Genomic DNA, 144179 nt, shown 5'->3' on the forward strand with positions numbered 1-144179 from the left:
GACCTGGCATAACCTAAGAACCAAAGTTTTAGTCTGTCACTTAGCCTTTGGTGGGCCATGGGCCTTCTCAGCTAATATAATTTGGCAAACAAGAAGTGTTTCATGAGAGAAGCAGTGTGGAAAGAACTCTATAATTCTGTAAAGGATTTTGTCAATGTTTTACCCACTCTTCTTCCTAAATGCTTTGCCTCAGTCAAATTAATTTGCAAATATCTTGTATTTTCCATTCCCTCTCTGGGGACCAAATAGTCGGCATGGATCCTGGCTGTTATAGCCTCATGGGATCAGGCTGAGTAATCTATTGGTCAAGTTAAAGTTCAAGCTATTTATTGGTCAAGTTCAAGTTACTATCAAGGAAAGGGAAGGCATGGGATAGAACCAGAGGAACAATGTTAAATGTGTCCCAGGGTAGAGTTCCGGGCTATACATGGAAAATGTAGCAACTGGTTAAGAGATCAGCTGTAGGTCTCTGAGCCTTGGGCAAGGATATGAGAGTAAAAGAAAAGTTCCAGAATGAAACCCTGAATAAAGCAAGGGTGGCAAATTTTCTCCCACAGTGGCTGGGCTGTGTTTGAAGGCTCAGGATTATCTCAGACACCTGTGTCCCTTTGCTGCACACCACTCCTATCTTTTAGAATGCTTTCCTCTCCCTCTGTCTATCTAAATCTTGTCTGTTTCCTTTGGACCAGCCCAAGTCCCATGTGGCGTGTGATCACTGATATAGTTTTTAATTAGCCTGAGAATAACCAAGCAAAAATCTATTTCCCAATAAAAATGCCAAGTCATTGCAGTATGTTTGTTTTGGGGGGTAAATTTTGCAACCTTCTATGTGTCTTTAAGAATTTGCTCTGCGCAGTGGCAGTATCGTAGCCAATGAGGTTTATCCGAGGCGCGATTATTGCTAAGAATTTGCTCTCATTTCTTCAACATTTTCAGAAAGTTTTTCTGAAATTTTTTCTGGCTTTATTGCTTATAAACCTTTCTGAGAGTAAGAATCATGTTTTACTTATGTTGCTTTATATACTTTGTAATAATAATGATAATAGGTGAGTGATAATAATAAGTGAGTGAGCCAGTCACTCATAATAATGAGTGTCTGGCTCAGTTTGTACAACATGTGACACTTTCTTTCTTTCTTTCTTTCTTTTTTCGATTTTGCAGTCGTGGGTTTGAGTCCCACATTGGGTGTAGAGATTATTTAGTAATAATAATAATAATAATATTTGTTATTTAGTATATTCAAGATACTTCACCTATATTATTTCTAATTTTCATAAAAACCCTCCCAGGTATGTATGTTATCCCCATTCTGGGTTTGGAAAGGCTAAACTCCTCAAAGAATGAGTAAACACTGGAGCTGAGACCAAAATTCAGATTTGAGTTTTCCATTATTTTCCATTATTTTGAGTTTTTCCATTATTTTGGACTGCCTTTGAATATCTGTTGAATTGGTTAACCTGAATTGTTGGTTACAGAGTTTATGTGACCCATCTCCTAGGGCTTCTGTGGCCATCTGTCAAGCCAGTAGACCCAGAAACCAGAGAGAGAGAAAGATAAGCAGATAGATAGAAAGAGAAGCAGAAGAGGACCACATTTTGTGTCTCCTCATTTCGCATGGGAAAACCTCCAATGTCATTTTTCTTTTTTGGTTTTCACTTTTCTTTTTTCTTTCTTTCTTTCTTTTTTTTGCCTTTGCTTTTTTTTTTTCCTTTTTCTTGTCCACATTTACTTCAAAAAACAAAAAAGTTTTCTTATATCATACTTCAACACTTCCTCCCACCTCCCTGATTTAATTTTCCATCAGTAAAATGTCTAATTTATATGTATAATTTTCCAAAAGCTCTTAGGTAAATAGTTAAATTCCAAAAAGTTAACTTGTCCAGCAGGCGCTAATTTGTATTGTCTTCCTCAGGAGGATAGGGGGTGGAGGAAATATATATGTATAGGGAGAGAGAGAGAGATTTTTCTAAGAGAAGAAAATCAGCACGTTCCAGCAAATTTATTCTTGGAGGCAACTTAGTTTTCTACACTAAAAAGACAAACTCTGTGCAGTCTCTTTCTGACTGGTCACTGTCACATGCTCATGTATTTTTCAGATTAGCATAGATGTGGTGGAAAGAAATGATTGACAACAGGTTTTTGGATGAATCCGAGAGATAGCTAAACTTTGTAATGACTTCTCCATGTGTGGTATATGCTTATTTATTTATTTTTATTTGAGAAAGAAAGCACAAGCAGGAGGGGTAGAGGGAGAAGGAGAAAGAATCTCAAGCAGACTCCATGCTGGATGTGGAGACTGACTCAGGGCTCCATCCCACAACTTGAGACCAGGGGCTGAGCTGAAACCACAAGTCTGGCCCTTAACTAACTTGTGCTACCCAGGTGTACCTATGCTATATGTTTTGAAAAGAAAGTTAGACATATATGTCAATAATAGTGGCAATAAGATATGATCACTGCTGTATTAGTTGATATACCCCTGTATCATGTACACGGGGAGCTCTTAGGCCCAAGGGGACCTCCAGAAAGACCCATCTGAGTGTGGCCCTAGGTGGCTAACGAGGGGTTGCCAGTCAGGGAAGGTGCAGTGGATATTCTATGTAGAATGAATACCTAGTACCTTAGTACAAACTAGGAAGGGGTGGAGAGGAAAAGCAAAGAAAGCTTGTGAAGTGTGTGTCTGAGAGCCTGTGCACTTAACGATCAGGATATATTACCTTCTACAAGGCCCTTCCAAATGTTTGCTGAAGAACTAGAAATAATTATTAGTGGGACTCCTGGGTGGCTCAGTCAGTTAGCTGTCTGCCTTCAGGTCAGGTCATGATCCCAGGGTCCTGGGGTCGAGTCCCACGTTGGGCTCCTTGCTCACTGGAGAGCCTACTGCTCCATCTGCCCACCACTCCCTCGTTCTCTCTCCCTGACAAATAAATAAAATCTTTGTTTGTTTTTTTTTAAAGAAATAATTATTAGTATAATTATTTTGCAAGTCACTTGTGAACCTCACTAATCATAAACCCCTATATTTTAATAACACTGCACAAAATTCATGGGGAGAAAAGGAAGAGACAGACTCATAAGGAAACGAAAACCCCTAAAAGGTGGAAAAGAAGGGGCTGAACCCAGTCCTGGATCTCACGATAGAACCTGGGACAGGAAATGATAAAGACCAGCATCCTTAGTTAAAGCTAACAGTGGGAGTGCCAAAAACATAGAGTGGGAGATGAAGATAAAAATGGGTCTCACTCACTGGGATTAATGTGCCAGCTTTTATAAAAGGAAGATAAAAGATCCTACCAGCGTTCAGTTAATTAATTTTTTGTCCTGTCCAAATTTTATTACTGCTAACTTCCCTTAAGACCTTCTTGTATTCTTGGAGCTCTTATTCATGAAGCAGTCAGGGGTTCTTCAGGGATCTGGGGCAATAATCACGCAGTGGAGCTCGGATTCCAAAAGCTTTGGGAGCAGATTTGTGAGAAAAGAGTGAAAAAGAAACAACAAAGAGGATGTTTATTTTTAATAAAGAGACCCTCCCCTAACTTCCTGAACTCAAACCAGTCTAGACTTGTTTTTTTCCATTTTACACAATGTCCGCAACAACAGAATAAATTTATTAAAACCAAACAAACTGGGGGTTGAGCTTTGGCACCGAAAGTTAGACAGAAATAGAATCAGCTGCTTTTGAGTTGAGTCTAGTGACTGATTTTCAAACCAGTGGGAGATTGAGGCTGCATTGGCCTTAACTGAACCAAAGTTATTTTCATTATGAGGAGACAATGGCGAGGTAGAATGTCTGGCCTGGTGCCCGGGACATGAACTGGTCAGTTCTGCCATTCTTTTCCTCCAATTTGCAAAACCCCAAGTACTGGAGTTGAAAAGAAACTTTATGGCCATTTTCTTCACCACGTTTTTTTCTGTGATGGAGGACAAGGAGACTTGGAGGCGTCAGATGGCCTCCCACCCCCGAATAGCATTAGATTAGAACAGTGCGTAGCTACACTACCGGATGGTTCCTGCAAACGAGGAGATTCCATTTTGGCTCTTCTGGGTTGGGAAGATGAATGTGGAGACAGTTCAGCTGGCACACGTGTGAGCAGAAATTTAGAGTTGACTGTATTAACGGATAGACTGTGTGGGCGGTTGTCCAGCTTCCTCCCCTCTCCTCAGCCCTGTGGGTCTGTCCTTAGTGGTGCTTCAGCATCCCACGCAGGTGTGCATGGAGGGTTGTAGCGCGTTTGCTCAGAAGAGTTTCTGGGTCCAGGCCAGAGTCAGTGTGTATTTTTACAAATCAGAAAGCTTCCCCATTCCTCACTTCATGTTATCTTTGCTCTCTATTTGCAAGGAGATAGAAAGTTAAAATTAACTCCACTTCACATGTTAATGGAATGGGAAAGTGAGGGAAAATGATGGGAAAGGGAAAAATGAGACACAGGGACATCTCCCAAGGGGACATGCTAAATTTAGTAGAGAAGTCGGAACTGTTTCAGTTTTCCTAAGAGTAGGGCCACACTCTCCCCCCATTCCTCCATTAGTTTGATTTAGAGAAGTTGTATGATACATAAACACTGGGAGGTACCTGTGCTCCTACGTTCATTTTTATAGAAGATGCTTCTAGTTAATTTGCTTCAACACATTGGGCTAATTTTGAAGAGATGTGTGGCATTTGGAACCCATATGCTGCTTTTTCTGGGGGGGTCCCATTACTTTAAAACTTAACTCTTCCTGTCTAAAGAGGCAGATCCTTTCATCAGGCATTTTGGGATGAACTGTATACCATGCTCGACTCTTCTCATGGACATTTTCCTATGACACATTCTAAAAGACAAGATGTCTTAAATAAATGAAACCTTGTAACAGTCTCTGAAGTACAGAGCAGAGAACTGATGGAAGAGACAGTTGCTTGGAGAAATGGCTTTTTCCTTAGATTTCCCTTGACATTTCTTCTCTTTCCTACAATGATGGCCACTTTGCTCCAATCTTAGATGCTTGCCCTCCCTTAAGGAGAAAAAATGAAGGCTTTAATCTTGATGGATTTTTTGGAATCCGTTTAAGGGATGTGTCCTTTACAGAAACATGGCCAAGAATTCATAGAGGTGCATGAGAAATTAATATTAGCTCTGCAAACAAAACAGCTTTTGCTGTGGTTTGGGTTGTATTCTGTTTGGTGACTAAGAACTGTAACTAATATATGGCCTCTTCCCAATGCTTCCTTTTTAAGATCATGCTTGATGGTTATCACAGCTTTCCTCCTTCATTCATTAGTTATCTCACGACAAAGTCCTTTTAAGTTTATTCTTGAAATTTCTATCTCTTCTTGGAACTTGAAAACACTGTGCTTAAAACCAAACATTTGAGAACTATGTGGAAATTGTGTTTTGTGACTTGAGCTTTCCAGAAATCATTATGCTAAGACACGAAGATATAATTAAACTCACACAGATTGGAAAATGGTGAATTTTCTCCTTCAGGAAACCCTGGTGGACTTGAATATTCTATAATTTAGCAAATTTGAAAATGAGAAGGTAGAAGGAGAACTAGAAGGTCATAAGCTGATGACAGTTCTAAAACTATAGCCCTTAGTAAACTGCCATTTTAACACTTGGTCTGGCTTCCATAATTATATCCAGCCTTAACCTCACTGGCTACCAGTCTTTCCTAAACACCAACTGGCCCCAAGAAAGCAGTGGCTCTTTGACCCTTTGCCCGCATCCTACAAAACAACATTACCCTTCTTATGTTTGCCATAGTTTCACAATCATGTAAATACCTTCCCACAAACTACCTGCCTGCTGTGAACGCCCAATATTTCCACTTGTTGACCCTGGAAGTCCTCCTCTCTCTTCCCTTCTCCAGCCCTGGCATATCGTTTGTGGCTTCGAAGGAAAAGAGCATGTGGAGTGACCAGAATGAGTCAATCCAAGAGAGGCTGCAGGTCTAAGGAGTTAGACCACAAGTAATTATTTCCTATCTTCATTCTGTGGCATGTTTGCCCAAGTGTGGTGGAGTGAGAGTTACTCATTCTGTGGCATGTTTGCCCAAGTGTGGTTGAATGCCCTTTGGGACCAGTGAGAGTCTCCTGATCCTGATGTAGTGTAGAGACTTCAGGACAGGGCCACAATGTTCAATACACTGTTCAATGTATTCCTTCCATACTTCCTTCCCTGATCATACTCCTTTGTGCAGCCCTGATGCATAACTCAACTGCTTCAACCTCTTCTCCATGTGGTGACCTGGAACAACTTTCTCAGATGAGGTGAAGATGGAGCAAGAAGTAGAGACAGAGACCATGAATTGGTAGGAAAGTTATAAAGGATGGACTGCGGAGTAGTAATTATTAGCAAGAAGGTTGATGTGGCAGAGGGAGGAAGGAGCAGGAAGGAGAGATAACAGAATAAGGGTAAAAAAGCTTGGTCCCCATTCTCCAATCTGAGACAACTCCAAGCAAGGACACCTCAGCACTAAATATCCCTAATGGGGTAATCTGAACCTTCATTGTGACTATGTCATAGCCCAACTTTTCCTCCCAATCCTACTTTCTTCATTTCCCCACAATCCCAAGAATACTCTCCAATAAACTTCCCACAAGGAAATTTAGTCTCAGAGTCTTCTTCCTGGGAAACATAACCTCTGACACAACCTGTTTGTGAATTTTAAAATTCTTACTTCACCACAGCTAGAATTATGTAATATCTTGTCTATTTTTTCTTCCTCAAGCCTAGGCTAACACCGTGTTCCCATTTTAAGTCCAGTGGGCCTAATGTAGAAATTGAATCCTGCTATTAAGACTGAGTGCAACCAAAATAACAAGTGTTGGGGAGGATGTGGGGAGAAGGGAACCTTCGTGCATTGTTGGTGGGAATGTAAGTTGGTGTAGCCACTATGGAAAATAGAATGGTTCCTCAGAAAATTAAAAATAAAGTTACCCTACAATCTAGAAATTCTACTTCTAGGTATTAATCTGAAGAAAATAAGAGCGCTTATTTGAAAAGACATGTGCACCCCTATATTCACTGCAATGTTATTTGCAGAAGCCAAGATATGGAAGTAGCCCAGTTGTCCATGGATAGATGAATGGGTAAAGAAAACACGGTATATATAATGGAATATTACTCAGACATTAAAAAAGAATGAAATCTTGCAACTTACAATAGCATGGATAGACTTAATGTGTATTGGGTAAGTGAAATATGTCAGGCAGAGAGAAACAAATACCATTCAATTTCATTTCTCTAAATCTGAAGGAAGGAGTAGATGGGAAGGACGGACAAGATAGGTGAAGGGGATTACGAGGCATAATCTTCCAGTTAGAAAATGAATAAGACATGGGATGTAAGGTACAACATAGGGAATACAGTTAATAAGATTGTAATAACTCTGTATGGTGACAGATGATAAGTAGAATTATCATGGTGACCATTTTATAATGTATATAAATATCAAATCATGATGTTGTATGCCTGAGACTGAAACAATATTATTGTATGTCAATTATCCTTCAATTAAAAAAAGACTAGTGAAACTACCTGGACAATGAAACATTAATGTCTGGATTTTACACTTTCCATAACCTGTACAAGTAACCTAACCCCTTGTCCTCACTCTCCTCTCCTTACCTTTACTCCCCCTGTAACTCAGACATTTCATTGTCAAACCCATGGGAGCAATGACAGAATGGAAAGAAAAGGACACACTGGCCTCTTGTGGAAATAATTTGAAAGAGGGGCACTCTCTTTCAAACTTATATGAGTAGGACTTTAAAATTCATTTGTTTGTTTGATTCTAGAATACCTGTTCTCCAAAGGTTCAAACTAAAAAGAGGTTTTTACTTCCACTTTTTTCTCTTCTCTCGAAATGTAAAAATGCTGTAATTAGGAACATGGTCTGATACATCCCACTCCGTTTTATTTTTCTTTGCTTAGAAAACCAGGTATTTTCAGAAAGGTAAAATAAATAGGGCTGGTTCCAAAGTCCTTGTGAAATAGTTTGTCCATGATGAGCCTCTTTCCCTTTGCAGTGAACTATTTTCCTTGTGACTACTCTTCCCCTAACTTTGAGACTTCTGTGGTTTGTTTCCAGCCTCCTGTCCATCCCTCTTCACAGTGACTCTCTTCTTCATCCAACTTTCCCTGTTCTGTTGTTCCCTGACCGTGACCCACAGTCAGTCTGATGGCCTCCGGCTGCCCCTTGTTGTCACTGTAACTGAAATGCCCCCTTCTACAGCATCTTCATCCAAGGCTAACTTTGCTCATTTAGGTGGCAATTTTGTTTGGCACACTTATAATTAATTAGTAAGTATTTAAATAAATGGATGAGAATATGAATCAATAAACTGTTCCCTCATAATATACCACTTAGTAACCACCTAGCCCCCACCTACCCAAGGTAAACGTGTATTAACAGGGGCCTGAAGAAAACAGCATGCCTTCCTTTGGAGCAGGACCAAACTAGGTGAGTTGGGAGAGGAGTCCCATGACAGATGGGTGTTAGAGTATTGTGTTAACCATATGTTTCTGATGTCTTGACATCTGGGGCCTTGTAAACCCTGGAGAGATTGCTCTTCCTAAGGCTGGCCAATTGCAACCAAGCCAGAGCTCATATCCCCAAAACCTTCTTTAACTAAGTTCTCACTGGGCTTTCACATTCTGAGCCACTATGCACCTGCTCTAAACACCCCAGGGCCAGGGTCCAGGCAACTAAGGACAGCTCCTCTGCCCAAGAGCCTGCTGATACTATTCAAAGCAGCCAATCTTAAGCATGCTTACCTGGTCTTGCCTGTTCCTTCCCACAGAAAGCACAATAAAGGCTCTCATTTATATTTTCCCTTTGCTCCTTCTGACTCCTGACAAATCCTGGTGGTTCCCCAAAATATGACACGGTCTTTCCTCTTGGGAACTGTAACAAACTATCTTTTCAATGTCAATTGCCTCCTGATCTGTTGGCCTCACCATGTCTGAGTAATAATAGAACCTAATTAAGTTAAATTAGTTATATCATTACTAAATAAGTAAACTTATTTATTAAGTAAGTAAATTAATTGAACACTAAAATAGTTGTATCAAATACTTCTTTAAGCCCAAGTGTGAGGCCTCTACTGAGGGAAGGCTCTCTTTTTCTAGAAGTTCTGATATTCTACAGAAATAGCTACTACCCAGAGAAGGCAGTGTAGTATTAAGTTAAAAAAATAAAAGTAATGACAGACTTTATTTCATATGTATTATCAACTTCGGATCTTAAAAAAAATCCTGTCATTTTATTATCCTCAATGAACTGAAATTCAAAGACAATGTTTTCCAAGGTCACAAAACCACGTACACAGAAGAGATGAGACTCAAATATCAATTTTCCTGGGATTTCTCTGAATCGTGCCCTGTTTCTATGCCTTCTATCAAAGTCTTCCAAATCCTTCAGTATCTCTTACAAAGTTCTGTTGTAGAACATCATGGCTTCCTTCACACTTTAAAGAAAAGTATGTTAATTTCCTCATACTTTAAAAAATGAGTCCAGGGGCGCCTGGGTGGCTCAATGTGTTAAAGCCTCTGCCTTCAGTTCAGGTCATGGTCCCAGGGTCCTGGGATCGAGCCCCACATTAGTCTCTCTGCTTAGCAGGGAGCCTGCTTCCTTTTCTCTCTCTCTGTGCCTGCCACTCTGCCTACTTGTGATCTCTGTCAAATAAATAAATAAAATCTTAAAAAAAAATGAGTTCATAGTGAAAAGTAGTTAAGATATACCTAGGTATTTCAACAATAACATGGCCTTGGAGAAATGAAGGTAGAATCTTAGGAAAGATATTTCTCAAAGATAGAGAAGATCTAGAAATTGAAACACTTTACAATCCTAAATCTGATATTTAGTGAATGAATGAGAAACTTTAGATATCTCTTCTTTCTGTAAGAGTTCCATTCTTTGGTCATGAGTCATCAGAGCTACAAAGAACAGATTGGCTGTGAAGAAGACAGGCAAAACTATCCTGTAGTTTTGGGGACCCACAGACTGAAGGAACAATTCAATTCAATACAATAAAGATAAAAATAAGAAAAAAAAAGGCAGTATGTAATCAAGTTGCTATCACATGTCATCAAGCAGCAAAATGCCCTATAAAGACATAGTCAGTGTTGACATAGTTATTGGGGAAAATACTTTAAAGAAAATATTTGACAACCCAATGTGGAGCAAAATATAGCTCTTGGGAATTTGTCTTTTAACCTCTGCCAAATTCCTATAGTGGTTTAGAATCCTCCATTTTAAACAACAACAACAACTAAAAAGGAAAAAGGAAAGTTGAGAAAGAGGGAAGAGAGAAAAATAAGAAAGCCAATCAAGTGACTTGGAAATAAGCTGGCTGCCGAGCTGGGCTGGCGGTATGGAGAAAAGAAGATGGATCAGGAGGTCAAGGGCAACCCGCAAGCACTGGAGGTGTCGCTGGAGATGGCGGTGATTGGCCGCTGTTACGAATTTCCATGGGCAACAGGTGAGAAGAAACGAGTCTGTGTGGCCAGAGGACCTCCGCTGGGTATCAGGAAGAATTTCCTGGCTGTAAATGTCAAGAGCACTGGTTCTCAGGATCAAAGGGAGGGTTCTGGGATGTGCCTACCCTAGGACTATTTTGTAGCCTCCAGCGAGAGACCAGTGGTTTCCTGCAGCCCCGAGGATGGGCTGGATGGCCTCCCCACAGTGTACCAGTCTCATGTTGCTGAGAGGTGTGCCATGCTTTACACTCCAGCTTTACAGCCTCTGCCAGCTGCCCACTCCCAGCTCAGAGGCTGTGGAGTTTTCCCCGCAGAAAGAAACAACTAAGTCTTTCACTCCCTGTTCGTCCCTTGGACTAGTCCTTAGGTATACACTGTTTTTTTCAGCTCTTCAGCACTTAGGCTCTTTCCTTCAGAGCCAAGGTCCTCCTGGGAACAATGTAGTGTCTGTGTGTTGACAGTAACAGCCTGGGGGCCAGAGAGGCTGGCCAGATTCTCCCTGTCCTTCACATAGGCTGCCCTGCCCACCGCACCTGCAATAATCCACCCTTAGCCCCAGCTGGCCCCAGCACCAAGTGGCCCCTTCCTTACCTAGTCCCCAACCTTTGACCTAAGTTGATTCCCAGCTCTTTCGCCACATTTATACCAATCCTCACGCAGGATGGTCTCTACCCACCTCCCATCCCACCCACGGAGTTAACAATAACACATTAGTGGCTCGTGGCCGGACACTAAACAGTGGGTGCCAAAGGGGGAGATACCTACTGCTTAATTGGGCAGCTGGGTATTTACCAAAGGTTCAGCCTGCAAAGAGATGCCAGTCTTCTCCTATAACATTATTTTATTTACTGGGCGATTGTTGACTTACATGGGAGTTAGGAACGCTAAACAAGCATAGGGTTTTTTTACATAGCCTATTTCTGCTGAGTTTGGAGACTTGGAAACATCATTTGACTCTGGCAAAAAGACAATTCCAGAAAGGTGTTTAAAACGGTCCTTTTGTTCCTGGCCCTGAGTTAGAAAGGGACATGTGCTTAGGAAGAGAGTTTTCTACCCATTACTAACCATAAAAGGACAGAATCTATGGTGCATGTAAGACCAGTGCAGTGTGCAGATTCAATAGGAAGTGACAAATCAGAAAAACCTTCTCCAGAAATGTCTCCCCTTCAAAGAGGTATCACAGGAGGTCTGTTAAAGGTGCCATTCAGTGGTGTGTGCTGCGGCGTATGGGACTACACAATGTGAATGCGTAGAAGAAGACTGGATGGGTAGTGAGAGAGTGTAGACAATTTAAAAGAAAGGATAAGGAGATAAATGAGATTTTAAGGGAAAAAAAAAAAGCCCCAAAGAGCTGTGTGTGTATGTGCATATGTGTGTATATAAGGCTTGGCGATCCTGTCGTTTCTTGTCTCTGAGGTTCGAGTTGCCTTTTTTTAAAATTTCATGTAAATACTTGGTAGTATGCAGAAGTATCAGGGAGAGATCAGAGTTCCACCTTTGGAGTCTTTTCTTCTGATGCATGATTTTCTCTCTGAAAAACATTACGACACTGTTACTTAGATTTGGAACCCACGCTTGGTTTTGAGCTCCGAGGTTAGCAAACTGAGCTATTTAATGACTCCTAGAAGCCCTAAATCCATCCTTAATTTTTGTCTCATGAATTCTAGTATATAGGAATTTGGGTTGTTTCCCATTAATAATGTCAACAGAATGGTAAAACCCCAATTTAGCTCCTTCGAATATGTGAGATGTTTTCAAAGACGCATGTGTAGTTCTGTTCTCATGACTCTACCCTGGAAGCATCCCGATCCTCTCTGCCGTATATCCCCATGTATTGTTGTTCTTAATCAAAACCAGTAAAGCTCAAAGACTTTTTACTTAACAGGAAATAAGAGGACACAGAGAGGAAAACTCAGCTTGCTGTACCTGAATTCTCCACTTACCAGACGTTTCCCTTTGAGGAATCCATCACAAAAGTTTTGCACACGCTCCACAGAAAGTTCTGTAATGGCCAGTGTATCCCACGCCTCATCCAGAGTCCGGTAAATTGCCAAAGCGGGCAGTTGAGACTCATTTAGTTTGAAAAATGAGATCACCTTCCCATTGGCCTTCACACCACTGTCCACCAGAATAAAAAGAATCTGCAGTTGGCGAGGTTTGAAAGGGGAAAAAAAAATCTGAGGTCCAGAGGAGAAAGAGACACCTCATAATTGTTGCTGTTTACACTGATTGAACTTGTGGTCTGTGCCCTATAATTTAATGAGTTTCTTCTTCTTTAATGAGTTTCTCTGCTTTGGTGTTTTATCCCTTTGATCAGGTTTATTTAATTTTAAGAACACAGAATTGGAAACAGCTTTAGTGATTAGCTAAATATGCAAGTATAACCTAATGGTTGGAAGCAGATAATGCATTTTAAATTTCGCTTCTGGTACTCTCTAGCTGTGTGACTTTGGCATGTTACTCAGCCGCTCTGAGACTCAGTATTCTCACTGGCAAAACAGGCTTTTGTTGGGGGAGATTAAAGGAGAGGATCCATTTAATATGTCCAGCACGGTTTTCAGCATTTGGTAAATTCCTGATAAATGTCAACTATTTAACATAATTAATTCAAACCTTCTACTCCAAATAGAAACCTTTAGAATGTTGTTAGAAGATCATTTACATTCAGAAACACTGAAAACTTCCCGTGTTTGAGAAACAGTCACCTGAAAACCAGCTTATGTTACTACCAGACACTTGTTAACATTGAAAAGTTCCAGTTTAATGAAGTGGCTTTGAGGCGTCGAAGGTTTATTATTTCAGTGATACCAAATAGAGCTGCACAAGGTAGAGAAGGAGCAGAACTAAATACTTATTGCATATCTAGTAAACACCGGGTACGTGATAGGTGCTTTACATGAGAAATAAGTCATGAGTCTAAAACTTTAAGAGGTTATGGCAAAGAATAAATACATTGTGGCCAATAGGGGGTTTTTATTTTCAGCCTCCATGGATCTCTATTTTTCACTCCACTTCTCAATGCAGGAAAAAAATGTAGACTTCCCACCAAGGGAAAATATGGTTATATAGGTCTTTAACAGTATAAAATAGACCCTTAATTTTATTTTATTATTTTATTTTTTTTTTCATTTATTTATTTTCAGCATAACAGTATCATTATTTTTTCACCACACCCAGTGCTCCAAGCAATCCGTGCCCTCTATAATACCCACCACCTGGTACCCCCACCTCCCACCCCCCGGCCCTTAATTTCAAATCAGAGTAGTGTGATTCATTATGTCCACATTCTTACTTTGTTATCTCTTAAGCATACTCACTTTCCTCATTTACCTAATTTCCCTGGACCCATCTTCCCCTTTTCAGTGTCCTCTGTCCTGGTACTGAGTACTTAGAAGGGTATCTCCCATCTTTCTTACCTTTCCCTGGAAGAGCTTGGCTGCTTTCTGGTATCTGTGCAGACTTTCTTCATACTCTGGGGAGGCCTTGTTCATCATCAGTAGAAGATGAATCTGGATCATGCTATTAAATAGACCAACTGCTGTCTGGCAAATTGAAGTGTATTATAGTAGAATGAAAGAGACAAAGAGAAAAAAAAAACACACATTAGTAGCAACCCAGTAAATAAGTAGGCAGAAATATGAATGAGAGCTGTCCACCCATAACACAAATGGTAACTGGCCTCCAACTTGGCCATCAGAAGGTCTCAGCCTCTGGCTCTCATGCCACTGTGTAGCTCCCTACTGCTCACGCTGGATAAGGCTGAGCAGAATAATGACAGGGATATTGCAGACATGATGGCGCGTGACTTCCAAGGTTAAGTCACAGGTGATGTAGGAGCTTCCGCCTTATTCTGCTTATTCTCTCTTCTGTAATGCACTCTGGGGAGAGCCAGTCCCAGTGTGAGACATCAAGCAGTCTTGCGAAGAGCCCCAGACAGCACAATGCTAAGACCTCCCACTGACAGCCAGCTCTAACTTACCAGCCTCCGGAAGTGGATCGCCTAGCTCCTGTCAAACCTGCAGATGACTGCCTCTCTGATCCAGGATGGCAGGAGCCTCAAGATCAGAAGCCCCTAACCTAGCCACTCCCAAATTGCTAACCAACGGAAACTGTGGGAGAGAATCAACTTTTACTGTTCTAAGCTGAAACACTGGAAGCAATCTGTTATACATCAATGGACAATGAATACACCATGTCACACTTCGGTTACTTTTATCAGTCCCTCTTCCTGTTCCAAGAGCAGTCACATACACCTTTGAATGCTTTTCAAGTGCTGGGCACTGTTTCTGGGTCTTTATATATAACTAATGGAATCCTCAAATTTTCAGGTTTATCAGTGAGGAAACTGAGGCACAAACTCTCCCAGTCACGTAAATGGCAGACTGGGAGTCACACCAGGCAGTCTGGCTCCAGAGTCCAGGCTCTCGACCATCAGGATATGCCTAATGCATATAGCTCATTGCAATACCCCATCTAAACCCACTCCACCGGAAGCTGTCTACCTCAAACCTTGCAAAAAGATAAGCCCTTCAGGAGACCAGAAGCATCGGCCCTTTATTTGCTGATGAAAGAGGGTGATTTCCTGTGAAGTTGTTGGTGATGAGGAGAGAGCGTGAAACAATGGCATTGGCTTGTTTCATGTGTCTCCGTTTTAAACAAATCCCATCCCTCCCCACTTCTCCCTCCTAAATGCAGAAAGTGCTGCTGTAAAACTGGCATGTGTATGGGAAGAGGGAGAGGGCAGAAGATTAATGAACTGTCAAGGCAGAGTTCCAGGATGATGGGAAAGGCAGCAGCTAGGTAGGCTTCTGGAAGCTACACGTTGCTCTGTAGTGATCCAGCTCTATTGGCTCTATTGGCCAACCTGTAGGCAAGGAGGGTTCAATGAGTTCTTTCCCAAAGTTTCTCCTGGAGTTCAAAGCCAGTTCTTAGATTGTAAATTTGGGAGACCGGATGTTAAACAGCCATCTCTTGTTCTACTAAGTCCTGCTACTAAAATGTAAGGTATGCATCTGTCCTCCCATGGCAGAGATGGAGGATATTTTTGGGAATTCAAGAAATCAAAGCTAAGGAGTCTAAAGGTATAGCTGTCTTAGAAGAAGGCATTTAATTTTAATTTAATATAATAATTTAAATTTTTTTTTAAATTTTAAATTTTTAAATTAAATTAAATTGAATTTTTAATCAGAAGTGAGTAATTTAATCTTAATAGACACAGTCTAGTTTTTCACCCTGAAACCAAGTATTGAGTGTATGCATTCAGAGTATACAGCTGGAGGTGGGGGTGCTTAGGGGACTCAGTCAGTTGAGTTTTTGACTCTTTGTTTTAACTCACATTGTGATCTCAGGATTGTGGGATCAAGTCCTGCATTGGGCTCCATGCTTGTGCAGTGTCTGCTTAAGACTCTTTCTCTCTCTCTCTCTCTCTCTCTCTCTCTCTCTCTGCCCCTGCCCCACCCCCCCAACCAAATTTATAAATAAATCTTTAAAAAAATAGCATAGAGCCAGCTTAATACAAGGTCATGAATTCTGCCTCATCATGGTCACTGTGAAAACCTCTGCATCATCAGCAGGTAAGAAATAGCTATGGTAGTGGGGGCAGGCCTCCAAATGAGAAAAATATCATTTTTGGTAAATGAAAAAGTCACAGTAAAAGTTGGACTTGCTTCTCTAAAGAAATTCTTACCTAATTTCTTCTTGATGTGATTTGCCTTCACTATTAATGTGGATTTTAAAAACAGTGTCAGTGGAGCACCTGGGTGGCTCAGTGGGTTGGGCCTCTGCCTTCGGCCTGGGTGGTAATCCCAGGGTCCTAGGATTGAGCCCCATGTCGGGCTCTCTGCTCAGCGGGGAGCCTGCTTCCCTTCCTCTCTCTCTGCCTGCCTCTCTGCCTACTTGTGATCTCTGTCTGTCAAATAAATAAATAAATAAATAAATAAATAAATAAACAAAAAAACAAAAAACAGTGTCAGTATTTTATAAGAGACGAGACAGCCCAGTCCTAAGAGCTCTGGAAGACCAGTCCTCGCCCCTACCTTCATTTGTGTGCAGAACTCCAGGACCCTGGGGCCAGAAACCCAGGAACTCTGACCTCTACAGACATAATCATGAGAAAGATGACAGTCTAGGAGAAAAATGACTGATTATTGCTGCCAACACCGCTGGGGTGCGTGTGTATGGAATCTTAGCAAAAGTGGAAATGGAGTCATCACTCCATGAAGACAAATGTGGTGTGAGAGGTGGACAAAAATTTAGTCAACAGGAAAAGGGGTGTTTCCTATTGAAGGCAGTGTGGGGCAAAGGAAAAACCACAGGATTCAGTCAGACAGACGAGTCATTAAAAAAAAGCAGGGACAAGTGCAAAGGGCTGTGTCTGAAGTTTGAACAGCTCGTCATATGGCCCTGAGGAAGTTAGGCCACTTTTCGGAACCCTGTTTTCTTCTCCTGGAAAATGGAAATAGACAATAGAAACTAATGCATCAGCGAAACTTCCTGCCTTCCACGGTGCCTTTCCTGCTTACTACGGGATCCCAGACACGTCACTTGGATCTTAAATGTGCTCCTCTATAAAATGGGCATAATCGTTTTCTCTCTCCCACCTCAAAATGGCAACGTGAAGATTAAACGAGAAAGTGGGTGTGAAATGGCTTTGGGAGTCCTCAAACTCAAGACGTGCATTCTCAAGTCGTGTTAGCATTTCTGAACTGAGGAAGTCAGTGGAAATTAATACTCTATCACTTTACGATCTGCCCCAGGGAATGTAAAACACCGGGCACAGAAAGTACCTGTAGAGGCTGTAGAGCGTTAGAAGAGCAGAAGATGATCAGAACAGGTGGATCCTCGCCTTCGCCCGGTTTGCACACAGCGCGCAACACCGGAAGAGGACAAACCTAGAGAGAAAGCCAACCGCGGGGAGGGTCTAGGCATGCGCAGGAGGTACCAGGCTGGGAGCTGTCAGCTACTGGTCCACTAGAAGGTAGGGGAAGGTTTTAAAAGTTTTTATAGAATGGGTGGCTCAGTTGGTTAAGCAGCTGCCTTCGGCTCAGGTCATGATCCCAGCGTCCTGGGATCGAGTCCCGCATCGGGCTCCTTGCTCAGCTTCTCCCTCTGCCTCTGCCTGCCATTCTGTCTGCTTGTGCTTGCTCTCTCCCCCTCTCTCTCTCTGATAAATAAATAAAATCTTAAAAAAAATTTTTATAGAATGTTACACTGCTGTGACATCCAAATGTGTGATCAGTGGGCCTTATTTTTTAATATTTTGTCAATTAATTTACTTTCATTGTATTTTGCCAATGTATTGGTCTTGAATGCTTTTGGAAAAACGTGGACCTTCAGCAGAGATTGCGATTTTGTTGAAAAGTGTGGTCTAGAGGATTGCTTGGATGAGTTGCCTTTAGGGAGCCCTCCCAGGCAGCAAAACTCAGAAGTTTTTGAATCGGTCATCTTGACTTTGCATTCTGGCTCTCTTTCTTACTAGTCGTCTGATGGGTATTTAAGGGTCCGCCCTTCCTTCCTTCCTTCCTTCCTTCTTTCTTTCCTTCCTTCCTTCCTTCCAAAAGACTTATTTGCTTATTTGAGAGAGAGAGAGAGAGAGAAAGCACATGCGGGAGGGAGAGAGAATCCCAAGCAGACTCAGAGAGAGAGAATCCTCAGCAGACATGCTGAGCTCAGAGCCAGATGTGGGGGTCTCAATCCCATAACCCATGAGATCACAATCTCAGCGGAAACCAAGACCCGGATATCCAACCAAGTGAGGCATCCAGGCACCCCCTGATGGGTATTAAAGTTTTTTTTAACCTCGTTTCTTTCTTTTTTGAATAGGGACAACTCTGTCAAGCATAAAGGGTAGTAGTAAGGATAGCAACATAAACGACAATAATGGCAGCTACTGGTCAGAGGACTAAAACTCCTGGAGGAAGGGATCTCTACTATGGAGACAAGTACCCTCTGTGACACAGGAACTTAAGGGTCTGGAGACAAGTGCTATTGCTTACCACAGGGTTGTACTCTGTCACCAAGTGGAGGCTGTTGATCTCAATGAAACGGCTTAATTTGGTGGCATCAATGCTTTCAATGTCTTTGCTCTCTAAATCCAGTTTTTCATTATCCACCTGGGTAACACAGAAAGGATAAAACTGTCACTGTTGTTTTTATTCATTCGTTGGTAAATATTTCTAGACCATCTACCACACATCAGGCACTGACTAAGGCTCAAAAGACATAAAGATACATACGAAATATTCTCTGCTTTCAAAGAACACTGTCCTGTGGGAATCAAAGAAGTGAACAGAAATGTCATTCAGGGGAATTGCAGGCCCTACAGGAAGAGAAGAAAACTTCCAGGAAGAAGCAACTCTTGAAAAGTCAGGTGAGTGAGGATGGGGAGGGAATTGTAAATTAAAAAACAGTATTTGCAAAAGGCAGAAAGGTGTGAGCTGCCATGTTCTGGAAGCTGCAGTTAGTTTGCTATGACTGTAACAGTAGATGTTAAGTGCGTAGGAGAGAGACAAGTTTAGTGGGGTAGGCTGGGGTAAACTTCTGGCCTTGAAGCTGAGGTAAATAGATTAAAGTCTAACCGGAAGGCAAGAGGATCCGCTTGCATAATCAGATTTTATGTATGTGTGCATAGAGGTATGTATGCATATATCCTTTTAATGTGAAATAATACACACATATAGAAAAAAACACGAAATGGAAAATATAAAAAAAATCAGGTTGTAAAAATCATTATAGGGCAGACAGTGTGGGACCACCACTTGGGTAAAGAAATAGAATATTGCCAGAATACCTGAGGCCCTCTGTCTTCCCTTCTAAACCATAATCTGCTCTTGCTCTCTTTTTTTTTTTTGTGCCAAACATGACCATTTCTTGACTTTTATGGGGACCATTTTCAATCCTCCCTTTATAGCTTTGCCACTTAAAGATGCATCTTTTGATCCTATGGTTCAGTTTTCTTTATTAAAGTTTATGTAAGTGGAAACAAACTGTGTTTTTGGTATGTGTACCTCATTTCTTTAACATTCTGTTTTAGGAGTCATCCGTGTGTCTGCATGCATCTGAAATTTGTTCATTTTCCTTACTATATAATGTCCCATTATATAAATATGCAATATTTATTTATTCATTTACTACTGATGGATAGTTAGGCTGTTTCCAGTTTCTGATTATTGAAATAATGCTTCAGTGAACACTCTAGTTCATGGTAAATATCTGTTGACCATACACCTTGGACTGGGATTTTTTTTTTAAAGATTTTATTTATTTATTTGACAGAGAGAGAGAGAGATCACAAGTAGGCAGAGGGGGCGGGGGGAAGCAGGCTCCCCGCCCAGCAGAGAGCCCGATGCGGGTCTTGATCCCAGGACCCTGAGACCATGGCCCGAGCTGAAGGCAGCGGCTTAATCCACTGAGCCACCCAGATGCCCCGGTCTGGGATTTTTGATTAGAGGGCATTCGTATTTTCAACTAACTAAAAATGCCAAACTGTTCTCTCAAGTAGATAATAATTTATGCTTGCACCTATATTGCTTGAAAGCTCCCATGGCTCCACAACCTTGCCAACATTTGCTATAATCAGCTTTTCTAATTGTATTCATTTTGGTCAATATGGGGTGGTGTCTTATTGTGTGTGTGTTTTTTAAAGATTTTATTTATTTATTTGAGAGAGAGAGAGAGCAAGCAAGAGAGAGAGCATGAGTGGGGAGAAGGGGCAGAAACAGAGGGAGAAGCAGACTCCTGGCTGAGCATGAAGCCCAATTTGGGGCTCGATCTTAGGACTCTTGGGATCATGACCTAACCAAAAGCACTTAACTGACTTAGCCACCAGGTGTCTCTTATTGTGGTTTTAATTGTATTTCCCTGGGTAACCACTTGTATGAATATACACGTTTGTATAGACACTTTTGTATAGACACTTTTATGAAGTGTCTATACAAATCACTTGCCTATTTTTCTATTGAGCGTCTCTTTTTCTTGCTGGTTTGAAGATTTTTTAAAAAATATATTTTATATGTGGGCCCTTTGTTGCTTCTATATTGCATTATCTTTCCTCACTGGGAATTTATGTTATTGCTCATAAACAGAAGGTGGTTTCAATGTAGTTGAAGCTATCAATCACTTCCCTTATAGCTGGTGTGTGTTTTTGTTTTGTTTTATTTAAAAAGCTTAGACCGCACCAGGGTCATGAATATATTCTCTTATATTATCTCCCAGAAACATTACTATTTTATCTTTCACAATGGATAGGAAATCCACCTGGAACTCATTTTTCTCACTATAAAATGGATGCTTAGAGCCTTGATTTTTTATCATTTTCCTTTTCTAAACTATACATTAAAATCTACACATTTCCCCCTTACAGGGCTATAAATGCATCCATTAATTTTATGTGTAGATTTCCAAAATGTTTTTCAATTCCTGTTCTTACTTCTCTAAACTATTGGCTATTTAGAAGTATGTTTCTTAATTTAATCTTGTTAGTAATTTCTACATTTTACTTATATCATTTGTCAACTTCTTTATATGTTATAAATGTCCTTAAAATTATGTATATTCTGCAGCTTTCAAATACACTATTCTGTATACACTAGCAGCTCACTTGGTTAATTTTGTAATTCAAATTTGCTGTATTATTACTGATATGTTTAGTTAGTTTATTCTATCAAGAGAGTAGTATTAAAATCTCCCATTTTCATTGTGAATTTAACCATTTAAAAAAATAATTCTGTCAGTTTCTGCTTACATATTCTCAGGCCATGTATTAGATGAATGCAAATTTAGAATTGTTACATCTTCTGGCCAAACTGAAATATGTTTCATTATAAACCATCGTTCTTTATCTCTTGTTGCCTGAAAGACTACTTTGCCTGACATTTATATGTTAAATCAGCTTTCTTTTGGAAGTATTTGCATGTTATAGCTCTATTCTTTCACTTTTTTTTTAAATTTAGGTAGGAATTTCTTTTTAAAAAAAATTTTTATTTAAATTCTAGTTAGTTAATATACAGTGTAATATTGGATATCAAAAGTAGAATTTAGTGATTCTTCACTTACATTTAATACCCCAGGGCTCATCACAAATGCTCTTCTTAATCCCTATCATCCATTTAGTCCATCTCCCACCTATGTCCCTCCATCAACCCTCAGTTTGTTCTCTATCATTAAAAGTCTCATATTGTTTGTTTCTCTCTCTCCCTTTCTCTTTCTCTCTCTCTCCCTCCCCTTCCCATATGTTCATCTGTCTTGTTTCTTACATTCCACATATGAGTGAAATTATATGGTATTGTCTTTCTCTGACTGACTTATTTCACTTAGTATAATACACTTGGGCTCTAACCACATCATTGCAAATGGCAAGATTTCAGTCTTTTTGATGACTGAGTAATAGCACATTGTGATATATATATATATATATACCACCTCTTCCTTATCCATTTATCAGTCCATGGACACTTGGGTTCACTCCATAGTTTGGCTCTTGATAATGTTGCTACAGACACTGAGGTGCATGTACCCCTTTGAGTCTGTAATTTTGCATCTTTTGTGTAAATACCTAGTAGTGCACTTGCTGGATCATAGGATTTATCCCTTTATTTTAAGTTAACCTAGATATTTTAAATGTGTTCCTGTGTTTAAAAATGATCTGTCTTTTGTAAAAAGCAGAGAGTTGTATTTTTTAATCCAGTCTTCTTTGCCTTTTGATTACATTATATTTATATAATTACTCATACATTTAATTCCATCAGCATTTCTTATTGGTTCTGCCTGTTCCAAATCCCACTTTCTTTCATTTCTGGACTACTTTGAATTGATTGAGCACTTTATATTATTCCTTCTTTTCTTCCATTGGCTTAGAAGTTACACATACCAGAGTCACTCTTGAGGTTCACCAGCATACAGTATACAACATGCATTCTTTAGGTATCTGAATCTAACTTTAACTGGTAATTTTGTCTCCTTTTGGACAATGCAGACATTAGAACATTCTAATACAGGTTTCCTCATTCCAACTCCATTCCCTGATTCCACACTGAGGACTTCCCTGATTCCACACTGAAGACTTACACACTGAAGACTGAAGACTTACTTTAGATTTTAATTCTAAATCTCACAAGATGTTATTATTATTGTTATATAGTCAGTATACATTTGCATTCATGCACATTCTTATATTTCAGTTTCTCGTCACTTCTTTCTGCACTTTTGAGCTCCCATTGGGGATGTTTTGCCCTCTGCCCAGAGAATGATTTTAGTAGGAGTAAGATCTGTTGGGTGGCATAGTCTTTCAGTTTGGTTGCTTAAAATATCATCATTCCAGCTTTATTTTTGAAGGCTATTTTTGCTGGAGGTAGAATTCTAAGTTGACAGTTACTTTCTTTCAGTTTTTGCAAGATATAATTCTTTAATTCTTTATATGTAGCATTCCTTTCTTTCCACTGAGAAGTTATCTGTGAAGTTTAGTATTACCCTTTGACTTTTTACCCTACTCTTTTTCTTTGACTTTCAGCTATTATACTATGGCATGGCTAAGGGTAGATTGTATGTATGATACATGTATAATTATGTATGTGTAGAGGTATATGTGTGTCTGCATATATGCATGTATGTATGGGTATTTATAATTTTATAATGTATTTATAATGTATGGGTATTTATAATATATAATATTCGTATATGGTCATCGTAATCTAATTTCAGGGACTGAGATGATTTAAATCCATTGCAGACCTTGTGAGGGCTGATTTACTTATGGTACATCCTTGTCCTTAGGGTACTGCCCTCTATGGTCCAAAGTGAGGCAAAGGGTGTTTTACTAAATCTACCTCCTACTTCTATTTCTGGGCTCTGGATTTCACCTCTTACTTTTCTGGCTCTTTGAAGATCTCAAAAAACGAATAAACTTCTTAGTCTCTTGATTGCTTCAAGAATTGGCAGGAAAAATCCCCCAGACAAAAAACAGTTCTAATGCAGGACTTTCTTTTTGGGTTTTTATCTTTTCTAGATCTTATTATAGACATTTCTCTCTCTTCTGCTATTTCTCCAAACCCACCCACCACCTTTTAAAATAAACTGTTTTTGGTGGAAGGGTTACCTAGTTACCTAGTCCATTATCCCATATTTGCATTTTAGAGCTACCTTTCCACCATATTCAAATATATTAAAACATAAGACTTCATATTGTCCATCATTGTTCTAGAGTTTTCCATTTCCCTCCTCCAATCTACTCAGGCCCATAAAGGCACAAGATAATGCTTCTATCACCCATAGCAACTATGCCTACAAATGTTAGCTCCTGAATTGTTCTGTTGCCTAAAATAGTTTGAGATCACTGGGCCACCAACACTTGGACATCTCAACTGCTTTCCCTTAGATCTGCTATCTAGTATAGGTCCTACCCAGTCTGATCTTCCCTTAGAACCATCCTTTTGGCCCCAAGATACTTTCTCCCAATCTACCCAACAAAGTCAGAGGTAAGTCTTATTATATTTTATGTAGGAGGGAATTCAGGCATAGATAAATTGAAGTCACTAAACTGTAGGAATCTGATATTGTTCATTATCATCATTCCCAAGATGATTCCCATTGCCTATTTTTCTCTTCTTTTGTTCAAGCAATATGCACCTTTAAGAAGCCCAATGCACTCTATGGTTAACACTATTAATTCTTGATATACCCAGTTATTCTCTTAAAATACATTTGTGAATAAATTATTTGAGAGGGGAGAAGGTCAAAGGGAGAAGCAGACTCCCCAAGAAGCTGGGAATCCTATGCAGGACTTGATCCCGGGACTCTTGGATCATGACTGGAGCCGAAGGCAGTCTTTTAACCAACTGAGCCACCCAGGCACCCCCACTCAAATAGCAATTTAATCACTTTATTTTGGGGCACCTGTCAGTTAAGCCTCTGCCTTTGGGTCAGGTTATTGTCCCAGAGTTTGGAGATGGAGTCCCCCATCAGGGTCCCTCCTCAGCGGGGAGTCTGCTTCTCCCTCTTCCTCTGCCCCTTACCCTGATCGTACTCTCTCTCTCTCACACTCTCTCTCAAATAAATAAATAAAATATTTTAAAAAGAGTAATTACTTTATGACTGTTCTTTTCAACTCAAAGTTATAAAACAAATAAATGTTGAGGTGCAAAAAAACGTACTTCAAAAGAATTTTGAAAAAAATCATCAAAACAATGGAATATTTTAAAATGTGAACCCCTGGGGTGCCTGGGTGGCTCAGTGGGTTAAGCCTCTGCCTTGGGCTCAGGTCATCATCTCAGGGTCCTGGGATCGGGCCCTGCATTGGGCTCTCTGCTCAGCAGGGAGCCCGCTTCCCCCTCTCTCTCTGCTTGCCCACTTGTGATCTCTCTCTCTCTCTCTCTGTCAAATAAATAAATAAAATATTTAAAAAAATGTGAACTCCCTTTGTATATGTAATTGTTTTAATATTCACAAAGTTCTGAGCAGAAGGCTTGGGGCAGAAATAGCAAAACAAGAGAAAAGTCTTCCTAGTGGCGTCTTTGCCCAACCCCTCCCCTCCCATCCTCCTCTTCAAGTCAGTAACAGGAGAGAAAGAGAATGAGCAGTCTCTTTGCTGCTGCTTTGCCAGCTGGCATGTATCCTTCACACTTAAGGCTTTGCTAATTGCAAACATCAAAATCATCATTATTATAATCCCAACCGGGGCCTTTTTAATATTTCATGTGTCTAAATACTTCCTGATTATTTGTCTAGGAACTTGCAGGCCTAGTGGCCGCGTCTCAGCTAACCGAGTTGTGCTGTGGCCAGGAGCCCCTCCCTCTCTGCTCTTTTCCAGGCAGTCCCTCACCATTTCCCAGAACAGGGAGAACAGGAAGTGCCTGCTACTCCAGGTGTTTCAGGACTTCAGGAATGCAGTATATTGGAGGCCAAGGATATTAAGGGGTGATAACATTCTCTAAGTAGCAAAGAGTTTTAATTAAAACCAGTCTTCTGAAGTCTCTCCAGTTTGTAGTGCTTCTTTTAACGAAACATGGCAGATCAGTTCACCATGTCTTAAACTAATAAACTCTGGAACATTCATGTGTAGGGTTCCTGGAAACAACATTTGAACAGGAAATCTCCCTTCTGTAAAGGGAATTATTTGCATAATGCACTGGACAGAAAATCCGACCCTGAAACTAAGAGCTGGGGAAAAATTTTTTTACATATTTTTCCAGTTTTTGGAAAGAATTTTACTTGAGATATCATATTCTTTCTCTCCCCAAGAAAAGAGGCACCAGAAGAAAAACAGAAAAAGTAAACCAGAGCGGTTGCCACCTTAAAATATAATTTTGAATCTTCCCAAGAGTATTTGAAGTGGACTATTTTATGTTTTAGACACTGTATCATTACAACAGATTTAGCTTTTCCTGTTCATTGGTACTTCAGCAATATTCCTCTGAATTCCTATGTATTTCTCTAATTAAGAACCCAATTTTTCATAAAATGTATTAAAGTCATCTTAGTTTACACCACAGTTATAGTATTAAATGTCTTGAATAGCACTGAGAAGTCATTTGTGAGACAAATACCCTCATGTTCCTGGGTTTGTTTTTACAAACTGCTTAGCTCACCATATATTTGGTAATATATATACTTGAGAAAAAATACTTAATAATTTGATAGATCTCACTTCTTACATTTATTAGCTTATTTTTATGCACTAGTTCCTTTTGATTCTCTTTGTTTGGCAAGGTGCATTTCTTATAATAGGAATCCAGCACATAACTGTCCAAGGAATGAAAGAATGCCTTCACTGTGTTTCCATTACTATCCCACTGGGTCAGAGTTAGGCTAATTATATTTCTTAAAATAGAGGTGATTGAGGAAACCCAAAGCAGGGTAAACATTCAAATAATATCTGAGATTCCATTTTAGAACAGGCTCATGGTTTATTCAACCCAGGATTACATCTCCATTGAGGCAACAATGAGGGTGCTGTCAGGGTAGAGGGTCTACCTGTAGTCACACTCACAAAAGACAAGCTGTCATACACACCAAACAGGTTGTCATACACAACTTATTATTGTTTCACTGACTTAAATTCTTTCTGATCCCATTTATATAGTTGGCCCGCACTATTTCTGGAGGATGATATATATAGCATTTAGCATTATATATATAGAATATAGCATTTGCTGGCTTCATATTGCTCTAAAATTTCTTTCTTTTTTTTTTTTAAGATTATTTGATTATTTATTTGAAAGAGAGGGATCGCAGAGAGGCAGGCAGAGAGAGAGGAGGAAGCAGGATCCCCACTAAGCAGAGAGCCCGATGTGGGGCTCGATCCCAGGACTCTCAGATCACCACCTGAACCGAAGGCAGAGGCTCAACCCACTGAGCCACCCAGACGCCCCTGCTCTAACAGTTCAAAGCATCCAGTCATGTCAACTCATTACAGTCTTACTGTTTTTCCACTTATTGTGATTTCAGCTTATCTCTAAATATGTTCTTACAATTGAAAATAAAACATGTTAAATATGTTCTCTGTTCTCATAGGTCTTAAAATATAGTTGAGAATGTAAACATAGTTTACAAGTATCTACAATGCAAGTCGTTAAAAGGATAAATGAAATGGATAAAGGATAGATAAAATTTGGACAAAATAGAGGAGAATTCGTGTCCAAGGTGGGTTGATTTTGTCAGCCTAACAAAAGTCCTCTCGACTCCTGTATTTTTGTTTAACAATCCATCATCCTAGCCATCACTGCCAAAATCATCTTGCTAAAACACATTCCTGCTCATGTTACTCCTGGATCCAAAGGCTTTAAGGGCTTTGCAGTGCCAACCAAATTAAATGTAAATCCACTAACCTGGTATTCACATTTCTCCATAATATGGTTTCAATCAAACTTCTTATATTTATTTTCTCTAAACACTTACCCTGAGATCCAGTCAAACTGGCTTGATCACTGTTTACTAAGTTTGATGTTATTCCTACCTTGGACACAAATTCTCCTTTATTTTGTCCAAATTTTATCTTTCCTTTAAATCCCAGTTCAGTTGTCTCCTTCATCATTTTTTTTTTTTTTGCCAAAATCCCTACATTTCATTTATCCTTTTAATGACTTGCATTGTAGATACTTGTAAACTATGTTTACATTCTCAACTATATTTTAAGACCTATGAGAACAGAGAACATATTTAACATGTTTTATTTTCAGTATCTTGCAGAGGGCACAGTGGTTGTTTAATACATGTTTGGTAAATGTATGTGAACACCCAAGGATATAAAAAAATAAAATTTTGGAGCTCAAGATGACCTTAGAGATGACACGGTCAAACTTGTTTATTTTACAGATGAAGGAATTGAAGCTAAAAAATGTCAAGTGACTTGTGCAAGTCACTTGTCTGGTCAGTGACAAAACCATGTTGCAATCCTACCTCTTGACAATCAGCCTAGTCCTCCTTCCACCTCATGACAGCACCTGTTTGGGAAACTTCAGTGGAGCCGCCATCTTTGTCATTGTTGTCCCTGATTCCTTGGTCCCTGGCACCCTCATTAGTATTAAAGGCGAAGAGCCCTTTCTAGGCTCACAAGTTCATAAATCCATAACCTAAGGAAAAACAGAAAGAAAGCTCCAGCAGCCCACACAACTTACCATGCGAAAGAGGGAAATGGTGTTCCCGGTGATGTTGTAGTGGGCCAGAACTTCAGAATCGGTGCTGATTCCAAAGGACACGTCTTGGAAGTTTTGCACCATACTATAGAATAGGGACACTGCTGGTATTTCTAAATCCTAAGAACAAGAAGAAAAAAAAAAAAAACCCACAAGATTATGTTGGAGAGGAGAGAAAGAGAGAATAAATGTGCTTACTCATTAAAAAAAAAAAAAATCATAGACTTGATTTCGAATCAGGTGAAACAGCACTTACCTCCAAGACTGCAGGCTCAATTCACAGTGGGATTGTTGAATTTTCCAGGCTGAGTGGGCTAATAGGTAGCTACAAAACTGTAGCTCAGCCTGAAACTCCTGTCTGGCCTTATCATAAAGCTTGTAATTTATTAACACAGAGGAGCCCACAAATTATATAGGCCTGCAAAGTTTGCCTACATTGTCATTGACCACCCGAGTAGGCAAAAGTTTTGGGAACAATTTGTGGAGGAAAGAAGAAACGCAAAAATAAGAAATAGGTGCTGTCAAAGGGCCAAAAAGGAAGAAAAAAAAAGCATAAAGGAAATTAAAACGGAAGCCTAGAGGTTTTATTAACAAAGATTTGTGTGGGATGTGGAAGAATAGTCATCTTTCCCTGCATTAAGCCTGAGATAGTGCCCGTGAAGATACTATTCCTGTGTTGTTCCGACTCTAGAAAGCCCTGCAGGAAGGAGCAGGGAAGCCACATCTGAGTAAGGATTCCAGCCCTTCCATGACAAGCTGGCATCATTTTCCCTGCTGTCAGAGGACCTTTGCCCAGAGCAACTCCAGGCAATGAACAGGAGGGAGCATATCCTTTTCTGACATCTTTCTGGCCTCAAGGAGGGGAAGTGCAAAAAAGAAAAGACACTGACTAGCCTTGCCTCTGGGGTCAAGCAGAGGGAGTTGGTATCTTGCTCCTTGGAGATGGTGTATGGAGTTCATTCGAGGCTATGAACTAGTGCTAATCTAGGCTCCCCCCCACCTTTTAATTCTCCTTAGTGTGGAATTACTCATGGATCAAATGACCAACGGCATCTGGTGGCTGCTTAAGTTATTGCAAATTCCTCCATTCCCACTTTCATTGCCTTCCTGAGGGTGGCTGTTGCGGTCTCCAGCTCTGATTTCTCATTGCTAAGAAATGGGCTCCCCGCCTTCCTCCCCACCTGCATGTCATTGCAGCCATTTCCGGCTGTGTATCCAAAATCGCTAGGGTGATGGTGCATTGTACCTAATTAATAGAAATGGATAAGAAGGTCTGCAATAAGAGCAAGGGCTTGATCAATGAGAATAACCAGATGTTACCTTCAAAGAAAGATAAAAATGCCGGAGTGGTGCCCTTTCATGTATGGCTGCTTTCATTAGCCAGGCAGCCCATCTGGAAGATGGCGGCTAATGCCTTCAATATTCAAAAGGTCATCCTTTCTCAGCATTTCAGAACAAATGGAGAGATAGAAGGATGAGGGACTCCCTATTTGGTAAGGCTTTAGACAGAGATTAACCATTGGCTACTGTGTGGCCTGATGATAGAAGCTGGATTTACTCTGATTCCTGCCTCAGCAGTCCCAATACAGATTTAAGATTCAGAGCACTCCGATAATGAGGAGCCTCAGAACTCCTGAAGCAAGTATGAGAAAGACATAATTCACAGGCGGGGAATGTCTTGAAATTGAGAGGTCTCGATTGAGGGGTACAGATTCTGTACCCCTTGACTTCTAGTGCAGGATCATCTGGCCAGCAGGTGACTGTTATGGCTGTTCTGGGCCAGGAAGCTCCTGGTTCTTTATGGGAACAGAAACAGGGACAAACCTGGAAAAAACCAATGATGGCCACCTCAGCAGCAGCAATGAATTCCATGGTTGCTGGGACATCTGTGAGCGACACGGGTTTCTGAGAAGCAGCCGAACCATCTAGAGAGGGAAGAGAGAGAGAAGCAGAAGGTGTGGGAGAGGAGGAGTTTTAAATGCTGAGGACATCTCTACTTTTCCTCTCTATACCAAGGCCAAAGAGATGACGGTCTCTAGGGGCACTGCCATTATCCCAAAGCCTTATTGTTTTACTAACATATGGAGGGTGCCCCCACCTTATGATTTCTCTCTGAAGGACAACCCTAGATTTCTTTTTTCTCCACTGGGCAACACAGGTCTTTATCCATTTTCCATTTCCTGGAAATGTTCTTTGTTTGGAGCAAAAGGACCCAGAGCACTCCCATGTTCCCTTCCCTTCCCCTAATAACATTTTCACCGTATGGTCACCCAAGTGCTTTTTCTTTTACCTGATGATTCCTGAACTTCTGCAGCAACTTCTGGGGACAGTCGCCATGTGAAAAGAAATAATAGAAATAGGAGTCTGGGTTGGTCAGCTTCCATTGTTCTTTTCCTGCTCCTTCTCTAAACCCTGGACTTTGTCTTTTGGGAGACCAACTCAGGGCAGCCCACTCCTGGTAATTGGCTGTGGTGTTTTTAGTGTTCTGGGAACTGTGCAGCTGGCTCTATGGGAACCTTCAACTTTTGAGATAAAAGACCAAATTCTGTGACAGGATCTCAGAACATAACCAACCAGAAGAAAGTGGAGTCTGTTCATATGGATTAAAAGAAAAAAAAAAAAAAGGAAATATTTGCTGGTATTGATCTAAGCACTAGGGATACAGAGGTAAGTAAGATCCAATCCAGTCTGTCCCAGCTTAGACTGTTAGTGTGAGAGATGGACAGGTGGATCATTTAAATATAAAACAAGACATGACTAAAAAATTGAGAAACCCATAGGATACTATGAGAATACAGACTTAAGGACGTTTAGGACAGTGGTGGGATTTAGTGAAGGTTTTCTTCCTATAGCGGATGTGTAAGCAAAGTCCTCTATAAATAGGCTGTTGTTAGGAAACAAAGGTGGACCGAGAGTTTTGTGTAAAGAGCCAAACATGGAGATGAAAATGTAATGTGTGAGAGAGCTATTAGTAATTGAATTTAGGCCAGATTGTAAGGGGTATTATATAATAAGTATAGGATCTTATTCTCCAGGTGATGGGATTACGCTGAAAAATCATAAGCAGGAAAGAGGTGGTGTCTGATTTAACCCACAGGTGCCCTTGGATATCCAAGATGGGATTTCCATAGGCCTTGGGCTACAGAGGTCTCAAGCTCGGGAGAAAGTTCCATGTGGAACTATTACAAGGTGAAATAACTCAAGATTTCTACTACTCATATTCTGAATATCTGCTGCTCATCACACTGGAACAGCGAGACCAAACTGTTTCCAGTGAAGTAAATACCTTTTCTCCTGTGTCCAGCCCACATGCCCTCTTAGGAAACTCACAAAGTTAAACAGTTCAGTTATCATATTTGTTTGAAGGAAGAAAGCAGGGAAAAGAGGGTCTCAGTCAGATCATATAATTGTTTTATTTACTCTCTTGTGCTGTTTACAGTCTCCCAGAAAAGAAGAACCTCCACTGGTGGGGAACATGATTAGGGACCTTCACTGAGTCAGCAGCAACCACAGAAGAATCCAGGGGTGGGAATGAGCCACTGTAACCCAAGGCAAAAGGACTGTTAATGATGGTTTGCCTATTTCCTGGCCTCTAGCTGCTCCAGTGGGAAAGGTAGAAGGAAATATTAAATGACTAGGTACTGAAATGAAGAATTTTGAAGAACTGGCCTTAATGGGGGCCCAGAAGGAATGGGCAGGATTAAAGCCTGGGTTTTAAGCTTCTTGTGCTACGGACCATTTGAAACATTGCAGGATAAGATGTGTTGGTAATAGAATGTGGGGCGCATTGGGGAAGGGATCCAGCTGTGAACAGGGAGGAGGGCCAGGGTGGTGAATGTGACTGAGAGGGTACTTCTGGATGGCGAGGTAGGGAAAGGGATGGGTGGATGTGCTCATTCTGTCCACTCCTTCTTAATGGACAGGTTCCACTCCCAGGTAAGGTGGTCGTGCTTGTCATCGTCGGTGAAGAAGGACTTGTTGTGGTAAGTGCCTCTGGCCAGCATGCCCTTGGGAGCCTCCTCAGTTGGAGTCAGGAACTCATACTCCTCTGGCCGAGGCCCGTAGCTGCCAACCATAAATGTTGCTTTGTCCACTAGGAAGAAAGACAAGTTCATTAGGGTAAGCGTCTGACAGAGGAAAAGCAAACACAGAAAACTGGAAAATTTGGAGCACAGCCTACAGTGACCAAAACTAAAAGCCATAGTTTCCAAACTGGGATAAACAACAGATTTACCTGGGCATCATTTTTTTTACCTTTAAAAAAAAATATATATATATATATATATATGTATATATGTGTATATATACACACACACATATGTGTGTGTGTGTGTGTTTTATTGGCGTGCCATTTAATAATACAGTTTCACTCTCAGAAACTATGGATCAGTAATCCGCTACAGGCAGTGTCAAGAGTCAGTGTTTTTATTTTATTTTGTTATTTATTTATTTATGATTTTATTTGTTTATTTGAGAGAGAAAGAGTGTGAGCAAGAAAAAGCACAAGCAACGGGAGTGTCAGGGGGAGAGGGAGATACAGACTCCTCGCTGAGCGGGGAGCCCAATACAGGGGCTCCATCCCAGGACCCCAGGGATCATGACATGAACTAAAAGCAGGAGCTTCACCGACTGGGTCACCAGGTGCCCCAAGAATCAGTGCTCTTAGGAAGTCTCACAGCTGTTGCTATCAGGAAAGTTGGGAAATTAGCACCTTAAGTCTATGGGGATCAAGACTCTTCAATTATGGAGCTATAGCAGGTTATACCATTAAAAAATTCCTCATTATGGGCACCTGGGTGGCTCAGTCGTTAGGCTTCTGTCTTTCGCTCAGGTCATGATCCCAGGGTTCTGGGATCCAGCTCCATGTTAGGCTCCCAGCTCAGTAGGAAGCCTACTTCTCTCTCTCCCACTCCCCCTGCTTTTGTTTCCTCTCTCTCTCTCTCTGTTAAATAAATAAAAATCTTGTTAAAAAATCCCTCATTAATTGAGACCTGAGTTCTGGTCTCATCTCTGCAACCACTTACATCAATATGACATTTCTGGGCCTCTGTTTCTTTCTCTATATAATGAATGTTAAGGACTTCCTACCTATAAACTATCATTCTATGAACATATCCGTTGGGGAGGTGAGGTAACAGCCAGTGATCAGAATGAACAGAAATCATGGATGGAAGAATTGCATAGAAAGGGGAAATCAATAATTTGGGTAAAAAAAAAAGTGAAGGACTGGGACAAATATTGAAAATAGCCAACCAAAGTTATTAATAGGTGAATAACTGGGACATATATTAAGAAAAAGAGGGCATTAGAAAGTATAACTAAAGGTAGGCAGGAGGAGGGACAGGCAGGCAATGTGTAGTTGGCTGTTAAATATTGTGAGTAAGTTTAGAGGAACAGCTACAGACAGATCATTATCCTCTTGACTAAGTGAGGCAACATAATCTCTATACCCAAAGGAAAACAGGAAGCTGAACTGTTTTATCAATGAGACTTGGTCCTGGAAAGACCGGTTAGGATCTTACAGGTCAACAACCTTCTGTGGGATTTGAGTAATTGAGTGGTTGCCCAAGTCATGCAAATTTGTCCAACAATTTCCCCTCAAACCCTTTGCTTATTAATTTGGGGGAACTGACCTATGCCTCACTGTTTCCCACCTCTGGAAGAAGAGAGCCCCCAAGGTCAAAGGGAAATGTACCAGTACTTCCATCACCTTTCCAAGTTTCATTTGACCCTGCCCGTAGCATTGGAAGGAAACTGAAGGCAGTTCCCCAAGGCACATACAGTTCAGGTACAACTTGTCAAGGGCAACTGAAGACCAGATAATGCTGTGTTATGTCTCCCTCAGAGCTTTTCTTAATTCTAGAAAGAATTCTGTTTCTTTGTTTTAAAAATTAAGTGCTGCTCCTTGCTCCCCCATCATCACTCCACACCTGTCCACATGCTACTTCCAACTCTTAGTCCCAAAAAACACACACACCACTGGATAGAACCATAGAAACTTCCAGTCTTGGATTTTGCTGACCCTTAGGTTTATACCTCTGAACTATTTTTTTTTTAACTGTTGAGAGTTTTTTTTAATAGACTCCATTTTTATCCAAATTTATCTTGGTTACTCTTCCCCTTTGTGAATAATAAATCACAGAGGCCTAAGGCTAAAGGTTAGTGGTTGACCCAGTCTAAACTAGATCTCTGAATGTAGGACTTGCCATTAGTGTCTAGACAGAAGTATATGTGTGCTCTTTCCTAGGGGGAGAGTCCAAAGCTTTTTGTCAGGTTCTTAAATGAGTCTGTGACTAAAATTGTTAAAAAGAAGAAGTTTAAGTATCAGTGGGGGACAGAGTTTGGGACAGTGTGAAGTGTGGGTCCCTTACCTTTCACTCCAGTCCGGTAGGTATGCTGAACATATTTCAGACCCGACACAATATCCCTGTTCACCTGTAGGTGGGAAGGATCCAAGCAATTCAGATTAAAAACGGTCTCTCATTTCTCCCTTTTCTTTCATGCTTACCCTATCTAGCTGAGTCTTCTTTGAGAATGAAAGAAGGTTAAGATTTAGTTCAGAGTAAGTGTTACTATTATCATTTAGTGTGGGCAGCGAAACACAGATTAGAGACAGGAGGTCCCAAGAGTCAACATTGTCAACCTGGTTTTAATCATTGAATACTGTGCTGTTTGCTTGGGGGGAAGGGGGTGCTTAAATAAAACACTGTCTCTATATTCTTCATTACAATTCTCCTTCTGCTAAAGGTCCAAAGAACGGTCTTGAGCCTCCCCTTCCCAATACTACTGGCCAGAACATTGTCCCTGTCTTAGGAAAAGCTACAAAAGTACCAATGGAAAATGTTCTGTGAGTGCCCAATAGCCCTAACCTCAGAAATGATCCACCTAGCATGAAAAACAAACAACAAGGAGCAAAGTTGTAATGGAAAATCATGTCTAGAAGAGGGTTGTGCCCCTAATGTTGCTGATATTGGAGTCTAAAGATGAGGAGTTTCTGCCCCACAGAAACATCCTCCCTGCAAATAAATAATGGGTGAAATCCACTTGTGTCTGGCAAGCATTTTGGATGGCTGTTCTTTACAGATGTTTTCTGAGATGTCACCACTTCCCCAAGCCTTTCAAATATACACAGCCAAGCACTTTGTTTTTCCATGATTCATTGTACCTAGGACTGAACTTGTTGTCCATTAATTTTATACAGTGCTTGCGTTTATACAAACAAAGTGGACATTGTGTCAGTAAATGGAAAGCCTGGTGAATTATTCTCCAAGATGAAGAATGAAAGCATCTTTAAATAATTTCTCCCCACAGTAATTATGGCTGCCTTTTTTGTCTCAGATAGAGTAATTAAACCAATTTCTCAGTGCTATATTTCATTGCGTTGGCGATAAGGCGTCACAGCAGTGAGCACGGCCAGCTTAGGTTTGAGACTGTCACTCCATAGAATCTATGGTATGCATCTGTCAAAAGCAGAATGAAAATAGCTTCATTGAAGAAATGGTGCTAAAAATGACAACCAAACTTTTTGACCACTCTGACAGATGTGGCTCATGCCTATAGAAAAAAGTGAATGCATTTTTCTAGAAGTCTCTAAGCTCTTCCTTTGGGCCTCATGGGAGATGTGGTCTGGTAGCAAAAAGTCTGAAAAATAGGAATGGTGATTTCTACTCAGCAATAAGGACTTCAAATCAGAGTCCGCTGTTTTTCTGCTGTTCCATAGAGGGATTTATTTATTTATAGAATTGGGAGGGGCAGAGGGAGAGGGAAAGAATCTTTTTTTTTTTTTAATTATGTTAGTCACCATACAGTCCATCATTAGTTTTTGATGTATTGTTCTATGATTCATTGTTTGTGTGTAACACCCAGTGCTCTGTGCAATCCATACCTTCCTTAATACCCATCCCTTCACCCACCTCCCTTCTAAAACCCTCAGTTTGTTTCCCAGACTCCATAGTCTCTCGTGATTCATCTCCCCCTCGGACTCCCCCTCTTCATTTTTTCCTTCCTTCTCCTGATGACCTCCATGCTATTCCTTATGTTCCACAAATAAGCGGAACCATATGATAATTGACTTTCTCTGCTTGACTTATTTCACTCAGCATAACCTCCTCCAGTCCCATCCATGTTGATACAAAAGTTGGGTATTCATCCTTTGTGATGGCTGTGTAATATTCCAAATGCATATGGACCACATCTTTATCCATTTGTCTGTTGAAGGGCATCTTGTCTCTTTCCACAGTTTGGCTATTGTGAACATTGCTGTTATGGACATTGGGGTCTATGTAGCCCTTCTTTTCACTACATCTGTATCTTTGGGGTAAATACTCAGTAGGACAATCACTGGGTCATAGGGGAGTTCTATTTTTAACTTTTCAAGGAACCTCCACACTATTTTCCAAACAGTGTAAGAGGTTTCCAGTGTAAGAGGTTTCTCTTTTCTCTACCTCTTCAACACTTGTTGTTTATTGCCTTGTCATTTTTTTGCCATTCTAACTGGTGTAAGGTGGTATCAGAGGGAGAGAATCTTAAGCAGGCTCCATGCCCAGCCTGGGATTTGACATGGGGCTTGATCTCAGGACCCTGAGGTCCTGATCTGAGCTGAAATAAAGTTGGATGCTTAATCTATTGAGTCACCTGGGTGCCCTGAGGGTTCATTTAATATAGATGTATTTGAGATGGGTAAGAGAAAAATACGAATATTCTCTTCCTCCATCTGAAAGTCCCTCCCCATTTCTTCCCCTCATCCCAGGAGGAAGAAGCCTGTGGAAGTCAAAGATAATACATTTCCTTGGGAGGCAGAAGGAAAAGGTGAACAAACCAGAAAGGTGAACATCCCAGGTTTTGGAGAGAACCATAAAGCTTTTGGAGGAGGGGGGCGGAGAAAGAGAAGAACACGGAGCACAGTTCAGAAAGAGACGATGCAAGAGGATTTTAGGATGTGTTCCTGTGGTTATTAAAACAAACCTTCTTGGGTGTTTTTCAACAGATGTCACTAAAGATTTAAATGGCCTCAGGCGCCTGGGTGGCTCAGTGGGTTAAGCCGCTGCCTTCGGCTCAGGTCATGATCTCAGGGTCCTGGGATCGAGTCCTGCATCGGGCTCTCTGCTCAGCAGGGAGCCTGATTCCTCCTCTCTCTCTCTCTCTCTCTCTCTGCCTGCCTCTCTGCCTACTTGTGATCTATCTCTGTCAAATAAATAATAAAATCTTTAAAAAAATGTTTAAAAAAAAAAGATTTAAATGGCCTCACAGTTATTTCCAATTTTGGGTTGGCGTTTCTGCTAATGGTAGCTCCATGCTGGGACAGGTTGGTTAAACTTTGTGTGGGTTACACAGAGAGAGTGGTTTTTCTCTTGTGTGAGAAAATGTTAAGCCTCTGCAGCAGATAGGACTTGAAAACCCCTTTCTGTGCCCCCTCCTCCATCACCCTGATATATAATACCGACCACTGCATTCTCTTCGGCCTTTCCACCCATAACTGAAGCCCATACCCCAGACATTTCCTTCTGTTCTTATTCCCATTAAAATTTACCTCTTCTGTTTCATTTGGTACAAACCGGCTTACCAGAATGATAAATTAAGGTAGTAGCATTAATAATTAAAAATTCAGCTAATGCGTAATGCATTCTAAGCTTATTTAGATACAATGCCTTCCATATAATTCTAGACATATTTGGATGCAATATCAAACTCTCAGGTGCTTCAATAATAAATGTATAGAAAACAAGCAAGTGAAGCGTAGCTCAGTATGTATTACAGAGTAGGCATCAATAAAAATTTTCAGAATGAAATTATGAGGCATATTTATGTGTGATATATAGTGATTGTTCCTAGATCCTGAATCAACCCTGCACTAGGGGCAAAGAAGAGCCCAGTGTTCAGACACAGAGGGCAGATGGGGTCTTCCTTGGTGGCCCTGAAGCGCCCTGAAGGATATGGCCGAGAAGGGCAACCAAGGCAAATACAGGCAATTAAGAGCAAACAGTACATTTCTGACTTACTTGGTTTCAGCCAAGATTATTTTTCTTTTTGCTTTTGGCTGTTCACTGGGGTATGTGTGTATTCATTATATGTCAATTTATCTCCTGTTTAGTCTTGCTCTTTCCAAAACTATAATTGTAATTCCCTGTTGTTTACCACGGCCCACACTCTCTGGATATATATCCTCACTGAGCATTTAGAACTGAGGCTCTGATTGTTCTATTTCTTACTATTAATCGATTCATTCCTGTGTTAATTTCTCAATACATATTCACAAAATATCACTTACAAAGTTTTGTGTAAAATGTTGGAAAGTAGAGAATATAATCTTCCCCTTTCTCAGGGTACTTGGGTGGTACAAGGAAGAAATGGCAAAAATGGTACAATATAAAGCAGGGTGTGCTTATGGTTGGGAGCTTTCGGAGTTCATAGAAAGAGGGGTTCTGTTGGCTAAGTGATCAACGGAGAGTTCAGAAGAGGGTCCTGGTAGGGAAAAGGCATGAAGCAGGGTGGGCCTCAAAAGACAGAGCTCAGAGTTGGGGAGAGGGCAGTCCAGATCCAGAGGAAAAAAAAGAAACAAAAACTGTGACAACATGATAATGCAAGACATTTGATTTTTTCTTTCTCCGATTATAGGAAGAATGCAGACTTTATAAAAACATATGTGGCAAGATACTTACTTTGAAGTGAATTTTGACTCTGTACTCAACACCCTCCTTTAGCACAAAAGTTTCTTTTTTGAGAGCTTCAAGATCCCCTGTAGAAGTAGATTTAGAAAGAGTTTATTCTCCTCAGAAGGAGAAACACAAGGAGATGATGGGAGTTTAAACTCCAGAGCTGTTTGCTGCGCCTGTCAGAATAACGTGGTCCACATGGCCCTTAATTCAAAGAATATTAGAGTTTACACACACACACACACACGCGCGCGCGCGCGCGCACACACATGTACACATACACACAGACTCACACACACACGTACTAGCAATGCCTGAAATCTTACAGGTATATATGAAAAAAACTGGCATAGCACTTTCTCCCCCAAATTTGATGACAACCCTAAAATATACAAGGTATTATCAGCAACGAGTTATGCATGGCAATGTCTTTTTTTTTTTAAAGTAGTTTCCATGCCCAGCATGGGCTTGAAATCATGACTGAAATCATGTCTGAGGGGTGTATGCTCAACCAGCCGCCCTGACAATGTCTTTTCAAATTGTCAATAATAAAAACAAGTTTTAATCAGCCACCCTAGAGGAAAATCTAAATTACCTTTCTATTTTCTCTGTTGAAAATGATATGACATATATGACCAAACAAAAAGATGATTAAAGAATGTGTCCCTACCCCTCAATAAATAAGAAAAATATTATGTAAGAGCACTAGCTATTTGTTCTTGTAGATTTGGTGATGTTTGTGGCATTTCCTGGCTTTAAAAAATTTACCTGTTTTGGATCCCTTTTAACATTCTAAATATATATTCACTTTTGTACTTTATATTTGCATATGTAATCTCATATTATTTTTCTTAAGGAAAGTCTCTTAAGTAATAAAAGCTTTAGGATTTTCTGCTAATGGTAGCTCCATCCACCAGGATCTGACTCTAATTCTTGTATTCTTCTTAGAGAGGTAATCACTCTCTGTTCTTCTCCAAGTGTGATCCTGTATCATCTGACATTCTGGGGTCAATGTATATGTGTGTGTGTCTGTGCATGTGTGTGTGTTTTGTATAGCTCTGTGCATGTGCTTCATGCCATATATATGTGTGTGAAGTATATCTGTATCTATATATCTACACATACACTATGTGTATATAGTATGTATATAATATACCATATATTTTTATATACACTATATATTATGTGTATTATATACACATATATTCTGTGTGTATATATATATACATGCACACACTATGTATATAGTATGTATGTATATTATATGTATATAATATATATTTTGTATATAATTATATGTTTATTATATGTATATATAATGCATATTTATGTACATATACACACTATATACATATAGTATGTATGATATTATACACTTATAATATATACTATATATTTTCTACACAAACTATATGTGTATTGTGTGTGTGTGTGTGTGTGTTTATGCTGGGATTCACCTCAGGAACTTCTTGGTGACAGAAAACCAAATTTGGGCATCCTGATGGTAGGAAAGTGAAGGAGACTGAGTTTTCCCTGCAATGTGTTCAGGCCCTTAGATTTCCTGAGCGCTAACTCAGATCTCATCTCACAAATTAACAGTTGTACCTGCTAGCGTTACACAATTTCACACAGGAAGAGGTCTGAGTCCTGGTGAGAGAAAGAGAGAGAGAGAGAGAGAGAGGTATTCTCCTCGTGAGATGCTAGAATGTGGGGGTAGGTGAATTTGTGTCTGCTGTAATGATTTCAGTTGAAGGGGAAGTGTGTCTTCTCAGCCTCTGATTTCCTCCTTCAGACAAATAAAGCCATATAAGGTAAAGAGTGGATGTGCCCTGTGAGAGGGGAATCACCTAGTTGCTGAGCCTATCCTTCTGGAGTCACATTTGCTCTGTCTCATGAGTTCACCTTTTGAATCCAGGAATCATTTTTTTTCCCTGAAGAGCTGCCTTGGATGCCTCCAGCCTCTTGACTCTGCGGCCCTTTTCCTCATTCCTCTCAGATGCAGATTTCCCCTATAATACCCATCTTCTCAGCTCTATCTCCTCAAGATTCAAGTGTCAGGAAAGGACTTGACCATTGTCACAATAAGGGGAAAGGAAATAAATTTTTGGGGGGGGAGGCGCAGAGAGAGAGAGTACAAGCAGGGGGAGTGGAAGGGAGGGAGGAGCAGGCTCCCGGTGAGCAGGGAGCCCCACACAGGGCTCAATCCCAGGACTCCGGGATCATGACCTGAGACGAAGGCAGACGCTTAACCGACTGAGCCACCCAGGCGCCCCAGGAAATAACATCTTAATTTGTACATTTTTAGTGAGGGAAGTCCTTTTTACAAGAATCAGAGCCTTAAGCTAAACTAGTATGTATTTAATAGTGGAATTCCCAGCACTAATTAAAAGATTTTTAGATGGCTTCTTGCCTTCATGGAATTTCTCTAGTTGATAAAAGATCAATATTCTCTGATGTTTAAAATGTATAAATATTACATTTCAGAAGTATACAACTTGCTTTGTAATATTTCCATCACCGTCATTTTACATGAATAATAACTCCCCTGTTGCTGCATGGAGATAAAAATCAGAGGTAAATATGATGATACAAGTAAATAGACCCACTACTTATGACTGCACCATCTTCAGTTAAATAAAGACAGAGAGTGGGCTTTTCATCAAGTGTGGTAAATACTGTGTACCAGGAGAGCAATGACTTGTGAACTGGCATTTTTGTACCTGGGATTCCCCTTACTAGTGCTTCCTTTTGCCAGGAGAGGGGCAGAGACTAAGCTTTCCCCGTGATATCACTAGGCCCCTTGGAACAGAACAGTTGTGCCCACTTACCAGTGAGGTCCATGGTGATGGGTCCTGGGGCGCTCTCACAAACTAGGGTAAGCCGGGTGACCGTGACATTGGGAGCTGTTGGGTCTGCAGGATTCAAAAAAGAATGTAAGCCGAGGGAAGAGACACGTGTGTACAGTGTTTGTGGACATGTTAAGTGGGAGAGCGGGAACCTAAGAAGAAAAGTGGTATCTCCGTCTGGAGTGGAAATAGAAAGGGAAGTGGCCAGTTCCCCATGCTGGTCTCGATGGCCTTATAAATGAGAGTGGGGCTAGTTCTGCTTCTGGGACCCAGAGGTCCACCTTGTTATCAACAGCAAACATTTCCTGGGTGGCTATGGTCAAGTTCCTCTGCTCAGTGAGCAATGCCCCCCTCTATCTTAGTCTGTTGTTGTGTCTGTGGAAGAGATGAATGGGTAGGCAACGGAGGAGTGAGGAAGAGAAAGAGGAAGGAGAGAAAATGTGAGAGCGTGGAGAGAATACAATTCTAAGTGGGAGTCTGGCGTTCTTTCTAAATCATCCCCATATGTAATTTTTGCCTATTTCCATGCTGACTTGTGCTGTATCTCCCCAAAATACTTCATTCTATGGTCTGTAACTTTATGCAGCATATAGAGATTGTGCCTCACTTGCTTAGCCCTGGCAACCACTGGGTAGTCTTTCTTCTGCACCTGCTCCTGAGTTGCTGAAATGTATGCCTTCCACCTGCCCCCCATGCCTCTCCACACACCTGCCACCACAGGGCCGTCCCCCAGGAGTGTTTTCTTATACTTGATTAGACTTTCGTCATCTTTGTCCATCTCCTGTAGTTCTTTCAGGGACTTCTGAGGTGGAGGCTTGTAATTGAGCTTGCTGTCCAGCTCATCAACATCCTCCTCCAGGTGTGTTTCTGCATCCTTTTCAGTCATTTTGATCTATTTCAGAGAGAGAGAGAGAGAGGATGATAGTCCATTAGCCAAAAGTCAGTGGATATGAAAAAAGTTTGTGGGGCTGCTGGTAGCACCATCCCGGCCATAATGGGCTTCTGTAATTGTCAGTGATTTTCCAGGATATTTTTTCCTAGTTTAATCTCTTTATTTTTCATGCAATGAGCATATAATGCCGTTAGTCTTTTCTCTGACCTTCCTGAATTTCTCTGTACTGTGGCCAATTATCTCTTATTCACCAAATAAACGGACCAGAAAGAAATAGCTCATTTGTGAATAATGTACAAATGAAACAACATAACACAAACAGTCCCAAATAATGAACAGATAGCCCCAGTTCAAACAATTATAGGAATAACTACACTCTAAATCCAGCCATTCCTCTAGTGTCCAAGTTCTTAGCATTGTACCATCCCTGTTGTGATGGTTTCAAAACACATGGAACCAAAGAAATGGTTGGCTTCTTCCCATTAACTGAATCTTCCCCTGAACTCCTGAGATACTTCAAAGGTAAGTCATGCAATGCTGTAGATGCCATGATACCTGCCTGAGGTGTCTGAACGGTTCCCATCCAACACTGCTAATAATTCCCTGAGGGCAGCAGGCACTAGGTTCTGTGCTTCTCTTGAATCTCCCATAACTGAATAGTTTAGGCATTTTATAAACCCTCATGGTTTATTTGTCTTTATATCTAAAGATCTTCTGTTCCTTTGAAATGACATAAAAATAACAAAAGACTCTTTAAATTCCTTCAGACAAAATGGGAAGGCTTAGCCTGTCTTTACTTTACTTTTATCTATCACTGATCTCCCTTTTCTGGTCCCCTTCCCTTTTGGTATCTCCCTACCCTTGTCAGAAGACTAGTTATTTTATGCTCTAAGTCCTCACCTTGGCATACCCTGGAGTCTGTCTTCTTCTTTCATTATCTACATTTACTTGCTGTGTGTTAAAATATTGAGGGGAGATTCTAATAAAATGATTCACACTTGTTAGTGATTGAATAATGGGTTTAAAAATTACTCATTTTAGGCCATGTATAGTCAGAGATTTTCAGAGCAGAATGAAACCATAGAGGTGAGATATTCTAACCCATTATGGAATTATCAAGAAAACTAAAACTCAGAGGTTAAGAGAAATGCCCAAATTTTCATAGCTGGATGAATTGCAGTGTCTTAATAAAGAGGAAGACGTCTCTACTGAAAGAATTTCAGGACTGTGGCTTGCAGCAATGGAGCTATTTGGGGAAACATGGGAGGTATTTGGGCAAGGAGATAATTTCCTGATTTCCTGTAGTCCTCCCTCAAGAGTGTCCTCCCTTCTTTTGGTTAAAGACTACATTGTTCCTAAGTGGCACAACTCAAGACAATATCTAGCACATCTCATCTTCAGTGACTCTGCAAACCTCTGTCAAGTCCCCCAGGGGGTGAAGCTATCTCTGGCCAAAATCAGCTGTGGTTTTGAGTTTCACAGTTTCCATCACTGGCATCAGAAAGAAAAATAATTTGGAAGTAAAGTCAAACAAAAACAATTTTAACAGAAAAATAAGGAAAAAACAGAGAGTAAAAAGAAATGCTATCTCTTGGCTCATCAATCCTCTTCTAACAAAATAACAAGCCAGACACCATGAGCTTGATGAAGTCTGTAAATAGCATTGCAGTGCCCAGGTCCACTTCCTGTGCAGGAAGGAAGCATGCAGGTTTGTTCCTATGGCAACTCTTGTCTCAGCAGAAAACTCAACACCATTCATAACGGAGCCTCTCAAGAACAACATAATAAACATCATGACCAGCTCAACTCATATTCCAAACAACACTCAGGGAAAGTGAATGAACTGGTTGGAAAAATAATGAAGAAATAATAAAGAATGCAATGAGTTGTGGGTAGCTTGAGGACAATCATTAAGGGGCAGATGAAGAGCAGCCAGATGAGATTAGTCAGAAGAGAGAGGTTCTCCTTTGGTGACACCCAGGAATCTGACCAGATACCCAGAGTGGACATCACACAACATATATGTAGACAGGGATGCCTGAGTGACTCTGTTAAGTGTCTGACTCTTGGTTTTGGCTCAGATTATGATGTCAGGATCCTGGGATCGAGCCTTATGTGTGGCTCCACATTCAGTGCAGAATCTTCTTGTCTCTCTCCCTCCTGCTCTCTTCTTCCTCCTACTTCTCTTTCAAATAAATAAATAAATAAAATCTTCAAAAAATATGTGTGAACAGATCAGGAAACCTATCTATACATGAGGATGTCTTGACCCTCTTAGGTCTCTCTGGAATATATTGCTTGGTTCTAACAAGTCATCTGCTTGAAGTCTGACCATCAGAAGATAACATCACACCCACCCATTACCTAGTTGAAGGTGATTTCCATAACCTGCAGGAAATTGTTATTTTGCACCCTGAAATTTCAATTTTGAAAGGATAGTGAGAGAGAGAGAGAGGGAGAAAAAGGGAGAGAAAAAGACAAAGACATGATCTAAGACAGGATTCAACAACATCTGTGGGATCATTGGCAAGTCAATTTCTCAGTCATCTAGATCCTGATATGCTTATTAGTAATTCTGAGACTTCTGTCAATTCTAAATTTCCTTGATTCATTAGAAACAGATATACAGGGGCGCCTGGGTGGCTCAGTGGGTTGAGCCGCTACCTTCGGCTTGGGTCATGATCTCGGGGTCCTGGGATCGAATCCCGCATCGGGCTCTCTGCTCAGCAGGGAGCCTGCTTCCTCCTCTCTCTCTCTGCCTGCCTCTCTGCCTACTTGTGATCTCTCTCTGTCAAATAAATAAATAAAATCTTAAAAAAAAAAAAAGAAACAGATATACAATAATTGGTTCATACAAGTGAAATGTAAATTTATTTAAAAGACAGGCAAAAGCAGAAGATAAATGAGATTCTATATAAAATTGTTGCAGTAAAGAGAAGGAAATTCAGGACCACATTAAAATAATTTGATTTAAATATATAGCATATGAAAAAATGATATGAAGCCGAATTACCCCAAACCAGCTCAATCTGGAAAGCAGATCAGAAAAAGATGAAAACATAGTAATACAACAAATAAGGAACTGGAAAAGCAATTCTCAAGGAAAGTTTCTTTAAAGCATAATACTTGGTGAGAACCTACTCTTTATAAGGCTCAGTGCTTTACCACTTACTGATAATTAAGTTACTCTCCAAAGTGGAGAAGGAGCTGTGGGATGGACAACCACCATGGTTTGACTGATGATTCTTAATCTTTTTGGAAATTACACATCTTTTTAAAGATCTGGTGAAAGTCACAATCATCATAAAAGGAAAAAAAAGAATATGTCCATGAGATGCTTTATGCAATCCAGAGGCTCATAGACTTTACTAGAGTCCAAAATTAGAAACATGACCTTGAAACTGTGAATTCTTGGAAACATGAAGCAGAGAGTTGACTGTTACAGTGGAAGCTTTCTTCTTTTGGAGGCCTGGCAGCATCAGTGACCCAAACTAGCTTCCAGCCAAGGATCATGTCTATCAAACCCAAATGCTAGATATGAAAAAGCAGGAGATATCAGGTAACATTTGTATCTGAGAGAATATGAACACCCAGCCTGGCAGAGTAGCAAAAGTGCGTAGGGCACAGCTCTTGAGGGAAAGGGTTCTGAGGTCAATCTACCTGATTTTGGATAATTTTCTCTTCATTGAACTATTTCTCACCATGCACAGGTGTTGGTTCTGGCTTGGCTACTAATCAGCTGTCACGCCCTGAGCAACTGGTTTACCCACTGTAGTGCTTATTCTCCTTCTCTTGAGGTTTGGGGGTTGGAGCAGACCACCTCTAGGTGCTTTCCCTTTCTAAGTTCTCCATCTGTAGATTCGTTCTGCCCTACGGACATGCATCAGCTGAGTTGCACACATTCAATTACCTTATTTCACTTGTGTACAGAAGAGACTTACCCAATTTTTGTTTCATTATCTCAAATTTGTCTGAAGTCCCAAAAGAACAGCATTTTTAATTTCACAGTTCATCTCTGAGGAACCGTGGATTCTGCCAATGCCTCAGCCATCATGGCTTACGGAGTTTGATAATGATTTCCCAAACTATGTGTGTGTTATACATGTGAATATATAAATATACATGTAAACTATGTGTATACTGACCACACATATCCCTCATTTTACAGTGGGATATGCCTAGGAAATGGAGAATGGAAATTTTATGGAAATTCTACAACTACCTTCGAGTATCATCCAAAGAACAATGATGATGATAATTATAACAGTTATCATACATAACGCTAAATGCTGTCCTGAGGACTAGCTCATCACTCCTCACTACAGCCTCGGGGGCGGGCATGGTCATCATGCTCTTCTACAGGTTAGGAAGCTGAAGCTCAGATGAGCTTGTGGAAGAAGACTTATTGCGTAAGGAGCAGAATTGCCATCTCCGCCATCTTGTCTGGCTTGCAGGTGCTATGCTCTGTTGCTCCAGCTGTCTTAAGTAAGAAGTAAAAATGAAATTATATAACTCATTAGTCATATTGGGAATCTATCCTGAGGGTGCACAGGCAATAGGAAATGTGCTTCTTTGCAAGCCTCTGCAGGCTTGGAGGCAGGGAGGCATCACATAGAGAGGGTTTCAGGGCCACTCTGTTCCGTGTACCCTTGCACAAGTCCCTGAACCTCTCTGCACTCCAGTTTTGTCCTCTGCAAAATGAAATCATTGCCTTAGAAGGACCTCTGATGCCTCTTCCTAATTCAATGACTCGAATGCTCCTTTATTTAAAGAAGCCTCTGAAATGAGAAAAGAAAAGAGGAAGTGGAGGTGGGGTTGGGGAGAACCCAGTTCATCTGTGCAGAACATTCTAGCTGGCCTTTTCTCACCTTCCTCTGCAGCTCACCCACTGTTCCACAAAGAGAAGAGGTGTTTTGTTTGCTTGGAGGTCATTTTGACATTGGTTATTTGACACAGTAAAAGTGAAATGGAGACTCAAGAATTGTGTGTTGAATAAGGTTAGTGTGCACTCCATCAAGACCCAAAGTACATATTGGTTGCGTGTGTGTGTGTGTGTGTGTGTGTGTGCTTACTACTCATTATCTTTATCTCCTGCTTCACAGATGCCTCCACAGATGAATTTTCACAGTGAACCCCTCACACCCTCCTGTTTGCTAGGCAGGCAGGCAGTGTAAGCACGAGGTGTGCTGAGATAGGAACTTAATCCTCTCAGGCTCAATTAAAATGCCACATTAAATTTGGACAAGTTACTTGTGACATGACTATGCCATAGTACACAATGGTGGTTTTGCTTGCAAATCCACTGAAATGTTCAAGATACCGAACTTAAGAATTTGCACCGATCTCAGGATAGAGCACCCTTGTCTGGCTCAGTGATTCAGTTCCAAAGAAGCGGAGGGTTTAAGAAAAGGTGAAATTCTTGAGTTTAGATAAAGCAGATCACCTGGCTACTTCAAAGAAAGGTGATCTTCAAGGCCTACTAGGATCTGGACTTGGAGTCTGGTGGGCCAGAGATTCACAATGTGGTTCTGCTTTGCCTTATTACAGGACCTAACTAAGCAAATGATCAGCCTCGCCAAGCCCCAGATTTTCCACCAGTAATGTGGAAATAATGATCTCTCTTCATGGGGTTGAAAAGTTGGAGGAAGCACATGAAAAGTTCTCAGACGATCCTGGCCAATAGTAGATGTTCACTAAACTACCCGTTCTCTTCCTCTGCTCCCTGCCCTGTGGGACGGAGTGTCCTGACGCACAACTTCTGTGAAGTGAGGTAACTGGCTCCCTAGGCACCGAATGCTTTCCCTTGGTGCTGCAGTGTTGACAATGTCCACTCCTTCCATCTTAAAAATAGATTTTGTTTCTTTGAGGAGTACAGAAGACACAAGAAGTTCTGGGAATTGCGAGAACTGTTTATTAACTGAATCAAGCTTAAAATGGGAATATCACTATTATGTTTCTTTAAAAAGCTTCCTCATGAACAACTTAATTTTAGATTCTATTTATTGCTCCCTTTCCTAATTGAAGCCAGAGTTGAGTCCGCGAATGACGAGAAATGACAAAAGACAACAGGCGCAGCCAATGGAGAGAATATCCTTTGGCTCTGGAACAAAATTATGTGGAGACCGATCTTATGTTCCAAAGTTGCTAGATGATGCTTCTAGATGCACAGGTCATGAATATGAGAGAGAAGAGGTGGAGATAACAAAGGGACAGCAAAATATGGAAGTACCAGAAGTAGGGGGTTTCCATCAGAGAAGTGCTGATGCAAGCATTAGTATTCTCTGTCACCCTGTCAGTGTCCTCTCCCTGCTGACAAGGATACGTCCCACTTTCACTAAACCTGGGGCTGCAGCTCTAGATAGCGGGCTGTGGAGAGCTGGGCCATCCCTGAAGGATGGCCGACATGTCAGAGCCAGTCAAGGATTTGGGTCTGCTTTGCCACCTGCCTGGTGACTGGGCTTATCTGGGGACTCCAAGTTGATCCCTTGGGACACCAGAAGCTGTCTTGGTTCTGGAGTCCTCTGTGGTTTCTCAGTGTTCCTTAGCAACATGGAGGGTTGGTGCCTCTTGGGCTCCTTGGGGCTGCTCTCTACCCTGTTAGCTCTGTGAAGACTATCTGAAAGAGCAAAGCTGAATGAGGAGAACCAACTCGGTGCCTGAGAGGATGGTGTCTTGTTAGATAAAATAGACATTAAAATCAATCCAGAGAACGATACACATGACTAGGAGCAGAATTCTTCAACATTTCCCTGGGTGGGAGCAACGAGACATTCTTTCTTCCTGGCACACTCACAATATACTCTTCTAACCCAGATTTCTTTGCAAAAGGAAAGAGAAACTCGATGGCCCCATTCAACCTTGCTGGGTGTCTGCCCTGTGAAGTTAACCACGCTGGGTATTTTCACAAATACTTATTTTAAATAATCCTCGACGAAAACTGCAGCAAGGAAGCCATTATTAAGCAAAAGACTAGACTGCCATAACTTGAGACAGTCACAGAAGTTTTAAATTCAGCATGAAAAGGGGTAAAGACACGATTTGTAACCACAGGTGCTGAGAAGAAAGCTCAGGTGAATTTGTACCAGCTCTGGCTGTGGACACTAGCATGTGACATGGCCCAGAGCGACTGGGGAAGTGCTTACTAAAGGGATAAACGTTGAAGTAGCAGGCTCAACATGAGAGCCACCCCTGGGCATGGCCTCTCATCCAGGGTCCCGGACAGCATAACACTGCCTATGAATAAGGCATAACACTGCCCAGAATGTGGCATTAGAGAAAATCTGCCCTCCACCCCCACCACCCCGGGACATTTCTTAAAATGTCCTTCTAAGGCATTGTAGCTGTTGGTTCTTTTTTTTTTTTCTTTTTTTTTTTTTTTCTTTTTTTGGTGACTTTAGTCAACTAATTGAACACTTCTGAGCCTTACTGTCCTCTCAGGATTCAAACTGGAAAGTTTCTACCAGCAGGCTCGACATAGAGAAGGTACTCAATGGATGTCGGTTCTTTTTCTTTATCTGCTTTGTGTCTAGTCCCTGCTAGCTGAAATTTGTACTGTATTGCGCTCCCATAAATTGGCCTGGGCTGATCTTCCCATCAGAATGACTTCACTGTGGTGACCTTCCACTGACAACAGAACCTCCATGCTGCTCCCAGTCTACTTCCCTAGGGACAAATTCATGCTCTCCCAAACAAGCAAGGACTAAACCCCCATCCCTGGAATGTGCCCGAATGTGTCCATCAGCTTTGGTTCAGCTGGAGCATGGCGATTCCACACATGCCAGGTCCGAGCATCCTGAATGGAGAAGGAACTCTTCTCTCAGAACTCTCTGCCCATCTCACAAAAGAGTAAGATGATCTTATTACTACGCTTGTGTCACATTTGGATTTGGGAGGGACGTTTTCTTGTACACTTAACAAAACAAAGTGATGGCAAAGATCTGCGATGTCTGCCTGGGCACCGAACTCTGGATTTCCCTTGCTTGAAGATTCCTCCAGGGAGGCTCCAATATGCTAATGCTGATTTCGGTGACTCTTGGTCTCCATGTGAAAGGGTGACTATGGGGCGGATCTCTCTGGGAGAGCAGTCTGCCTTCCTGGACCGTGCATGGAAGAACAGCAAGGGCGTGATGGGACCCAGGCCACAAGTAACCCTAAGTCTAGAGTGTAATAACAGACTAGCTTCATAAAACATGCTGACTGGGTCCACCTCTGAAGGGAAGAATTTCAGATCATGCCTAAGGCACGTCTAATGGTCGCCAAATTCAGTCCTTGACAATTTGAAGGCTTGCGGTTCAGATATCCTAGCGGGGATAATTGGGTTTTTGTAGAACCTATCTTTTTTTTTTTTTTTTTAAGACTTTATTCATTTATTTGACAGACAGAGATCACAAGTAGGCAGAGAGGCAGGCAGAAAGAGAGAGAGAGGAGGAAACAGGCTCCCCGCCAAGCAGGGAGCCCAATGCGGGACTCGATCCCAGGACCCCAAGATCATGACCTGAGCCGAAGGCAGCGGCTTAACCCACTGAGCCACCCAGGCGCCCTAGAACCTATCTCTTAATAAATTATTTGATGCCTTCTCTGCTTTTAGTCCTCTTGGATGTAAAGATTTTTTTTTTTTTTTAGCAACAACAGGAATGAACTTTCTGCCCATCTGACTGCAGGAATTTATATATATAATATATAATATATATATATATATATTTATATTTAAGATATTTATTTATTTGCCAGAGAGGGAGAGACAGAGACAGAGTGAGAGAAAAAGCACAAGCAAGGGGAGCAGGCTCGGGACTCGATCCCAGGACCTGGGGATCATGACCCGAGCCAAAGGAGATGCTTAACTGACTGAGCCACTCAGATGCCCCTGACTGTAGGAATTTCATAAGTGGTTTTTGTTGGTGATAGAAATTGATTCCACTGTGACAAATGAGTAAATAGCAACATGTTCTACCATTACCTCCCCTTTGATTGTTAAATCCCGTAGTACTTGAAGGAAGGCTTTCATTATGCATTTCTCTTATATCACCAGAAAAATTCTTTAGGGGAAAACAGTTTAATGTTTGACAGCTTTGAGTCTTTATCTTTTTTCCTTTCAATCAGTCTCTTTACATCTACTTAAAAACAGGAAACCGCATATCTCCACCCCAGCAGCAAACCTTCATGTACTAGCATGTTCCACACCAGTTTGGGTCTACAGTCTTTTCACTTCTGAACTTGGCTGGATGCCCACCCCTACCTTGTAGGAAACCCCTCCGGGCACTCCTCAGGAGTTACACTCCACACACTCAGGATCTCATCCCCAGGCTGCTGCAGGGCGCACCCTCCCCTCCTTCGCTGAGCTCTCTCCCCTGAGTCATTGCTAAGATTCCCTGCTCTGACTTCCCCATTCTCTGCAAACTGCTCTTACCGCCTCCTTAGTACTTTTTTATCGGTTTCAAAGATAATCTAAAGAAATAAGCTGGAGAGGGTCGTCGCCTGGTTGAGAGATCGCCTGCATTTGCCTGTGCCCACCTACAGCCTCCCCCACCCCGAGGTATTTCAACTTACATTCAGTGGCTCACGGCTCTCTGGGGTGCCTCTGTCTCTCACTCTGACTTCTGAGTTCTGGCAGTTAGAACAGGAAGGAAGTTAGTGAGGAAAAAAAAAATGTTTTAAACCTACTAGAAGAGGAAACCCTGGGCTGTCTCAAATCCTGTGCCTTTGCACTGCGTATCTCTCGATCAGTCAACTGAACAGTGTTCTTGTCAAGTAATGGCACAGGTGTGAGCACGACCGCCCGTGTGAGTGTGAACGTGGGTATGCGTGAGTGCTCGTGCATGGGCATCGAGGCCATAGCCTCTGAGCATTGAGGATCATTGCGCAGATATGTTGAAACAAATTAAGTCAGTGCAGTGCATAGACTTAACTGAGGCAAGTAGCCGAAAACCAGCAGCAGTAAATTCGCAGGAGCTTTACTTGGTATCACTGACTTCTGTTCCTGTGTGGTCTCTGCCAGCTTTCTTATCGGCCAGATATCTTGAAAGTTTGCTGGCAGCCAATGCAGAGCGCTAAGGAATTATAAATGTTAACTGCATATACTTGGCCCTCAAACAGGTTTTTTGGAGTTTTGTTGGTTATGATTTCAAAATGTAGCTTTGCACTGCAGCACAATCAAATGTTACTTGTAGTTTTCACTACTTTTTTAATTAAAAAAGAAGTAAAGCACTGTTTTCGATTAAACCTAGGGATGAGGATTACAAAATAGCTTAAGACTTCATTAATTCACAGTCTTGTAACACAGAATTTGTGGTAATTAAACAAGTACGAAAACTGACTTCGTACCCTATTTAGAGAAATGGTTTGTGAAGTCATTTAAATGGGAACAAGTTACAGGGGCCATATTTAAACACTTTAAAGGAACAAGCAGTTCCTAAGTAGTCCAGCCACATTGATTTCAAAAACTCCATAGCTGATGTCAATTAAAAAAAAAAAAAAAAGCTTATTTATATGAACACTTCCATATTTCGTATTTACATTGTTTTGATATGTGAAGAGCTGACTAATTAAGCAAATATAGTTGGAGAAACTGACATTTATTTTGCTGTCATTTTAACGTGCTGCGTCTTTTTCCCTTTATTTCGTAAATTGATACCACCAAATACATCTTTAGTCATGGGAACTGAAACAGTCGAGAGTATGGTTATTTGGTAGGAGAAAAGAGGTGAATCTAGGCAAATAAAAAAAACAGTATATAATTAAATTTAGCAAAAGTCCTGAAAACCCAATACAGACTTCGTTTGTAAATTTCCTAAAATGCTAAGATAGAAGATAGCCCTTGAATGTATCTGGCCATATTTTAAATCAAAGCAAACACTAATTCACATGGGAGAGAGTAAATTTTGTAACCTGGTGCTCCCAAGAGGGGATGCATTTCTTCTCTCAGTAACATTCGCGGAGCACCTTTATTTTTTCAGCTACTGTTCTAGGCACCAGCGAAACAGCAGTAGACTACAAAACTCTCTGCTCTCTTGTGGCAATGAAAAAATAATATAGGTAAAAATAAATTATTTAGAACAAAGGGGATTTAAAAATTGGGAATGGTAGATTCATAGTCCACATTCCACTCCCCTTTTCCCATGCTATTAGGGAAGATGTCACTAGTCAAACAAGGCTTTTTTTTTTTTTTTTTTTTTTTCTTCTCTTCTCCTGTAAAGCCCAACGTGTCTCCACAGTTTTTCTCAATGCACTGCACTGGGCACGGACACTGGAAGGAAAGTGTCTGTAACATCGCTAGGTATGTGTGCAGTATGTGTGTATTTATTGGGGGAGGCGAGAGCATTCATAACTTCTGGAAAAGGAGTCCATGACCTTGAAAGGATTAAGAATTGCTCATTGATGAGACTATGGACTCTGAAAAACAATCTGAGGGGTTTGAAGTGGTGGGGGGTGGGAGGTTGGGGTACCAGGTGGTGGGTATTATAGAGGGCACGGCTTGCATGGAGCACTGGGTGTGGTGAAAAAAATAATGAATACTGTTTTTCTGAAAATAAATAAATTGGAAAAAAAATAAAAAAAAAATAAAAAGAATTGCTCATTGAAAGTCTCTTCTTGATGATACAGGCATGTGCTTTCCATAAGTGGACAACTACCATGTTTTCCTAAAGTACTTCCTGACATCACAGTCAGGGGAGGGACGCCCCAAAATTCCCATTTCTCATTTTTCCTCCATCACTATTCACTGTGCACTTGTATTTATCAGCAGAGGGAACAGACGAAGAGACTCTTTGAAGAGACCCATGAGGGGAGACACTCTGCTTCCAGCCCATGCTGACAAAGATGTGTTATGTACCCAGACTCCCTCATATTTAAGCTTCTTCAGATGCAGGACAATGCCTGTCATGGCTGCAAGGAAGCTCTTACTCCAAGTCCCTTAGTCCTGTGCTGCCAAATGAAAGCCACAGAACTTGGAAACCTACATGAGAGTTTCCAAAACAATCATCAAAACTTTGAAATATTTTCTACTTTATCTTTGTTGTTACAAGCATATGACTGAAAGGTAAATTCTGGACAACTCTTCCATGGGGCGGTGCCTTTGCTGTGAACCTCAAAAAGTGACAAAAGACTGAGGCCGACTGTTAACACTTCCCCTTTTTGCACAGACGTATTTCTTTGAGGCTCCAAGTTGAGACAACAAACTCTCAGAGAAGACTTTCCACCCTGAAAGCTGTCCATTCTGAAATGTACCCACCGGGCACCAAAAGCGGGCTGGGGGTGGGGAGGGGGGAGCTACAGTTAGAGAGATGTCCTGGCTCTGTGTCTTCCCATCAGTGTACCCCTGGGCCATGTTTTTTTTTTTTTTTTGGAGCCTCAGTTTGCCCATCTGTAAAAGAGGCACATCAACCTTCAGCATCGCTGGAAGGGTTGGAAATGATGTATGAGGAAGTGTCCAGCAGGGTGCTCAATACTCAATAAATGATCGAGGTTAAGAAAAGCATCACCATCATCAGTTCCACAGGATATTCTGATGCTTATTACTGCAGACCACATATGAAATTGACTAAGAGCAAGTTATTTTCGTCTATGTCTCCCAATCAGCCTACACACATCTCAAATACATATATACCTTATATATTACCTTCTTCTTCTTTTTTAAGATTTTATTTATTTTACAGGGAGAGAACAAGCACAGGCAGGGAGAGCGGCAGGCAGAGTGAGAGGGAGAAGCAGGCTCCTTGCAGAGCAGGGAGCCTGAGGCGGGGCTCCATCCCAGGACCCTGGGATCATGCCCTAAGCCAAAAAGAGACACTTAGCCAAATGAGCCACACAGGCACCTACCTTCTTCTTCTTTCCAGCATTGATCCAGGACAAGGGTGTTATATTTTTTCTGAGCTAGAGCGTGCACTATTTGTATAATAGAATTTAGGACTTTAGTAGGCACTATTTTGTGTTACGTGAGTATTTTCTGAATAGTAGAGTTACTTCTCCATCCAAATAGAAAATGTGTGAGGAAAGGGCTGTGTCTTATTTGTCTTGTATTCCTGGGAGCAGCTAGCATGATACTTTGCTGAATAATGCAAGAAATTGGGGAAAGTTCTCGAGTAGATATGTATCTGTCTAAATAAGATAGAAATGACCACATTCTGCACCCCCATTCCATCTCTTTCCTCTGGTTAGTATGTTGCCTTGGGGAAGAACGAATGGAATATGAGTATAGTCATGTATCCATAGGGGTCACTAAGACCAATTTTTCTGTGTCATAGATAAGAAAGGAATCTATATCATATATATATGATAAATGTAGTTCAATATGTCATATATATGTGTATATATGTAAATGTATATATGTAAATATATACACTATATATGACATATTGAACTACACTCTGATGGGGTTCGTGGCCTTGGCATAAAGGTTCATTTCCAAATTCAACAAGCCCTTAAGAATTCCCACTCAGCTATATTCCAGGACCTGCGCACAAGGTCAGAGATAAATCCACTTCTAAGGCACAGTCCTAGAATGTTGCTACCAATGTAATGAGGAGGACAGAAATAAACAAATTAAATTTTTTGTGTGTGCTTAGGAAAAGAAAAGTACAGGAGGTATCAAGAGAAGTTAGTAAGGACATCAAGAAAGGCTTCTTGGAGGAAGCGATTCCAACGCTAAGTCTACAAAGGAGAGCTACTTGACATGGGAAGGGTTGGAGGTGGAGGAGAAGGCATTTGAGGAGAGGGAAACCATGAGTGAGGGCATGGTGTCCTACAATGGTGTGGTGTGTGCAGGGAATTACAAAAGAGCAGCTTGAGGTTGCTGGACTTCAAAGTGAACTTTAGATAAGGATAATAAATGTGCCTGAGCAGGACAGGCACAGGGTCCTCATCACAGCAGACCTCTCGTGCTATGCAAATAAGGAACTTGATCTTAATCCTGTCAGAGATGGAGAGCCATTGAAAGTAAAGGAGACACATGCAGAGTTTTGTGTTTTACTCTATAGTTTACTCTGGTAGCTGTGTTGATGGGTTTGATGGGAACAAAACCAGTTTGGAGACTGTTCAGGCCTGAACTAGAGCAGCATTCATAGTAGGGATAGACAGAGGGGGTTAGCTCTAAGAAATACTCAGGTGGAGTTGGCATGACTTGGTGATTAGAGGGATGTGAAGGATGAGGAGGGGGAGGAGGGAGGACTTAACAGATTTCTGCAAGAATGACAGGATCCATGGTGGTATCACCAACTGATTTGGAAAATGCGAAAGAAAAGACAGATGTCTCCGGGGAGGTTATAACTTGAGTTTGGACATGTTGAGTTTGAAAACAATCATGCCATTTCTAGGAGGTGATTTTTTTTTAATTTTTTATTTTTTATAAACATATAATATATTTTTATCCTCAGGGGTACAGGTCTGTGAATCGCCAGGTTTACACACTTCACAGCACTCACCATAGCACATACCCTCCCCAGTGTCCATAACCCCAACTCACCCCAGGAACCCTCAGTTTGTTTTGTGAGATTAAGAGTCACTTATGGTTTGTCTCCCTTCTAGGAGGTGATTTTTGACAGAAAGATATATAATCCTGAATTTCAACTCTAAACTACTGATTCATCAGGTTATGGTTAGTAGTTTCAACCAGGTTTCCCAAAGTGTGGTGTGTAGCTCCGCAGATGGAATTCACACAGGAATTTGTTAGAAATGCAAATTATCAGGACAGCCAGACCCACGCTATCAGAATCTCTAGGGCCGGAGTCAGGAATCTGCTTTAAAACACTCTGCAAGTAAGTTGTGACGTTTGAGAAACACCGTCTTAAACCACATAAATGGATGAGACCACTCCAAGAGAGTATAAAAAGAGAAGTTGCTGACATCTAGGAAAATCCCATCTTATGCAAGCTCTACTTTCAAATATAACCTGTTGATTAGTTCTCATCTCTTCTGCTAGCAGGCTAGCCCTACCATCACCATGCCTTCAGATACTTTTAGAACAGTCTCTGAATGTTTTCCACTTTTGTAATAGCTTCATGCTTTCCTCTCCTCAGAGTAGTCAGAGTAAGAAGCACACTCGTGACCAGATCATTCCTTCCATCTGAAACTTCTAGGGACCTTTAACCCATCTACAATAAAATGGAAACATTTGCTGTGGTCTGCAGGTGGGCTCATTATGGTAATCAATCTCCAAGATGGCTCCAATGATCCTGCTATCAACCCTGATCAGACTGTATCAGGCTTGGTCTTTGGGACCAATAGAGCACGGCAGAAGTGATGCTATGTCAGTTCTGAGATTATGTTATAAAAGACATCGTGCCTTCTCTCTTGATCTCTTGGATCAGCAGTTCTGAGGAAAGCTAGGTGTCATGGCATAGGGACACTAAAGTGACGTATGAGTGACAATGCGGCGTGGTCTACATGGTGAGAAATGAGGATTCGGCTAACAGCTGTGCGAGTGAGCTATGGAGGAAGTGAATCCTCCCACCAGTCCCAGCAGCCTGGCTGTCACTCATGAAAGACGGACCAGGAACCACCCAGCTTCAGGACTCCTGAATGGACCCTCAGAAACCATGGGATGTAACAGATGTTTACTTTTAGAAGCTGCCAAATTTTGAGGTAATTTTTATGTTATTCGATAACTGGTGTCCCTTGCACCACTCCAGACTCCTCTCCCTTCTCTTTTGTTCTCTGTCCCCTGCTAATCCTTACCGGAGAAGTAGGTTCCCATTTCAGCAGGTGTTGTCTCTACAGGAATGCTCTCCTCCCGGAGAGCCATACTTGATTCATTTCCTCATTGTGGCTTTAATTTGTGTTTCCCCAATGGAGGATTATGGAAAACATCGATTTATGTCCTTATTGCCATCTGTATATTCTCTTACAGTGAAATGTTTATTTATATTTTTGGCCCATTTTCTAACTGGCATATTTGCCTTTTGAATATTGAGTTTTGAGAGTTCTTTGTATATTCTAGAGGCAAATCCTTCGTTGGGTGTGTAACTTGCAAATATTTGCTCCCAGCATATTGTTGTTCTCTTTATTCTCTTAACAGGGTTTTTCAGAGTGAAAGTTTTAATTTTAATGAGGTCAAGTATATCAGATTTCCCTGTTAAGTAATTTTGCTGGCACGTCTAAGACATCTTTGCTTAGTCCTGAAGGACTTAGGCCCTGAAGATTTTCTCCTAGTTTTTTTCCCTTAAATCTTTATAGATTTACTTTGCACCTTTAAGTCTGTGATACACATTAAGCTAGTTTTCATGCAGTGTGTGGCAGTGAGGTGTGGAATTTTAGGTACATAAAGTGTGAGGTGTAAGATTCACTTTTTTGGTTCCGTTTTGTTTTGTTTTATTTCTGATGTCCCTGGACAAAATGTCAATGCTCAGCCTCATTTGTCCAGGATTTAGATGTTCATTCTCCAGCACCATTTGTCGAACAGGCTGACCCCCTTCCAGTTAATTGCGTTTGTACCTTTGTCACAAGTTAATTGGGCATATTTTGTGGATCTCCATTTGGGTTCTTTGCTTTGTTTCACTGATCTGTGTGTCTATCACTCAGTCCATACCATACTGTTTTTTTTTTTTCCAATTTATTTATTTTCAGAAAAACATTATTCATTATTTTTTCACCACACCCAGTGCTCCATGCAAGCCGTGCCCTCTATAATACCCACCACCTGGTACCCCAACCTCCCACCCCCCCCCCTCTTCAAACCCCTCAGACTGTTTTTCAGAGTCCATAGTCTCTCATGGTTCACCTCCCCTTCCAATTTACCCAAATTCCCTACTCCTCTCTAACGCCCCTTGTCCTCTATGCTATTTGTTATGCTCCACAAATAAGTGAAACCATATGATAATTGACTCTCTCTGCTTGACTTATTTCACTCAGCATAATCTCATACCATACTGTTTTGAATACCATAGCTATGTAGTAAGCTTTAACATTAGGAAGAGTGATTCCCTCCCACCCTACTTTTTTTCTTTTTTAATATTTGTTTTGGCCATGCATTTTAGAATAAACTTTTCTATGTCTACAGAAAACCTTGCTGGAATTTTGATAGAAATTGTAATAAATATGGATCAGTTTAGTGAGAATTGATATCTTTATTATGTTGAGTGTTCTAATCCATAAGCACGGTGTGTTTTTTCAACTGTTTAGGTCTGCTTTGATTTCTTTTAAATTAGATTTTGTGGGGTGCCTCAGTGGTGATCAGTTAAGTGTCTGCCTTCAGCGCAGGTCATGATCCCAGGGTTCAGGGATTGAGTCCTGCATCAGGGTCCTTGCTCAATGGGGAGCCTGCTTCTTACTTTGCCTGCTGCTCCCCCCTGCTCGTGCTTACTCATTCTCTCTTTTAAAAATGTTTTTAGGGGCACCTGGGTGGCTCAGTGGGTTAAGCCTCTGCCTTTGGCTCAGGTCATGATCCCAGGGCCCTGGGATTGAGACCCGCATGGGGCTCTCTGCTCAGCAGGGAGCCTGCTTCCCCCTCTTTCCCTGCCTGCCTCTCTGCCTATTTGTAATGTCTCTCTCTCTGTGTCAAATAAATAAATAAAATCATAAAATGTTTTTAGAAAATCAGAATTTGTAGTTTTTAATCATACAAGTCTTGTGCATACTTTGTTAGATTTACACCTAAGTATTTTGTTTTTTTAGAGCAATTGTGAATGATGTTACTTTTTAAGTTTTAGTTTTCATTTATTCATTGTTATGTATAAATGCAATTGATTTTTCTGTATTAGTCTAATATACTTCAACCTTGCTGAACTCACTTATTAGTTATAGCGTAGTTTTAAAATGAAGATTCCTTAAGGTTTTTCTATGTAGATAATCATGTCATCTGTAAATAGGAGTGGCTTCATTTCTCATTTACAAATTATATGCTTTCTATTTTCTTCATGCCTGATTGCATTGGCCAGAACTTTCAGTACCATGTTGAATAAGACCGATGAGAGCACACATCCTTGACTTGTCCCTGACCTAGAGAAAAAGCATTCAGTCTTTTACAATTAAGTATGAAGTAAACTGTAGGGTTTTTTTTTTTTTTTTTTTTTTGGTTGGCTGGTTTATTTTGAAGATTTTTTTCTGAGTTGAGTTTTATTTCTAGTTTGCTGAGAGTTATCATAAATGGGCACTGGTTTTTGCAAAATGCATTTTCTGTGCATTTCTATATCAATTGATATGGTTATATGATTTTTCTTCTTTAGGCTGCTGATATAATGCATTATGTTAGTTGATTAGGCTTTAAATAGTCTTGCATACATGGAATTAATCTCACTTGATCATGGTGTATTATTATTTTTGTACATTCCTGTATTTGATTTGCTATTATTTCATTGAGGATAAAGATTTTTACATCTAGGGACACCTGAGTGGCTCAGTTGTTAAGCCTGTGCCTTTGGCTCACGTCATGATCTCAGGGTCCCCGCATCAGGCTACCTGTTCAGTAGGAAGCCTGTTTCTCCCTCTCCTGTTTCCCCCTGACTGCGTTCCCTCTCTTGTTGTCTATCTCTGTCAAATAAATAAAGAAAATATTTTAAAAAAAAGGATTTTTACATCTAAATCTATGAGAGATTGGTCAGTATTTTTCTTTTTTATTGTCTTTGATTTTAGTGTTAAAATATTTTATGAGGGTAAAACTGGCTTAATGAAATGAGTTTAGTACTGTTCCCACTTCCCTATTTTCTGAAAGGAAGTATTGTATTTTTAATTAATAAGTCATTTTTTTCAAGATTAACAATGTTGTTCTGGAAAAGGCATAAATATTATTGGACATTAGGAGAAGATGGGGGAGAGCCTTGTACCTTCCTTCTTCACATTTAGGGGGTTCCTCTCTGGAGTCCACTGTGTATTCATCAGAGTGGGAGTCCTGGTCTAGGAGAATCCAAATGTAGAGGAAATGTGTCTCTGATGTGTGTCTTCCTACTCAAAGGTATTTTAAGAAACACTAAAGAAGGATTAGAGATTAGTGCTTGTGTAAGGAGCTTATAGGTCAGCTAAAATTTTGATTACTTTCTAATTACTTAGTGCCTGCCCTTTAACTCTCTGTATGTGATTAATAATACTTTCCCATCTGTCAGAAAGTATCAAGAACCAAGGATTATAGAACTATGAAACATAATTTTTAGAAGCATTTTTATGATATTTCGTTCTTAAATTTGCATACAGTAAAAATCCTTGGAGTTACAGATCTCCCGCTACAATCATGATACCAAATAATCTCACCACCCTTTAAAATCCCTCACCTTGTCCCTTTACAAGCAGTCGACTTCTCTCAATCCCTGGCCACCACCGATTAGTTCTCCAACCTCATAGTTTTTCCTTTTTGGAATGTCATTAATTAAATCAGATACCATTAGAGCCTTTCAACTCTGGATTCTCTCACTTAGTAAAATGTGCTTCCTATTCATTGATGTCATCACATATACCAATAATTCTTTTTCTTTTCCCAGCAATGTTTCTGCTGGCTTTATTTCTTATGCCTCTGAAATCTTGAAGTGTCCAGGGCAACCAAGGGTCATCCACAGGAATTTCTTGATCATCAATCATCTTGTTCAGAGAGCCATGTGACTTCACTACCTGGTTGTCCGATCAGAGATAGATAACTGATCAAGAGTCAGCCCTGAAGAGGCTAGCAAGTCACCAATTAAGTAAGCTGGTAGAACTCTTCTGTCTCCCAGAGGCAGTACTTCCTGGTGGTTAGCCTGGCTACTCAAATCCTCTAAGACTCAGTGGCAGCAGGAGTAGTAGAGAAACAGAAAGAACAACCACTTGGAACAGAGAACAATAGGTACAGTCCCTGAAGATGCAAACTGACCAGATCTCTAGAACTCCACAGTGTCTTGAACGATTTTTAGGTCTCCACAAGCCCAGCCGAATGTGGTTGAGTTTCCTGTCTTCCACACATCCTCTTGTATCCCACACTTCCTCTTTTTACGTTTTTTTTTTCTTTCTAGAAGTTCAAAAATTTCTTTTTTTTAAATTATCATTTCCTTTCTGTTTTAAGAACTTCCTTTGTCATTCTTTTAGTGTAGGTTTTCTGGTGATAGATTGTCTTAGTCTTTCTTTATTAGGATGTCTTTATTTCCCTTCGCTCCTGAAGGATAAATTCAGAGGTGACAGTTCTATTTTTATCAGGACTTAAAAAATGTTGTGCTACTTTCTTCTGGCCCCATGGTTTCTGATGAAAAATCCTCCATCATTCCATTTTTTCACCTCTAGGTAAGGTAGTATATATATATATTTAAATTGCTTTCAAAATTTGTTTTGTCGTTAGTTTCGTCACTTGATTATGATGTGCTTTGACATAGATTTCTTTGGGTTTGTCCCATTGGGGTTTGATAGCTTCTTGATAACATAGGCTTTTGTCTTTCATCAAATTTAGGAAATTTTCAGTCTATTTTTTCAAGTACATTTTAGCCTCATCCTTTTTTCCTCTCCTGGAATTCTGATGAGATGATTGTTAGATCTTTTAGTTTCCAAGTTCTCTGGTGGCTGTTGTTGTTTTGTTGTCGTCGTCATCGTTGTCTTCTTCTTCTCTTTCTTCTCCTTTTCTGCCTCCTCCTCCTTCTTTTCTATTTATTTTCTCTCTTTTAATCAGATGAGGTATTTTCTACTGTTCTAGTTTCAGGTTCATGGATTCTTTCTTTTGTCTTCTTTCTGTTGTCAAGCCCATTCGTTGAATTTTTGTGTTTGTTTTTGTATTAGTCTAAAATGTTCATTTTGTTCTTCTTTAGGTACCTTGTTATTGCTGAATAGTGGTGAAAATTCCTCACTTGGCTTCCTCTGACACCATTCTGGTAAGAAGGAAGAGGGTGCCTCGTTAGCACTGGTTGGAGATGAAAGTCTAAGATCCCTATGTGGCCTTCCCTGATACTACTTAGGTGGGGGTCGGGTAGTGTTACCTAATTATAGCTGGGCCTGGATGGAAGTCTCGATGCTCAACCTGTGCTGATGGGGTTGAAACTGGCCTTTTTCCCCAAAAAAGATGTTGGATTTTTCCCCATGTCATAGGGTGATTTTTGTCTATTTTTTTTTCTGTCTTACTAGATTACATCTTTTCTGGTCATTTGTCTAGAAAGAGTAGGCTTTTTGAGAGGTTTTTTTGTTTTGTTTTGTTTTAAAGATTGTATTTATTTATTTGACAGACAGAGATCACAAGTAGGCAAAGATGCTGGCAGAGAGAGAGGGGGAAGCAGGCTCCCTGCTGAGCAGAGAGCCCAATGTGGGGCTCAATCCCAGGACCCTGAGATCATGACCAAGCTGAAGGCAGCGGCTTAACCCACTGAGCCACCCAGGGGCCCGAGAGGATTTTTTTTTTAATCTGCTCCTGTTTGTGTTTCTGGGTGGCTGCCTCTCTTTCCTCTAGTCAGGATATACAAAACTAAAAGAGAGCTCAAGGAATTTACTGCCACATTGTTCCTAGGGCACTAAATTCCCTATTTGGTCTCTCTTCTTTTCTTGACCTTTTAAAATACTCTTATGTTTGTTCTATATATAATATTTAGGAATTTTAGCTGTACTTAGCACAGGAATGGGGAGAAGCATATCTACTCCATCTTGGTCCAAAACTGGATGGAAAATAAATTTTTAAGTCATTAAAGCAATTAGAGGATTTTCTAATCATAAATCCTTGAGAGCTAAATTAGAATCACTTTATTTTTTTTTAAAGTTTTTATTTATTTATTTGACAGAGAGAGAGAGATCACAAGTAGGCAGAGAGGCAGGCACAGAGAGAGGGGGAAACAGGCTCCCCGCTGAGCGGAGAGCCCAATGTAGGGCTTGACTCAGGACCCTGAGATCATGACCTGAGCCAAAGGCAGAGGCTTAACCCTCTGAGCCACCCAGGTGCCCCTAAAATCACTTTAGAAGAGTTTTTCCAACTATATACTTGGTCGTACATCTCATTCCTCACATTCCATTCTTCTGGCTTTCCCTGGAAAAGAAGTGTAATGGTACAACACCCTCCTCCTTCCTCTAACAGTGAAAATCACTGGTTACAAATCCTGTTACCAATGAATGTGGTTTATCTTTCTCAAGTGTGTTGGGATGGAAAAAATTGAGACCCTTGGCACATTTTGGTATATGACATGAAGAAACTGAGACTGGAGGAGATGGCCTTCTTGTCACATAGCAGAGATGTGGTGAGATCAAGCCTGCACATGGGTCTACATCAGTAATGTGCAAACAAATCACCTTGAAACCTTGTTAAAATGCAGCTTCTGGGTCAGTAAGTCTGGAGCAGGCCCTGCGGTCCTGTATTTCTAACAAACGCTCGGGTGGTATGGACGCTTGTACATTTTGAGTAGGAACACTCTAGAGCATTTGGCTTATTGCTCTTTTCACTGCCCATATGAGTTGTAGTCCTTCAGCAAAGAAATAGAGAATGGGTGAAGTTTCACAGATAAGAATCTCAATATCTATGTGCCTTCTAAGAGTAGAGGATGTCTGAATTGTAATGGGGATCAGAGGTGGGAATGGAAAGACTCATCCAGAAACTAAATATTCTACTGGCTCTGCACTGCATTTGCTGCTTCAAAATTCCTCTAATTTTGGTGAAGACCAAGGTTATTATTATTTTTTCATTAAAAAAAAAATAAGCTTTTTAGCTGCCCACATAATCTGCTTGGGGCCGTCAGTTAAGAATCTATCCTTGCCTGGGAAGGATAAATTGACCTTCTTCCTCTATAACCTTATGGAGTGCAATTCTCTAAGAAGTAATAATTTAGGGAGGGCACATTACAATTCACTGGCAAGGCACAAGAGAGACCAGCAACATGTGCATTTCGGTCTATTCTGCTTTGCTATAATATAATAGAAAGATAGCAGAATATGCAATGTGTTTCCAGATTTAGGCCTTGATCCTGGCTCCACTACTAACTTTATACACAGTCTGGAGTAAATCACTTTATTTCTCTATGACAAATTTCTTAAAAGAACTTAATGATGCTAGCCTATGGACTAAGGTCTATATAAAGTGATGCACAAATTAATACTAGTGGCTCAACGTAATGGAAAGACTGCAGCCAAGAGTACCGATGAGTTGAATTGTAGCCTGAGCCCTGTGCTCTGAAGCCTTTGATATGGAAGATTCAGCAATCAATTTTCAAATAAATGCCATCAGTTAATAGTTATCAGCTATAAGTTGGGCTCTTTCTCTGTCAAGTACCACTGAATTTTGTGTCATTTTTGATTTGCGGTTCTATCTTACTGAGGAAATATATCCAGAACTTATTAGGGAGAGAGATTGTATACTTTTCAATGTCATTGCTCACACAATCAGCATCCCAGTGTCCCCACTGCAGCACGGGACACTATGATTTTGTTTATCTTTCCAGTTATCTAGATTCCCATAAGAATTATGACATGATGCTTGTGTGGTGGGGATTGACTTATGGCTGGGGTGTGTGTGTGTGTGTGTGTGTGTGTGTCAGGGAACGGGATGGAATGGGAGACAACAAGGACAGTGGTGGGAAGGGAGGAAGACAAGAGATTGCGAATCACAAACTACGAATATGCCCCTGGAGATCAGCACGTTGTGTGCATTTGTAGTTTCAACACCTACTGATTGACAGGAGAATGCCCAAGTCAGTTTTGTGAGAGTGTTTCACTTGTCAGAAACCTCCTAAGCCTGTCCCAGTCTCACCCTTTATTCTCCGAACTTCTTTGTACATGGGTTGGTGCTCTAAGCTCCTAACAGTGGGATTACGAGGCATGTGGGTATTACAGAGAGATAAATCAGGAGGCATAGATCTTTTATTCATCTGCTTTGAAGAGGGCGACTGGGCGGTTTATGGGAGCAACATTCAACTCTGTGAGTATTTCTCAACTTCTGGTGTTTAAGTAGGTTTTAATTGAAAGGCTTTGTGGGTGGTGGAGGGTTGATCTGGCTCTAAAATAAAGAAATGGACGAAAACACACTGAACCAGCGGGACTGAGCTGGGGCCGGGAATGAAACTGGGAAAAAGCATGAAGGAAATACATCCAAATTGCCTTATAATGTCATGCAGCCAGCTAATAAGTGAAACTCGGTTATTGAGAGGTTGCTGCAAAACTTGATTACTCAACTCATTTTGAAAGAACCCCACACTGACTCCTCTTTTTTGTGGCTCCCAGTTTTCTGGGAAAGGAGGGATCTGGGGCACTAAGTGACCACGGAGCAAACAGTTCTTTACTCCCAGGGTGTCCATGAAAGAGACCAAAATACAAAAGGGGGGACATGAGAGTGTGAGGATAAGGAGAAAGAGAGTCAAAAGGCAGTCAGAATGACCCCAGTGCTGTGTGGGTGGCTTAGCCTTCTCCCTCTGAGGCCAAAGTGTGTGTTTGTTCCAATCCGAATGAAGGTACTTGCAGATTTTTTTTTTTTTTTTTTTTTTGTCTTTTCATGGCTTTGGTCAGGGTCTTCCTTGGCTCTCCAGATTATTTGATTCTCTCTGCCTCAGCAGGACCCTGGTGATATTTATTGGCCCAACCCCATCAGTGCAGGGAGACCACTCCTGCACCTATCTCCTCCTCACCCCTTCTCTTAGCCCCCCAACGAGAGAATTGTCTATTTGCCTATATCTCTGCCAAGAAGGGGAGACCGGGAAGTCTGGGGGTGATGAGGGCAACATCAGAGATCCTGACTCAGGACCTTCTGATACTGCTCTGCCTTAGCTGGGGTTTATGGATGATCATCCTCCTTAGCTTCTTACTCTGAACTCTGCTGCCTTGCATCCAAGGTGACACTAATCCTGATCCCCTACAAAACTGTGCTTTGATGTACTGCTCTGCTGAATCCACTTCCTTCTGCAGAACAACAGTTTTTACTCTTCAAAAGGGGAAGGGCTGACACTGCTTTAAAAATAGAAAGCCATTCCATCTCACAAAGGAATGAACGAATGAATTTCTTGACACTTTTGGGAGACAAAATTGTGAAACATCTTCCTACAGCTGAAAGCAGGTCTGACACTGCCTGGGGATGCCCTTTTAATTCCTAGGAAAGCATGGCCGGGATAAGTTTAGCCTCTGGTGATATGCGGCATGGACAAGACTAACTTCCAAGGCAGGGAAGGGTCATATTTGCTCTGTTCCTCCCAGATGGTTTTACAGGGAGAACTGGAGGGCACATCCATGACAGAAAAACTCTACGAGTTAGATTGTCCTATCTACTCAAAAATGAAATATTATACATGAAATGCATAATAAATACAAAGTTTTTACCCATGGTGCAAACCCTGGGGATCAGGAGGATCCAGGGACGAATGAGGCAACTGTTCTATAGCGCTTTCGGAAGAGAATACCTTTATATAACGCATCATACATACCTAGAAAGGAACGGGAACGCCATCTGAGCCTGCGACTTCAAAATTACATATATAAATATGCAAAAGAAATTTACAAGAGAAAAGGGGAAGTATAATCAAGGGAAGATGGAAGTCAAGTGTGATTTTTAAGTTCTTTGGGGCTGCTTTTGGGGATGTCAAGGGAATCCAAGCTTATGGCAGAATTTCAAGACCAGTCATAAATTAATAGGGTGTTGGAGGGATACAGAAGATGACCCAGCAAGTGCTGGTGACAGTCATCTCTCTGGTAATGTGACAAGGGCTCTTCAACCGTTCGCCCAGGAGAAAGTGTATAGGGAGGGCAGGTGAACCTGTGTCCCAATCACAGAGTTGTTTGTTGGCTTCCTAGAAAGTCTATTACATCGTTATTATTTTTTTGAGCACTTTGCACCAAACACTTATTTATATTATGCCTTTTACTTTTCTCCATAGCTCTAAAAAGAAGGTATATTTGATTAATTTCATAGATGGAATGAGGTCCAGACAAGTTATGCAATTTATCCAAGGGCACATAGACAGTTTTTGTGGAGCAGGGATTTGAAACTATCTATTTGAATCTAAAACACATAGTCTTACATTGCATTGCCCCCAAATGGTAATATGACTGATTAGTTTACCTTAAACCCTCATATTATAGACTCTAGATCTGACACAGTGGAATCCTAGATAGAACTGCTAGATCAAAGTAGAAGACACACAGTAAAATTAGAATTTCAGATAAATAACAAATAATTTTTCTTGTATAAGTATATACCATGAACTATTTAGAATATACTTATAATAAAAACCCCATTTGTTATTTATCTGAAATTCTAATTTAACTGGGTGTCCTGCATTCTTATTTGTTAAATATGGTAATCCTAATCCTAGTAAACTCCCCAGATGAGAGAAGGAAAATTTGGGCTTTCTTACTATTTTGAAAGAATTGAGAAGTCCAAAAATCTTGATTGGAGAGAAATTCTCTAGTTTTCCTCTGTGGCTTTGTCAGAGCCAGGATGTGCCAGCTACTGGTATAAACTCAGAGAACAATGCTACTCTTGGCTGCCCGGTAGCAGTTTCCATGGTCCCAACCACACTTGGAAGAGACACAAACTTTGCATGTTTACCAGGGCGAGAGAGGGGCCACAGCACAAGAACTGGATTCAGTGAACGGATGAACAGGCAGCCCATTTCCTAAAGCCACTGAGAGCTTTGTGAAGTGAAGACCAACTGATGCCTTCTTTATGGTTTGGTGGAGAAATCACAGGGTCTGACTCTCATCACCCAAAGTTCAAGGTAGTAGTTCAATGTTTCCATTTATTTATTCAAAGATTAGACAAATGTATACAGGACATCTGCTATGTGCCAGACACTATTCTAGGTTTTGACAGAAATGAACAAAAATGGAAAAAGAAGCCCACTAGAGCACATTCCAGTGGGTAAATAAGACAAGATCTGTGGCATAAGCAAGTAAACCTGGCCAGGTTCGCCATCCCTGGTACCGACTCACAGATTAGTCAATGCGTTTCCATGGAAAAAGTTGAGAACTAGCATGAGAAAATGAAAATAGTAATTGGGGAAAAAAAGAAAAGGAAAAAAATGTCTCTTATGCCAGGATAATAATTTAAACTGATTTTGAAAGTAATAAGAAAAAGTTGAGGAACTTGAAGTCATACAATATAAAATTTGAGGTATGTTCAGTGCGGTGGAGAAAGAGGAAGATGATTAGCATGGGCCAAAGATGGTCAGGGAGAGTTGAAGCTAAGAATATTAGCATAAGTCTATAATGTATAGATTATATAAATAAATAAATCTTCCAGGTAACAGAGCATGGAACTCTTACCCAGAGTTTGGCTCAGGGTAAGAGATTAGGGGTACTTAGAAGTTCTTTGGAGTTTTTTAGACTCTTCCTTCCTAGGAGAAGTATTATCAACTTTTGTGATAGAAAGGAGAAAGAAGACAAGTCATCCTTTAGCTTAGCATCTTTACTTTTAAAATTTATCTTGTTAATACTATTTGTATTTGAAGAATGACAATGTACGTTTCTATGGCTAAAATCAAAGTCTGTGAAAATCATATTGGATAAGTCCATGATTTGGATATGAGAAAATGTTGAATATTTCAGAGAAATGGGTGATTAAAGAACCTCATGTCTGAATATGGAGTTAAAGCATAAACCTACTACTGAATCATCCTCCATTGATTTTCTTGTGAGTGTGTATGTGTGTACTGGGATGTATCTCATACTACACAGGTGTTAGTGTCCCTGGTTCAGAGCTCTCCCTGTTATCTCCTAGAACTAGGAGAGGAGTATCTTGATTACACAAGGCTTGAACAGTGTAAGGTACTGTAAAATAAAAAGCCTATAAAATGTGAGGCAATAAACATTAAGAGTCAGGTTATTGTGTAGTAGGGTGGAAAATATATTAAATTTAAAGAACATATCAGTGCTGTAAAGACTATAGATAGCATTCAGTCCATTTTCCTGTCTTCACAGATGATGATCACAGAATGGGAAGAACTTATCATAATAGATTCACATGGAAAGCTCGTGATAATTTATTGAAACAACACATCTATCTAGATTTTTCGTTTGTAATCTATCTGTTGTCAGTCTGCATTCCACTACATTGAGTGATTGATTTATACCATATTTTCTTGGAAATCTCTTTAAAAAATGATTGATTCTTCCCTTTTGAGACAAGATGAAGTCCTGAGCTTTTCTGACTTTTCCAGTGAGGGTCTAAGAAGCAATGGTCCCTGTACCCTGAAGAATCTTTTTTTTTTTTCCCCTCTCACCATCTAAGGAACCTGAAAGAGAACCATCAGACACTCAACGACATCAGAATGAGCGACAACACTACTTTGGCTCCTCCAACTTCAAACCAGGGTCCCACTACCCCACGCAAGGGGCCCCCCAAGTTTAAGCAGAGACAGACTCGCCAATTCAAGAGCAAGCCTCCTAAGAAAGGTGTTAAAGGGTAAGACCAAAATGAAAAAGACTTTCTATTTTTTCCCCCACAAGCCTGCTTTGATTTTGAGCTCCCAATATTAAATAGACTTAGAAAGATTTCTACCCCATCCTCTATTTTCCTCTCTACCACAGTCTTTACTGAATCAGTTAGTTTTTAGCCCTGGGATGCTTTCTCTCTCACCCCCAGGCTGTGGTGACATTTAAAACAACAAATGGAGCCGGTCATAGCAACCTTTGACTTGACCTTCCAGACTTTTCTTGACCACTCCTCTTCACCAGTACACCCTGTGGTTTAATTGGAATACTAAAACACAGGCCATTTCCAGAACGCAGAGTTTATTTTTATGACTTCAAATGTTAAGTCTTCAATTCTTTATTTTTCTCTTTCTCTCCTTGGCAAAATCCAATTTATTCTTTAACATATATTCATATGTTAATTTCTCTTTTGAAGCCATTACTGACTCTCTTAGACAAATGTGATCATGACTTCCATGTCTGCATTTCATACATTCAGCTGTGATAACCTGTATTGTTTTACATTACATTTATTTATTTACATCTGTTCTCTGAGATTGAAGTTCCTCAGAGAAAATTCATTTTTTTCTTAATTCTCTATGTTTAATACAATGCCTGGCACATAGTAAATGCTTGATAAATGCTTTTGTACTGCTAACCAAATAGATGAATTAATCATTTTAATGTCTTTCATACTGTGTTTTCATTCCAATTTCTTCCTTCCTTCCTTCTTTCCTTCCTTTCTTCCTTTTAAGATTTTATTTATTTATTTATTTATTTGACAGCGAGCTCAAGAGAGCACAAGCAGGGAAAGCAGCAGAAGAAGGAGAAGCAGGCTCTCTGCTGAACAGGCAGCCTGATGTGAGACTCCGTCCCAGAACTTTGGGATCATGACCTGAGCTGAAGGCAGACACCCAACCTACTGAGTCACCCAGGAGCTTCCATTCTATTTTCTATTTTTAAAAGTGGAGCTTGACTAAATTTCCCCAGGGATAGTTCTAGTTAGCTCTCAGTTGTCTTAGGCTAGATTTTTATGAGGGGCAAATCTCACCACAGAGACACACTGTCTGAAACCAGCCTGAGTCACTTTGTCTTTTCCCCAGGTCAATGCAAACAAAATATTTCTCAAAGACAAAAACTTAAACCTCTTCCTGCCCCCTTAGTCAGGAAGCTGTCAGTAGGAGACATTTCAGGATCCTTTCACTCTGATGTCAGCTAATTTTTCTGTTTCTCTCTATAGGTTTGGAGATGACATTCCAGGCATGGAGGGGCTAGGAACAGGTGAGCCTCCCAAGACTGTGGACTTTCACTTGGAATTTCACCACTATCCATTCTTTAGGCCTCAAAGGGCAGTGAAAAATTGCAAGAAATAGCTAAGGCAGCAAGCAGATCCTTGAAGACATAGAAGTGTGGGGGTTAGTTTAATCACCTCAGTAAATACACATGTGCCCTGAGGCAAAAACTCTAATAGAAATCAAGCTAAGGCCTAAAGATATAAATCCGCTTGTTCTGTTAAACAATGCTTGAGGACATCAAGTTGTAGACTTTCATGGTAGAAAGATTCTCAGCGTTTGTCTATCCCAGCTTCATCATTTCTTCAGAAAAGAAATCTGAGACAAAGAGGAATGAAGTGACAGTAGGAGGCCGCAGAGTGAGGTATTGGAAGCAAGGGAGGAGCCTGGAGAACTTTTTTACTCTACCAGACAAAGCACTCCCTAAACACCGTCCTCTTCACATATGCTCCGGCACCCAGAACAGGGCCTACACACCGAACGTACCCAATCCAAGATTTTTCAGTTGGCTAGAATAATTGGATTTGTTGGATAATGAATGAAAATTACTGGCTCTTCCCTTTAAAAATACTAAACTTTATTTTTTAGAGCTATTTTGAGTTTGCAGAGACCTTAAGCAGGAAGTGTAGAGCTCCAGCATACGCCTGTACGTAGCTTCCCCTATTATCAGCGTCTTGCTTTGGTGTGGTGCATTTGTTGTAAATGATGAGCCGGTGTTGGAAACATTATTATTAGTGAGCATTCATAGCTTATATTAGGATCCATTCTTTGTGTCGTCTAGTTTTGACAAATGCACAGTGTTGTGTTTCCATAACTACAGGTACATACAGAATAGAGGTCCTAAAAATCCCCCGTGTTCTACCTGCTCATCCTTTCTCCCACCCTCCACAAACTCTTGACAACCACAAATCATTTTACTTTCAAAAAGTTTTGCCTTTTCCAGATTGTCATATGGTTAGAAGTATACAGTCTATAGATTTGTAGCCTGGCTTCTTTCACTTAGCAATATTTATTCACTTAAGGTTCCTCCATGTCCTGTATGGCTGGATAGTTCTTTTTTTTTTTTTTTTTAACCACAGAAAAATATTTCATTCTATGGCTGTATCACAATTTGCTTATCCTATTAAAAGACAAATTGTTGGGGCGCCTGGGTGGCTCAGTGGGTTAAAGCCTCTGCCCTCAGCTCAGGTCCTGATCTCAGGGTCCTGGGATCGAGCCCCGCATCGGGCTCTCTGCTCAGCAGGGAGCCTGCTTCCCCCTCTCTCTCTGCCTGCCTCTCTGCCTACTTGTGATCTCTGTAGGTAGAATAAATAAATAAAATCTAAAAAAAAAAAAGACATTTTGTTGCTTCCAAATTTTCACAATTATAAATAATTCTGCTATAAACACCACTGTGAGGGTTTTTTTAAATTTTTTTTTATTTATTTTTTAGAGAGATAGCAAGTGACAGAGCTTGAGAGGAGGGTGGTGAGGAGAGGGAGAAGTAGACTTCCCAATGAGCACAGAGCCCGATGTGAGACTCAACCCTAAGACCTGAGCTGAGGCAGATGCTTAACCAATGGAGCCATCCAGGTGCCTCATTGTGCAGGTTTTTGAGTGAAGGTATTTTCAACTCATCCAATACACTTTTGATAAATGGTGTGATTAGTAATCAGTGTCCTTACCAGGCAATTCTCAGTGTATTTGCTTTTTACAGTCAAATGTCACTCCTGGGAGCTCAAATACATTTTCCAGCTATTTTCTAAAGCTCATTTGCTATTCTCCTAAATCAACTGCTTCTGTATTTTGGCCAGACTACATAAGACCAGCAGATTTCTTTTGGACTCTGGAGGATATGCTTAACTCTGCCAACGAATTTGGAACACTAGAAAGAGCTTTATACTGAGGGGAGATCTGAGATCTTTGGCTTGGTTTTAATCCCATCTCTATAACTCTGATTTTTTTTTTTTTTTGGTAGGTATTTAATCTCTTTGGGTTCCAGTCAGCGTCTCTGTAATTCAGGGATAATAATATTTTATTGCCTGAAGCAAAAAATTGGATTAGTAGATGCCTTGAGATTACTTCTCAGCATGCAACTGGATATATTAGGCATTTCAAAATCTAAAGGAACTAAATAGTGAGTCAGAGAAGCCCAAGAAATGCATCTGAATGGGCAGGGAGTAAGAAGGCAGTAGATTTCCAGATCATGGGAATTTAAAATGCTTCTATTTCTCATTTTAACTCTTGGCCTGACTAAAATTCTACTTGTGTTCTTTCCATAGTCATTGTGCTTTGAGGAGACCTGTTTGATCAGTGACCTGCACCCCCTCATGCTAGCTCCAGTCAAAAGCCTTGGGTCACCTCTCCAAAGAGCTACAGAATGAAACCAATGGAGATACCTACCTGGGGTGGGGGGCATCAGAACCGTGCAAGGGATTAATTAGGCAGTCAGTCTAATCCTTCCTGGGCTAAGGGCTATTATAAGTAACTTCCTGGTTACTGAGTCAATGAATGGGAGAGAGGAATGAGGCGTCTCCAGCCAAAGGATGTCTTCTGGAGTGCAAGAAGCCTTCTCAAGGCTCTGTGGGGCGGGGTCAGTGAGGCTGGCTTACAAGCTCTTCTTCCCTCTCTTGCAGACATCACGGTGATTTGTCCCTGGGAGGCGTTCAGCCACTTGGAACTGCATGAGCTCGCTCAGTTTGGGATCATCTGAGGCACCAGAGGTTCTGCCGTTCTCAACAGCAGCTGCTGTAGTTTTGATTCCTTTTGCCCTATTGATCTGCCAGAGTCTTGAAATTCAGCTGTTAGGAAGTGGTTTCTTCCGCTGACAGTCATTTCCCCTAAATTGCTGCGAAGAGCTCTCTTAGCGTCAGACCCTCTCCTGCCATATAGTTCAGCTCAGAATAGTGGATGCAGATAGACTTGTTCGATCATTTCAAACTTCACCACCTTTTCTTATCAGCTGCTTAGAATTCATCAATAGTTCTCTAAATGTTATTTGTGAAGTCCTTCAAATCTATTTAAAGGCATTCCCTGTAGTTAGTAGCAGCTTTTAAAGATAATGTTTATGTCACTCCCTTCCCCTTCTCATTTAATAAAGGACATACTGACCTTGAATCTGATGACGCAGTTGTAGTAAATGCTGTATGCAAATATCTGATACCCTGTTCTGAGAGCCAATTAAACAAAGAAACAAGCACAGGGCATATGAAAGAGCGTGGGAGGAAGAGTCAAGCCCTGATTCTGCTTTGTAACTTTGTGAATCGTGCACGTTCTGGGTCTTAATTTTATGGAACTGGGTCATCCCTGAGGTCCTAAGCAGCTTGTACAAATTGGACAGACTTATGTTTGATGGAAGACTGGAGATTCAAACTCAGGAATCTGATAATGTGAGCCTTCCTCTCCCTGTCTTGTCTCAGCTGATTGAAAAGATTTAGATGCTAGAAAGTTTAGACTTAGATGCAAAGGACAGGTGGTTGAACCCTCTAGATAAAATGTTGGGTTGCTTCACCGTGGAGGTTGTGTCAAATGTAATGTGTACATAGCTATCTTTCCTCAATACTTTCAAGGCAATTGTGCAATTCAAAGCCTGCCTCTGTCTGACTTGGATGCTTTGGGTACCCGCTGTATTAATTTCTTCATTTCAGTTTTGTAATCTGTGGTGAAAGAATGGAGTAAATTAACTGAAAGGAGAGGCGGGATTATAGAGAGGAAAGAGATCTGGGTTCCAATCCTGACTTGACCAGTAAGTTACTCTGTAATTTGGGACAAAGTTTTCTCCCTTTGGATCCTCTAGGTTGCCTGAATCAGATAATATAAGGTTTGAGGTGGTGATAATTCCATGGTATTGAGGCCTGCAGAGTCTAAGTAAGAGAATTCAAGGAGCTCACACTCAAGAAAATGTCTTGTGCTACAGGATCCACACCGTTTTGCACAAATGACCTACTAACCTCTAGCCAGAAGACTAGAAGCCCAAGGAAGGCATCTAGATTAGTGTGGGGAAAGGAGACTGTGGACTTCCAGACCATGGGAATTTAAAGCACTCCTATTTTTTTTTTTTTTTTTTAATTCTTGGCCTGACTAGAGTTCCATTTCTGTCCCCCTACCCCCACCCCTTAGCAGAAAAGAAAAAGTACAGAAGAAAAAATAAAGTATAAATTCAAGAGTAGAACAGTGATGCGCAGGAAGAGAAGCCTGGATGTGTGCCTCCCCCTCCAGGAGGGACTCCAACCTCTGCCCATGTCCCTGTTTTCTGTCCGGCGGTGGTTCCATTTGATAGCCGGGGCCCCGGGTTGAGCCTCTTTCATTCCCATATGCCTCTTGGTGATGGAGGTCCTGGTTCTTGTCCAGCTAGGTGAGACTCTGGTCCACATTTGGCTTACTTTGCAAATGTTTCTCTAAACATTTTAAGATGCACCCAGAGAAACATACTCAATGTTTCTCCAGGCTGGAGAAAGACCTAGAAACCCTGCTACATGAAGAACTGTTGAAGGAATGGATGATATTTATCCTAGAGGGGGGAAATGATTATTTCCAGCAAATATTTGAGAAGTTGTAATGATCAGGATGAAGTAGATATATTTTATGAAGTATTCTGGCATTTGGCGGTACACTGGAACAGATAAATTGAAAGCTATTCAAATCCCAGAATCCTATTCTTTCCATTTCTAATTCTACATCTACCATTTTTTTAAAATTTCTAATAAGAAACAAGAAAGCCCTTCTTATATAAATGGCACCTAGGAAAGAGATAAAGGTAAATCATGGTCCCCATCAAAGTCCTGGCAGCAGAGATGCCACACTCAGAGTAACTGAAGAAGTTTAAACAAAGGGACCATTTTTTTTAAAAAAAGATTTATTAATTTATTTATTTGACAGACAGAGATCACAAGTAGGCAGAGAGGCAGACAGAGAGGGAAGCAGGCTCCCTGCTGAGCAGAGAGCCCGATGTAGGGCTCAATTCCAGGACCCTGGGATCATGACCTGAGCCGAAGGCAGAGGCTTAACCCACTGAGCCACCCAGGCACCCCAACAAAGGGACTATTTAAAAAGGCTTGGGGTAGGGGTGCCTCACTGGCTCAGTCAGTAGAACATGTCACCCTTGACTTTTAAGTTCAAGCCCCACATTGGGTGTAGAGCTTACTTAAGAAAGAAAGAAATAAAGAATAAGCTAAAAGAATCTTGGGAAAGGTTAAAGTGTATCTATAAAAGGTAGGACAGTAACTTGGGGCTAGCCACACTGTTGGGGCTACAATGTTTCCAACCTTACACCTGACTGGAATCCCAGTAGGTCTTCTCTATAAGAAAGGCCCCCGGAAGGGCCACAGTGATCACAGTGATCCTGTGAGTCATTGGGAGGGGGTGGGGAAGAGGCTCATCAAAAACTCAGTGTTATTCTTCTTCCATTCTCTACTCTCCTGTTGATGCCTCCCATTGGATAAACTCAGTTGGAAGTCAGAAGACAAAGGAGCCCATTTGGTCTACGGTTCACTTCCAACAGCAGGGATCAGGTGGAGAAGGGTGGAGAGTGGATGCGAAGGGACAAATGGGGACTATCCAGCGGGGCACAGGAAGCAAGAGCAGATGTCATTTGTCCACCGGCGATTGTTAGTTGGAGTTGGGAAATAAGCCTGGGTATGTGTGAAACCTGCGAAGGTAGAGGAAGGGCAATGTCAGATAGGAGAATACAATAGACAAAAGAGAACAATCACAAGAGGAAGTTATAGTATTTAAGGGTTTGGAGAATTTGTGGAAATGTTCTGACACTTTCTTGATGATAATAACCACTGAGGATTTCTTGAGAAAAACACAGAATTTGGTTCCATTCCAGATTTTCTGAATAAAGTTCTGCAGGGATGAGATCTCAAATCTTTTATTTTCAAGAGGGGCTCCAGGGTATTCTTTTAAAGTTGTGTCAGTTTGAAAACACAGATGTGGTCCCAGGCTATGTTGGGAACATTAGGAATTAGAGAATTCCCATCGCCACCCAGACCGATGGGTGGGTCTGGGTGCTGACATAGGGTCCATGTGCCCCTCATAACGTATGCAATAGATGTGAGAACAGGAACTAAGATTTGGGTGTCCCGACTCTTAGATTGATAGAATAGACATGCCTCACGACTTCAGACCTAACCCAGTTTAAATGCTTCTTAAATTGCACAGAATGTCAGAGTTTAGAATGTAAGTGTTAGACTGAAGCAGTTCCAAGAAATGTAGACCCAAACAGGCACCATGACTCTCAGGTGAACCTCTTGCCATTGTCTCGAGTGGTGGTCACCCTTCCTCTGTAGCCTATGTCTCTCCCTGTCCTCATCTTCCTCCTTTGACTGAAGTGGGGGGGGATGAGGGGAGGGAGAGAGCTTTGTCCCAGCAGGGGAGACAGTGTCCTTCCTTCCTTCTCCACCCCTTTTCTATTTGTTCACATTATTGGATAGAAGTTGGGGTTGGTGGTGTTGGTGACATAAGCACCAACCCTCATTCTAGAGCTTAGGAGATTACCATCGGAGCAGAGAATCATGTGTAAGGAGAAAATTCTCCTCCAGAGTGCCCCACCGCAGATAAACAAATGCAGCTGTTATTTAACAATTGGAACTGTGCAGTTTGCCTCTATTTTTTTCCTTTGCACAATGAGAAAAACAAGAATCACCATAAACTGAGGAAAGGAAGGAAAGTATTTTCTCAACAACTAAAGAAGTGAGGGGGAAAACACACATAGAGAAAGATAATCAGTTAGACTAAGATTCTGCACAAGAGGAAAACCAGTCACTCGAGACTGATGAACACAGCAACTAATATTATGACAACTGAGCAAATATAACCCTGCATTGTTTTAAAGAGAGAAACAGAAAAGGACTTATATTTTAGAAGAGGCCAGAGGGAAAGGCATAGGCCACCAAAACTGCGTACTTGTATAAAATAGCATAATGCTTTCTGCAACTCCAAATGAGTTATTTGACTCTCCTCTTACTTTTTAAGGGCAGAGTCAGACTGATGGAAACTGGAGTTTAAAACAAGAATCGTAAACTTAAAACATAAATCCACATCAGTCTCACCATGCCTTTACAGCCAAACAGTCAGGAGGGGTGAGTTCTGCCCGGCTGTGTTGCCTACGATCCGCTGGACATCTTGGGCTCAGTGTTTGAAAATAGAGCAAAGATATTGGACTAAATACCAAAGGAAGCAAGGATCCTTGCAGTATAAAATTCTAGAAACCAAATAGACCTGAGCACATTTCAACCATGAAAAACCATGCTCTTTCTGGCCAGAAGATCTAAGGCACTGAGTCCCCAGCTCTTTTCACGTATAATACTACCACCTGCTGTAATGAATGAGCACCTCATGGACACTTGGAAGACCGTTTCTATCAGAAAACTTGTAAATCCATGGAGCTGGTTCTGAGTTTGTCCCCATTCACTGACCTGTTTCAGTTGTTGTACTCCATGGGTATTTATGTGTATTAAGTGCATGCTTATTCGTGCCCAAGATAAACATTAGGAGAATATACACAGGAACAAGGTAAATCTCATTTTCACCCACTGCCCTCTGTCTCCCGCCCATTCTCAGGAAATCCCTGTCACTAGTCTGGTGTGAACACGGCCAGAAATGATCTTATGTGCATTCATCTTTCCCTTTGCATGACCATCACGTACCGTAGTCACTGTTCCATACCTGCTTGGTCACCTTCTTCTTTTCTTTTTTTTAAAAGAGTTTTTTATTTATTTGACAGACAGAGATCACAAGTAGGCAGAGAGGCTGGCAGGAAGAGAAGGGGAAGCAGGCTCCATGCTGAGCAGAGAGCCTGATGCAGGGCTCAATCCCAGGACCCTGAGATCATGACCTGAGCCAAAGGCAGAGCCTTTAACACACTGAGCCACCAAGGCGCCCCGCTTAGTCACCTTCTTATGCTGGGGATTGCCCCATGTCTGTACATTTTTATGTTCTACACACACACACACACACACACACACACACACACACATATATATATGATCTATCTATCCATCTACCTATCTATATACACACACTTTTCCTAATACTCTTGTCTACATATAATATTACTAAATTTTTATTTTGCCTGAGATTGAGCAGGTTTTCATGTTTTAAAATCACATTTATGAAAAAATCAATTTTACATCTTTATGAATTGTCTTCTTATATGCTTTGCCTATTTTCTGATAAGATGTTTGATCTTTGTACTGAACTATAAAATACTCGTCTCTATCTAACTGTCAATCTCTCTATCTGGCTGAAAGGAAATACTTGTTTTTTGTGTGTAGTAATTTTCTTTTCCTATTTGGTTTCTTAGTTTTTATGTTCATTTATATTATTTTTTATCATGTAGGTGTTTTAGATTTTATATAGTCATATTTATAAATTTTAATGACTTCTGTGTATTTTTGTTTTACTTAGGCTTTTCCCCTTCCAAATTTGGGAAAAAAAAAAAAAGCTTTTACATTTTCTTCCAATTTTTCTTTCATTTCTTTCCTTTAAATCTCGGATTCATTTGAAAGTTATTGTTGCAGAGAATATTTTTCCCAGGTAAAGAGCCATATATCCCAAGAGAATTTATTTATTTCACAATCTGTGTTCCCACTACTTTATTGAATCTCTACGTTCATCACAGTGGCTCTATTTCTGTCATTTTACACTGATCTGTCCATTTTTAAACAGATACCAGCTTCAGACTATGTCGTAAGATCTGACAAAACTTTCATTGTCTCAGTATGATTATCTGTTATACATTTTCTGGATATTATTGTATATTTATTTTTTCATTTATAATTTAAAAATCAGCTTGTCTAGCTCCTTCCACTCTCATCCTGCACATGAACCCTCTGAAAAATTATCTTGGAATTGTTTTTATTGTGGTTAAAAAAAAAACGTGAAATATACTCTCTTAAATTTTTGTGTACAATATTGTTAATGATAAGCACAATGTTGTACAGCAGATCCCTAGAAACATCTCACCTTGTATGACTGAAACTATACCTATTAACTAACAACTTCCCATTCTCCCCAGTGCCTGGTAACCTCCATTCTATTTAATATAAATGGAATCATGCAGTGATTTGTCTTTCTGTGACTGAAATATTTGACTTAGCATAATATCCTCAAATTTTATCCATGTTGTAGCATATGACAATATTGTCTTCTTTTTCATGACTGAATAATATTTCATTGGATGTATCTACTCTGTTTTCTTCATTCATCTATCAGTGGACATTTAGCTTGTTTCTACCTTCTAACTATTTTGAATAATGCTGCAAATAAACATGGGGGTGCAAATATCTCTTTGAGATCCTGATTCAAATATTTGGGATATATACCCAGATGTGGAATTGCTGGATCCAGTGATAGGTCCATTTTCTTTTTTTATTTTTTGAGGAACTGCTATAGGGTTTTCCATAGGAGATGGACCATTTTACATTCCAACAAAAGTAAACGAGGCTTCCAATTTCTCTACAACCTTGTCAACACTGATTTTCTGTTTTGTTTTGTTTTATTTTACTTGGTTGTTTATTTTTTTCCAATTTATTTATTTTCAGAAAAACATTATTCATTATTTTTTCACCACACCCAGTGCTCCATGAAAGCCGTGCCCTCTGGTACCCACTGGGTAATACCCACCACCTGGTACCCCAACCTCCCACCCCCCTGCCACTTCAAACCCCTCAGATTGTTTTTCAACCATGAGAGACTATGGACTCTGTTTATTTTTTTTTAATGGTTATCCTAACATGTATGAAGTAATCTCATTTGTGTTTTTTGAAGAGACTGTCTTTTCCATATTGTGAAGCATGACACCTTATTGATCATTTGACTGTGTATGTATGAGTTTACTTTTTTACATTCTAGTCTGTTGCATTGATCTATATGTCTGTGGTTATGCCAATAGTACACTGTTTTGATAATTAGGGCTTTGAAATATGTTTTCAAATCGGGAAGTCTGGGGTCTCCAGCTTTGCCCTTTTTTAAGATCATTTTGGCTATTTGGGGACTTTTGTGATTCTTTATGAATTTGGGGTTATTTTTTATATTTCTGTCAAAAAGACTATTGAGATTTTCATAAAGATTGTATTGAATTTGTAGGTTGCTTTGCATACTACATACCTTTTAACAATATTAAGTTTTCTAATCCATGAACATAGGATATTTTAATTTTTTTTCCCATTCAGTCACTCTATGTCTTTAGGCTGGAGAATTCAATCCACTTTCATTATTGATAAGGAAGGACTTACTATTGCTTTTTTATTAAATGTTTTTTGTCTGTCTTGTATCTTTTTTGCTCCTATCTTCCTCTCTTGCTGTCTTCTTTTGTATTTCATCAATTTTACATAGTCATATGCTTTGCTTCCTTTCTCATTTTCTTCTGCCCATCATCTATAGGTAATTTTTTTTCTAGTTAGTATGTTATTTTCATAAAGTGTCTTATCATGATAACAATGTATTTTAAGCTGATAAAAATTTCAATGGTATACAAATACTCTACACTTTTGCTCTTCTTTTCTACGTTATTGATGTCACAAATTACATCTTTTTATATTATGGATCCTTGAATATATTTTTATAGTTATAGTTTCTTTCTGCTTTTGTTTTTTAACTTCTAAACTAGAATGAAGGTGGTTAACATAGGGCACCTGGGTGGCTCAGTTGCATAAGCAGTAAGCATCTGCCTTTGGCTCAGGTCATGATCTTCATGATGCCAGGGTCCTGGGATTGAGTCCACATGGAGCTCCCTGCTCAGTGAGGAGTCTGCTTTTCCCTCTACCCTTCTCCCCCTGCTTGTGATCTCTCTCTCTTCAAATAAAGTCTTTTTTTAAAAAGTGATTAACATGCCACCATTACAATATTGCAATATTCTTTGTCTATATATTTACTATTACCAATAAGCTTTATATTTTCTTATGCTTCTGTGTGGCTGTTTAGTGTCATTTTGTTCTCACGTGAAGGACTTCCTTTATTATTTCTTGAAAGGTATTATGTCTGTTTACAAAATGTTGGAACAAAAATAGTGCTGAACTTGAGTAGACTAAGTTATTTTTTGAAAATGAGATGACGTTTGCCAAAAGAATATATCTGTATCTATATATCTATATCTATATATGTATATATCTTTTTATTTTCCAATCCTCTCAACTTGAGATAATGTTTTTCACCTCAATGATATAATGGTGGAAGGTTGTAAGCAAGGACGGTAGGAATCAGAACCGGAAACAGAAGCAAATAGTATGCTTTGGTTCTATCAATTCAATAAACCCGTTTCTTGACAATTTTGGAGACTTATTATGGGTAAGACCCAAAGCTCTGGAACCACAGAGATAAATGGGTTGCCTCTCCAAATGCATTTTCTCATCTATAAAGAAGAGAAAATTGCATTTGATGGAAGTGTTTTTTGGATGGGATATTTGATATTTGATGGGAGTGTTTTTTTGAAGGTCATAAGGGATAAGAGTGTAGTATTGAGCTCATAGTAAATGTTCAGTGATCACAGTATGATTGTTATTGTCTTTGTTATTATTATTATGAATCTCTTTCTCTTAAGGTGCTTATCGCTTAGCACAGGGACAAAGTTCGATAGGAGATCACACTGAAGGGAGTCATCAGCAATATGAGTACTGGGAGATGTTATGTGTATGGAGGGGGTGAGAAGTGAATTAGGAAGAGTAGTAATTTGGGTGAATATGCCATTGCTCTTCATTTCCGTCATCTTCTGGATGAATTATTACAACAACCTTCAAATAATCCTTCGGTTCTCACCCCTGCCCCCAGCTCACCCTTTAGACCGCAGCTGTAGTGTCTTTTCCCCCAGAATTTAGCCCGGAAACTCTGTAAGGACAGTGACCTTGAAGTATTATTCTCAGCTGTGTTCTCAGTGACTGGCATGAAGTCAGACAGACAGTAAGCATTCAATAGTAATTGTTGAATTGATGAATAAATAATGAACTAAAATACTCTGGCCCTAACATTCCTATCTTAGTCCAAAGGCAGTCTCTTTCACGTTCACCTTGTATCCATGAGAGGTCACTGGGCAAAAGTGGCAAAACACTATGCTGACCTAGATGTCTATAGGATCAATGTTGTAAATTCAGCTGAAACTTCTACATACACTGTCTCTCTTCCTAAAAATCAAGAAACTTCTTGAGAAATTTCAATTAAAGGCATATCTACTAGCACCTTGCTTGCATATCCTTCACTGGCTTAGCAGAATTCTATTGATCTATGCTTTTAAACACCTCCATAGAGTAAATGAACATATTGTTTTCTATTAAAGACCACAATGTTTTGGAGCACATTAGCTTTTGGGTTTGGCTCTATTATTAGCTCTATTTTTAACTCTATTTAATATTCCATCTGTGGTAGAGAGAAGGGCATTGGGTATAATTAATTGTGGAGTTAACTCACCAAATTTCTGGTTTGGGCCTTTATGTATCTATTGCTCAACATTTTTACTAATACTCTCAAACATTCTTAAGAAAACATTGTGGTGGCCAATTTTGTCTCCCATTTAAGTGTCTGATATGGCCAATTGCTTGATGATCTATTATTCTCATTATCTGCCCTTTGAAGTGGGATGTCTCATCTTACATATGATGTCCAGAGACAGTGAATAACGTCCACTAGAATCACAGAAAATCTAAGGGTGGGTTTTGAGTGAAGACCTGGGAGCTGATAACTCCTGGTTTGATGTTAGTTCCTGTTATGGATTTTCCCATGTTCTTCATAGCAAACATGGACAGAGAAAATGTATCTATTTATATACACACTATATAAGCACATGTACATATACTGTACCTATAATACCCTTGTGTGTGTGTGTGTTCAGATGAAGCAGTAGAAAATTGTCATACACGTGAAAGAAGAAATGGATATTTATATAATATTTCCTATGTATCTGATGATTTAGATTACCTCCTTTTAGTCCCGAGAATAACAACACAATACATGCGTTGTTAGTAGCATATGACAGTATAGAAGAGTAAATCTAGCATGGTTAAAATAGCAGAACTGTGATTGAAATGCTGGAGTTAAAATACAAATTGAAAATCTCTTTTCTTTACACCTACTATTTGCACAGGATGAAAAGGGACTTAAACTACATTGAACATTCAAGTATAAATGACCAGTTCCCTGGTAGTTTGGAGGTATTCTGGGAATAAGATATATATGGCCTCAGTTAGAACATACTCAGTTATGTGGGGAACCTGGGTGGCTCAGGTGGCTGAGCAACCGACTGCTGATTCAGTTCAGGTATTGATCTCGGAGTTATGGGATCGAGGCCCACATTGGCTCTGGGCTCAGTGACTGGCATGAAGTCAGGGGAGTTGGCTTGAGGTTCTCTCCCTCTGCCTCTCCTCCCCTTGTGCTCTTGCTCTCTCTAAAATAAATAAATAAATCTTAAAAAAAAAGAGAACATATTCAATGATGTGATGACATTTCTGCTTGAAATCTGGAGACATTTACATAAGTTTAATGAACATTTTCATTATCAACTATTTTTTAAAAACTGTGTGTTATGGGTTGAATTTTATTCCCCCCAAAAGATAGGTGAGAGTCCTAATTCTCAGTACCTCTGAATGTGACCTTACTTGAAAATAGGGTCTTTGTAGATATAATCAATATAAGATGAGATAAATTTTGAAGTAAGGTGGGCCCATAGCCCAACATGACCACTGTCCTTATAAGAAAAGGGAATTTTGGTCACAGACACCGACACACAGGGAGGATGGCCATGTGTAGACGAATATGGAGATTGAAGGTAGGCTGCCATAAACCAAGAGACACCTGGTACTATCAGAAGCTGGATTAGACAAGGAAAGATCCTTCCCTGGAGGCTTTGCAGGGAGAACGGCCTAGCCAGTACCTTCATTTCAGATATGAGACTTCAGAATTGTGAAAGAAAAGATTCCCAATAAGTTATCCTGTTTGTGATACTTTGCTATGGCCGCCCTAATTGCCTTGTTATAGTTTTATAGTAGGAAATTAATACACTCTGTTAGGTCTTGAAAGGGATACAAAAGCTAATGATTTATTCATTAACCATCACTTTAAAGATTTATTTATTTATTTTAGACAGAGACTGCGTACCTGAGCGAGGAGAGGGGCAGAGAGAGAGAGGAAGGGAATCTCAAGCAGACTCCACATTGATCACAGAGCCCGATGCATGGCTTGGTCCCAAGACCCCGTGGTCCTGACCTAAGCCAAAATCAAGAGTCAGACGCCTAACCAACTGTGCCATGTAGGCACGCCATCATTTCTCAAATATTTTGAGCACCGATTTGTGCCGAGTACTCTTGCACAGGCATAATCTGTGCTGCAGACATAATAAAGAGCAAAACCAGACATGATCCTTGCCTTTGTGACACTTACACTCTAGTTGGGGAGAAATATAATAAACCAGATGACATACAGAAAAACACAATTTCAAATGTGGCTAGGTTTATGATCATCTGTGCTGCATAAAACTGTAAGTGTATTTAATGGAGAAAGAGCCATGTAAGGCAGCCAGGGTAGACATTCTCGAAGAAATGACAACTGAAGTGAGTGAGATGTGAAGGAAAAATCTCATCATCTAGATGATGGGGTATAAAGATGTGGGGAAAGATACCAGGCAGAGGGTAGGGCACATTTTAAGGCCCAGGGAGGAGTGAGCCTGGAAGTTCAAGGAATTGAGCAAAGACTGTGAAAAGAGGAGTATAGGGAGGATGCAGGAGAAACACATTCTAGGACAAGACTGGAGAGACAGCGGGAGTCAGACCACGTGCCTTGTACGCCATGCCAAGAATTAGACCTTTATTCACCCATCCTAAGAGAACGTTAGAGAAAGCCAAGGGGTTCAAGTTTACTCCAAAGAAAAGAGCTCGTGGCTGATGGTGTGCTTGTACCAGATTATGTCCTGTGTTCTTCCCACCCAGATTACCCAGTGTCCTGGAACCCAAACAAGAGAGGCTGTAGTCAGAGACGGTGTCCCTGAAATCTGGGAGAAGCACTGAGAACACAATGGAGGAGGAGGATATTCAAAGCCTTAGTAGCTGTCTCTTAAGCCGTTCAGAGTGTTCTAGAAACACTATGCAAGAGCAACACCAGCAGCATCAGCATTGCCCCCAAAAAGCCTGAGCAAGAAAAAGAGAAAATTGCGAAGAAATCATGACGGCCGATTTTACGTATCAGCTGAGCAAGGCTATCGTGCCTAGTTATTCAATCAAACGTGAGCTAATAGGCTAGGCAGATAACTCTGTAATTGTGATTAAAGTCTACATTTGATCGATTAAAATAAAGGAGATTATCCACCAGGACCTGGGTGAGCCTGATGTAGTCAGTTGTAGGCCTTGAGAGCAGGACCGGTGTTTCTCTGTAGGAGAGTTCGGCCTGTGGACGACAGCACCCATTCCTGCTTCAGAGTTCCCAGCCCACCTTAAGATTTCAGGCTTGCCTAGCCAGCCCCCACAGCCACATACAACAATATCTTTTTTTTTAAATTTTTTATGTTATTCATTTGACAGAAATCACAAGTAGGCAGAGAGGCAGGCAGAGAGAGAGGAGGAAGCAGGCTCCCCGCTGAGCAGAGAGCCTGATGCGGGGCTCGATCCCAGGACCCTGGGATCATGACCTGAGCCGAAGGCAGAGGCTTTAACCCACTGAGCCACCCAGGCGCCCCTACAACAATTTCTTAATTAGAATGTCTTATGTTTCTAACCTACTCATTCTGTTTCTCTGGCAGAAAAGGCTGACCGGTGCAGAAGGGAAGGTGCTAAGAGGTTTGGCTGATGAAACTCCTGCCAGAGATCTCAGAAGTAACTGGAGAGGTCAGGGTAGTGAGCAGCAGATTGAATTTCCCACAGTGGGAGTGGAAGTCCAAACCAGAGGTACACAGTTTGGGGATTGTTATTTCGAAAACTATGTTAACGTTCAGGCCATCAAAGATCTGACCTAATGTAGCTCCTCACTATGGGAGAGGTTTAGTGAAGCTGGAAGTGATGCGGGGAGGGTGCCCGTCTCTGAATGGTATTTATGGCGTGATTGAGCCTTTCCTCAAAATCTTGCTCTTAGTTCTTTGTGCTTTGTAATTTCTACCATCAAGAGAATTAAAAAAGAAAGCACACTCTTTCTAGAACTGGACTTAGACTGCCATCTAGTGGATATTTAGCTTCATAGTCTAGTGTCAGCAAATGCATAAATCGGCACAAATGTTCTTAGGAAATGTTAAACATGCAACAGACTTTACATTATTCACTGCATGCCTTCATCTTACAAAAGGACAACATGAGGCACAGAGCATGAAATGACGTGTCACCCTTATTTTTTGGTGAGCCATTTTGATACATTAGCGGCGTGCTCAGCCCCAGCTCAGGAGGAGGTAAGAGCGGGTTAAAGGCACAGGTTGGACAGAGATGAGATCTGGGGTGTAAATAAAGATAGGGTGAGGTTCAGAAATGGACGAGGCTGAGAGATGGTTCTTTACATATTATTTTATTACAAAATTACTGTTACAAAATCAGTGTAAGAATACATACTCAATAAAATTAAAAACTTGTTATCAATAGCAAGATGCCCATCATACCCTTTCTGTTCTCCCTGTCTTTTTAAAGAGAATTTATCCATTTATTTGACATTTGAGAGAGAGATCACAGAGGCAGAGAGGCAGGCAGAGGGGGAGGGGCAAGCAGGCTCCCTGCTGAGAGAGAGCCCATGTCAATGTGGGGCTCAGTCCCAGGACTCTGAGATCATGACCTGAGCTGAAGGTACTGAGGCACCCACACGCCCTGTTCTCCACTTTCTAAGGGTAATTCTTCACCTGCTTCTATTATTTTTATCTTCTCATGGTTAACAGTAAAACTTTAATTTTTTTTTTCTATTTTATTTATTTGAGAGAGAGAGACAGTGAGAGAGAGCATAAGCTTATACTTTTATTTAAACAATATTTGCAGAGTCCTTGCTATAAAAGATGAGACACTAACTTATATCATTGGTTACTTCCCTATGCAGTCTCATTCCCTCAGTTCAATACTTACATTTTTAGGTCTTCAATTCATTATCACTATACTTTCATCGATACAGTTTGAGTGACATTTCTTCTATCAGCTTTCATCATTATCTTGAATCTTTACTTATTTAAGGTGAGACAATGAGTGCCTTCACCCCTTTCTCCAACTTTCTTTCCTCCTTTCCACATTCTGTCGGCCACAACTTTTCTTTCACATTCTCAGGACTTTTAGTATGAACATTCTGTTCACTAGCCTTACGAAACCTTCTATATTTTCCTGTTAATTGACCCTAAAAACAAGACTAATCAACAGCAGTCACATGTAGTTGATTAAGGCCAAGTAGTATGCTTAATAAACATTTCTTCTCTATTCGTTCAGTATCTACGTTTCTGGACTGCTCAGTGGAACATCTTTCCAACAACAAAAAAGAAGTCTTGGGGCACCTGGGTGGCTTGGCTGGTTAGGTGTCCCTTGTTTTTTTGTTTTTTTTTAAGATTTTATTTATTTATTTGACAGACAAGAGATTACAAGTAGGTGGAGAGGCAGGCAGAGAGAAGAGGAAGCAGGCTCCCCGCTGAGCAGAGAGCCCGATTCGATTCGGGGCTCCATGAGGGGCTCCATGCGGGGCTCAATCCCAGGACCCTGGGATCATGACCCCAGCTGAAGGCAGAGGCTTAGCCCACTGAGCCACACAGGTGCCCCTGGTTAGGTGTCTCTTGATCTCAGAGTCCTGAGTTCAAGCCCCACGCTGGGCTCAGCCTTCTGTGCGGAGCCCACAGGAAAAAAAAAAAAAAAAGAAAGAAAGGAAGAAAGAAAGAAAAAGGAAAAGAAAGAGGACTCTCTCCCCTAAATGTCATGCATTACTCAAAGTCTGGTAAAGTCTTTGTTTATTTCTCTCTTGTTTTTCCAATTATCTCTTTTATTTGCTTGTTCTGTTTTTGACAAAAAAACTGTATGTCTTTGTCATACTCTCACAGCTTAACTAGCTTAATGATTATTTTGTATAATGGACCAAGTCCTCTGACTACTTCCTTACCGGACGTCTGACCTACTCGGCTCATCTGGACTGGCCGTTTTCCAAGCTTGTAGCATAGCTGTGTTGTCCCAAACAACAGATCAAATTCCAGATCAGACTTGTGTTTTCCTTCCTGGAAACATTTGTGATTTTTTTTTTTTTTAAATCATTGGTGCTCTTAAACTTATAAGGATTTTTCATTTAGTCTACTCAACAATCAGCAACGGACTCTTTCTCTGTTGATTCTCAATTTGGGGGATTTTATGCCCCCTGCTGTTTCTTTGATAATCTTCTTCCCCCCATTTTCTCTGCTCTCTTTCTCTCTGAGATTCAAAGTCCTCTTCTATTTTCTCTCACATTGTATTTCTGCTTACATTTTTGCTTACATTTTTTGATATTTTTGTCCTTTATTTTTCCTATCATTTTATTGTGTTTTGTTGTTGTTGTTTTGCTTTTTGTTTGTTTTTCTCTCCTATTTTTAATCTCTTTACCGGTCTCTGCTTCTTCTTCCCATCCTGTTCACGGATGTCAAATCTTTTTGTACATCAGAGTTCTGTTTTATCCCCTTCGTGATTTTGTTGTTGCTGTTGTTGATCATTTTTTTCTTTATGCTGCTGGGCTTTTTTCCCCCTCACATATCGGGTCACTTAAGGTTTGTTTCTTCATATATAAGAACAAAGGACAGGAATTGGTAAAAGCATCTACTGTTATTTTGGTTTCCAATACTGGCTCTCAGACAGCGGCTCCACTGAGTGGAAATTCTGAGAGGGAGTTCTGTTTCCAAAGGCGGACGCTGGGTTTTCCAGAAGCTGTGCAGTGGGCTCTCAGGTGCACTTTCTCCAAAAGTCAGAGCAAGGAGACTTTACTGTGGGTGCTGACTTCACACTAGAAGTCTTAGCTTCCCAGACAGCTTGCAGACGTCAGTCGTGAGGGAGATGGAGAGAAAAGAATTTAACCGGCAAACCTTCTCTGTTCATATTTTCAGTAAACCTGTCTGTTTCCAGGTTCCTGACCAATCCCTCAACCTGAGCCCCACTGAGATTCTGGTTCGCAGAGGGTGGCAGAGGGTATCCCCCACCCCAGGCTCATTCCAGGGTATGACTTCTTTTTGCTCTAGTCCCTCAGCAAACTCCCACCCATGTTCTGTTTTCTAGGGGTTTCTTGAAAGCTCTCATCTATTGGTCATTCTTGCTTCTATCCCTGCTGCTTTCTTGACTTCGTGTGTGTGTGTGTGTGTGTTTCTGAAATAGTTCAGTCTGTTCTGGAGATATGGGAGATAAAGGCATGTGTTCTTAAACAGTTGGATTCCCTTTGATTTTTATTATCTATCTATCTATCTATCTATCTATCAGAGAGAAAGAGAATACACAGGGGGAGCACAGGCAGAGGGAGAAGCAGGCTCCCCATTGAGCAAGGAGCCTGATGCAGGACTCGATCCCAGGACCCTGGAATCAGGACCTGAGCTAGAGGCAGATGTTTAACTGCCTGAGCCACCCAGGTGTCCCTGATTCCCTCTGATGTTAAAATGTTCTATTTCACTGGTGCTAGTGTGTGCTTTTCTGATTTTTAATAAAATCAAAAAAATAAAATGCTTTTCCCTGCATTTGTTTATGATATTGGTTTCATGACAGAGGAATTATTTCACCTCTATTTTGTTGAGTAAGGATTTCTGAAGAAACTTGGGAAATTGTCTCTGTTCTTTCCAATTAATAAACCAAGGACAGGCTGAGGGCCTCTGTGTGTTCTGAAACACGATATGCACTTTGGTACATAAAAATATAGCAGATTGTTGCTGCCTTCTAGGAATATACATGGTAATGGCAGGGACAAAGCTTTCCAGGAAAACAAGAATCAAAAAAAAAAAAAAGAAGAGATTATATAATTAAATCCCAAATTGTATGAAATAAGCCGATTGTCTTTTAAGCTCTTTCAGCCAGAGTGAGAGCTGTGAAGACTGGAGACAGCATGGACGCCTCCCTAGAGGAGCTAGGAGGTGAGCCGGCATGAGTGGGACCACAGTCGGAGGAAAGGTGGGCGGACGGGAATGGTCAAGGCACAGTCGGGAGGACCCAGTGAAGGTCACCCTGTTCTGGTCTAATGAATGAGGCAAAACCCAATCGAATGTGTGGAATCACTTCTTTAGTCAATAAACAATTAAGCATCTCCTGTGCAAGTGAGGTATTGCGTTGGGCACTGAATGGGTATAGCAGGGAAAGCAATCCTTTCCCCTTCCTGTTTATATAAATAGATGCAGTTGATAGAAGCATGAACACAGACATAAAGACAGCTCCCATTAGGTCTTTCAGTCTCCTCATTTGTAAAACAAAGACGTTAGACTCTCTATGCCTCCTTTCAATGATTATAACTTGTTATTCAAGAATCATAGTGAGAAGTGCTTAGAGTGGTTGACTTATTCTATTTCAGATCTAGGAGCTCTCAGATTGCTGCGGCTGCACGGCAAGAATAGATTATTAATATTCATTAGTTTTTGAAAGACAGATATTAGTGGATAGAAATACAATGATTGAAGTTTTCACCACTGTAATTGGTTTTGTAACATTGTAACAAGGTATTAAAGCACTTCCTACTAAGACAGGCTTACTGTGAAAATACTGTGGATTTTGGACAGGGTGAAACTTACTGTTTGCTGATCAAACAGATGCAAAGGTCCCTGGGAAACAGGAAAGGGAGGGAAATCCCTCCCAGTTTAATGACCATTCTCTGCAGTGGGAAGGAGCTTAATAAGGGACTTCAGCATCTATTCCAGAAAAACAAAGAAATACATGTCTAAATCTTTTTTTTTTTTTTTAATTTTCCAGCAAGATAGGTTAATTCTTAGTGTGTGCCCAGGAGGGAAATCGTCTGAAGACTGTAGAGAACCCTGGAAAAATATACGTTGGTTTCTAACACTTCACTCTTTAACCCACTGAGCCACCCAGGTGCCCCCACTTCACTCTTTAAGATCCAAGTTACTCTGAATACATTTACAGTCCCCATCCCCACAACATGCTTATCAGAGAAACTATATTCTGGAATCGGGTAACTTTAACACCTGAGATTTATTGATCAGCTGCAAGTAAACAGGAAATCTGTTGGCTTAAACCTTTTTTTAAAAACCTTCACTTTTTTTTTTAGTCATGAGAAAGGAGATCAAAAGTGTGTAGGTGCTAGAGACAATTCAATTGCTCAAAGATGTCAGGGTTGCTAAAACATGTCATAGGAGGTACCTCTGGGTTTCCAGGTCCTTTTTTTTTTTTTTTCATTAACTACAAGATGTTTTAGCACCAGTCATCACATCCTTGTTCAAGAGAAGATGAAGGAGATAGGAGAAGAGGCTAAAATAGCCAGAGAGTACAACACCTCTTCTGGTCCGCACTCCAGCACACCCCTGCTTTGAGATCAGAACTGTATGACATGGTTACCTCTAAGCAAAGGAGGCCAGAAAGAGTCCCAGGTTTGTACAAAGAAACCATAAGGATGAAGGGGGTGGGGAATGGCTTTTGGGGAGTCAGTCATCAAGGTCTGCCCAATTATGTCATAAAATCAGCGTCATACTCTGAACAAATAAATGCTTCCTATTACAGATTTTCCCCACAGCTGTTTGCCAAGATCACCTATTGATTGATATTCGTCTGTTTCTCTATTCAGCAAATGTATTACTCTGAGTCAGGCGCTAGGCACAGTGTTCAGTAAATAACACACAGTGTCTTCCCTTGGGGATCTTCCAGATGAGACAGATAAACTAGAACTGAAGGGAGAACACTTAAATCAGCTTGAAGTTGGAAGGCACTGGGAGGAGGCGTTGTGTGCCAGCCACTGTCTTAAGTCTGAGAAACACAAGACCAAAAAAAAAAAAAAAAAACAAAAAAAAAACCCTCTCAGTCCACTGGAAAGAAACAGATAAGTGGGAAAAGGGATCAGATAGAGGCTCCTGTCACCTTAGTTCTTCCATTATTTAGGCCTATGGGACAAAGGAATCATTGGCTTTCTTATCCATTTTATTTTGTTTTGTTTATTTTATTTTATTCCATTAATTTTACTTGTTTGAGAGAGTGAGAGAGAAAACGAGTTGGGTGGGGGAGGGGCAGGGGGCAGGGGCAGAGAGAATCTCAAGCAGGCTGCATGCCCAGCATGGAGGGTGACACACGGCTCCATCCCACGACCCTGAGATCATGACCTGGGCAGAATCAAGAGTTGACACTTAAATGACCGAGCTACCCAGACGTTCCTTCTTCTCCATTTTAAAATAGGATCTCAGACGTTCTGTAGATCTAACATCTTGTACACCTGATGCTTACGCCCTTAGAAACAATATTCTGTCTAAGCTCTACAGGCTCGCCATAGGTTTTCTGGTAAACATACATGTACACGCACACACATACTTTTCTCTACCTTTCTTCCCGTTCTACGACCTGAAGACCTCTTAACCTCTTTCTTCACTCCATGTCTTCTTTCCTTTTGTATCTTACTTCTCTCAATAGTTATCTTAAACTCATGAAGGAGTTTCATGAACCTTCAGCTAAAGAATGCACACCTCAATCTGATATTCAGTAAATATGACCGGATGGCTTCTCCAGATATTGATATTTCCATAACACAGGAAGGTAACTCCTGTCTTGATCTCCTCACATGATCCCTCCACCCCTGCTGCTTAGCCTCTTCTCTACACAGTCAGAAAGCAATGGGTTAATACCTAACACTGCGTGAGGCCTGTAGGACCTCATTCTACTACCCATACCTTTTTGGTTCTTAAAGATGTTTAATATCTCTTCTGAGGTATTCAGTAGAGTATAGAGTCTGTAAAACTCAATGTCTTCAGAGGCCAGTAGGTGATGGAAATGGGTGCAGCAGGTTGAGTGGGACTAGAGGTCATGAGGTTGTGCCCCAGGACAGCGTGCTCACATTGGAGGTCATCTTCAAGGACGGCCACAGGAAATCGAGTGCTAGTGTTACCAGATTCTCAGAAGAGGAGTCAGAATATGGGTGTTAGTGTCAGCCGTGAGAAGGAATAGGGTGAGAAGAGTTTTTTAATCCCTCTGGAAATAAAATTTATGTTTATAGCATTTTAAATAGTTAGTATATGGGGCATCTGGGTGGCTCAATCAGTTAGATGTCTGCCTTCAGCTCAGGTCATGATCCCAGGTCCCTGGGATCGAGCCATGCATTGGGCTCCCTGCTCCATGGGGAGCCTGCTTCTCCCTCTCTCTCCCTCTTGTTTGTGCTCTCTCTCTCTCTTTCTCTCTCGCAAAAATAAACTTAAAAATTCTTAAAAATAAACAGGTAGAATTTATAACCAGCAGATATTTTATAGAGTTTAAATTAATTAAGGACCAGTAACTGTATACTGGAATCTTAGTTACTTTTCCTCACATAAGCTACCATAACACACACACACACACACACACGTACACACAGATTTGATTAATATTCTCCATATTTTCATAGTCATGGTGCCTAGGGGAAGCAAAACAAAACATCTGTAATATTTATTTTGCCCAGAGTAAAAATATAACTGAGCTAGAATAACCATCTTACATTACTTCTAGGTAGGCAACTCACTGTACACTAAGCTTTAAAGAAAGTTCCTGAAACCTCTCTGGGTGTTAATTCTCCTGCATAAGCTGTGCCCAGAGCTCTTCACTAAATCTCTTGGAGAGGATCATGTCAGGCACTGGGGGGTATTTGTGGGGCACTAAAACATCCTCCGAGAGAGTATCCCTGCGTCCACCCATCCCACTGTGCGGGCTTGAGCTGGCGTGTGCGTCTTTGGCTTTTTCCAGGAGGCAGCAAAGCTTAGGTCTTGTTGTTTTATCAGAGATGTGTTGTCCGCCAGAATGCTTCATATGAGCTACTGAGAGCAGGAATGATCGCTTAGGAGAAAGAGGGAAAGTTAATGTAACATGCCAATCCAGGGGCACCGGAGCGATGAGTTATTTTTATAAAATATTTCATGTGTTCATCACATAACACAAAGGAAGTGGCTTGAAGACCCCTTTCCCCCATGGTCCTAGCACTATGGCCATTGGTTATGTGTTTGTTTGCTGTCCGTCTACCCCATTAGAACTTGAGCTCCCCCGGGACAGGGAATCTGTCTGTCTTACTCACTGTTACAACCATCCCAGAACCTGGAAAAGTGCCTAGAAATGGACAGCAAATAAATACTTCTTGTTGAATAAATACATGAAGAAGTGAATGGGATGATTATTTGTGTGCATGGATGGCCCGGAAGATCAACGCGGCGTGAGCAAGGGCTTCCCTACTCTAGACACAGCAATGTATTTTGTTTTTTGTTTTTTGGGGTTTTTTTTTGTTTGTTTGTTTGTTTGGTTTTTTACAGATTTATTTATTTGTTAGAAAGGGAGAGAGAGCACAAGCATGGGGAGCAGCAGCCAAAGGGAGAAGCAGGGTCCCCACTGAGCAAGGAGCCTGATGCGGTACCTGATCCCAGGATCATGACCTGAGCTGAAGGCAGACACTTAACCGCCTGAGCCACCAGGCATCCCTCAATGCTATTGTTTGTTTGCAAACTTCAGGCGCCCATGGAAGCCGTTGGTGTGATTTGTGACTGCCTCAATTTACGTGAAAAGGTTACTAAGAAGATATTGTGTTGATTCATGAAGCTAGGCTCTATCCCAAACCCAGCTTTCTATCCTCAGCTTTGTGATGCCGGGCTGAGAGGCTGGGAAAGAGTTTGGGCTGCCTGGAGGAGGAGGCTCTGGGACAGATAGAAGGAGATAGAAAGAGAAAAGTTCCTGCTCCTGTGAACAGCACACCCAGCAGCCGCTGCTCTCTCGGCAGCAGTCACTGCTGCATTCCGTTCTCCAGCTCGCTCTACACTCCCCCTACCTCTGCAAAGCTGTGAGGACCAGCCAAGCAGTGCCTTCTCTGCAGAGGCCTGGGGAGCTCCAAGGGCCCCTTCTCTATCCCTGTGTTCTTCCCTCTACTGCACTTTCCCTACGGTGGTTCTAACTTCTGGAAGTTTTCTCTGTATCCCCTACCTCAATATCTCCTTTCTGCACTTTCCACCCTCTAACATTTATTTAGGAAATTCCTTAATTGATTATAATTAATTTATACTATTTCTGTCTGTCAAATAATTAGTATGTTCTCCAGTTTCCTACCTTTAATGGACAAAGAGATTCATTATGTTCTTTATCCTAAAGCTACGTGTGTTTCTACAAACTCTATATTTTACTTATTTTTTAAAAGACTTTCTTTATTTGAGAGAGAGAGAGAGCACTCACATGGGGACAGGGGGCAGGGAGGGTGGTTGAGGCACAGAGAGGGGAGGAGAGTGACAAGCAGACTCCTCACGGAGTGCAGAGCCTGACACAACTGGTCCCAGGACCCTGAGATTGTAACCCAAGCCCAAATCAAGAGTCGACCACCAACCAAGCCACCCAGGTCCCCTGACGAACTCTGTATTTTAAAGCTCTAACAATTAACCACAAACTTGCAGAACTTTTAAAAATTCAATTTAATTATAATTGCAGGATTTGTTTTAATTCAAATATATTTTTCTGACGATGGTTAACTACATAAAATACATGGAAGCATGTACACGATATAAATGCCATCATTCGATTTATCCATTTTAACATATTTCAGTTGGATCAACATATATTTTACTCTTAAGAGCAACTTTTTAAAAAAGTACACCATTAAAAAAATTATGAATGGTCCATAAATTCTGACATCATCATCATATCTTTCCACAATATAGGAGGGGAGAAGAACTTCCTATGGGTTCATAATCCTAACCCCAGACCGGAAATTTTTCTTTTTTTCTTTTTTTTTTTTTCTTCAGATTGAATAATTGGAGTGATTTTCAGAAGGGTCTAATCACCACAGACCTCTTGCTTGTTCCTGCTAGAGCCAGTTCATGGCTAGAAGGATGCAGGTACATAGAATTTGAGAAGCCAGTTCTAGGCAACCATCCTTTCCTGGTGGGTCAGAGTCATAGCAGCTCCTGAACAGCTCAATAGGACCCCTGGAAGGGGGCCAGCATAGGGACAGAAAATGCCTTCTACAGTGGCTGAAATTCTGTGTCATCTCAGTTACACCCACAGTAGGCTTTGTGCCTCAGAATTGTCAGGTCCAGCAATGCCTTGACTTGGCTAATAACAGCATTTCCTTGTATTCTGCAAAGTGTTTACCTTTTTTTGCAGTGGGAAGGTTCCAGCCATCAGTAGAGAGAATGGCTTGACCTGTGGAGAGGGCATAAAGCATTCCTCTCTCTCTCTCTAATTTCTATGGCTTCCCTCTGCCAAGTGCCTCTTAGATACAAAGTGTAATGTAGGCACTTTTCATACATTTTCTCTTTTGGTTCTCCACAAACCAAATGTTGTAAATGTTATGATGGCAGAATTTATCACAATTCTTGAGCCCAGAATTTAATTCCCAACAACTAGAAAGTGGTGGAGCTAGTCCTCGGTCAAGTCTAAGTCTAAAATCTGCCATTGTGCCTTTTTATTTTCCCTCCTTTCACTATCACAGATAGTGTGCCTTTGCATGTCATCTAATGGGGGCTTTTTCCTAGGTTTTATTAATGAAGACCACAGAGGACTTACGTCTCTCATGACTTCTTTTTTCAGTTGCATTATTTTTCCATTTCAAAAGCAGATATTATGTCATTTCTTACATTTTTCAATAAATTATATGGCATCTGTATTGGTTTAAGGATGTCCCTCAGAATTTCAGATATGAAGCTATTAATCACTCAAAAATTCCTTCTTTAATTTTAACATCACGTTGGTCCTTAGAACTTGAGGTTTCACATTTGCTCTGTGAATAATTTTCCAGCGGAAGATGGCGGCCTCCTTCACTGTTCTTCTAAAATGACGTAATTTGGGGGTATTTTCTTTAGCAAACATTGAACGAATATTTAGTATATGTTTGATGCTACAGTGCGATTCTTTACCACAAAATGACCTACAATAGGTAATACTGAATAGCCCAATTTATAAATAAGAGACACGGAAGCTTAGAAGATAATTGTTCAATGTCACCAACTAGACTACTAGATGGTGGGGCAGTTCCTCAAATGCAAATCTACCCAAAGCCCAGAGCCTGTTCCCTGAAGCACTAAAATCTATGAGCCTCCGTGTCCGCGGCATCCTACCACTGCCCAAAACTTGAGTCAGAACAGTGGCTGACAGAGCGCATGCGTGATGCCGGGTGGCCCTGTTGGTTCACTTCGAGCCGAGGGTACCGTGGGATGCCCATAGAACAATGATCCAGCTCTGTTGTGGCTGACTGTTTCTGTCACCCCAACTTGAGGAGTGACGGGGCTGAAGACATCTTTTTCACTGTTTTCATTCCAGCACTTGGCATAGCGAGGAGCACGGAACTGGGGTTTAACAAATATTTATTAAATAAATGGATGGATGATGCTAGGCTTGCCAAACATATGCTCGACTTCGCCTTCCGCGCCTGTATCCACCTGGGAGAATTTCCATCTGCTTCAGCCACCATCGGATCTTCATAAATAAACACGGAGTCTTTGTCAAGTTGCTAATGGATATTTGTTGGTGACAAAGCTGATTAAGGGATGGGGAGAAATTACTTCTCTGATTATCTACAGGAACAATGAGAAATGTTTTCCAGTGGACACTTCTATGACAATGCATTTTACTGAGATTATATTGGCTGTGTCTTTTTTTGTGGCTAGTGGCATAAACCCAAGTGACACTAGCTTAGCAAAGAGCATATTCATAAATTTTAATGTATTGCTGGGAAATGGAGTGTGGAAGTTGGCTTCAGACCCCGATGGACCACAGAGCTATGCAGTCTTGTTTAGATTTCTCCCCGATCACCCATCCTATTTATTTATTTATTTATTTACAACAATGATTTATTTATTTGATAAATTTTATATATAATATTATTTAATAAGTTTATATATATAATAATTTTTATATTTTATCATTTATAATTTTATATTTATAATTTAATAATCAGGGCATGTCTCTGATTCTGACTTCATTCTATGAAAAAACACTCCACATTCTGCCGAAGAGGAAAACCAGGAGAGAAGGACCGTAAAAGTTCTTAGAGTTCTTCCAGAAGAATCGGTATCACCTGGAAGCTGGTTGGAAATGCAACTTCTTGGGCCCTATCCCAAGTCCCGTTGACTATGAAACTCTGAGAACAGGGATCAGTACTCTGGGCTTTAACAAGCCCTCCAAGCCATTGTGATACACACTAAAATTGGAGAACCACTGGAGTAAAGGATGGAAACTGACTCATGAAATAAATAAGCTCTACCCAGTAACCTTTCCATGTACAGAAGTGGAGGAACATGGAGATAGCCCCAGAGGAGAAATGTATGCCTGGGGTCATCTGCAGTATAAGTCACTCACTTGAGAAGAGCTTAATTAATCCAACTTATTTACCTCTTTGTTCCTATTTGGAAGAGTTTTCAAGAAGAGAAGGATTTGGTGAAAGCTTATTAATGGATAATATTTCGGTAAATTCCAAAGACTTAGGAAAGAACTGGAGGACAGTGGGGTCTGTGCTCCACCCAAGAAAGGCATTCAGAGTCAAAATCCCTGACATTCCCCAAATCCCAACATCCCACAACTTTGGGAACTCTGTAGCTTCTGATTTTATTTTTTGTTAAAAAAATTTTTTTAGCACCGTTCTTTAACTGTACGGTAATTAGTAATAAAATCATTGGATAAAAAAGCATTGTTTGTTAATTTGGGGAGATCGCACAAAGAGGAAAAGGTCAGGGTGAATTATGATTTCGTCTGAAACCAGTCTTGAGGAAAAAGCATCCATCTAGATGAAAACAGAAGCCCCAGCTCCGAGGAGGAGAGGAAAACTACCTAAATTTATTCTGCTTCCAACAATAGAGGGCTCCCAAGGACTACAGAGGGTTCCCACGGACCTCTGTTCCCTTCGAAGTAGTAAGAGGCCACTTTGAAATGCTGTGTTCTGTGCTCTTGGCCCCCCTTATCTGCAGGGAATTCATGCCAAGACCCCCACTGGGTGCCTAAAACCATGGAGAGTACAGAACCTTAGATACACGAGGTTTTTTCCTAGACATACACAACTGTGACAGAGCTTCATGTATAACTGAGACACAGTAAGAGATTAACAACAATAACAAATAAATAGAACAAGTATAACAATATACTGATAAAAATTATGTGAATGTGGATGCTGCCTCTTTCGAAATGTCTTCCTGTACTCACCATTCTTGTGATGCCGTGAGCTGACGCCAGGGCTGCTGTGATGAGATGAAGTGAGGGGAGTGACAGAGGCAGTGGGAGCAGCTTTGGGCTACTCTTGACCTTCAGAAGGAGGCTCATCTGCTTCCCGCACCATGACTGACCGCAGTTAACTGAAATTCTGGAAAGCAAAATCATGGATAAGAAGCAACGACTGTATGCTCTTTTTGTTTGGACTATAATTGTTTTTACTCTCCTTTGCTCCTTTTATTTATTTATTTATTTATTTATTTATTTATAAGAGATTTTCCCTCTGACAAGGCTACTTAGAATCATCCTATCTGGGGCTGTCGTAGAAAGAAGGTTGTCAGAATGCCTCTTCGGGTCAGTAAAATCGGTGGCGGCCGCTTGGCAGTTCCTGAGCTAAAATTAAGATAGCAAGAGCGAAGAGAGAGCTAAATAATAATTCTAAATAATGTAATAATTCAAAATTGAATCATCCTAATCATTAGTGTAAATAAAATAGTTCTAAATAGTAACAATAGTAATATGTGATGGCAAACACTTTTTGGTCTTTTGCAGCCGCCAGGTCCTTTAGTTGTATTAACTCAGTTAATATTCCCAGCGACGATCCATTTTACAAATGGAAAACAAAAAACAAAAACCTGATACAGCTTGCCCAACTCGGTTTTTTTTTTTTTTTTAAAGAATTTATTTATTTATTTGAGAGAGACAGAGAGAGAGCACGGGTGCGTGGGTGCCTGAGTGGGGGCGGGGACAGAGGGACAAGCTGACTCCTTGGAGTGCGCGGAGGCCTACGGGGGTGGAGGGTGGTGCTCTTGGGGTCCCGGGCTCACAAGGACTCTATCTCAGGACACTGAGATTATGACCTGAGCCCAAGGCAGATATTCAACTGACTGAGACACCCAGGGTCCCCAGCTCAGTTTTTTATATAAACCCATCAAGTTCTGTTCTCAGATCTTATGCAAATTTATCATTACATAATGCTACCTCTCCAGAGAAAGTGAATTTTATCAAAGTATGCAGATGTCTGCTAACATTTAATAGTTCTTAGTGTCAAGAAGACCACTGCACAGTTTTCCTTAGGAGCCCCACTGTGTGAGGACGGGATCCTGTCACCATCCTGTCCTCACCATGACACTGTCCTGACAGCCAAGATACCAGAGTGGACATTAACCTCTTCTCCAGAAGGATTTCCATCTACTGACACTATATAGAGGTCAGTAGTACTCCCTGTAATTGATATTTTTCTTGAACTCTTCGCTGTGAAGGTTAAAGGCTGTTTCCCACGCTGCATAACTTACTTGTAACCTGACTTCTTTACAAAGCAACTGACACTCACTTGTTTGGTTTTATTGTAATTTGTTAACAGTTTTCAGACTGCTGAGAACGTTCAATTGCACTTTAATTTCACTGCTGGCTTAGCTGACGAATTCAGTTATTCTATCTGAGCCGTAGTGGAGTCTAGCAAGATCTTACATCATTCTGAAGGAATCAATTTATAAACTTTGTTTACTTCAAGATTCTGGTTGACACATAAATTTAACAGCTACAAAATTACAGATAGCATTACAAAAAAGCTATTAGCTCTTCTCTTAGAGATAATATTTACACATGAAATATAATTACTGCCTGAATGCACACAATTTCCAGAGCTAAAAGCAACAAGCCAAAGCAATAAAGAATTTACTATTAGTTCTCCTGGGAGTAGGAGGCCACCAGCAGAATGGGACAGAGGCTAGGTTGAAGCATGGGCTGGGAAGGGGAAAGTAGAAAGAAGAGAAGGGGATCTAGAGAAAAACTAGGCTCTTCCAGACAGTGAGTATGTTCCAGGCTGTTCTAAGAGAGCAGAGACTGGTGTCTAGAAGAGCTAAAGTCTTCTGCCATCACCAGGAGATTTGTTCAAGTATTTTTCCAACCTGATAGAAATTTTCTCACGGGAATGCTTTGCTCGCAGATGTTTTCCCAAAAGATGCTCTCTTTTCTTTTCCCAGACAACTGGGTTAAAAAAAGAATTAATGAATTCAACCCCAACGAGCTAGATAATATATAGTCTTTGTCCTTGAAGTTTAAGTAGCAAATATTTATTGAGCAGCTACTGTGTGCGAAATATATTCCTAGGTATTTTGAGAAGTACCAAGATGAATAAGATAGGATTCCCAGTCTCAAGAAGCTTAGGGCTTAGAAGGGCGAGAAGCCGTGTAATACTGTGGTTGCTAATATTAGGTACTCAGTGCCAGGCATTGTTCTTAGTGCTTTACACATATGAACTCATTTTATCTTCACCGTAACTCCACCAGAACATGTCAGCCTTATTTAATAGATGAGAAAACCGAGGTGGAGCATTGTTATAACTTGTCCAGTGTTACACAGCAAAAAAGTTAAGTTGGAACTTGGGATATCAGGAGATGACATATTTGCCTTCAAGTCATACAGTAAATGAATGTCAGAGCCTGGGCTGTAGTGAAGAATGAAGTCTCCTGACTCTCGGCACAAGGCTCCCTTTATTAAACTATGAAGTCTTTTTGTTTTTTCCTTAGTAATGAATGGGACTAGAAGGGATTTCCACACTCCATCCAAGACTCCGGCTTGCTTATTCTGAGAAAGCAATCAACTTTAACTCCAACTTTGTTTTTCTAAAGAGCCTCGAAAAGTATTCACTAAGGGTTTTATGAAACCTTAAGCAAAGAACTGTTTGTACAAATACTGTTTTGAAAGAGTTTTCTGGCTAGAACTAATATAAACGTACACTGACTGTTGACTTAAGGAAGGCCTTCATGTGAATATCAGTTTTTTGAAGTTTATTTATTTTGAAAAATCACTCATTTATCTAAAAATGTATGTTTTGGCTGAGCATATCACAATCAAAGTTCATTCAATGTTTTTGTTGGGAAACTTGGCTTTATTTACATAAAATAAGCAAGCTAATTTTCCTATATGATCTTTAGGACATGGGCAGGGCTGACTGTCATCAACCTGAACTCTGGCGAAAGTGAACAGCAGGGGGTCCCACCGCCATATCAGACTTTTGACCTGTCATCTCCATCTTGTCTGCTGTCTTTTCAGCTCCTAGGTCATCACATTGGTCCTTGAGCTACTTGGGATGTCTCACTCCTGTGCTTTTGACAGCCACTGAAACGTCCTTATCTTCTATTTCATTCTTTCAGATTTTATGCTTTTTTTCAAGTGTTCAAGGAGATAACTGCCTGATTAAACCAATTTGTGACCATGGGTGGATTCGTTTCCTAAGGCTGTCATAGCAAAGTGCCACAAAATGGGAAATGTATTCTCTGTCATCCTGGAAGCCAGAAGTCCAAAGTCAAGGTGTTGGCAGGGTTGCACTCCCTCTGTAGGATGCGAGGGAGCTGCCTCTCTCCAGTCTCCGTTCCTCATGTCTCCTCTACGTCTCCGTGTCTGACTCTCCCTCTCTTTCTCCCTTCTTGCTCTCTCTCTCTCTCTCTCTTTTTTTTTTTTAGGGAGAGAGACAGAGAGACGGAGAGCATGCATGCACAAGCATGTGTGAGCTGGTGGAGGGAGAGAGAGAATCTTAAGCAGGCTTCACACTCAGAGTGGAGCCAGTGCAGGGCTCCAAGGGGCTCAAGCTCACGACCCTGAGACCTTGACCTGCTGGAATCAAGAGTGGGATGGATACTTAACCAACTGAGCCACCCGGGTGCCTGTCCTTCTCCTTCTCTTACAGAGATGCCAGTCACTGGATCTAAGGGTCACTCTAATCCAGGATGACCTCCTCTTAACTAATTATGCCTCTTTATTGCCCTATTTCCAAATAAGGGCACATTCTGAGGCCCCCGATGGACGTGAATTGTGGGGAACACTATTCAATCCAGTACAATGGGTTCAATAAAAGAAGGAAGGAGGAATGGTCTACTTGTCCATATAAATATTGGCTTATTTTCAGAGGAGTCGTAAGGTTTTTATCTGCCCAGAATTACTGCTTCTACTATTTTGTCATAGTTTCAGTTTCCCTTTATGGCCAATTGGAAATGTCCAACGACCTCGTTGGGTCCATATGTCATCTCCAAAGCCATTGTAACAAGTGCCCATGTTACTCAGGAGAAGAGGAGGGTTAGTTTTGGTCAGATTAATTCTTCCACTTTACTAATTATCTTCCAAAGAGCAACAGAATTAAGTATGTCTCAGAAGGAAATGATGGTTAGAAAGTAAGCGAGCAAGCAACTAGAGCATAGTGTCTTTAGTGTCAGACAAATCATTTAATTCTCAGTACTGCCATGTACCAGTTTTCTAATCCTGGGCAACTCTCTTAGCAGCAGTCTCTTGGACAATTAAGTGTGCATCCAGGGTTAGTTATTATTAAGATCAAAGAAAGACCCAGTAGGGGCGCCTGGCTGGCTCAGTTCGAAGAGCAGGAGACTCTTGATGATGGAGTCGTGAGTTTAAGCAACATGTTGGGTGTTAGAGATTACTAAAAAAATAAATAAACTTTAAAAATAGGCATAGTAGGTACTCAAAAATAATAGCTCATATGTTTTGAATAATAATAACAACAATCATGTCAAAGGGAATGGTGCTGGTATATTAGAAGATGACTTCTAAAATGTACTTGACCTTTGTATATTTTTAAAGAAGTTAATCCTATATTCTACACTCAAGAAAGGGACTGTAGTCTACCATAGAATGCTGAAACAAAAGATTTCGTATTTATTGGGGTGGTCAAACCTCCATAGTCCTCGTCCTTTGTAAGCTATGGTTCAGTTTACCCACACTCATGTTTGGCAGAATGCCAGTGTTGGGTCTGCTAACTGCCGGGACCCAAATCCAACCCTTCCCTCAACATGGCACAAATTCCATCTTTACTGCAATAATTCTTTTGTGTAGGTGGGGCAAGTCTAAAGATTAGAAGTAGGTGAGAAGATTCCACTCACAAGGAGATGGGAAGGTGGGGCGGTTGGAGTATTTGAGTACCCAGGTATCTCTTTCAGACAGGATTCTGACTGCATATGTGAATCTCAGGGGAGTTGTAACTTCTTGCTCTTTGCCTCTCAGTTTCTCCCATCAGTCCCTGGTTTGCACAAGAGAGTACCTACGTCATCACTGGACTCTCTCTGGCTGAGGTCTGGGCCTGGCTTAGTCTGCAAAATGTCAGTGCAGAGATGCCTCTGATGAGTAGTTATTGAACACCCAGTTTTGCTCCTTCGATTTCATGTTTCTGATCTTCTGTCTCAGGCTCCTTGGTGGATTTCTGTTGTCTCATGATCTCCGCTGCACATGGTCACCACCTTGGCCACTGCCACCCCCTATCTGGCCCCTGACAGGGGGTCTCCCTGCTTGTGCCCATGATAGGGTTCAGGGGGAGCTGTTTTTTTAACAAATGCTCACTAGGGGGCAGCATATCGAAAGGTTTAAAGCCACATGTACCCTTTCATGGAGTGGGTTCATTTAACTTTCTGAACAGTTATTTATTATGAAGGGAAAAATATGTATTCTGACATGAAATTCTTATCAGAGTATTTAAAAAAGATTTTACTTATTTATTTGACAGAGATCACAAGTAGGCAGAGAGGCAGGCAGAGAGTGGACGGGAAGCAGGCTCCCTGCTGAGCAGAGAGCCTGATGTGGGGCTCCATCCCAGGACCCTGGGATCATGACCTGAGCCGAAGGCAGAGGCTTTAACCCACTGAGCCACCCAGGCGCCCCCAGAGTATTTTTATTAGACTTCTAGGACAAAAACAGCTAGATAATAATACTTTCCTGACACTCACTGGTTATAGAAATTTAACAAGGCTCTGTGGGAAGACAAAATAATATGGTGTTTACTTCAAAGAGGTAAAAACACATATTTTTCTCATCCTAAATGATCCCCTCATTCTTCTACTTGGAGGGGGAAAAACTCAAGGAAAATGTTCTATCACATAGTTCTTTCCATTTCCTTCATTTCTTCCTTCTTTGAAATACCTACCACTACTGACAGCAAAGGATTTTCTAAGCAAAACAAAAATTTGTCCTTGCCAGAGGAAAAACAAGGGTCAACCATTGCAGAGACTCCTATAGAGAATGAAACTGAGGCAGTCCTAAATCCTGCTTTTCTTAGCATGCTCCTAGTACTTTGAATCTTGAATGGAAGAATCAGGGGGAAATCGTGTTATGTTCTATGCACTACACTAGCCAATGTCACAGACATAATCTTATTTATTTTTATTTTTATTTTATTAATTTTTAAGATGGGGGGACAGAGGGAGAAAGAATCTCAAGCAGACTTTGCACTGAGTGTAGAACTGGATGTGGGGACTGATCTCAGGACCCTGAGGTCATGACATGAGCCGAAATTAAGAGTTGGACACTTACCCAGCTGACCCACCCAGGTACCCCACAGACAGAATCTTATTTAAGAAAAAGAACTTCTATCACCTTTAAACGTCTAAAAATAATTTCTTACTTTCTCTTATAGTGACACACATACAAGTACAAAACTGATTGTGGAAAGTAGGAACGTTAATAGAGCTCAAGCCCATTTATCTCAGCAGACGAATTAGCCTGTAACTAGCGGGTTACCATTAATTAGGAGGAAAGGTTCAAAATAAATGCAGTAATCCACATGTAGTGGCAACTAGAACTTCCTTTATCATCTAGTTCCAATCCTAGAGCACACATGGTAGGAAAAGAAATGAGGTATCTGTAATGTTACATACAGAAAGAAACAATAAGAAACAGAAGCAATTAGATACAAATCAAGGACATCAGCAGCTGAGGCTGCAAAGTGGTCAAGCAGAGAGCATAGAAAAGTGTCAAATTTCAGACTGGGGTCCTGAAAGTAGATAACAAAGAGGGGCTCCATGGGAAGGGAGAAATTCTTGAGATTGAGAGAGTCGGACTTGGAAAGTAAAACGTTTCAATAAAATGTTCTTTCAAAACATGTGGTAGAGGGGCGCCTGGGTGACTCAGTGGGTTAAAGCCTCTGCCTTCGGCTCAGGTCATGATCCCAGGGTCCTGGGATAGAGCCCCGCATCAGGCTCTCTGCTCAGCAGGGAGCCTGCTTCCTCCTCTCTCTCTCTGCCTGCCTCTCTGCCTACTTGTGATCTGTCAAATAAATAAATAAAAATCTTTAAAAAAATGGGTGATAAATGATGATCACCCACTCAAATATTGTAAATGTATGTCATGAACATGAAAGTGGAGGGACAGTGGGGTCAAAGGACATCTCTGTCCTTTAAGCTAGTTCCACGTGAGGCCAGAGAGGAGGAACCAAGAATAAAGCTGACGTCGGAGAAGGACAAAAGGAAGCTGTAGCTGAGAGCGAATTGTTCTTTGTCCTTGAGATGAAATGGAATTTTGCACTGTTGGTTAGAAACGTGCATGGCGGGCGCCTGGGTGGCTCAGTGGGTTAAGCCGCTGCCTTCGGCTGAGGTCATGATCTCGGGGTCCTGGGATCGAGTCCCGCATCGGGCTCTCTGCTCAGCAGGGAGCCTGCTTCCTCCTCTCTCTGCTTGCCTCTCTGCCTACTTGTGATCTCTCTCTGTCAAATAAATTAAAAATAAATAAATAAAAGAAAGAAACGTGCATGGCACCCGTCCCAGAATGAATGTATTTTTTTAATGTCTTATTCTACAGATGGAATGGAATTAGATGACCAATGGCTCTGATAGATCCAGTAAGGGCAGAGTGTGGATCTCACACTCAAACTCTGTAATTGGTCTGTCATGTGTTCCTCACCATGGGATCCTACTTTAAAGATATTTTGTGTCTTTTAATCCTCAAGGCTCAAGGCATTGCCCATCACATACTTACCTCACATGGTTCCTGGGGACTCATTTGCCAAGAGCCCACCTTCAGAAGCAGGAGGCCCAGGGTGCGGCAGTACCCATAACAAACCTTCATTGTCTCTGAGACCGAGACCTCTGGGGTCATGGTTTTTCTTCTTTCCCTTCACAGCAAGTTTCTGTTATGTTATCACAGAGCAAATCTGCAAACTTAATGTGGCCTTACGGTGTCAAGAGTTATCAGTAAACACAGTCCAAGTAGGTTATTGGTTCTGTGACCTTACTGAAAACACCACCGTCCCCTTCCACCACCCCCACCTCCTCTGCTGAAGCCTGTTATCTTCTCCCACTACCAACGTGATAAAAAGACTTGACATTGGCTAGTTCTTCTGGGTAAATGCTTGTAATAGACATGGTGGGATGGGATGTGTTATCGCTCTAAGCGAAGGCTTTGCAACCTTGGTGTTTGGGGCACTATTAACATTTGGCTAGGTAATTCCTTGTCTTGGGGGCTGGCCTGTGTATTGCAGGGTGTTTAGCAGCACTTGGTCTCTACCAGTTAGAAACCAGTGACACAAGAATATCTCCAGATACTGCTAAAGCTTCCCTGTGGGGCAAAATCACCCTGATTGAGAACCACTGCACTGGACTCTCATCTCTTACTCATTCCATGGGACTTGACTCCAAGAGCCTAGCAGAGAACTGAGAGAATGAGATGTTCTGGAGCTCAGGAAACTAGCAGCTCAGGCAGCTGTAGGAAGTGGCTATACAGAGTAAAAGTGAACTGGCTATTATGAGGCAGAGGAAACTTCCAGAGAACCACAGCAGACTGGAGGAGGAGAAGACAAGGATGAGGGGCAGAAAGAAGACAACTGAAAGGAAGACAGAATATTGAGAGCAATGTGCCTTTTCCTGTGGGGCTTACACAGATAACCAGAAGGCAAAAACCACAATGGACAGTCAGAAAACCTAGAATCTGGTCTCCACTCTGCTCACCTGTTAGTCTTTAGATCACAGCTTTATGCTTAGTTTTCTCATCTTTGAAACGTGTCTCTGTTTCTGGATCTGATGATCTCACAGTGTTGTGTTAAGGTGATACATGAGAACATATCTTGTAACTGTGCTTCCTACGAAAGTGTCAAGAATTGTTATTTTTACATAGCTGTGCTTCACCTATAAGTTGGGAGGCTGAGAGCATGTAACTCAAAACTGTCGAGGACCTGGGGGTAGAGGGAGTCAAATCCATCTGATGGGAGAATCATGTAGGTTTGTAAAAACCAAGGTCATGCTTCATAACCTAGCCCTAGACTCCTGGCTCGGGAGCAGTTTACCGAGGGCATCCAAGAGTCAACAGTTAAATCTGAGTAGATTGGAGAGTAAAATTCAACTGTTAGCATCTACCATATAAAGGAATTTCTGTTAATCTCGATGTACATGTATAGGGCTTCCCAAAAAGGAAATCTTAAATCTTGTAATAAGATCATGCTACATCCATACTCTTTGTATTCCATGGTGGAAGGAATACTTGCTGGCAAAAATTTAGATAGATATTTTCAGTAACTCTGTACACAGAACAAGCATGGATTTTTTTTTCCTCACTTATATTTCATTTATACAGGGAGCAGATAAAATCTTTTTAAAAAAATATATATATATGTACATATATATATATACATACATATATATATATATATGTATATATATATGTACATATATATATTTTTTATATATATTTTTTATATATTATATATTTATATATATATATTTTTTATATATATATACATATATATATGTATTTTTATATATAATGTATGTATGTATATATATTATATATATATATGTGTGTGTATGCGTGTGTGTGTGTGTGTGTATATATATATATATATATATATATATATATATATTTTTTTTTTTAAGACTAGGATTGGCTAGTAGACAGGAGAACAAGTGAAAACACCAGGTCGAAAAACAACACCTCTTGGAACTTCCTAAAAGGTTTTATTAAGGATCAGCTCAAGTTTTAAGCAAGACTTAGTGTTTATTTGCTCAACTCTAGTAAAAATAACTAAACATGTTTGCCTTTGGCAGTCTAGACTTTTGTACCAGGCCAAAAGGAAGAACAACATCAGCTGAGATTAACTCAGTTCTTACTGGAATATACCATGTGTGCCTAATTGAGAAATATAGATACAAGCACAGTCATGGGATTATCCCCACCTTCTCTGTATGTAGAAAGTTAGACACCATTTCAAATTTTCAAACTTTCTGTCAACCAAGCTATAAATAAAAATATGTGGAAATGTGTTTTAGGCTTTCTATATCTGAAATGCCGCTGGAAACTACAGTCATACTGAGTTGGAAGCTGAGAGCTTAATTATAGTAAAATCTAGTAGTGTAGGAGGTAGCAGCTGAGATGCCAGACTGCTTTTCCTTTGTTTTTGGTCTGTGGGGATGGATTCTAACCCTCTGTTTTATACTTCTCCCTCTTCTCATTTTCCCAAACCAGGAAGTTTAACCTATGTGAGCATTACTACTGTAGCCATCTCCTGGAGGGTGGTTAATAAGAAACCATGGTTTAATGATACAAGGAATAGAATGGCTAGTTACCAGAAAGGCAAAGGTGACTTGAAGAATGTTACAAGGTTTTAAGGGGGGAAAAAAAAAGAAAAGTGCTCTAAACTGGCATTAGATATTGCCTAGATGTCTGTCAAATTCTAAGATTTTAATAAATGTATCCCCAGATTAGTACAGAAAGGAGAGTATTGTAGCTTTTGATGGAGAGGTGTATAAAAAAGTGCCGTGGGCACCCTCAGAATTAGTGGGTTTCCTATCACTGAATGATTCCTGATGAAAATAATGCTTTCTTCTGTGTTAAGGATATCCACAAAATGGAATGACAAACTTCCGTGATTCCTACTTCACTGGAAATTTTATGACTTATGTGTGTTGTTAGATTCTTAGGACTTTCTCGGGGTCTTTTGGGTTCTCTCCTGGTCCTCTTCTCAAGCACCTTCTCTTATTTATAGTATCTTTGTTTCTATCCTTTAGCAAACTTGCTCTTTAATTTGAGACTCTATCATCCTTGCTTTCACTTCTGTGCCATTGCTTACTATTTCCTTTGGCTGGAATAAGCCCTTAAAAGCTTTTTAATAAGAGAATGTACTTTTTAATAAGAGAATGTACTTTTCTTTTTTCCTTTTTTCTTTTAAAGACTTTACCTATTTATTTGAGAGAGAGAGAGAGAGAACATAAGAGGGGAGAAGGTCAGAGAGAGAAGCAGACTCCCCATGGAGCTGGGAGCTTGATGTGGGACTCCATCCAGAAACTCTGGGATCATGACCCGAGCCAAAGGCAGCTGCTTAACCGACTGAGCCACCCAGGTGCTCAAGAATGTACTTTTCTTAGCCATATGGAGTCTTATTTGTAGGTAGCTCATAACTATTGTTTTATTATTTCATTGATTTTAATGGTACACAAGTATGTGGGAGCTCTCTACTTCCTGCTCAATTTTCCCATTAACCTGAAACTACCTCTAATGAAAGAAAGTCAGTTATAGATTTAAGAAGTAGTTGCTTGAAAACAGACAAGTAATGATCTTATTTACCATCTATATCTGCTTTTTCACACACCTGATGGTACTGAGCACAAAAACCTTAAGAACCTAAAGTAAACATGGTATTAGTGCAACCCAGGCAGACAGGCAGACACCTTCCCTGGTCATTGACTGTTCGTGCCAAGCATTACAGGAGAAGAACTGGTGATTCTCAGGATACCAGTGAAAATTTTTTCTTTCTATGGAGTGGGATAGAGTCTCAAGCAAGCCAGTACTTCTATGTCATTGGAAGCAAATGGGTAATCTGCCATTTAAAGAAAGAAAAAATATTAGTCACCAGCTACATATCTTCTAAGAAAAAAACCCTAAATGATCATAGAACTATTATTGAAAAAATAGTATTAATATTACCGATGATGCTGACAATGATAACAGCAGTGACCATTTGCTGGAAGCCCACTATGATCTAGGAACTAAATATTTGGCCAAAGAGGTAGGCACCATCATTACTGGCCCCATTTTTCAGAGTAAGGCTCGCAAGGTTAAATCTCTTGTTGAAGGCTTGCAGCTAAAAAGAAGAGTATAATGTAAAAGCTTCTTTGGTATTATAGGTACTACTGATTCTAAGAGAATGTAGAAACAGAGGATTTGGAATTGGGAAAAAGCTCTGAAGGCCTCACTTCTTAGGACCGGACCCACCAAACATATCTCATTTCTTGACCCTTAAGCTTTCCTTCATTTCAGGAGCTCTGCAGCACATTAGCCAAGGAGTGTGAGAGAGACTTCTGTCGCAGTTATTTAAAACCCAGATTATATGAGAGCTCTAGCTTCCTTATGTCTACATTAAAGCCACAGCAGGAGGAAAGCTACATGGGTATCTGGTAAGTATCCTCTGCCTTGGGCAACCCCATCTCTCTGCATTTAAAAAAAGAGGGAAAATAACATATCCCTGTTATGACTGTGGGGAGGGGAAAAAAGCATAAAACTCAGATGGCTTTGTTAGAGATTCACACAAAAGAACGAACTGAATAGACAAGAGCTTTTTACAGAACCGAAGCTCCTTTGCCGGCACAGGCAGAACCTGAAAGGATGTTGGACCAGGATTTGTGCAAAGGGAATTGGATATCTTGATGTTCCTAACAAGATAGAACTCAACAAGACCGACGATGCTAACAAAAGCCATTTGGTGCTGGTGGCAGGCAGAGAAAGCCTTGAAGGAGAAGGTTAAATGGATGACTCAGCGCCTCTCTCTGTTCCATAGCAGTCACACCAGGGCAGTGGGATTTCAAAGAGTCGTCTCCCTGTGAAAACAAAGGTGCAAATGTTCTGCCTTCGCATTTCATTGTGCTCTGTTCTTTCCCAGCTACTTTCACATTTTATCCTCATGACGAATTTGTGACAGCATTAAGGCAAATGTTATCCTTATTTATCCAAGAAAAAAAGAAAAACAAGACCCAGCGAAGTTCTTTGTCTTGGCTAAATTCAGGGAGATAATAATCCAGGAGAGAGAATGGTACTGGAACCGGGAATGCTTGGACAGCTACTGTACCATTGGCTCATAATCCAAAGCAACCAGAAGAAAAGAATGGGACCTCAGATATCACACACGCTCAGGGTCCAGGTAAGTGCAGAAGTGAGAAGTGCAGAAACCAGAGGAGAAAGAAGACCATCTCAAGCCCACCAACATTCACTCCTAGAATTGTGAACTGAAGTGCCTGGTTTTGGGGTTTTTCCGAAACAGACCCAAACAGAAGGATTTAAGTGCAAGAAGTTTGATTGGGAGGTGGTGTTTTCAAGAAGAAAACAGAGGGTGGGAAACCGAGAAAGGGAAGGGAAGCCAGCCAGTAAAGGATACATGATCAAAGCCAGTTACCACTGTTTGCTACCGGATCTTAATTCTAGTGGGGAACTCCCTGGGAGTTGATGAAGAAAATGTCCTTCATAGTTACCTCCTCCAAGGGGTGAGGGTTGGGGAGGCTGCAGAGATTGTGCAAAGGGGAAACTGATTCCTCAGCACTTCAGGCCAGATTCATGCAGGTTCTAGCGCGTAGAGAAAACCCACAGCCAGTTGGAAATTAGTTGGTTTTCACTCCAGTGATAGAATCATACGGGGCGTGGGTGAGTGCTGACAGTCTGCCTCACAGTATCTCCAGCAAAGGTCAAGAGTGGGAGAGAAGTACTCAAAGAGTAGGCTTAGAAAATTCTTATTCTTGGATGGAGAAGCCTAGTGTGGTAATTGGTTGCGTTTTCTCAGCATCAGAGGTCATATCAGAAGACCTCTTTTTAAAAATTTAATTAACCTCTGTTGAAAGGTTTGTTGAAATTAACCTCCCTCCTCCCTCTTTCTTAACCCCTGGCAACCACCGATCTGTTTTCTATCTCTACAGTTTGGCCATTTTAAGAATGTTATACAAATGTAATCATATAGTATGAACCTTTTGGAATTGGATCTTTTTTAATCAGCATAATTCTCTGGAAATTTATTCAAATTGCATGTATCTATAGTTCATTCCTTTTCATTTCTAAGTAGTTTGGTATGAATGTAATGCAGTTTGTTTAACCATTCAGCTGTTGGAAGACACTAGAATTTTGCTAGTTCCTCCTATTATGCATAAAGCTGCTATGACCAATTTGTGCATAGGTTTATATGTGAACATAAGTTTCAACTTCTCTGAAATAAATGCCCCGGAGACAACTGTTGAGCTTTTTGGCAGTTTCATGTTTAACGCCCCCCGCCCCCCTCAATTGCCAGATGGCTTTCCAGAGTGGCTTTATCACTGCCTAGCCACATCAGTAAAATTTAAGGGATCCAGTTTCTTCGCATCTTCACCAGCATTTGGTGTTGTCACCATTTTTCATTGTAGCCATTCCAATAGGTGTCTGGTGATAGCTCATTGTGGTTTTAATGTTTATTTCACTGCTCGCTAGTGATGTAGAGCTTATTTTCATATGCTTCTGAGTATAGGGCCTCTGTCAAGTGTGGGATTTAACAAATATATTTCCAGCCTCTAATTTTTTTTTTTTTTTTTTTTTTTTGTCTTCTAACTTCTAACAGGATACTTTGCTGGTCAAATTTCTTTCTTTTGATTAGATCCAATTTAACAATTTTTTTTCTCTAATGAATTGTGTTTTGGTGTCTAGTCTAAGAACACTTTGAGTGGTCCTAAGTCCCAAATGTATTATCTTAGGTTCTTTTCTAAAAATTTGAAGCAGCGGGGGGTGGGAGGTTGGGGTACCAGGTGGTGGGTATTAGAGAGGGCACGGATTGCATGGAGCACTGGGTGTGGTGCAAAAATAATGGGTACTGTTAAGCTGAAAAAAAATTATAATTTTACATTAAGTCCATAACCCATCCATGTATAAGTTAAATTTTATGTAAGTTAATTTTTGTATAATGTGTGAGATAGAGATAAAGGGTTTTGTTTGTTTGTTTGTTTGCCAATGAATATTCAATTGTTCCAGCACTGTTTATTGAAAAAGCAATCTTTCCTGCATTGAATTGTTTTTGTTCATTTGTCAAAATTTAATTGGACATATTTGTGTAGGTCAGTTTCTGGGCTCTCTATTCCATTCTAGTGATCTTTGTATCCTTCCATTAGTACTATACTCTCTTAATTATTTCAGCTATGTAGAAAGCCTAAAAATTAGGGAAAATGATTCCTCTACTTTATTTTTAATTTTCAAAATTATTTTGAAAAAATAAAGGCCTAGAACTTTTTCCCTTCCCATATAAATTTTAGAATAAAGTTGTCTATGTCTACATGAAATTAAAAATTTTAGTAGCATTTTGATAAACAGATAAATTTGTGGAGAACTGATATATTTGCTATGCGGCATATTCCAACCCATAATCATGGTAGAGTCTCTCCAAGTGTTTGTTTGTTTGTTTGTTTTTTAAGATTTTATTTATTTATTTGTCAGAAAGAGAGAGAGAATGCATACAAGCAGGCAGAGAGGCAGGTAGAAGCGGAGAGAGAGGCAGGCTTCCTGCTGAGCAAGAAGCCCGATACGGGACTTGATCCCAGGACCCTGGGATCATGACCTGATCCGAAGGCAGCGTCTCAACCCACTGAACCACCCAGGCATCCCTCTCCAAGTGTTTAAGCCTGATTTTTTTAAATAGCGTTTTATAATTTTCACAGATTGAGTATATTTTGTTACATTTATATCTATTTCACTTTCTTTTGAGCAATTACAAATGGTACTACATGCTTTATTCCAATTTCTGCTTGTTCATTGTCAATATACAGAAAAAACAGTTGGGACGCCTGGGTGGCTCAGTTGGTTAAGCAGCTGCCTTCAGCTCAGGGACCAAGGGCCACATCCAGCTCCTTGCTCAGCAGGGAGCCTGCTTCTCCCTCTCCCTCTCCATCTGCTACTACCCCTGCTTGTGCTCTCTAGACTATCTTAGGAGGTTTGTTTTGTAGATTCTTTGGAATTTTCATTTGCAAATAGACATCATTTTCTTTCCTTCCTATTTGTATGTTTTCTGTTTCTTTTTCATGCCTAATTATGAGAGTGGCTAAAATTTCCAGGTCTGTGTTAAGTAAAAGTTGTGAGAAAGGATATCCCTGGCTTTTTTCTGATCATATGGGGATGCATTCTTTCACTATTAAATATGATGTTAGCTGTAAGTTATTTGTAGATGATCTTTATGAGATTAGAAAGGTCCTCCTCTATTCCTGGTATACTGGGAGTTTTTTTTATTACGAATGAAAGTTGAATTGTGTTGAATATTTTTTCTGTGTTAATTGATATCTTACTATATTCTCTTCTTTAGCGGTTGTTGTGTGAACTAGGTTGGTTAAATTTTGAATATTGAACCAGCATATGTATGTGGAATAAATGTTATTTGGTGGTGATGTACTATTTCTTTTATATAATGTCTGAATTGATTGCTAAGATTTTGTTGAGTTCCCAGAATTCTGCTTCTCACTAGGATCAGAGAGTTTCAGATATTTGGAATCTATGACAATCAGATTTTATGATTTTCTCTCAGGCCCAGCCAGTCTTACTTCTTCTGTGAGGAAATGTGATTTTTGGAATACTGGAAAGAGTCTTACCATACATTTTCTCTTGCTTGGTGATAATTAAAATATTTTATGAGGAAACAAATTATTTAATTCTACAATTAGAATAAACCGCTGAAGGGGCACCTGGGTGGCTCAGTGGTTAAGCCTCTGCCTTTGGCTCAGGTCATGATCTCAGGGTCCTGGGATCGGGCCTCGCATTAGGCTCTCTGTTCAGCGGGGATCCTGCTTCCCTCTCTCTCTGCCTGCCACTCTGCCTACTTGTGATCTCTCTCTCTAATAAATAAAGATCTTAAAAAAAAAAAGAAATAAAAGAAATAAACAGTTTAAAATGCAAAACACCCGTGGGAAAAAATACATCTGCAGGTTTTAAATTGGGAAAAGTGATACAGACAACCTTTAATTTTGGTTACTGTGAATGGCAACACGTAGAAATATCTGGTATTTGACACTTCTCTTAGCCACCCATTATCCTGTATTTCTTCTTCTTCTTCTTTTTTTTTAAGATTTTATTTATTTATTTGACACAGAGAGAGATCACAAGTAGGCAGGCAGAGATGGGGGAGAAGCAGGCTCCCTGCTGAGCAGAGAGCCCAATGCAGGGCTCAATCCCAGGACCTTGAGATCATGACTTGAGCCAAAGGCAGAGGCTTAATCCATTGAGCCACACAGACACCTGTATCCCTATATTTCTTATCTCTTACTCTTTACTAACACACACTACATCAAACCCTCATTGTCAAACCAATTCTCCAAATGTTTAAAAATCACAGAAACCTGTTTATTAAATTTTAACATGGATGTGTAACATAAGTAAAACATATAGATCTGAATTGTTCTGGAAAGGGTGGGATGGCTGAGTGGGGGAGACTCAAGACCAATACATTTTTCTCTGCCAGCAGTTTAAAAACCACTTTCTGAACACATTTTCTCCTGAAAAATATTAGGTTGGTTGTTGAAGGTGTGAGGAAATATTCAAGTAAGACAAATTCTTGTTAAAATTACATAGTTTTCAAAATCTGGACATGGAAGACTAATCAAAACCAATGCTAATATCACCTCTTTCGAATGACCTTTAAAACCAAAATAAAACAGAATATTGGGCAGGACTGAAAAAGGAGAATGTCTATGCAGACATTATGTTGACGTCACTGTGATGAAAGACATGCCCCACATCTGAGTTTTGCCTGAAGACCGGAAGTTCTCTCTGTGATCTCCAGACTCCCTTTCCTCACCTTTGCTGCTATCCTCCTGCACCAGTGTGAATCCAGTGATTTTGGGGTCACCACAGTCTGCTTTGGAGTGGGGAGATTTTGAGGCATTCTTGGAGATCAAACTTTAGTACTTATCACTAAGTAAATACATATAATGTAATATGTATATTACATTACATATATATGTATATAATATAATGTATTATGTGTGTATATGTGTGTGTGTATATATATATACACACACAACACACATTATATGTCATATATAATGTATATAATACAAAACCTAGAAGGGACAATCTAACAATAGAAATTGTGGTAGGGTGGGGACATTGACATTATGGGATTTTATTTCCCCATGAATTTTGAAAATAGTATTCAAATTTAGAGTGTGGAGCTTAGTAAATTATATACTTTATAGCTTTAGTAGGAAACAGAGAAGACTCATTGTGGGGTCTTCTGCCCACCTCCTCACACTCCTGCCCCGCTGGAGGGCAGTCACAATTAGGGCTCCGCTAAATGTAAAAGAAAAAATTTAATCTAGGCTCCATGATTGTAAAAGATGTAGGGAAGAAGAGTTCTTGTATAGTGGAAAGATTCCTCTATTTTGAGGCAGGATGTTTATGTTTAATCCCTGGTCTGAGAATAACTAACAATGTGATTTTGAATAAATCACTTCATATCTCTAGCTACAATTTTGTTTTCTGTCGAACAAAATATTTACCTCCAAAGGATACATTGTTAGGTGCCTCAGAGTTTCACTGGCATCTCTCATGTTAGAGGACAGCAATTTCCTGTGTGCAACCAAACAGCTATATACACTTGGCGGAATTAATCTTTGGGCACTACTGATGAAAACATTTTCAACAGTGGTTCCTGAATTTGACCAAGCTTTGGAAGTTTTAAAAACAGATTTAGACCCACCCCAAACTAAGTGAATCAGAATTTCCATGGGCGAGATCCAAGACTAAATGTTTTCAAAGTGTTCTACTGTGATTTTGATGATTGCCCAGATTTGGGGAAACCAGGGCTTTTCAAACTTCAAAGTGCATGTGATTCACTCAGGCTTTAGCTAAAATGGATATTCTAATTCAACAGACCTGGGATGGGAACTGAGGTGCTGTTATTTCCCAGGAGATAATCTTTAGATAACAAGGGTTGAACGTTCTTTGGTTCTACCTCTCTTTGAGAGGGCAAATCACACATGGTCAAGGGGATTCTCTCTAGGAAAAGGGAAAGATGATTTCAAACTCAGCAACTCCTTAGTTTGTGAGTATTTCAAATGACAAAGAACCACATAAATTATTCTTGGCAGGACTAAAAAATAAATGGTCAAATGTGTAATTAAAATGTCAACTCTGAGAAGGTATTAAAAGGAAGAAGGCACTTGATTTTTAAATACCATGCCTTGTTTTTATGAGATATTTTGGAAGGTAAGGGTGGGAGCCATGTTTTGTTTTATATATCCATTCCTAGGGCAACTTCGTTATTATCTTATAACAATTTAGAATTACTTCAGACAATGATCCAGGTAATACAATTCTGTTTTCGGTTGTTGTTAATTTGAAGATTCCCTCAACAATGAAAACTTATTGAAAAATTCCATTTTTAATTATTCAAATTCAGATTCCTCATAAATATTGAAATGAGACTAGGAAACATTCTTAAAAATCCAAACAAACATCTTAATTTTTGAAATAAGGGAACATAAAAGGAATCTCATTTTGATGAATTTATCATGATCTAGGTTCTCATCCTGAACTTTGTGTCTTTAGACATTGTATTATAAAAAATTAACTAAAATCAACATTCTTCTTTTTTTAAAGATTTTATTTATTTATTTGACAGAGAGAGACACAGGGAGAGAGGGAACACAAGCAGGGGGAGAGGGGGAGGGAGAAGCAGGTTCCCCACCCCCACCCCATGCCTGCCCAGCAGGGATCCCAACATAAGGCTTGATCCCAGAACCCTGGGATCATGACCTGAGCCAAAGGCAGATGCTTAACAACTGAGCCACCCAGGCACCCTTAATACCAACATTCTTAAATTACACTCAAGACCAAGGCAGTCTTGCCAAAATGGTGCATTCCTGCTGAGTACGTCTAGTCTGCATTTGAGTGGGACATTTGAGTCAGTCTTTCAGGATGTTCTCATCCCTGGAAAGTGAATAATAAAGTCAGTGTTTCTTACTTTTTGCTGTTATTGCTGACCACCACAGCCTCTCTTCCTAAAAACCCACTGAATAGTATTTTTCTCTTCCTTTAGGAGAATAGAATTGATCACACTCCTCAGTTTCAGGATAATTATGGTCAGCATTCCAAGACTTCATGTTTATTTTGTGATTTTTATTATTTTTTCATTTGCCAGTCCCCAGGCTCAATTCCATTTCCTTATCCCCTCAGTAGGCACCCACTTTAGTATTAGTTCTTCCAATCCACTTTCCGTACATGTTTTATTTTTTATTTTTTATTTTTAAAGATTTTATTTATTTGTCAGAGAGAGAGGGAGAGAGAGCGAGCACAGGCAGACAGAATGGCAGGCAGAGGCAGTGGGAGAAGCAGGCTCCCCGCCGAGCAAGGAGCCCAATGTGGGACTCGATCCCAGGACGCTGGGATCATGACCTGAGCCAAAGGCAGCTGCTTAACCAACTGAGCCACCCAGGCGTCCCCGTACATGTTTTAATCTTTGAAAAATAAGAGGTGTGGTTTTTGTCAGTTTAATATACATATAAATTTAATCCTGTAAAATAAAAGTTACGGTTGCATTCTTTTTCCTATTTTTTTCATACAACATTATGTTCTTGATGACCAACAAGTTAGGAAGTCCAGTTATGGCTTCTGACTTCTACAATAACAGTTCCATCCTATGTATATATCAGATGTGACTTGGCCATTCCACTTGTGATGATCATGTTAGATTATTTCCAACTCTGCTACCACAAGCAGTCCTATGTGAACATTCTGGTGTCCTCAATCTTTTGATTGAGCTTTCTAGCTCATTAAAAATATATGTACTTACGTTTTATTTTGGGATTTTGGTATTTTTTCTTGGTCATTTTAGGGGTTTCTTATATATTCTCAGTATTAGTGCTTGTCAGTTTTAAAAATTACAAATACTTTCCCCCGTTTGTCTTCTAACCATTTGCTTTGTCTAAGATGTACTTAATTGAAGAGATATTTCAGTTTTGCTGAGTCAAATGTATATATTTATTTCTTAACATCCTAAAAGTACAAACCATAGAGGAAAAATAAGTACGTACATTTGACCACACCATTATCAGTTATCTCTCAGATACATATAAAAGTTACATGTATACAAAAATCTATTTATGAATTCTTCACTTGTTTTACTGGTCTATTTCTCTGTTCTTGTTCTAGCACCCCACAATTTTGAATATTTGTCTTTGTAATGTTGCTTAAGCACAAACATCTTTGCTCTTCTTTTTTTCAAAATGTATTAGCTATGCAGGGATCTCTTATTAACTAATATTAACTTTTGAATTAATTTATGAAGGTCTCTCCTTTCAGAAGTTTCTGAGATTTTGATTAGAATTTCATGGAGTGTATAATTTATCAATAATTTTAGAGGTGAACTGCTATTAACCATACACATACAGACATCCATACTCTTTTATATCCTCTAACAGAATATTAAAAATTTTCTCCATAAACATCTTTTGCTTTCTTTGTTAATTACTAGGAATGTTGCAAATTTTGTAAAATATTTTATATATTTGCTTATTACTGGACTAGAGGATTAGTATTAATTCTTCTATATGGTTCTTCTATTAAGTAAGTTCTATGAATAAGTTCTACTTAGGAAGTTCACACTCTGAACTTCTTATAGGTCTTATAGTTTATACAGTAATTTTCTTGGGGTTCACTGTAAGTGAAATCATTAATAAATAATATGTTCTTGTTATTAAGTTTTTCTTTTTTACCTTTTTTCACTAGGGAGACCTACATTACTTTTTTGAGGAATCACTTGTAAAGGCAAAGACTCTTGTCCAGCTCCTAAATTTATATAAAGTTTGTCAAAAATTTTCATATATATTTAAATACATACTTAAATAAAAAATATATAAATATATTTAAAATATATATTTAAAAATGGTTGGGAGAAAGTAATAAGATTAAGGAAGTTCTCTTCTACCATAATTTTCTAATAATTTTTATAATTAATAGATCTTGAACATTATAGCAGGCTTTATTTTAGAAAATCTTTTGATATTTTTCTCTTTTAAGTCTGTAATGTGGTAAATTACTTTGAGAGATTTTTTTTTGATGTTTACCTCCTCATATTTCTGAGTTATAACTCTACATTACCATCATGTATTAAAAAGATAAAAAAACATTGAAGTAGATGGAGACTGATCCTAGTATTACTTCTATTTTTCTAGAAGTTTGAAAATGTTCACAATAAAAATTTAAGATTTAAACTTTAAAAATTTAAATAATAAACCTGTTCAATTATAGGAACTTACTATTTTATTTAAGACTTTGACATCTATGTGATTTTTCTTAAATATGTTACTATCATTAGTTATTTCTTTTTCATGGCAGGGTGCTTCATTCTCAGAAAGTTAACTTTGTTTATTTACTTTCTAATATATTGTAAATTTACTTTATTTTTTAAGGCTCAGAGGGCAATCTTATTTCCCTGAGAGCAAGCCTTTTCATTTCACATGTGCTCTCAAAATCCTATGAAAATCACACTCTATCAAGAATACCTACTTCTTTTTGCTTCTGCTTGACTTAGAGTCCGTGAGATTTAGGGAGGTATGATAAAGAAAACAGAATAGTTTTGTTTTGATTTTTTAGTCTTCCCAATCTCTTTTCCATAAACTAGGCAGATATTCTAGCTTTGACACAATAGTTTGGTCAAATGAACTCTTCTAAGATGACATTTATAAAATCTGTATATTAAATAAAATACAACTATTTGAAGGACCTGGAAAGTGACCAAATGTAGGTTGAAGGGAATCAACTCTTCAAAGATAGAAAATACAACAGGTAAGATTTGCAAATTTACAGCAATTTCCTGAGCACATTTCTTGCAAGACTTGGGGTGGAAGACAGCCATAGCTCATTAAAAATATGTGAACCAGACCGCCAACTCATAAGCTTAGAGGAAGAACATCAACATTAACTTTGCACAAGCAGAAGGGTATGGGTGATAAAAACAAAAAAAATGAGTTAAAAAACAAAAATGACAGAATAAAGATAATTTCATATTTATGAAATTATCAACAAAATGGAAAGTATTTTTTTAGTCCAGTTAAAAAAGTAGGCGCAGATACACAAATACAATAATAAGTTGACAAAAGGGAACAAATAGCAAAGTTAAATAATTTTAAGTTATCATATAACTGACTCTATGTACTTTTACAAATGAATGTGTTAATGAAATGAATAAATCTCTAGGAAAATAGACTTCATTAAAAATGCAGTTGATATAGCAGATCCAAGCAGACAAATTTCTATTGAAATAATACAGAAAGTTGTGTAATAGCTTCCCCTACATAGAATCACTGGCCTAGATGATTTCATAGGGAAAATCTACTCAACCTATGAAAATCTAGATAGCCCCAGTGTTTTTTAAGCTATTCCAGTACATGGGAAAAAAATTCCAAGTTCTTCTGTAATGTAAGTATAACACTAAGACCAATATCAGATGAAAACTTCACCAAAGAATAATTAATTTTGCTTATAAATGTTGATGCAAAATAATCAGTTATAAAATCACAAAGCACACAGAATTAAATATACACTACCTTTGGATTCAGAGAGATTTATTTCAGCAATGCAAGGATGGTTTAATATTATGGGTTCCACTAATCTACACTGTAGATTGATATTTCTAGGAGGAGAATTATATGGTAATCTCCATAGATTCTGAAGATGCATTTGACAAACATCAATGCTTATTCCTGATTAAAATAAAATCAATGATGAAAGAATAAAACAATGTAACATTCACACTCTGATGTCAGCATTTTATTTGACAGGAAAGCTTTAAATACCCAACATGTTCCTCCTAAAGTCAGAAACAAAACAGAATTTCCTATATTCTTGCTACTATTTAAAATTGCACCAGAAGTATAACTAACAGAATTAGACTGTTAAAAATTATTGAAGACATAAGATTTGTAAAAGGAAAGGTAAAACTGACTGTATCTATAGATGATATATATCTGAAAATCCCACATCAATAGAAAAACTACTACAAAACTACTACTACTTACTAAAGTAGAATATAAAAATAACACATATCTACCTGTCCTTTGTATATACAGACAATAGCCAGTTAGACAATATAATCCAGGAGAAGAATCCATCTATACTCATAATAAAGTAAACCACCTCTTCATGAAGAAAGTTTTAAAATATTACTGAAAAACATAAAAGTTGACTTAAACAAATATATCAAGCTCCTGTTTAAAATTTAATATCACTTTGTTGCCAGCTCTTTCTAACTTATGTATTTAATGTAGTTCTAATAACATGCCAATGAGTTTTTATTTTCTCAAATCATAAGAATTGATTAAAAAACTAATTTGGAAGAGTAAATAAATCAGAATACCTAAAAAATACTTTGAGGGAGACTAATTCTGTTATATGCTAAAACATAATATAAAGCCTCTATAATTAAGGGAGTGTGATATTATTGAATACATAGAAAACTAATGGAATAGGATAAAGAAATTAAAAGATAGACCATGAATATAGTAATTCTGTATATGATAAATTTGGAAACTCAAATTCATGAATGGAAAGATAAACTTTTTTTTAAAAAGATCTTATTTATTTATTTTAGAGTAAGGGAGAAAATGAGCTCTGGCAAGGAACAGGGGGGAGGGGCAAAGGGAAAAGGAGAGGGAAAAGCAGACTCTTTGCTCAGCAGGGAGCCCAATGCAGAGCTCAATACCAGGACTCTGAGATCATGACTTGAACCCAAGGCAGATGCTTAACCAACTGAGCCACCCAGGTGCCCCAGAAAGACAGGCTTTTTAATAAAATGTTTTGTAATAACTGGCTAGCCATTTGCAAAAAGACAAAATTCTATCCAGATTATAGGTTACAAACTAAGAAAAATTCCAAAAAGAGTAGCACCATATAAATGGAATTGTACAATGTCTAGAAGAAATCACATGTGCATTCCTTTTTTTGACAAGGTACAGGGAAAAAATTCCTAATTATGACTTAAAATTTGAAAGCAATAAATGTTGATACATTCGGTCATATTAAAACAAAAACAAACTTCTTCATAACAAAACAAGCAAACAAAAAAAAAGACAAATGACACACTGGGGAGAAACTGTTGACTAAAAATGCTAATATGTAACAACATCCTAACTATCAATAAGAAAAAAACAACTTGATTTTAAAGATGGACAAAAATGCAGACAGTTTTCAAAAAAGAATGACAATGACCCTGATGAATGATGAATATGAAAAAGTGTTGCTCCATCTTTCTCATCATAAGAGAAATGCAAATTAAAACCATCGTGACATACTGTTTCTTACCATCAGTTTCACAGAATATTCTTTTTTTTTTTTTCCAATTTATTTATTTTCAGAAAAACAGTATTCATTATTTTTTCATCACACCCAGTGCTCCATGCAAGCTGTGCCCTCTACAATCTGAGGGGTTTGAAGTGGTGGGGGGGTGGGAGGTTGGGGTACCAGGTGGTGAGTTTCACAGAATATTCTGTTGGTGTGGATCCAGGAACACAGACACTCTCACACTTTGTTAGTGAAAATGCAAAATGGGGCAGCTCTTATAGAGGAGAATTTGACCACAGTTAGTGGAATTCCCACTGAAGTTTCTCCTTTGACATAGGATTCTCACTCTTGGAAATTTATCACAAATGTAAATGTCAAAAATAAAAAGTGACATATATACAAAATTATTCATTGTGGCATTTGAGAGATCAAAACAACTTGCATGGTTATTAATAGGCAACTGGTTGAATAACCATCACACAATCACACCATGGACTACTATGCAGTGGTAAAAAGGAATAAAGGTATTAGAGGGATCTCTATACATTATATTCATCTCCAAAATATATCGTTAAGTGAAAAAAACACCAAAGTACAGAAAAATATGTATAGAATGTTAGCTTTTTGTATAAGAAAGAGAAACAGAGGGAAAAGATATATACAATTTGTAAAATAGACATGTTTGCAAAAGGAAACAATGAAAGGAAATGTAGAGTTAAGGCAAGAATTCTTTGAGATCCCTCACTGAGTTCTGAAGTCAGAACTATGTAAATAGCTTACATAGTAATATAGTTAAATAATGAAAAAAAATAATCCTTTGGTATTGTTGAGAATTGAAAACAACAGAAACAAATGAGTATAACCATATATGAATTTGGTGGAAAAACCTGACAGAGAAGACATTTTTTTTTCTGCTTGATCTTAGAACCTAGAACTGTGATTATAAATCCTCAGCTATGTATAACTTAAGGACTAAAAACTGAAACAAATCTTTAACTTTATTGAATATTTTATTGTTAATTTCAAAGAACTACATTATTCTTTGGAGAGTATTATATGTTTATTGTAGAATAAAGCACGGAATTGTATTAATATCCTTAGGAGATATTCAGATAGCTAGTATTTTATATATGCAGGGAGAGCTTGAAGGAGACCAGCTGCCAAGAGGCAGCAGAACACGGAGGAATGCCAATGTTCCAGGCAGAAGTTATCACCGGAAATGAGGCCAAACCTGGTCTCAACAGACCAGATAATTGGAGACAGAAAGACAATGTTGGCAAGCTTACCATGATGCTTGGTCCTTGTTTGATTGTTTCAAGATAAAATGTATTATGTATTCAATCTACAACCGATGCAAGTTACAGTTGTTTCTAGTATTCATTCAATGAAACAAAAACATTTTTGATGGCTATCCCCTTCTTTTTTTTTTTTTTAAAGATTTCTAATTATTTGACAGAGCAAGAGGGAACACAGGCAAGGGAAGTGGGAGAGGAAGAAGCAGGCTTCCCGCTTAGCAGGGAGCCCAATTAAGGGCTTGGTCCCAGGACCCTGGAATCGTGACCTGAGCCAAAGGCAGACACTTAATGACTGAGCTGCCCAGGTGCTTCATGCTATCACCTTCTAATAATTTCTTAAATGCTGAAATACATGAGGAATTTACTTTTCAACCCTGCACTCAAATTAAAAAATTAGAATTCCGTTAGACTTTTCTTCTGTTTTATTTTTCCAGTCCTTTCTTTTTCTTCTTTTCAAGTCTCCTGATCTAAATTTCAATTCCAGGGCCCAGCAAAATACCATATAAATATCAATAAAGCTTCAAGGATTTACAAGAATTCAATAAAGGGTAAGAATTGTGCACATTAAATGGAAGTCAGAGGTGTCATATGGACGGATGGGGTGTGGAATCAGCCTGCAGCTAAAGGCAGTAGCTTAGGGAACATGGGCATTTTCAACAAAGCAAAGTTGTGTGCGAAACAGGTGCAACATTACGTCCTGTATCCAGAGGTGGAAATGGTCTTTTATTCCCCTCCCTTGTTTAAAGTGGAACACAGAAGTTTGAAGAAGACATTTTTTGCTTGTGAAAATTCCTTGTCAGGCTCAGCATGATTTATCAGTTGGCATATGGCATTTTGACTCTTCCAAAGGTGGAGCCTCTGTCTCTACTCCAAACATGGCATGCTAGTTTTCCATTTGCTCAAATCCAGAAACATCTTCCACCATGGAGCATTCAACCACCTATCTTCATCTCTTTTTCTTGCCCCCTGCCCCAACACTTTCCAACTTCAAGGTGCTATGAAGCCCAAGCGAGTAAAGTTTCCTCAAAGTGTATAGGGTTTTCAGGATAGCTTTTATTTCTTTGCTCCATGGGAGTGGAAAAGTGTATGTAGCTTCTTGTGCTTAAGAATTAGAAGAATTACACACAACAGAGAAGAAAAAATGAGGGAGAGATGGAAACCAAGTAATCAGCCTGTCCTTATTTTGTTTAGAATTAAGATGTACAGTGTATACATATTTGGGGGTGTGGTCTTAACTATCAAACCCTCCCTGCTCCACTTCTTTTGTATTGAGGTGACGATGTGATGTGGCTTGACAAAAACAAAAGTCAGGTGTGGTTGGGTGGCTCAGTCAGTTAAGTGTCTGCCTTTGGCTCAGGTCATGATCCTGGGGCATGGGATCCTGGGATCCTGGAATCCTGGAATTGAGGCCCACATAGGGCTCCATGCTCAGCAGGGAGTCTGCTTCTCCCTCTCCCTCTATCCTTCCCCTCTACTCATTCTCTCTCTCTCTCAAATAAATAAATGAATAAAATCTTTTAAAAAATTAGAAAAACAGGGCCCCTCAATTTGGTCTGTATAATATTGTACCCTAACTTTCAATATTCATTTTAGTCCCTGTAGGTGGTTTATAAATTCAAGTAGATCCAAGGGCTCAAATCATACACATACATACATACAGGCACAGAGCAGTCCCATGACCCACCCTCTTGTCCGGAGCCCTACTTCCCAGGGAAAACGGTTTTTCAGCATTCTTAGCTACTGCTCCTAGTATTTACTTTCATATTTCTGAGTAGTATGCTTATTGGCTATTTCTTGATTTATTTCAAGTTAGGATATTTTGTGATGGCTTCCTGCTTGGGGAGGTGATTTGCTCCTCTGTGCTATATCTTGCTCTCATGACCTCTGCTTTGCCATCATTCCAATGTATTTATTGGACACATTTTGGTTAAATCAGTGTTAGGTTTAAATTATTAGAACTATGCACGTATCGTTCACTGAGGCACTTGGTGCGTTATGATTACATTTTTCTGTATAACTCTCAATTTTTCCTGGAGTTAACAATTTGCTCTTTTTTTCATTTGTTTAGTTTTTTAATGTATCTAGAAACTTCAGAAGGGGAGGGAAAGCACTGAACCTCAGTGCACCTCTGAGGTCATGGGCTTTGGAAACATCACCAGCAACTTCATTTCTAGAATTGGCTGAGAGTATTTCTCCAGCTAGCATGTATGTGGGGTCCATGGGGAAACTGCTCCTAGAATACTGGATTCATAGGCAACATACAGCAGAGGGCTGGGATGCCTTGGGATCTTACAGGGAGGCAGAAATAGATTAAAAGCCTGCAAAGAAAGAAGGGCAGTCAGTGTTTGAGAAGCTGCAGGCTAAAGATGAGAGGAGATTTACTTATAAGAAGCACCAGTGGTTGCGTGAGAAATAATTTATACAAATTCCATGCCTAGAGTGCTAAGTATATAGAGCTCAAAGGGAAAATGGAAATTAAGACTTTTTAAATATGTAGGATCAAAAGGCAAAAAGAAGGCTCGTGGAGACTGGAATGTCTAAATGCTCTGAGTGATAAAGCAGAGCATATGATAAATATATATATATATATTTTTTCCTTCAGATAGGGGAAGTGTATTTTGACGATTTACCTCTCACTGGGAGATTTCTTGGAAATGAGTTTCATCTCACAGATTGCAAGCTTCAGACTACTGTTCAGAGAATGAATGGCATCCTGATTCACTGAAGGCAAGATATATTTTTCCTTTTTTCTCTTATACTTCCTGTCTCCCCTTCTTTCCAAGATAGGGTCAAGCTTTTGCCTTGGTACACTTTCATAGGTATGGGTAGTCTTGAGTTCTGGAATAATTTTGTTCCTAGAAATTTGGCCATGGGGGCCAAAATTGTGTGTTATAAATTTAATGGAGATGAGGGCAGTGATATAATAGCCTATGTCATTTTCAGTAGGACTGGAAAGAGAGGTACACAACAATTTTCGAGTAGAAATAACAATTTGGGAGGCACCAGTAGGGGACAGCACAGGACACAACAGCTGATGAAGAAACCCAGGTTAAATGAGTGTCCTCTGTGTAGAGCTAAAGAGAAAACAGAATTTGAACTTTGACTTTTTAGTGCATAAGAAGGATATTCTATCTAAAAATTTAATTCTCTATGGCAACTTCATACATGGAAGATCTATATGTTATTAATTTTCATCACATTGTATCATTTAGAGATAATATTTATGCTGTGATTGGGTATCACCTATAATCTTGCATGAGTTATAATGGATTAAAATACTGAGCATAATTTTGGAAATGAGACATAGAAAAAAGTTGACTTTTTGTATAGACTGCATAACTTCGAATTAGTTAATGTTTTGTTCTGACCCATATCAGATCATTCTTGGGGGAACCTCTGAGTGACCATTTCATGAATTTCAGGAGAATGTATCAGGACCTTGAACATGGTATGGCACGGCCCTGTGAAGGATAGACAAGAGGGCCATTCACACTCTTGGTTGACAAGATGCTTGGCTATACAGTCTGCTGGCTATGACAGAACAAAAATTTGTGGAATCTTAATGACACTGCATGACACTACATTGCTATTTTGGCCCAGAAGGGAGGACATTTCAATTTTCCATCACATTTGGGTAATAGGAGAGTGTTAACCTCTACCTCACATCTTGTTCTCCTGTTCAGATGGAGGATGAGTAATGAGAGTCTGTGCATTTATTGGGTCATGGCTTTTTACTAGTTTATAGAGTATTTTGCTTTACAACTAGGAAAATGACACTGCTGGGTCAAAAAAGCAGTTGACTTATCTTGTTCTTCTAGGGCCCTTGAGAAAAAAAAAAAAGATAAAGGCTTTACCTGGAAGAGCCAACGAAGTCTCTGCTTTCTCTATTCCAGTTTCTTAGCCTGGATCAGTAAGTCAAGCCAGCCCTGTGTATTTTTGATGTCTTCAGTTTAAGATTAGGAGGAAAATGGCCTTTCATGTTGTTAAAGTCAGTCTTACCAAAGGACACTGCACTTTAGGAGAGAAATGATCACCTGACTAACCATAAATAAAGCTGGCATGTTGAGTTCCACTAGCTATAATATCATTGTTCCTATTCTTTCTTATGGGGAGGGTGAGTCTTACTACTCCTTTCTTGGCAAAGCTAGAAAAGTAACTTGAGCCACTGCACCTGTGGCTGCCATGCACATCTGCAGGATCTTCCCTCGGCATACCTGAAGGATATGTGGTAAAGTGAGGCTTGATCCTCAATTACGGTCTCCTGGGGCATTTTTAAAAATTCTGATGCTCAGCCCTGCTCTCCAGAGATTTGAGTTAATTGGACTGACTTGGGGGTGCTAGCATCAGTGTTTCTACAAAGTTCTTGGAATTTGTAAAATGCAGCAGGGTTGAGACCTAAATAAAATTAGAAGCTGAACAACAAGTGCTCTTACTTCGCCTGAAGCAGGCAAGGAACATGGCTTCTCAGTAATAAGAATGCTATTTTAATTAGGACTTCTTTTTTCTTCTCCCATTCCCTCACCCTAGTGTCCTCATGGAAGAACAGGCACTACTAATTTATAGATTCTACATGTTCCAGGAGCTGTAAAGGGCATGGACTCAGGTGTTAAATTCTTACCATAATAGCTGTATTTTCATCTTATTGAAGAATCAAAAGCTAAAGGTAGAATCATTTCCTAAAAGCCCACACTGGTAAGACTGATAAGAAAAATAGGATTAGAACACTGGTCAGTTTGAATTATAGCATTATTTTATTTTTAGACTTACTTGTTACATAGTTTTTGAAGTTTATATGTCAGTGTTGTATCTTTATTGAAATTATTGTTATTTGCAGCTGTTCTAAGAAAGGGGAATGTCTAAAGATGGCTTTACTACTATCTTTAGTTATAAGTCAAGTATGAATTTTTATCATGATTATTACCTGCAGCCCTCCAAGTGCCAGAGGAGGGATAGGCTGGTAATTAAAAAAGCAAACATTTTGGAGTCAGATTGCACTGCTTCAAGCCTTAGTCCTGATATATGTGTAACCTTGAGAAGTTTACTTAATGCATTCATGCCTCAATTTCTCCATCCTGAGAGTGGGGATACTTTCTGCTTTGTTCTGAAAATTAAACATATTCATATAAATTAAAGGTTGAGAACACAGTCCTAATTGACAAAATGTCAGCTATTATCTTGGTGTTGATGAATATTTGATGAGTAATATCTGAACTGGTAACACCTGAAAGTTCCATGTTGATACATTGATAACCTTCATCAGAGTAGAAGACCCAATAAGATAGGTCAATTCTAACCCCTATTAAAAGGATTTGCTCACTGAAAGACTTAAAAGGGGTTTTAACATTTTTTGAGCATTTGGTTGAATCCTGGCCTAATATTATTATTTCCATAACTCTAGATGTATTATTTCCCAACTGTAAAGTGAAGGAAATATTTTCCCACACAATATAATGCTTAAAATATTTAGAGAAAGGTCATTTTTGATCTTTAAGTGTTTTTCACATGATGTTTAAGTATTAATGCTATTAAGTGTCACTGGGTTATTGGTTTTTAGGTACTGATTTTAGATGGTGTGTACTAAGGTTTTCCACTGATCTACCTATGCTCCTGTCTTTGGCCTTACCCCCATTTCTCATTTTTAATATCTTCAGGCCATTGCTGTTGAAGTCTAGTAGCCTAAATAATGTTTTTTTGGCTAAAGGTATTGAAAGCTACCTAAATATTTTTACTTTATAGTAGAACACAAACCAAAACTAATTTGACTATAGGTGTGAAATCTCATGGGCCTTGGCAGGATTAACAAATTCTTGCGTGCTTGTGGAATGAGCTGAATATTTGTGACTTTGCCCCTGAGGGAGGATTGTGGCTTAAGAAACTCAAAACTTGTAATGGCCACATGCCAGTGCTTTGAGGTAGAGTCTTTGAAAATCTCCACAGAGCCTCTGTTGGCCAGCTTCATGACTCCAATCTCTGCCTGCAAAATCAGCGAGAAGTGGCTGATAGGTTGTATTAATTGCAAGTACTATAGCTTCCTTGTGCTGGTTTAAAAAGTAAATGTGAGGTCAAGAACTGTAATATGGAATGATGTGCATTCCCCTTGAGAATATTTTAAATGTATTTTGGCAAGAGTACCAATGTGTCCCTGTGATTTGTAAAATTATTTAAATCTACTTTGTGGCACCAAAGGTCATTACCTAGGGCTCTAGCTATTAACTTATAATCAATCTTTCTAACTTCGGTCACCTTTTAAAATATTTCATAGTAATTATAAAGATATAAAATCACAGATGTGAGTATCTCTTTTTCATAAGCTTATAATATCAGTTTGAGTCAGTAAGAATATTGGGCCATTATAAATTTACTCTTTAGGTAGCAAGGTAACACATAAAATACAGACAATATACATAGCAGTATAAATATTCGATGTCACAATTTTCAAAGATAAGACATATAGTCTAATAAGTCTTCAGGAGAAAGGAATGGCTTGAAGGAAAAGCCTTGAAGAAGATGTTTTGGCAAGATTATTGTCATATGATAATGACAGGAGGAAAGGTATTGATTGACACAGGAATGTTAGATATCATCACAAATAATAAGTCGATATGTCAGTTGGAGGAAAGATTTGTGTTCAATTTCAGATCCCTTTTAAGAAAAATCCACTGATAAATGTACTTGCCCTTTTGATGTAATCTTATTCATTGACACAAGTCATTTTGAAGATGCTTCTTTAGTATACTTTAAGAGCATATCTTCTCTAATTTTTGTTGCTAAATGTTTATAGTATGATTTAATACTGTTTTCTGGAATTGTCCTTTTCTGGTAATGGTAGAAGGCTGAGGACCATATTTTCACTAGTCACTGTTTGCTTCCATCAACCTACTTTTGTGTGTTTTTCTAATGATGCTGGAGAGCTCATTCTGTATTTCATATGGGGCTGCCTACTTTCCTTTGCTGATAAAATATAGTTCTTTTGTAATACATTACATGTGGCATCTTGTTCTTTAGATCTTTTTTACCCCTAATAACTGCATGGAGGTAGACGGATAAAAGGATATAGGAAGAATTTAAAATAATCCTTAGATTTCTAAGGATGAAACTTGTTTCCTGCTCTCTCAAAGAAATAGCAGGATAGCAGGATTGATCAGTTCAGCCCTCTTCAGCCCAAAACATCAATATGATATGGCTAAGACTATGAATTCTGGAGCCACGTTGCCTTAGTTTGAATCCTAGCTCCACAATTTTCTGCAATACTGACTTGGTCAAAATATTTAGTTTCTCAGTGCGTCTGTATCTTTTCCTCTGAAATGGAGGTGATAATAAATAGCCACTTTCTTGTTATTCTGAGAGATTTAAATAATTAATACATGCCTTCTTAAAAACTGTGAGGCACAAGTTGGAACACAAACTATTATGTAATTATAGTACAGGTGACATTTTTGGTTTTCTAATATTTTTTCTACTACTGAAAACTTGCTCCTACCCAGGCTAAATATAACTGTAATACTTTAAATGAACCTGACACACTTTTAAATATTTGTTTATATATTTTAAAAATCCACCCCATTCTATTCTCCCATTCATGGAACTTGGGCAGTTTTACATTCTTCTGGATAAACTGTGCTCTTATCTTCAGCTGTCATGGAAAACACATATTCTACTGGTCACAAAGACCTGTTTTACTGCAAGACTTCCAGTGTTCTGCCTTATTTTCCCATTTGCTGAGGAAGGAGGAAAAACAAAGAAGAATTGTCTCCCCACCTAAATTTCCTTCATTTCTCCCTGCCCCATCTCCACCCCGCCACACATAGGAACATGCTGGCACTGATTTATCTTCAGGAAAATATAATAAGAAAACATCAATAAGGACTTTTAATCTTCCACATTTGAACTTTTGGACACAACTTTAAACAAATTTGGCATATGTTAGCCATATGTTTAAAGGTCAGCCAAGTAGTTAGATGTCTAATATTCAAACATAAGCTGCAAAGTTTAGGATTATGGTAGAAATTTTCCTTTTTGTTCAGGGCTGAGCTCACACTGTTAAGTTTTTATGCTGTGTGATTTGAAGGGCACCAGCAACATTTTCCCTCTGTCCAAAAAATATCCCCCTTTGGCCTCCTGTTCTAAATGCCTCTTCCTTTACTAATTATTTTTGGGGAAAATGACAACTTGCAAACAAAAGCAAATTAGATTGCTTCCTGTGCAGGCAGGATTAAGAAACACGTAAACAGCCAGTGTATTTGAACCTTTCAGTGGAGTAAGAGGAAAGATAGGAAAAGAAGGGACAGAGCCCTGAATTAATTTTTGCCCATATGATTCTTTTGCTTAAAGATTTCCTGTTTTCACTTATTTCTAAAATTCTTTGAAAGAGTATAGACCTCCCTGTGTTATCGGACAAGTAATAGTTGGTCGTCTTTTAGAAAATGGAACCACAAAGATTGCTGAGGATGAGTCAATATTAGCTGGAATCAAAAACTATTTTAATATAAGCAAGGACAGGATATGTCCCTCTGAGAAATAATCTAACTCTTAATGTCCACGATGTTGAAATGAAAAAAAAAAATCCACTTAATGGAAAACAAGGGTGGAGTAACTAACTACTCATTGTTTAAGTTTAAACAATCTCTTTGTGTCTTTAAAAGTGATGTGTTTGTTTCCATGTCTTGTTGTTGCCAAATAAAAGCCATATAGAAGGAAATTAGCAAAGTATCAGCAAACCCCTTGGAGCCCTATCTCATGTCTGGCTACCGGAGACTGACCCAACTAAGTAGCATTATTCAAAATATTTAATTTTCATTTATTCTCACTTGCACCAATTACTAAGAATGGCCACAGACTAAAATTTTTCTTATTTCAACTTAACATTTGGAAAGGATCTGTGTTTTGGTATACCTGATAGTCTACAACGTATTCACTAGTCTTATCTCAATAGTAACCAGCTTTTTTGGATTTCAGGACTCTTTTTCAACCTTAAGTTGAGGCTGCCTTGATTAGAAAGATAAGACAATATACATTTTGAATCATTATGTTGAAATGCAGGTAGAAGAGCTTTTCAGTCACCTGCTACATGTGATCCATCAGTCACTTGGAAAAATACTGCCATGCATAGATGACCAAATCCATTAGAGCTGGTTAAGGTGTCATGGGGTACCTTTACTTTGTGATAATGAATTGTTTATGAGGTGGAAAAGGGTAGACTATAAACATGATAGGTGAAAAAATTGAATTCAGTTGTGGATATGGTAAAAAACACAACAAACCATGAGTCTTGAAGTTTGGCTGACTTAGGTTCAAATCTTCCCTATGCCCTTAGTAGTTATCTCATTCTAGGCAAGTAACTTAAAGTTTGGATGCCTATTTCTTTTCTTTAAATGGAGATCTAAAAATATTCCTTGAGAACTAGTGTAAGGAGGGAAGAAAATAAAGCATGTGAAATGTAGGCATGTTGTAGATCATCAGTAAAAAAATAGATATTACTATTAAGGGTATAGAGTTCTAAATTTTCTTTAATCTACTTACTGTCACCATCATGATGATTCTATATACCCCCTACTTTTATCCATGCACCCAATGAAATAGATTTCAAAAATTCATAACAAAAGTAATAATGGTTGATTCCCTATGAATGGTTCTTAATTAGCTCCAAAGGCAAGGCAATACCTCTTATGAATTTCCATGGGTGTTATGAACCTCTTCTTGCCATTAGGATGGTTGCAACTTTGTTTTGTTTTGTCTTGGAGGAAGAACATATGCCTGTATTTCCTTATTGACAGAACACATAGCTATGCCTTATCATCCATTCTGAAAATGTGTAAAAAGACTCAAACTATTTATGTCAGCCATTTTGCTTGTAAGCTGTGTTACATTGTCAATATAAGGATATTTAATATTCAAATGGAATTCCTCAGAACCCCTTTCTCTGTAAGACACTCATTGGAGGTATTGTCCCATTGACTTTGGGTACCTTCTAATAGTTTATCTTATTTTAACTTAATAAGTGGGCTGACATTTCTGTTGGATCTTTATTCAATGGTTCTTGGTTTCCTAAATTCATTAGGATATCTCATGACTGGCATTGCCACCCTTTTGGAAAACAAGATTTAAACATCAGTTAAATGTATAGAAATACAAATAATGTACCTTCTTGTTGGGTTTATCACCTGCATTTACATTAGAAATATTTACTATAAGAAGAAAGCAAACAAAGTCCAGGGAGGGGAGCTACTACCTCCATAATTCCACTCTCCATTTTGAAATAAATTCTGTCTCCACCACTGCCTTATGTCTAATTGAAATTATTCAAGATATTTGTCAGGATTGGAATGAAAAAGGAAAGGAGTCTTCATTAAAATAAAGTTTATTAAATTAACTTGAGTGAGGAAACTATTTTACAAACTTAGTTTAGGTCCCACAGAGCCAAATTTGGGAAAATTTGTTAAGACATTTTTGCACCGTGTGGGGCTTGTTTCTTGCATTTTACATACTTAGTTGATATTCCAATTAAAGTTCAGAGCTGAACGGAAGTAGCTACTTACACTTCAAAGTAATGGACTATTTATCGTCTATGACCTGTAGGTCTAAACCATTCATTTTCTAACTTTAAACAATTTTTTAAAAATCTATGATTATTCCTGTTTAAAGAATTTCATATTTTAATTTACTGTACATTTGGAATAAAGTTAAAATGAGAATAAAACTGATCTATTGTAATTCTAGGTTTACCTCTATTTTTTGTTTAGAACTTTTCCTTCTGGTTCATTTTGGGTCAACTGTTCTACTTCAGGGATTTAAATTCTTGATCTTTAAGCTTTTTATTTTAGGTTTACTATTTCCCTTGGGAACTGGCTTTAATTGCACAAATGAGTCCTTTCTGTGATCATAAACCAAAAAGGCTGTGTGTAGTTTGCTTGTTAAAATATTCTCTCTCATCTAAGATCTCTTGTGTTCTTTCATGTTAAAAAGGCAGAAATTAGTGTCTGCTATATACAAGATGTGTCTCCAACTTGAAACCCTAAATACATCTTTTTTTTTCTTTCCTATGAGGTGGTTTCTCTGACTTAACCCAGTAACAAATCATAACATTTGTATACTGTCTTACCATTTGTAAATCACTTTCATATTCTTGTTTGAACTTTATAATAAGGCTATGAAAGAGTAGAATCACTTATTAAGCCCCTGGCATGCAGTAGGTTCTTAAAGATTGACTGAATAAAGTGTAGATATTGATGTATTATTTTTAAAAATAGGTACTTGAAGCACTAAGAAGTTAAAATGATTTTCTAATGTCACTAGGTAGAGTTTGGACTCACTCTCAGCTTTTCTAGATCACAAGGCAAGGTTCTTTCAACATATGATACCACACAGATTATACCTATGACTTTAGTTGCTGTTAAGGTAAATTTTATATTAAGTGAAATGTTCAGATATTAAGTGTACAATTTGAATTTTGAAAAATGCATTCAACTGTATGACCAACACACCAAAGAAGATATTGAGTCTTTTCATTTCCCCAACATTCCTGACTTTCCCATGTAACCAACAACTTAGGCAATCACTGTTGTGATTTTTTTTTCTTTCCATAGGTTTCTTTCCATAGTTTTTGCCTAGACTTTCTTGTTTTTTTTTTAATTACCTTTTTAAGTTATTAATATATAATGTATTATTTGTTTCAGGGGTACAGGTTTGTGATTCATCCTTCTTACACAGTACATATTGCCCTGCCTAACACATACTAACTATAGATATAATCACATAACTCATACTTTCTTGTGTGCTAACTCTAACACAGAGCACACTGTCTGAAATTTATCCACTTTGTTGCATACATAAGTATTTTATTACTTTTAATTGCTGAGTACTATTCCATTGCTTGAGTACAGCACAATTTGTTCATCTGTTCTCTTATTGATGAGTACCTGGGTTATTTCTGAAATTTAGCTATTATAAGTTAAACTGATATAAGCACTTTTGTATAAATTTGTGGATAGCCATTTTCTTTCTTTCTTTTTCTTTTCCTTTTCCTTTTTCTTTCTTGTGAGAATTGGTAGGTAACAAGACAGATGATGGGGAATGAAAGAAACTGCCAAGGTTTTCCTCAATGGGTATCATTTTGTGCTATTTTGTATTTCCAATAACACTTATGATTATTCTATTTGTTTCATATCTTTACTATTGTCTGTCAGTCTTCTAAATTTTGGCCACTGTAGTGGCATGTAGTGAATCTCATTGAGGTTTATTTTCCATTCCCTTGGTTAATGTGTTCAGCTTGTTTTCTTGTGTTTATATGCCATTCTTGAATCTATCTTAGTGAAGTGTCCCAATTCTCCTCCCCCCCATTGAAAGTAGTATTGTCTTGTCATTGAGTTATAGGCATTCTTTATATATTCTAGATATACACCTTTGTCAGATATGTCTTGTGAATATGCTGAGTTGGCAGCTTGCCAATTTATTTTTCTAAAGTTGTCTTAATGAACAAAAATGTAACACTTTTTCTTTTGTGGTTTTTGCTTTCTGTATTGTCTAAGAAGTGTTTGCCTTATCCTGCATTGCAAAGATATATTTTCTCCTAATTTTTTATACATTTAGATTTTGTAAGTTTAGCATTTTGTATGTAAGTTTAGCATTTTCATATGTCCATTTTGTGTTAATTTTTCAGATAAATATTGAGATGAATTAGTTTCCATACAGATAGCCAGTTGTTTCAGAATCTTTCCTTGAAAAGATGTTTATTGGGCTTACCGAATAGTTTTATCAATCTTTCAAGTCAGTTATATAAGAATGTTTATTTCTGGGCCCTGTCTTCTGTTTGATCAATCTATTTGCCAATACATATGCCAGCACCACACATCTTATTTACTGTAGGTTACTAGGAAATTTTGAAATATTGTAGTGTCTTGTAATGATTTTGTCAAAATCATTTTGATGAATGTAGGCTCTTTGCATTTCCCTTTAAATTTTAGAAATAGGGGGGGTGCCTGTGTGGCTCAGTGGGTTAAGCCTCTGCCTTCAGTTCAGATTATGATGTCAGGGTCCTGGGATCCAGCCCCACATGGAGCTCTTTGCTCAGCAGGGATCCTGCTTCCCCCTCTCACTCTGCCTCCCTCTCTGCCTGCTTGTGATCTCTCTCTCTCTCTGTGTCAAATAAATAAATAAAATCTTTAAAAATTTTTAAAAAATAAATTTTAGAAATAGTTTATTAATTTTAGTTAATCCTGCTACAATTATAATTAGATTGTTTTCTAATATACATGTTAATTTGGTGAGCATTAACAGTTGGCCAATATTGAGTGTTTCATCTATGAATTTAATATATCCTTCATTTACCAAGATCTTTAATTTCTCTGTGCAGTGCTTTGTAGTTTTCAGTATAGAGGTCTTTAGCTATTTTGCTAAATTTATAGGTAAGTATTTTGTGTTGATGTTATTGTGAAGAGAATTTTAAATTTAAATTAAAATTTTTTTTTAATTGTATGGTGCAAGTATACAGATAGAAATCGATTTTGCATATTGACTTTGTATGGAGAATTTAATAATTTCTCTTAATTGTTTCATGAATGACCTCAAATATTCTTACATTAACAGTCATGTTATCTGCAAATAAAGACTTTGCTTTCCTAATTTTTAGGTAGTTTGTATTTTTCTTGCTCTGTGGCACTGTGTAAGATCTTCTTTATATTGTTAAATAGAAATTGAAAACTGATATCCTTGCCTTTTTCCTGATGTTAAGGAAAAAGTGTTCAGTGTTACATCATTAAGTAAACTGTAAGTTTTTCTTTTTCTTTTGTAATAAATAGCCTTATCAGAGTAAGGAAATTCCACTCTATTCCTATTTGTTGTGAACTTTTATCATGACTGGCACATAATTTTGTCAAATGTTTTCTTATCTGAGATAGTCCTATGGCTTTTCCTTTAATCTGTCATTGGGCAGACTTACAGTGATTTTCAAATGTTAAGCCAACTTGCCTTCTTAGGATAAACACCATTTGGCCATTATGTTTTATTCTTTCTACATATTGCCAAATTCAATATGCTAAATTTGTTAAGGATTTCTGCCTGTATGTTCATGACGCACATTGGTCTGCAGTTTTCTCCTCTTTGTTATATCTTTGTCTGGCTTTTTGTATCAGAATTATGCTGGCCTCAACAATCTGGGCAGTATTCTATCCTCCTCCCTTCTGCTGAAGGGCATTTTATTTCTTTCCTAAATATTTAATGTAATTCACTAGGGAAATCATCTAGGTATGGTGTTTTCTTCATAGAATTTGTTTGTTTGTTATTATGGTTACCTTAGTAGGAATAAGTCTATTCAGACTTTTTATTTCATATTTTCTCAATTTTGATTAAGTTTTGTATTTCAAAAAATCTAATCATTTTGTCTCAGTTGTTAAATTTATCAGCATAAAGTTATCCATGGTGTGTCCTAATTCTCTTTTTAATATCTGTGGCATCTGCAGCTATTGTGTCTTTCATTAATGGTTTTGGTAAATTGTGGTCTCTCCATCCATCCCTTCTTCTGTTCTGCCCCTGCTGTTTCTCTTCCTCCTCCTCTTTCCTCTCTTTCTCTCACTCTCTCTATCCCCCTTCCACTTCCCTCCCATTCCTCTCTTCTCCCTCTCCCCTTCCCTTCATTTCTTCTCCCCCATTCTCCTTTTCTCCTCCTTTCATCTTTCCTCCCCCTCCTGCTTTTCCTTTCCTTCTTCCCACCCCCTTCCTTACTTTCCTCCTCCCCCTTATTCCCCTCTCCCTCCCTTGATAATCCCTTGGTAGGGGTTTTCCAATTTTATTGTTTTTCCAAAGAAACAATTTGGCTTTTATTTTTGTATTGTATGTCTAGTTTTTATTTTACTGATTTCAGCTTTTTATTTCTTTTCTTCTACCTCCTAGGTGAGTAAATTAAGCCCAAAGGATATTGAGAGATCTTATCTTTATTGAAACTAATTTAATGCTGCTGTGCTTAAAGAATGTATTCCATGAGATATCAGTCTTTAAATTTGATTGAACTTTGTTCTATGGTACAACATATGGTTCATCTTGGTCAATATTTCATATGAACTTAGAGAATATATACATATAGTGGTGGCTGGGTGGCTCAGTCAGTTAAGCCCTTAACTCTTGGTTTCGATCAGGTCGTGATCTCAGGGTTGCAGGACTGAGTCCTGCGTTAGGTTCCATGCTCAACATGGAGTCTGCTTTTCTCTCTCCCTCTGCCCCTCCCCCCTCACATGCTCGCTCACTTGCTCTGTCTCTGTCTCTTTTTCTCACTCTAAAATAGATAAATAAATAAAATCTTAAAAAGAGAGTATATGCATGTATAAAATTCAGTTGTAATAGTGATAAGTATGAATTAGTTCAAGTTGGCTATGGTGTTTCAATCATTTTTCTTGTTACCACTTGGTTTTATATAATTACTTGTTCTATCCATTGCTGAGAGTGAGGTGTTGGTATCAAACTATTTTTGTAGATTTCTCTTTCTTTAATTCTATCAATGTATTGTTTCATGTATTTTGAAGCAGTTATACTGGGCACACATACATTTATAATTTATGATTTATTATGATTTCTATTGAATTGACCTTTTTATTAATACTAAATAAATTTCTCTCTCTTGAAGCCAATCTGTTTCATCTGCTATTAATATAGCTTCTCCAGAAATAGTATGCTGACTCTTTTCAGTGTGCATTGTTCCATCTATTTGTTTTCAATCTGTCAGTGTCTTTATATGTTAAGTGTGTTTCTTAGAGATAGCACTTAGTTGAGTCCTGCTTTTTGATTCAGTCTGACAATCTCTCCTTTTTTAGTTGGAGAGTTTAGACCACTACATATGACATAATTATTAATGTGGTGGGATTTTTTAAAAAAGATTTTGTTTATTTGACAGAGATACAGCAAGAGAGGGAACACAAGCGGGGGAGTGGGAGAGGGAGAAGCATGGAGGCCAATGCAGGGCTCGATCCCAGGACCCTAGGATCATTACCTGAGCCTAAGGCAGTTGTTTAACCGACTGAGCCACTCAGGTGCTCCCAGTGTGGTGGGATTTAATACCATTTTGCATCTTAAAAATTTTTGTCATTTGTTTGCGTGTTCTTTTCCCCTCAGTTCTTCCTTTCTTGTCTGGTTTAGATTAATCATTTTTTATCCCATCTTAACTCCTCCATTGGCTATTTAGCTATATCTCTTTGTTTATATCTACGTATTTTTATATTTGTATCATTATATTTCAGTGTTTGATTTAAGGTCTTCAGAATTCATCCCTTTGAAATGGTATTAAACCCTTTACATAAGATGTAAGAATTTTTTAACAATGAAATTCTATTTACCACCCCTACTTCACTATTGTATTTTTATAGACACACATTTTAAGCCCCACAATGGAAATTTATCTTTGCTTTAAATAGTTGTTTGTCTTTACAAAAAAATTAAAAGAAGTAAAATATAGTCTTTTATATTTATACTCCTATTTATCACTTTTGGTACTTAACATTTTTCTTCTAGATTCAAGTTTGCATTTAATGTTAATTCCATGCATTGAGAAGAATTTCCTTTAGAATTTATTGTTCTACTGTCAGCAAATTCTCTTAATTCTTTCTCCATTATTACTACTTACTTAGAAGATGAAATGTTTTTTTGTTTTGTTTTGATTTTTTTAAAGATTTTATTTATTTATTTGACAG

The 144179-nt window shown here is 39.5% G+C and overlaps 3 protein-coding genes, 1 long non-coding RNA gene and 1 pseudogene across 5 annotated transcripts; 2 read left to right on the forward strand and 3 right to left on the reverse strand.

Annotated features, from left to right (window-relative positions):
* The first annotated feature begins 844 nt into the window (after positions 1 to 844).
* On the forward strand, positions 845 to 977 carry LOC122892740 (annotated as a pseudogene).
* A 10307-nt stretch (positions 978 to 11284) lies between these two features.
* Positions 11285 to 31380, reverse strand: ERP27 (endoplasmic reticulum protein 27). The gene is made up of 7 exons (XM_044228158.1): positions 30378 to 31380; positions 29912 to 30012; positions 28070 to 28207; positions 18458 to 18574; positions 13880 to 14005; positions 12407 to 12604; positions 11285 to 11994 (listed from the first exon to the last, which is right to left on the reverse strand). Exons 1-7 carry the CDS (start codon positions 30469 to 30471, stop codon positions 11947 to 11949), a joined length of 822 nt encoding a protein of 273 aa, XP_044084093.1. The 5' UTR covers positions 30472 to 31380; the 3' UTR covers positions 11285 to 11946.
* Positions 31381 to 31481: 101 nt separating this feature from the next.
* ARHGDIB (Rho GDP dissociation inhibitor beta) lies at positions 31482 to 52125 on the reverse strand. The gene is made up of 6 exons (XM_044228159.1): positions 52024 to 52125; positions 42294 to 42477; positions 41568 to 41651; positions 38746 to 38822; positions 34459 to 34522; positions 31482 to 32180 (listed from the first exon to the last, which is right to left on the reverse strand). The coding sequence occupies exons 2-6, from the start codon at positions 42469 to 42471 to the stop codon at positions 31981 to 31983; spliced, it is 603 nt and encodes a 200-aa protein (XP_044084094.1). The 5' UTR covers positions 42472 to 42477; positions 52024 to 52125; the 3' UTR covers positions 31482 to 31980.
* A 9418-nt stretch (positions 52126 to 61543) lies between these two features.
* Positions 61544 to 68729, reverse strand: LOC122891347. The gene is made up of 2 exons (XR_006381275.1): positions 68658 to 68729; positions 61544 to 63218 (listed from the first exon to the last, which is right to left on the reverse strand). It is a non-coding gene; the product is annotated as an uncharacterized LOC122891347 (long non-coding RNA).
* PDE6H (phosphodiesterase 6H) lies at positions 63141 to 75101 on the forward strand. Of its 2 annotated transcripts, none has more exons than XM_044226931.1 (4): positions 63141 to 63221; positions 70532 to 70705; positions 71954 to 71994; positions 74621 to 75101. In XM_044226931.1, exons 2-4 carry the CDS (start codon positions 70572 to 70574, stop codon positions 74695 to 74697), a joined length of 252 nt encoding a protein of 83 aa, XP_044082866.1. In that variant the 5' UTR covers positions 63141 to 63221; positions 70532 to 70571; the 3' UTR covers positions 74698 to 75101. The 2 variants fall into 2 exon arrangements, with proteins under 2 accessions (XP_044082866.1, XP_044082867.1); XM_044226932.1 differs by lacking the exon at positions 63141 to 63221 and adding an exon at positions 68860 to 69020.
* Positions 75102 to 144179: the final 69078 nt, after the last annotated feature.

The sequence above is a fragment of the Neovison vison genome, chromosome 12 (assembly GCF_020171115.1).
Source record: "Neovison vison isolate M4711 chromosome 12, ASM_NN_V1, whole genome shotgun sequence".
Classification (NCBI taxonomy): domain Eukaryota; kingdom Metazoa; phylum Chordata; class Mammalia; order Carnivora; family Mustelidae; genus Neogale; species Neogale vison.

What these genes read in the sequence shown, in the direction of transcription:
- ERP27 (XM_044228158.1), bottom strand. Translation starts at nt 30,471, where the DNA reads ATGGAAGCTGACCAACCCAGACTCCTATTTCTATTATTTCTTTTCACA. An exon ending in CCATCATTGGTTTTTTCCAG is followed by an intron (nt 28,208 to 29,911) that starts GTTTGTCCCTGT and finishes TCTTGTTCTTAG; the next exon opens with GATTTAGAAATACCAGCAGT. An exon ending in CCAAGCTCTTCCAGGGAAAG is followed by an intron (nt 12,605 to 13,879) that starts GTAAGAAAGATG and finishes CGCCAACTGCAG; the next exon opens with ATTCTTTTTATTCTGGTGGA.
- ARHGDIB (XM_044228159.1), bottom strand. Translation starts at nt 42,471, where the DNA reads ATGACTGAAAAGGATGCAGAAACACACCTGGAGGAGGATGTTGATGAG. An exon ending in GAGTCAAAATTCACTTCAAA is followed by an intron (nt 34,523 to 38,745) that starts GTAAGTATCTTG and finishes TCCCACCTACAG; the next exon opens with GTGAACAGGGATATTGTGTC. An exon ending in CTACCGGACTGGAGTGAAAG is followed by an intron (nt 32,181 to 34,458) that starts GTAAGGGACCCA and finishes CTTTCTTCCTAG; the next exon opens with TGGACAAAGCAACATTTATG.
- PDE6H (XM_044226931.1), top strand. Translation starts at nt 70,572, where the DNA reads ATGAGCGACAACACTACTTTGGCTCCTCCAACTTCAAACCAGGGTCCC. An exon ending in CCTAAGAAAGGTGTTAAAGG is followed by an intron (nt 70,706 to 71,953) that starts GTAAGACCAAAA and finishes TTCTCTCTATAG; the next exon opens with GTTTGGAGATGACATTCCAG. An exon ending in CATGGAGGGGCTAGGAACAG is followed by an intron (nt 71,995 to 74,620) that starts GTGAGCCTCCCA and finishes CCTCTCTTGCAG; the next exon opens with ACATCACGGTGATTTGTCCC.